The sequence below is a fragment of the Thamnophis elegans genome, chromosome 16 (genome assembly GCF_009769535.1).
Source record: "Thamnophis elegans isolate rThaEle1 chromosome 16, rThaEle1.pri, whole genome shotgun sequence".
Classification (NCBI taxonomy): domain Eukaryota; kingdom Metazoa; phylum Chordata; class Lepidosauria; order Squamata; family Colubridae; genus Thamnophis; species Thamnophis elegans.
The window spans coordinates 12,624,408-12,730,633 of record NC_045556.1 but is presented as its reverse complement, the minus strand read 5'-3'; the positions used below and the strand labels follow the sequence as shown (position 1 = coordinate 12,730,633).

The 106,226-nt window shown below is 43.0% G+C and overlaps 3 protein-coding genes across 8 annotated transcripts; 2 read left to right on the top strand and 1 right to left on the bottom strand.

Moving 5' to 3' along the window:
• The first annotated feature begins 7,224 nt into the window (after positions 1 to 7,224).
• Positions 7,225 to 70,136, top strand: ZFAND6 (zinc finger AN1-type containing 6). 6 transcript variants are annotated; one of them, XM_032233280.1, is made up of 7 exons: positions 7,225 to 7,349; positions 46,771 to 46,940; positions 50,006 to 50,117; positions 53,143 to 53,243; positions 58,998 to 59,219; positions 67,220 to 67,333; positions 69,624 to 70,136. In XM_032233280.1, the coding sequence occupies exons 2-7, from the start codon at positions 46,787 to 46,789 to the stop codon at positions 69,770 to 69,772; spliced, it is 852 nt and encodes a 283-aa protein (XP_032089171.1). In that variant the 5' UTR covers positions 7,225 to 7,349; positions 46,771 to 46,786; the 3' UTR covers positions 69,773 to 70,136. The 6 variants fall into 6 exon arrangements, with proteins under 6 accessions (XP_032089171.1, XP_032089170.1, XP_032089169.1 ...); XM_032233279.1 differs by lacking the exon at positions 7,225 to 7,349 and adding an exon at positions 7,404 to 7,877; XM_032233278.1 differs by lacking the exon at positions 7,225 to 7,349 and adding an exon at positions 24,653 to 24,732.
• Positions 70,137 to 76,259: 6,123 nt separating this feature from the next.
• Positions 76,260 to 99,098, top strand: FAH (fumarylacetoacetate hydrolase). Its single transcript, XM_032232643.1, has 14 exons — positions 76,260 to 76,382; positions 80,631 to 80,741; positions 82,283 to 82,404; positions 84,921 to 84,970; positions 87,459 to 87,549; positions 88,563 to 88,660; positions 89,465 to 89,517; positions 91,333 to 91,432; positions 93,764 to 93,894; positions 95,973 to 96,048; positions 97,128 to 97,174; positions 97,283 to 97,384; positions 98,172 to 98,289; positions 98,834 to 99,098. Exons 1-14 carry the CDS (start codon positions 76,302 to 76,304, stop codon positions 98,908 to 98,910), a joined length of 1,257 nt encoding a protein of 418 aa, XP_032088534.1. The 5' UTR covers positions 76,260 to 76,301; the 3' UTR covers positions 98,911 to 99,098.
• A 3,025-nt stretch (positions 99,099 to 102,123) lies between these two features.
• CTXND1 (cortexin domain containing 1) lies at positions 102,124 to 103,340 on the bottom strand. The gene has a single exon (XM_032232540.1). It carries the CDS (start codon positions 103,200 to 103,202, stop codon positions 103,023 to 103,025), a length of 180 nt encoding a protein of 59 aa, XP_032088431.1. The 5' UTR covers positions 103,203 to 103,340; the 3' UTR covers positions 102,124 to 103,022.
• Positions 103,341 to 106,226: the final 2,886 nt, after the last annotated feature.

The window sequence follows — 106,226 nt, the reverse complement described above, 5'->3', positions numbered from 1 at the left end:
GGCCATGTGTTTTCTCTCTCTCTCTCTCTCTCTCTCTTTCCCTTTGTCTCTCTGTCCCTTTTTTCTTTTTTTCTTTCATCTCTCTCTCACTCTTTTTCTTTCTTTTTTCTTTCTTTCTTTCTTTCTTTCTTCCTTTCTCTCTCTCTCTCTCTCTCTCTCTGTGTCAGTCTGTGTGTGTGTGTGTGTGTGTGTGGCAGTGGTGGGTTTCAAAAAATTTCAGAACCTCTTCTGTAGGTGTGGCCTGCTTTCCGGGTCCACTGGTGGAACCTCTTCTAACCAGTTCGGTAGATTTGACGAACCGGTTCTACCGAATAGGTGCGGACTGGTAGGAACTCATCTCTGCTTCCAAAGGACTTGATGCCCTTGTACATTTCAGACCTCAGTTGGGCCAGGCTCCGTGGTACAACCATCTCCTTGAATATAGTCATTAACTGAGCTGCCAATAACAACCAGTGGAGCCTCTTAGGAAAGCTGGTGCATCGCCAGCTATGAAATCAACAGCCTGTATGGGTATGTGTGTTTGTGTGTGCGTGAAATCACTATTGTGTGGCTCTCCTAAGAGCAAATGACTAGCTGTAAAAGGTATGTACTGAGATCGTATCTGAGGTATCAGGGAACCCACCCAGAATATAAAAGAATCCTCGCCAGGCTGCTCATGCTGGTGTGATGTAATAATAATTGTAGAAGACAACAAAACAAAGACCTGTGAATAGAAATAGAATGACTATGGCAAAAGAAAACGGAGGTAGCACTGTCGGAAGTTAACACCCGCCCCTCTCCTAGGAAAATGAAATATTTTAGGAAACATTAAAAGGGCAGAATATTTCCCCTAAGAGAGAGGCAGAAACGTAGCCTCCCCCACCTTTGTCAATGGGCCTTTAAGTCCCGAGTCAGTCTATTCTACATAACAAAGATCTACCTCCTTCAGGCAGAGCCATAATAGGGATTCCAAAGCCCTTTCATTACAGCATCACTCAGCAAGAGTCAACCAAACTTGGGACTCAGGATAGCCTACAGAGTTGCCCCTGCATGGCCCCATGGTGGCTATTTCATGTCTGATTTTACTCTTACGTTTAATTATTTTAGTTGCATTGGTATACTGAATTTAATTAGTCAGTAACCACAAATAAACGTTACTATTAAATCCCAGTCTTTTACCTTTTTAAATAGACCTTGGTGAGTTTTAGTTCTGAAGGACAATACAATTGCACAAAGATGCATTAAGTTCTGAATATAGGATCAGAATGTATTGCAATTAACCAGGCTTACACATTTATGTACAAAGTCTATAAGGTATCTGCATTGTGCATAAATGGACATATGTGCCCAACACATGACTTACAGTAAGTGCTTATTTGCCAAGCAAAATCCTTGACCCAGCCTACATACTTATGATGTTGGGATCAGGATCTGTATTGGGTTCTTTCTGAGCTGGGCTGTTTCCATGCAGATGTTTCCTAATCAAGCAATATAATCTCATCAGTGCATGGGGGAGTAGAGTTTGCTGGCTGTTCATAGCCAGTGCATGCAATGAGGTCATGCAGCCTGGCGTATATCTGCAGAAAACAGCTCAAGAAACACCAAAAAGTCAACCCTGAGCAACGTATATTCTTTTCTGTAGGATCTGTAGACTTCTATCCTTGCAAACTCTAGAAAGACTGCAGAGAAGAACAACAAAGATGATTAGGGGACTCGAGGCTAAAACATATGAAGAACGGCTGCAGGAACTGGGCATGGCTGGTCTACTGAAGAGAAGGACCAGGGGAGACAGGATAGCAGTCTTCCAATATTTGAGGGGCTGCCACAGAGAGGAGGGGGTCAAGCTATTTTCCAAAGCACCCAAAGGCCAGAGGAGGAACAATGGATGGAAACTGATCAAGGAGAGATTCAACCTAGAAATAAGAAGATATTTTCTGACAGTGGGAACAATCAATCAATGGAACGGTTTGTCTTCTGAAGGTGTGGGAGCTTCATCACTGGAGGCTTTCAAGAAGACCAAATAAAATAGACCAAATAAAAGAGGTGGACTATATATAAGAAATAACTACATCTCTACAGAAATAGAGCGCAACGATGAAAACTATCTTGAATGCATTTGGCTCAATATTAAAGTGAGTGGGAGAATGACTTTGCCATAGGTCTATACTACAGGCCACCCAGCCAAGCAGACAACTTTGTTTCCCAAAGAGTAGAGAAGGGAACAAGGGTCTGAAATGCTATAGGGTTTCCTGCCTAGGCAGGGGGTTGGACTAGAAGACCTCCAAGGTCCCTTCCAACTCTGCTATTGTATTGTATTGTAAGAGATTGGACTGCCATCTGTCCGAAATAAGTACAGGGTCTCCTGCTTGAAGAGCCATGGTGGCGCAGTGGTTAGAGTGCAATACTGCAGGCTACTTCTGCTGACTGCCGGCTGCCTGCAGTTCGGCAGTTCAATTCTGACCGGCTCAAGGTTGACTTAGCCTTCCATCCTTCCGAGGTGGATAAAACGAGGGCCCAGATTGTTGAGGGGCAAGGGGCTGACTCTGTAAACCGCGTAACGAGGGCTATAAAGCACTGTGAGTAAGTCTTAAGTGCTATTGCTAAATGCTATTGAGCAGGGGGTTGGGCTAGAAGACCTACAAGGTCCCTTCCCTCTTAAGAAAGACAACAAACATCTGAAAAGGGATTCTAGAGAGAAAGCATTCCCCTTCCCTTTTGTTAAGAGAGGAGGAGGAGGAGGATAAGGAGGGTGACCTCACATTGAGGTCATAAAGCTCTTGCTGACATCACCGGCCTGCTGCTTAAAAGGACATTTGTTCACAAGGCAGCCGCAAGAAAGGAAAGAACGTAAAGCTGACGTGAGGGTAGAAAGATGAAGAGGGAGAAGGGGCGAGGTTATAAGAGGGGGCGTTCCAAAGATTTGATGTCCTCAGATGCCTGACAAACACTTTCTGCCGTCAGCTGTACCATTTGCTCTTAAGGTTTTTTTTTATTTCCCCCTCCCCACGTTTCAGCAAGTGTGATGTTAAGGATCAACAACGCCACCTCAAACCATCTAAGTCCTCTCCTCTATGTTCCCTGTATGTTTGCCTACGAAGCCCTGCCTGCCATGTCTGGTGAATGGTTGATGTGAGAAGGGTGAGTTTTCTCTTATGGAGATCATCAACGTTTCCCTTTGTAGAGGGGAAGAAGGGGGTCACACACAGGTTAAGCTCAAGGAGTGGCCTGCTAGCTTGGGGCCTTGCATGTCCTGTGAACACGGTCGTTACAGCTTGTAAAACAGAGTCAAAGGTTTAATAAAGGAGAATATTTGTAGCTCAGGGTTAATATGAGGAGTCCTCAGTGCTCTCTGAGATTGTTTTCTTGCAGACGTTTCAATACCCAAACTAGGTAACATCATCAGTGCTAGTTAAAAAGGTTCCCCTTGCACATATCTGCTAGTCTTTCCTGACTCATCTGAACCAGTAGGAACCACCAATGGTTAACCAAAAAAAAAAATCAAAGGAAAAGACGATTCAGATTATTTCATAACATGGAAACTATTCTATAAATGGTTAAATGACAGGTATTGAGCTTAGAGGAGTGGAATTAGGTGAACTATTGTTTACATGAGAAAGACAAACAGATGAGTAAATTTTTCTTGACGGTTATGTAATCGATACTATAATGGAAGATAATATGATTGATGTTATTGCATACTTGTTTATATATTACCGCATATTTGTTTACATGTATACTATTATAATGGTGATGAAGATGTTTGTATGTTAACACCTTGGACGCCTAGAGAACACACTGCTCAACATAGAAAGGAAATGTATGATTTAAAACAATAAAAAACATTTCATAAACAAAAAAAGAATTGTTGGACAGCGAGATGGGCAGTGTATAAATTTAATAAATAATAAATAAACGCAATGCACTGTATTCCACCTTTTAGAAGGCCAGCCTCTGTTTTCCTCTTGCTTAATGTGGGCCGGTGACCTAGCCTTCGGAAGCCACATGAAAATCCTATGCAACAACTATTACTAATGTATGCAGAGAGAGATCAGGCTGATAAAATTGCATATATATATAGGGCAATTTTGGAAAGCGATGCTGTAAGAATTCCTGTCTCTTTGGCACGGAGGTGGCACAGTGGTTAAATGCAGCACTGCAGGCTACTTCAGCTGACTGCAGTTCTGCAGTTTGGCTGTTCAAATCCCACCAGGCTCAGGGTTGACTCAGCCTTCCATCCTTCCGAGGTGGGTAAAATGCGGACCCGGATTGTTGTTGGGGGCAATATGCTGACTCTGTAAACCGCTTAGAGAGGGCTGAAAGCTCTATGAAGCGGTATATAAGTCTAACTGCTATTGCTATTATGTTTGATGACTTCTACAAAAGCCAGAAATGATGAAAGACCTGAGCCTCAAATTAACATAGGGAAAATCATTACATAAAGCCAGTCAAGTTGGCCTTCTCTGCTTGAGAATGTCACTTCAAAATCTCAACCATTGAAAATTTGAGCAACCCTGATTTTGTCTACAGGAAGTCCTTATTTAGCAACTCTTCACGCTTCATTATGAAGGTAATGAAAGAAAGTAATTGCGCGACCAATTTTTGCAATCACCACCTTTGCAGGTCTCTAAAGCAAAGAGAAGCTTAAATAAGGCCATAAGGACAGTTGCGGTTTCTCTTTCTTTAAGGACCAAAATGGCTGGCTTCAGTTGTGGCTACTGAACGAGGAAAGCAGGTAGTCCTCAATTTATGACCACAATTGAACCTAACATTTATGTTGCTACGTGAGAAATTTATTAAGCAGAGACTAACTTGATTTTGCATTTAATAACGGCAGCAAGACTGTTGGTGGCGCAATACTGGAAGAAGGAAGATTTGCCTACTATTCAAGAATGGACATTAAAAGTAACAAACCTAGCAGAGATGGCTAAAATATCAGCATATCTCAAGAACCACTCAAATGAGAGATATAAACTGGAGTGGAGAAGATGGATTGACTATACTCAAAATAAATACGGGACTAAAAAATTCCAGATAGTTTATGACTGAAGAAACAAGGAATGATATAATCTGTTTAGAGTTAGCCTAGCAAAGAGGAGTTAAAGCTCAAATGAAAGATGATACTAACTTTAAGTTTATTTTAGAATATCTTTGTTAAAGATTTATACCCTGTATTGGTTCTGGGAAGTTGGGGTAGTGGGGGAGGTGGGGGGTGGTGGGGTTTGGGTGGGGAGGGCGGGGGGGGGGGGAGGTAAACATTTGTAAAAGTTTTTTTTTTTTCTAAAATTTTCAATTAAAAAAAAAGAAATTTGTTAAGCGAGTTTTGCCCCATCGTACAATCCCTGGTCTTGTGTTTGAGGCATGTAAAACACTTCTGTGGGGGGGGGGGGGGAAGAGTGGCTTGTTTACAGCGGGGTGGCCAACTATTAAACCACAATCATAAATAGTAATTTTCAAGGGATTATCCTCTAATCCTGTGCATCTCTATTCAGAAGGCCTCATCAAATTCAAGGACTTGTTCGGCAGCAAGTTAAAAGGCATCATGAACTGAATCAAATCCGAATGCTTAAAGGCGAGCATCTGAAGGATTTGCAGTTCTCCAGCAAGTGCCATCACCTAGGAAGGCAGCTTAAATGCTTGATCACTGGGGTTATATAAAGGGCAAAAACACCATCAATATTCTGAAGTATTCTCAGTCGCCTTAATTGCACAACTGCCAAACTGAGTTTAGAATGTTTAGTTTGCCGATAAAGGAGGCATCCTAAAAACAACAACTTGGCAAACAAAACGTAACTTTGGCCAACTTTGTCTACAAAAACATTTAGCTTTTACTTTGGGCTGGCTGTATTGTGTGGAGCAAGCCATGCGTGATTTGTAAACGATGAGGAATAGCTTTCTTTGTGCATTGCGGGGACCCTCCTATCTTTTGTTGTGCGACCCATTGTGACCCCATGGATGTTTCTCCAGGTCTTCCTGTCCTCTACCATCCTCTCTCAGTCCATTTAAGCTCACACCGACTGCTTTGGTGACTCCATCCAGTCACCTCATTCTCTGCTGTCCCCTTCTTCTTTTGCCCTCCATCATCCCCAGCATGAGGCTCTTTTCCAGGGAGTCCTTCCTTCTCATTAGGTGGCCAAAGGATTTGAGTTTCATCTTCAGGATCTGGCCTTCTAAAGAGCAGCCAGGGTTGATCTCCTCTAGGACTGACCGGTTGGATGGCCTTGCAATCCAAGGGACTCGCAGGAGTCTTCTCCAGCACCAGAGTTCAAAGGCCTCAATTCTTTGGCGCTCAGCTTTCATTAGGGTCCAACTTTCACTCGGAATTGGCTAAAATCAAAAGCATGAAGCAGACGGTGCTTCATTAAAGCCTCTCTGTGGGAAACCCTTTCTGGGCTTACAAGAAGGTGCAAGGATTCACCCGCTCATTCAAGTCACCCTCTCTTCTTCTTGTTAGTTTCGGTTCCCAGCCAGAAGTGGCTTATTCAGTCCCATCCCAGCTTCCTTCTCTCCGTCTGCTCAGCCAATTCCCAGATTGGGTAGGAATACAACTCCCATCGTTTAGATCAGCGCAGATGCTGGTGGTCACAGCTCAATTCATCCGAAGCACACGGGACCCCCAACCCCCCCTGGGCTACCTCGCAGGGTTGGTGTTGCATAGCTCTCCCACCCTTGCAACGTCCCTTCAGCATCCTTTTTCCTTCAGCAAGTCTGCATGGACATCTGATCCTCCCCACCCTTCTACTCTCCAGAAGCTCACCATTGCATCCTCATAACCCCCTTTTTGCAAAAGAAAGAAAGAAAGAAAGAAAGAAAGAAAAGGAAAGATAGAAGGAAAGAAAGAAAAGGAAAGATAGAAGGAAAGGGAAAGAAGGGAAGATAGAAGGAAGGGAAATGGAAGGAAAGACAGAAGGGAAGGGAAGGGAAGACAGAAGGGAAGGAAAGGGAAGATAGAAGGAAAGAAAAGTAAAGATAGAAGGGAAGGGAAGATAGAAAGAAAAGAAAGGAAAGGAAGAGAGAAGGAAAAAATAGAAGGAAGGGAAGGGAAGAAGGAAGAAAGGAAAGGAAAAGAGCAAAAAGGAAAGGAAAAGAAAAGAAAAAGAGAAGGGAGACCAGGAGGCGACGGCGCCGCCTTCTCCCGGGCAGCACGTGTCCGCTTTCGCCCGCCCGCTCGACTCCCGCCAATCAGCGCCCGCCCGCGTCGTTTCTTTCGGGAGGGGCGGGGCTTGAGGAGAGCAGGAAGGGAAATAGGAAGAGCTGCGCGGCGGGGGAGCAGTTGGAGCGGAGACGCGGAGAAGAGCGGCGGCTTGCGCGGCGCGAGACCACCAAGCCCTTCCTACCTCCTTCCCTCCCTCCCTCCGCGGCGGCAACGTCAGGTGAGCGGAGAGCGCCTGCGCGGAGCGAGGTCTTCCTTGCTAGTTTCCTTGTCTGCGCCCCCCCCCCTCTCCGGTTCATTCCAAGACGGGCCTTGGGAACCCCCATTTTTCCCCATGTCCTTTCACTTTCTCCTTTTCACAGCCCCCACTTTCCAACACGCCCCTCCTCCCGCACGCCCCTCTACCCTCCCCCTTGCATGCACGAGCTTAAACAAGCCGACATTCGCGGTTTCTCCTACACGTGCATGCCCAAACATTGACCCAACTCTCTTCCCCCTTCCTTGCAGAGAGTAAGGAAGTTTTTTTTGGGGGGGGGCAGTGGTCTGCATTGCCCTCTCCGGAGAAAAGGGACACACACACACACACACACACACACACACACCCCTAAGGGGGGAAGCCCAGGCTCTCCTTCCCCTCTTGTACCCCATAAATGCAATTAAATCTGGAGGTGGGGAGCATCTTACTAGGATCCGCCTAAAATCCTGCTGAGCCACTTGGCTAGAGATGGTGTTTTCGGCGCAAGCAAGAGTGAGTGAAACGGTTTGGGCTGGGGAAGGGGGAAAACTTTCTAACATTGCAGTAAACTATTTGTAGCTGCTAAAGACCCTTGGTGTGTTATTTCGGTTTTGTGCATTCAGAAGGGAGCAGGAATCGGTTGGGATTGATTTAATTGGGATGTTGTGCAAAGCCCCTTCGGAAGTTCTGGATGCTCCCATCACACAGAGGGTTTAAAGAAGAGACTGACCAACCTCTTGTCTGAAGTGGTATAGGGTCTCCTGCTTGAGCAGGGGGTTGGACTAGAAGGCCTCCAAGGCCCCTTCCAGCTCTATTCTGATTGATTGATTGAAACCAAGGCCCGGTTGTAGTAAATACAGCTTGTGACATAGTAAAGCTGATTCTTCGCCTTGAGGAAGTTGTTGTGAGTTGTTGGCCTTTACAAACTTGTGCAAGGAGAGAAATCAATTGCCTACAGAGATGTCAGAGTCCAAGCAAGGAAAAAGATAAGGGGATATAAATTGTCGTGTGGCCTGCACACATCGCCAATGGGGGAAATGTTTATATGGGGAGGGGGCTGTTTTGGATTGAGCTGTTCTGAAAGACTCTTCATATAAGGCCAAGTGAGGTCTTCTTTTGTTTTTCCTGATCAAAACCGGAGTCTGAAGGAAGTGGGAAGGAGAGAGAGAGAGAGAGAGAGGGGTGGAGTTGCACCTGTGAAATTCACCCACTCCGTGGGATGAGTTGGTTTTGCTTCGGTTTTCCTGGACGAAGTTATGGTTGGAGTTCAGTACTGATAAATAAAGCTGGAAGAAAAGACAGGGAAATTGAAGGTTGACATGGGATATCGTGCAGAGAAGCGAACTCTTCCCATCCCATAATAGCTTCCTCCAGGGCTGGGAAGGGACATCTCTGAACTTTGAAGATGGGGAAAACCCAACCGAGGGCCAAGGTGAACCAGAACCATCAGGAGTCCTGCGGGATTAGGCGGCATACAAATGTTATTAAACTTTGAAACTTTTCTTTCTTTTGCAACCAGAAAAATTGTACAAGAGAAGGCCCCATTGTTTTCAGAGGGCTCTGCAAGCAGCATTGAGGCTGCAGGTGTCTCTATGATAAGGGACGGTTGCTTCCATAAAGGTTGAAAAGAACCTGAGGATGGCAGTCCGCAGCCCGATGAAGAGGCAAGAAGGTTGCCATCCTTGGCTACTCCTTTCAACCTTCCAAAAGTGGCCATTCCTTGTTACAAAAGTGGGGAAAGAAAGAAGAGGTTGTGTTTTTTTTAAGGGCACTAACTCAGATGTGATTTTGGAAGGGACAGAGGATGCAACACTCGGTCCCCAACTAATAAACAAGGTGACGGAAGTGAACTGAATCTTAAATAAGTTGTTGTTGTCCTCAGCTGCCCTGCCCTGGGAGCGGATGAGTCAATCAGGTGACTAACATCCGTGAAGCACTTAGCCATGGATGTGATGGAGAGTTTTGTTTGCAAGGAGCAACTTCACCTGTCCAGGCAGGGTGTGTGATTCCTAAGGGCAACATTTTAGGCCCTGCTGTAGTATCTGTTTGTCCTCTTTCATAGAAGTCTAGAACTGGGAGAGGCCCTGGAGGTTGGCTAAGTTCAACCTCAGGGGCCTCTTCAGTGGCTTAAGATCAGAAAGGTCGGCAGTTCGGCGGTTCGAATCCCTAGCGCGCGTAACAGAGCGAGCACCCATTAACTGGTCCCAGTTTCTGCCAACCTAGCAGTTCGAAAGTATGTAAAAGTGCAAGTAGAAAAATAGGGACCACCTTTGGTGGGAAGGTAACAGCGTTCTGTGCACCTTCCACTTTTAGTCATGCCGGCCACATGACCACAGAGACATCTTCGGCTTTGAAACGAAGCACCAGAAGGCAGGACAAGAAACAATGGATGGAAACTAACCAAGGAAAGAGGCAACCTAGGATTAAGGATAAACTTCCTAACACTAAGGAAAATTAACCAGTATAATAATTTTTGTCTTCAGAAGTTGCAGATGCTTCATCACTGGAGGTTTTTAAGAAGAGACTGAACAATCACTTGTCTGAAATGTTATAGGCTCTCCTGCTTGAGCAGGGGGCTTGACTGGAAGACCCCCCCAAGGTCCCTTCCAGCTCTATTCTAATTCCTATTTTATTTTATTTTTTATGTATTTCTTTTTAGGTATGTTTGGGATTTGCAGACTTCATGGAAAGAACTATGTCTGTGTTATTTTTTGAATCATATCTTGAGAGATTTATTTTTGACTATGCTGTTGAAGGTGTTTATGATGATCTTTTGGGACAATAAGGTTTTCAGGTACCTTAGAAACAGGCTAGTTTATATTTACATAACATTTGAAGGCCATCAGGTAATATGCAAAAGTCTATATTTGTTGTTGTTTTTTTCTCTGTGGGACTTAACAGTGTTAACAGCAGACAATGTCTCAATTCACACACTGCACTAAGCCTGTAATGAGTTTGATTTAGGCTTAGTATATTGTATGAATCCAGCCATTGTGAGTGTGGAAGTATAATGTATAGCTTGTGCAAAGTAGCCGATTGTGTCTTTTCAACAAAGCATCGAAACAAAGCATGTACTTTGAGCATTGCCATTTTAGTGTCAAAAATGATTATTGTTTGCTATTTTGTCGTCAGGCTGAAAGTCTGGGTATATAGATTTTATTCTGGAAAGGTGCATTGAAGCATATAGAAGTCTTCCAGCATCCCAATAAAACATGCATTTTTAAAAAAAGAATTACAGACATGTCCTCCTGTTCTCCTGAAGCCACTTGTTCGGAATCGCTCCTAAAGTGTTACATATGCATTGGTTATTTCACAACTTTGTGGGCTTCAGACGAAAGCCTGGAGGATTCTGCCTTTCAGAAACGAAAGCAGGTGGGAACTCAAAGCAACCTGCATTGTTGACTTCCTGATGTTTCTTTTTAAATGAATGTATTAATGATGATAGTTGCAGTGGTGAAAAACCAATGCAAACTAAAAGACAAGTAAAACATGCAAAGGAAAAAAGAAAGTAAGAATAAAGTAAAGAAGAAAAGTATTTTAAAAAGCGACTTCCAAACTTCATCTCAAACCATTTTTGCAATTTATCACCTCTTAATTTGCGACCAATGTTCTCTTCATCTCACGTCCCATTGGTCTTCTAGTCCAATCCCCAACTCAGGCAGGAAACCCTATACCATTTCGGACAAGTGGTATGAGACAAACTTTTACATGAGTTAACATTTGAAAAATAAAGGTAACATATGTTCTAGTTGTTCCCAACTCTAGGGGCCAGTACTCATCTCCGTTTCAGGGTCGAAGAGCCAACGCTGTCCGAAGAAGTCTCCATGGTCATGTGGCCGGCATGACTAAACGCTGACGCCGCATGGAACACTGCTACCTTCCCACCAAAGTGGTCCCTGTTTTTCTACTTGCATTTTTAACTACTTTCAAACTGCTAGGTTGGCAGAAGCTGGGACAAGTAACGGGAGCTCACTCCGTTACGCGGCACTAAGATTCGAGCCGCCGAACTGCCGACCTTTCTGATCAACAAGCTCAGCGTCTTAGTCACCGAGGCACTGCGTTCCTGGTAATTGAAAAAATACTAACAGTTTTAAGTTTCATTCACCATTTTTTAAAAAGAAGGTGTGATTGTGATTTTTGGATGTCACGGTTAATAGGACTAGAAGTACTGTATATACTCGAGTATAAGCCTAGTTTTTCAGCCCACTTTTTGGGCTGAAAAAAGCCGCCTCGGCTTATACTCGAGTCAGTGAAAAATTTGCCCGAAATGGAGGAGAAAAAGGGGCGGGGCCATGCCGCTGGCCCAGTGCCCCTGTGAGTTTCCCCTCCCTCTGTGTCAGTTTGCCGCGCAGCGCGCACCGCACCATCCCCCCTCCTCACGTTCTAATGTAATGCAGGGCTGTCTTACGATTCCCCTTCCTCCCCCTCCTGCTGCTCTGCAACGATGTCCCACCTCCTCCTTGTTATGGCAAGCAGCCACATAGCGATGTCCCACCTCCTCTGGTACAGTGATCCAATGATAGGAATCACTGTGCCGTGTGTCATAGGAGGCGGGACATCGCTCCCGCGGCTGCACGGGACATCATCATCACAGCGGGACATCAGCATCATGAGGTGAGTGAAGTATTTCATTGAATACACCGCTAGTTTACTGTTTTTCTTTGAAATAAATATTCAAAAACATTATTGGTATCTATTTTATTTTTGAAATTTACCGGTAGCTGCTGCATTTCCCACCCTAGGCTTATACTCGAGTCAATAACTTTTCCAGTTTTTTGTGGTAAAATTAGGTGCCTCGGCTTATATTCGGGTCGGCCTATACTCGAGTATATACGGTATCTGGATTTGGAGCTCATGTGGATTCAAATCCACGTTTGGCATATTAAGAAATCTCTTAATTTCCCATGTAAGCATTTGCTCTTGTCTCTCTCTATTTCTGCAGTGGAACCTTAATTGGGACATCCAAACATAGATCAGATTCTTTGTCCCGAGTGACAGTCTAAATTATGGGAGGCCTGGAAAAGTTCCTTTTCGATTGGGATTGCCACACTTCTTTCATTTGCCCTCTTTTAGCTCTCAAAATCCGGAGAGGCCCAGTGGGAGAGTAGAAGGAGAAGAGGGCACTTCATTTCCCTTTACTTGCTAGTGATAACACAACACAAAAGTACCACAAGAGGTTTGCTGAAGACTCTGGGATGGCTGGTGCACATAATTGTGTTATGCTACTGAGCACAATAGGGATGCGACGGCTCAGTGGCTAAGACGCTGAGCTCGTCGATCAGAAAGGTCACTGGTTCAAATCCCTAGTGCTGCATAATGGGGTGAGGTCCCATTACTTGTCCCAGCTTCTGCCAAGCTAGCAGTTCGAAAGCACGGAAAAATGCAAGTAGAAAAATAGGAACCACCTTTGGTGGGAAGGGAACAGTGTTTCGTGCGCCTTCGGCGTTGAGTCATGACCACAGAGAGAGACGTCTTCGGACAGCGCTGGCTCTTCAGCTTTGAAACGGAGAGTAGCACCACCCGCTAGAGTTGGGAACGACTAACACATATGTGCGAGGGGAACCTTTACCTTTACAGGAAGCTATTTGTCTAATGTATAGTCCAAGTGTGATCCACACTTAATTGTATTTTCAGGAGATTTTTTTCCCAAAGGATTATCTTTCAATACTATTCTCAGGTCATTCGTGTCAGGAGGCATTGTAAGATGTTCCTATTGCTCTACTGGGGTGTTGTCGTTTTTAAAGAGATGTTTACCTGGATTTTTGCCATCTCTTGTCTTAGCTTGGCAAAGGAACACATGTTTATGGAAAAGGAACACTTCAAAAAATCTCATGTTGAGATGCCAAATCAGTAGTAGATGAAGCATCACTTAATTAAAACAATCAGTTGGATTTAGACATCAGTTGCTCCTGTGTTGACAAAATAACAATGTAATGAGATATTTTTATTATTATTCTGAAGCGGCTCAATAAGGTGCTTTGTTATTTGATAGCTGGGTTCGTGCATCTTGAGGAAGCAATTTTATTTTTATTCTATTTTATGGGTCACCATGATCTGGCTTGTTTTATCTGCTTTCTCGGTGATGAAAACTAGCAAGTTGGAAGTCAAAGGGAACAACATAGGAGGTACACGGTTTCATTTCTGGATTTTTTAAAAATTTAATGCTGTTGTTTGTTGAAAAAGCAGGTAAATGTTTGCCTTCCATTTATTTTTCTTCCTGGGTAAGTAGCTGGTTTGAGAAGAGGAAATGGGAAGCTGGGAATAGGTTAGAGCTGTTTTCCACTAAATTATGTTTATGCCCTCTTTTTTTAAAGGTAGAAAAACAAAAAATAATTCTGATTTGTTTTTGGTTGGTTGATCATATCTTACAGTAGTTTGTCCTCTCATGGTATGATAACCTGGAGCATAATAATAATAACTGTTTCCAGTTTCTATAATTAAAAAAAATGAAATACTCTACTGAATTGAAACTGCTTAAAATTCGTTCAATATATGCATTTGATTTTTTTTTAAAGCAAGTAATTGTCTCTTAGGGTTAAAATTCAGTTTTTAATACTGCTAGCAAAGTAAAAGTAAATAGGATTGACCTGGCATATGTCAGGTCCCAATATCTATGGGGCTGCCATAAAGGAGAGGGGGGTCAACCTGTTCTCCAAAGCATCTTGAAGTCAGGAGAAGAAGCAATAGCAATAGCAATAGCAGTTAGACTTATATACCGCTTCATAGGGCTTTCAGCCCTCTCTAAGCAGTTTACAGAGTCAGCATATTGCCCCCAACAACAATCCAGGTCCTCATTTTACCCACCTTGGAGGGATGGAAGGCTGAGTCAACCCTGAGCCGGTGAGATTTGAACAGCCGAACTGCAGAACTGCATTCAGCTGAAGTAGCCTGCAGTGCTGCATTTAACCACTGCGCCACCTTGGCTCGGATGGAAGCAACGGATGGAAACCAATCAAGGTGTGAACGAAGGTAGAACTAGAGAGAAATTTCCTGACAGAACAATTAATCAGTGGAACAGCTTGTCACCAGAAGTTGTGGGTGCTACAACACTTGGAGAGCCATTTGTCTGAAATAGTACTGGGTCTCCTGCTTGTGCAGGGGGTTGGACTAGAAGACCTCCAAGGACCTTTCCAACTCTGCTATTCTGTTAAATGAATATGTCATGCTAGATCTGTGTTTACAAGATGATTAATATTTCTTGCCTTGAACTTTTTAAATTGATTGAAATGGTTGCAGTTCAGCAGAACATTCTCTAATCTAATAAGTGTTGTTTTTACAGATCAAGAAATATTTGGAATAGTTTTGAGTTTCTTGAGTGTTATATTTGACACAGTATTGGCTGTCATCCCTCTTACTTTCAGGCTGCTGTGTTGGATAAAATAGTTCGAAATTTCATGATACCCAGGGATTGAGAACACTGATGTGGCACTGAGACCTGTTTAGCTTTGTTTTTAAATCATTTTCCTCACCTTATTCTGTGAGATTGCAAAACAAATTCTCTTTATTAAGTTGTGATGCCTAAAAAATTATCTTGCACTTGTAAGGACTTTTATGAATGCCATTTAAAATGACCGTGTTTCTTGAAAGACCAAAGCTAAGAATGTAACCTAGACAATTTTTCGAGTTTCACCTGTACATTACATAGCTATAATGTATATTTTTCCTTGCATCATGACAAGGAGCAGCTGTAAATTGACTCTAAATCTAATTCAGGATGTTTTCTCTTGTCAGATTGCTCTATAAGACAAGTTAATATTTGCAACAGCCCAAATTTTGGTGAAATTGACTCTGAGGTGGAGATCTAATCTAATCTTCTTAAACCTTGCTTCAAATCAAGCCTTTATTATGGTCAGGCGGACGGCACTGATAGAAACAAGCTTTTAAAAATGAACATATGTAAGGCTAAAAGTGTATAACAAATATTCAGAGCAGATGGTACATACAGTAGTGGCCAAACTTGTGGAAACCTTTTGGGAAAATGTATTTTTGAGGTTTGATGGCTAATAACACCACTTTTTTTAGGGGGGGGGAGTTCAAGATAATCATATTCCACTGCTGGAATGGCCTGGGAATAGTCCAGCCCTTAACTCCCCAATTGAAAATCTATGGAGCCGACTAAAGAAACTTGTTAGTCAGAAGCGACCCAGCAATAAAATAAAGTTAATAGAAGCAATCATTCAATCTTGGTTTCACATTATAACAGCTGCAGAACTAAAATACTTGGTTTACTCCATGGGAAGACATTGTAAGGCCGTAATTCACGCTAAAGTTTACCCAACTAAATATTAACTGACGTGATAATTTTTGTATATCTCATTTCACTTTTCTTCTTTATAATTGCTATTCTAATAGCAAATCCTTCATAAAAGTTCTTGCATTATATTCTTTATTCAATTATCTTTCCATTGATATATAATTTTATGGTACTACTCCCCCCCCAAAAAAGTGGTGTTATTAGCTAGTTTTAGAAAATACACTTTTCCCAAAAGGTTTCCACAATTTTGGCCACTATTGTAGAGAGACAGAGAATTGGGCAAGTCAGATATATAGATTCAAACAGTAGTTGCCCAAGAGAAGTGAGAGATCTCATGCTATCCTCCTGGATATTATTATTATTATTATTATTTATTTGTCTTGTATGCCGCCCACTCCCGGAGGACTCCGGGCGGCTCACAAAAGACAAGAAAAAGGGGGGAATGAGACAAAGACAACATATTAAAAACAGAACCAACATTCACAATTTCTGTGGAGGTAGATGCTTCTCAGCTCCCCCCAGCCTGCTGGAACAGCCAGGACTTGGTGGCTTTGCGGAAGGCCGGGAGGGTAGTAAGGATCCGGATCTCAACAGGGAGCTCGTTCAAGAGGGCCGGAGCTGCAACAGAGAAGGCTCTCCCCCCGGGGAGTCAGCAGCTGACATTGGCTGGCAGATGGAATCCGGAGGAGACCCAACCTGTGCGATCTAATTGGTCTGAGAGAGGTAATTTTTTTAGGATAGAGTAGATCCCTAGAAGTCATCCAGGATTTCCTGTAGTATGAGAGCAGTGAAAATGCATAAGACCCAAGGGCTCTTTTGACTGATGGATGTGGAGGACTGGTTTTATAGAGGCAATGCATCTAACTTGATTCATAGTCAAGAAAATGTCAGGAAGGTTGGTATCTCCATTGAAAAAAAGACCCAAGTGTTGGCAAGGCTGGAAACCAGATCTAGATTTGAAAATAAATCACCCAAAAAAGACTTTTTAAGAAAGTTTCAAAGGCTTTTCGGTGAGAGGCTTAAGCAGTGATGCTCAGGTGTTCTATTTGCAGCTGGGGAGGGCAGAATGAAGAATTACCGTATTTTTCGGAGAATAAGACGCACCCTTTTCCCTCAAAAAAGAGGCTGAAAATCTGGGTGCATCTTATACACTGAATACAGCATTTTTTGCCTCCCAACCCCCCCCCCCCTTCACTAAAATGGCTGTGCATAGCTTTTAGGAGGCTTTCAGAGAGCTCCTGGGGGTTGGGGACGGCAGAAAACGGGCAAAAACCGGGCCGATCTTTGCTCAATTCCCCCCCCCCAACCCCCAGGAGCACTCAATAAGCTTCCCAAAGGCTATCCATGCCCTTTTTTTATGAAAAACGGGCCCATTTTTGTGAAAAACGGGCCGTATTTTGCTCGTTTTTGCCTTCCCCCAGGAGTACTCTTCAAACCCCCTAAAGGCTACTCATGCCTTTTTTGGGGGGGGGGGAGAATGGGCCCGTTTTTGCAAAAAATGGGCCGTTTTTGGGAGATTTGCAGAGTGCAAAAACTTTTTTTGTTGTTTGCCTCTTCAAGACCTTGGTGCGTCTTATCCTCCGAACAATATGGTATGTCTTGTTTAATGGAAAGAATAGCAATAGCAGTTAGACTTATATACCGCTTCATAGGGCTTTCAGCCCTCTCTAAGCGGTTTACAGAGTCAGCATATCGCCCCCAACAATCTGGGTCCTCATTTCACCCACCTCGGAAGGATGGAAGGCTGAGTCAACCTTGAGCCGGTGAGATTTGAACCGCTGAACTGCAGATAACAGTCAGCTGAAGTGGCCTGCAGTACTGCACCCTAACTACTGCGCCACCAGGGGAGACATGATAGCAGTCTTCCAATATCTCAGGGGTTGCCCCAAAGAAGAGGGAGTCAAAGCTATTCTCCAAAAGGACCTGAAGGCAGAACAAGAAGCAATGGGTGGAAACTAGTTAAGGAGAGACCCAATGTAGAACTAAGGAGAAAACACTGGAGATTTAAGAAGAGATTGGACAACTATGCGTCTGAAATGGCATAGAGCCATGATGGCAAACCTATGGCAGGTATGCTGCAGGTGGCATGCGGAATCCTCTCTGCAGGCACGCAAGAAGGTTTTGCTCCATTGCTCATGCGAGCATACCTCCCGCCAGCTAGCTGATTTCTGCCAGGCATGTACGGGGCTGGGGCACATGTGGAGATGTACGTGCATGTATAGTGGCGGGAGGGGGGGAAGCATGCATGTGTAGGGGCTGTGGTGCACACTTTTGTGGTCCCAGAGGGCTTCAGGGAGGCCTGCTAGTCCCAAAATGGGGTGTAGGGTGGGGGTGGGGGTGCAGCGCCCCCCTCCTGCGACCCATTTTTGGTTCCAGGAAGTTGAAGGTGGCCTTTGCTAGCCCAAAATGGGTGCTCGGAGGTGTCATGTGTGCATGCGCAGTGGGGCATGGTGTGTGTGTGTGTGTCGTGCACACACTGCATTATGGGTGCGGGGTTAGGATTCGGACAAAAAGTTTAGCCATCCCTGGTCTAGGGTTTCCTACTTGAGCACGGGATTGGACTAGAAGACCTCCAAGGTCCTTTCCATCTCTTATTATTTTGCTTTGTTTGCCTCAGAAGTTGTGGGTGCTCCCATCACTGGAGGCTTTCAAGAAGAGGTTGGACAGCCATTCGTCCAGAACGGTCATGGGATCTCCTGCTTGAGTGGGGGGTTGGACAAGATGACCTCCAAGAACCCTTCCAACCTTGTTATTCTATATTCTATGATGTTTGCCATCAACTGCTTTTTTTAAAAGTTGCATTGCTTAAAGGGGTCTTTTAAAAACAGTAAGAGACACATCCTCCTTTTTGCATTGGTGCTGCAGTTTTTGTCAGCTGTGCCCTTGTGGGTGGTTGTTTTATTTGGTCAGAAAAAAGGAGCTACCTTTTCTGAAGCAGTTACAGCAGTTTTATTCCTCCTAAATTTAAGTGTAGAAAACTGTCTATTCCATTTGGCCAATATGTCAGTGTGCTCTTAACATACCAGCCAGATTTTGGCACGGCCTTCTTAAATCTCCTTTTTTCCTTCATCTGTACAGAACCAAGAGGTCAGTTTTGGAAACGTCCCTTCCTTGATCATTCAGCTGCCAAAACCACTTGGGGCATCTTCATTCTTTGCTCCAAGCAAAAGAGCAGCTGACTGGAGCAAAAGGAGAGATTCTCAAGCGGCAGCCGAGGAAGGGAATAAAGATATCTGTGTCACAATTTGGGAGAAGACAGCTGCTGTTGCTGCTTGTCATAGTTCTCTGAATCCACTGGCTAATGAAGTTAAAGAGCAAACAGACTCATTCCTTTGCCCGGTTAGATTTCTGTTAACCGACAAGAGTTTTAGTTGGTGCTTTGAAAAACAAACTTAAGAGCTGGGATACCAAACAGCCTGGTGTTTCTCCATAGCAGAGGAGCTAGCCTGCAAGGGGTCTTTGGTGGTCTCTGAGATTGCTCGTTTTCTTGCAGACATTTCATTACCCAAACTAGGTAACATCATCAGTGCTAGAAGGGAGTGGGGTTTGCAGAGAGGAAGAGTAGGAGGAGGAAGAAGATGATGATGACTGTGGGGTCTTTGGTGCTCTCTGAGCTTGCTTGTTTTCTTGCAGACGTTTTATTATCCAACTAGATAACATCATCAGTGCTAGAAGGAAGTAGGGTTTGTGGAGAGGAAGAGGAAGTGGAGGACAAAAAAGACTCCTTGGTGCTGTCTGAGTTTGCTTGTTTTCTTGCAAGCGTTTCATTACCCAACTAGGTAACATCATCAGTGCTAGAAGGAAGTGGGGTTTGTGGAGTGGAGGAGGAGGAGGAAGAAAACTGTAGGGCTCTTGATGCTCTCTTGAGCTTGTTTGTTTTCTTGCAGATGTTTCATTACCCAACTAGGTAACATCATCAGTGCTAGAAGGGAGTAGGGTTTGCAGAGAGGAGGAGGAGGAGGAGAAGGAGGAAGAAGACGACTGTAGGGCTCTTGGTGCTCTCTGAGCTTAGTTGTTTTCTTGCAGACATTTCATTACCCAAACTAGATAACATCATCAGTGCAAACCATATTCCCTTCTAGCACTGATGATGACACCTTGTGTGGTAATGAGACATCTGCAAGAAAACAACCAAGCTCAGAGGGCACCCAGAAACCCTCCTTCCACCCTCTGAGCTACAAATCTTCTTTATTGAAACTAACCTGCCTTTTTTTATCTGTGCAATGGTCAAGCTAAATGTAAACCTTGGTCAAATACAGGTAGCCCTCAACTTACGACCACGATAGTAACCAGAATTTCTGTTGCTAAGCAATGACGTTGTGAAGTGAATCACACCTGATTTTACGACACATTTTGCCACAGTTAAGCAAATCCTGCATGAAAAATAAAAGGAATAATAGCAAGGTGTGGCATACAAAAGGGCATTGCCCTCTGATTTGATTCAGCCCATCAGGACAAATGTGATGGGTTGATCCCAACCTATACTCGATCCAGTTCCCCCTTCTACTTTAATTTGCTTAAGTTTTTTTTTTTAATGCAGTTGAAAAGGAAGTTCACTGAAAAAGAGGAATGGATGGAGCCAAATTATTGTTCCCAGAACAGTAAGAACAAAATTGGCAAATGCATAAAAGAAGACATTTGACTAAATAAACTGTCCTTAATTTACAATGTCAGAAATCTTTGGCTACTGGAATTGTGCAATGAATGTCAGATTTCTGGATATTTTTAGTCTACAGTATGGCAGAATTTCCTGAAAGACGAGTCATGTTTTCCTATGAAGAATATAATGGCCGTTTCTGAAGAGATGACCCTGAATTTAACACAAACTCATGGCAGTGGAGGCCAATGGGAGAAAAAACAAAAACTAAATATTCTTGCATTACTTCAGTTTCAGTCAATTTAAGATGAATATTTAAAGGTAGTGTGGGAAGTTATCATCCAGCCCTCTCCCAGAAAAATGAAATATCCTAGGAAATATTGAAAAGGCAGAATATTTCTCTGGATGTGAAAAGAAGCATGTTTATAAGACAGAATAGTTGCCTGTAGCTTCTTGCCCACCCCCACTTTGTCAATAGGCCCATTAGCAATAGCAGTTAGACTTATATACCGCTTCATAGGGCTTTCAGCCCTCTCTAAGCTGTTTACAGAGTCAGCATATTGCCCCCAACAACAATCCGGGTCCTCATTTTACCCACCTCGGAAGGATGGAAGGCTGAGTCAACCCTGAGCCGGTGAGATTTGAACAGCCAAACTGCAGAACTGCAGTCAGCTGAAGTAGCCCGCAGTGCTGCATTTAACTACTGCACCACCTCGGCTCTATTAAGACTAGCCAGACTAGCCCACTTTACATAATAAAGACTTCAGCAGCAGCTACAGAAAGGCATGATTGGCCTTTTACTCAACTCTCCACATGGCATCTGAGAACTCATCTATGGATTCAAAACAGCCTAGAGAGTAGCCCCCTGCATGGCACCATGGGAGTCTGACAACCAATCAGAATACATTTCTTACACAGGAACAGGAAACAGAGAGGTGGGTCTAAACAGGGTATAAAAAAACTAGCAAGCCCCTTCCTCACCCCTTCTCTTCTTCTCCACCTACATTGAAACATGTGATCACCTTTTCTGTACAGGGCTCAAGCCATGTGGTCCTGTCCAACAATAAACCATCTTTCCAAGCAGCCTCCATGTCTCCAGTGTCTTCTTGGAGCTGAACCCAGAAGGACATTTCTTTCAACAGTAGATTATGTGCAAGGGAAATTGAATTATTTTCAGATAAATGCAGTATCTTCATTTGTTGTTGTTAGTTGCAAAGTCGTGTCTGACCCATCACAGCCCCATGGACAACGTTCCTCCAGGCCTTCCTGTCCTCTATCATCTTCTGGAGTCCATTTAAGCTCATGCCTACTGCTTCATTGACTCCATCCAGCCACCTCATTCTCTGTCGTCCCCTTCTCCTCCATCGTTCCCACCATGAGGCTCTTCTCCAGGGAGTCCTTCCTTCTCATTAGGTGGCCAAAGTATTTGAGTTTCCTCTTCAGGATCCGGTCTTCTAAAGAGCAGTCAGGGTTGATCTCCTGTAGGACTGACCAGTTGGATGGCCTTGCAGTCCAAGGGACTCGCAGGAGTCTTCTCCAGCACCAGAGTTCAAAGGCCTCAATTCTTTGGTGCTCAGCCTTTCTTATGGTCCAACTTTCATAGCCATCTATTGCAACTGGGAAAACCATAGCCTTTACTATACACACTTTTGTTGGCAGGGTGATGTCTCTGCTTTTTAGTATGCTGTCTAGATTTGCCATAACTTTCCTCTCCAGGAGCAAGCGTCTTTTAATTTTTTGGCTGCAGTCCCCATCTGCGGTGATCTTGGAGCCCAGGAAAATAAAATCTGTCACTTCCCCATCTGTTTGCCAGGAATTGAGCGGGCCGGATGCCATGATATGCCATATCTTCATAGAAATACGATAAAGCATGTTAAGACACCATCACTGAAGAAATTTAACCCATTTAAATTTTTACCTTCCCATGCTGTCAAATGGAACTTTCTAACTCAAATTTCTCATTTTTTTTGGTCTTTCTCCCAATTATTTTGCTGCCAAACTCCCAGGCTTAATTTTGTTTCTTAGGCATTTCCCCCCCAAAAAGTTTTTGGATGCGATTCATGTCCCTTCATTATGTCCTAAGCAATAAAAGTAGACATTGAGGTCCATTAAGGAAGCTGTTTTCTTTTGTTATCTGATTCCTTTTTAATGTGTTGATGATGTAGTAACGTTTAGGAGTTCTCTTCAAACTGAAGATGCAAACAAAAGTCGAAACTTCTGAAAAGCTGCACAAATAAGGCATTTTTCGTTTTGGTTATTTTAAAAAAGTAGGCTCCGTGTGGAGCCAATTAGAATATTGCTGTACATTTGTAAAAAAATTTTTTTAAAAAACTAAAATATGAACATGAAAAACAGCGCTGAGGTTAAAAGGCAGTTTATTTCGTTTTCACACCTTTCTCAGGAAGTAACTTTTTAATAGAATACAATGCTTTTAATAGACTAGAATGCAATGCTTTTAATAGAATTGTAAAGTACCCGGAAATGGAAAACATCCAAATGGTTTTAAAAGGCTGTGAACTAATCCTTAAGTTTTGACTTTGCTTGTCTTACGAATGATTATTTCCTAAGAATGATTCCTTTAAATAAGAACACTTTTTTTTCTTGGTGATGTTTGTTGGCATAATTCCTACCTCTTTCTTCCTTATAACAAACTTGGGAGGTTAGTCAGTCCGCGAAATGGGACTGGATTAAGATCACTGAGTGGGCTCCGCCATTAAGTTGAAATTTCACCCTGGTTCACAACTGTGAAAAAAAACAACCAATTATCTTTGTTGCTGTTGTTGTTAGTTGCGAAGTCCTGTCCGATCCATCGCGGCCCCGTGGACAGCGTTCCTCCAGGCCTTCCTGTCCTCTACCATCCACTGGAGTCCATTTAAGCTCACGCCAATTGCTTCGGTGGCTCCATCCAGCCACCTCCTTCTCTGTCGTCCCCTTCTTCTTTTGCCCTCCATCCTTCCCAGCATTAGCTCTTCTCCAGGGAGTCTTTCCTTCTCCTTAGGTGGCCACAGTATTTGAGCTTTGCCTTTTTGTTGTCGTGTGCCGAAAGTGTGCACGATATCCCCCTGCGTGCCCCACCCCCTCCTCATGCACTCGTGACCACCTGTGCCCCGTTCCTAGTAGCGCTCCTGGGACCAAAAACAGGCCACAGGGGAGACTTCCCCCAAACTCTCCTCCCCATGTGCATCCGTTCCCCCCTCCCTCCATGTGCATGTGCACATGTCTCCTGCATACGCCCTCCCATGCATGAGTGGCAGAGACCCAAAACTCAGCTGGCCAGAGGGAGGCACGCGTGCATGCACAGTGCTGCTAAGCTGGGGCGATGACTCACCTGTGGCCCGCATGCCATCGGTTCGCCATCAGAGCTATAGTTTGTCCTCAGCTTACAACAGTCCTTTTAATGACCGCTTGAAGTGACAGGATTACAGAAAAAGTGACATGACTGTGATCACACTTAAAAACCATTGCAAGCGATCAAAATTCAGAGACTTAGCAACTGACTCTTAATTATGACCGTTGCAGTGTCCCGGGGTCCTGTGATACATTTTTGCGACCGTCTGCCCGGTGAAGTGAACGGGGGAAGCCAGATTCACTTAACAACTGTGGTGCTCACTTAACGGCTGCAGTGATTCCCTTAGCAATGGCGACAAGGAAAGTCGTAAAATGTGCTTGTTTTACAACCGGGTAGATGCCTGAGATCCTGATGGACTGTATTGTGTTTTTTTCCTCTCTCTCAGCTGTATGGAAAATAACAACTTGAAATAGTGTATTTTTTTTTTAGTGGAAGGGAACAATCCACCTTGCTGGTTGACACCTCCTCTCCCCCCGGGTAGAGACGTTGAAAACAGCATGGGTGGTGCTTCACAATTTTGAAAATGGGGAAAAGTTGATCTTGTCTTTTAAAATAAACAAGAGTAGAGGCGGTAAATCAATTGCCTTGCATATGGTGTGTTTGTTTTTTGCAATTTGCAAAATTTTGCCAAACAGCCAGCTTCATCATAACAGGCTGACTTCAAATCACACATGTTTATTTCAGGTGACTTCACCTTTGACACAAGCGCCTTACAACTACACGTAAGTTTCCCAAAAAACAATCACTAACTTGTCTTTTTCCTTTCGTTTGCCCCTCCGCCCGGCCTGCTTTGCCTATGGGTGTCGCGCGTTGTGTGTTCTGAACAGCCGTTTCCCTATAAAAGTTGCCCTCCTCTTTCTTTTTTCTTTTTTTGCCCTGCTGGTTTTCCTGCACTGTCTCTTTAAGAAACCAGCCTGTTCAGCATTGCCTTAACCTGCTGAACCTATCTTGCTAGCAAGGGAAAAGTTCTTTAAATAATAGATATTAGCCTTTACCAATTAGGATTATAAGCTTTGCAAACAGGGTGGAGTTTTCCCAGTTTGGCCAGTCATGTTGCAGAAAGGTGGAGCTTGTTGCAAAAGGATAGGCTGCACTGGAGTTACAGCTTCCACTGAAGTTAATCTGGGGTGAAGCAAACAGGAAAAAAAAAATTGTGCAGAATTGTTGGGTAGGCTTGGTTCTTTTTTATGTTGTTGTCGTCCGTTCGATTACTTGTTTGTGTCCCACTCGCGGGGGACCCTTGCGTTTCTGGCTGCCTGTAGCTTCGCTGCTTTCCCGTTGCTTTGGCAGGCTGTGAAAATTAATAGGGGGAGAAGCTGAACAAAAGGGATCTTTTGGAACAGGAAATCAGGTGCCCAGAAACAAACTTTTGTTTTCCCCCTGGGGAAACTTCCTTAAAAAAGAGAGAGAAAAAGTTGAGTCGGGGAGAGGAGAGAGTTGAGTTTTGCAGTGTTGCAAAACTAACAGGTCTGTTATGGGATGACAGGGCAGCTCTCGGATCTGTGCTTTTTAAAGCGTTTCACTTTTTTTGGGGGGGGATCTGGTGGGGTTGTTTTTTGGGGGTGGGGTGGGATTGGGTGGGACGGGGGGCTTTCTTTCTAGAGGGTTGTAAAGCGAAACTCTTCCTAGGGGCTGTTGTTGTTTGTTGTTTCAGCTGGCCTGGGGAATCTTTTGGCCAAAACAAACCTGGAGAGAGTTGAAATAACAGAATTTGTGGAGCGCTTTTGGGGGTTTGTAAACAGCTCGAGTGGTGAACCCAGCTGGGCTGGGGTCATTTCTCCTTTCAAGGCTGATTTCTTTAACGGAGATGGAATAGGAGACCTCCCTTCCTTCAGGTGTATCATTTGGGGTGTTGCCTTTGAAACCTGTACAGGAGTGGGGGAGCTCGGTGAGAATAGCAGGAAATTGCAAGAGGGGGGAAAAAAAGAATATATAGTGTCTTACTTGAGAGGTGGAGATGTGCAGCTTGGTGGCCGGGGTTAAGTCATACGATAAATACTGTTATCTTTTGCTTGGAAATTACCTATCCCTTACAGGTAGTCCTCGACTTATAACCACTTCATTTAGCGACCCTTCAAAGTTCCCCCAAAAGTGACTTTTCGATTGGTTTTCACACTTAACAACTTTTGTGATATCCTTGTGGTTCCTGCGGTCAAAATCCAGGCATGTATTTATGGCATTTTCCCAGGGTCACATGATAACCGTTGGTCATCTTCCCAGCTGGCTTCCGACTGGTCAAATCCATGGGACGGGTGGGCAGAGCCAGAGTCACTTAATGACCGCACAATTCATTTAACAACGGTTGCGATTTGCTTCACCGTGGCTAAAAAAAAAAAAGAGAGAGAGAGAGCTGCCACATGGGGCAAAACTCCCCCAACGCCTGCTTTGTTTAGCAACAGTTGTTGTCGTTAAATCGAGGACTGCCTGTGCTCTTTTGAGTAAAACTGCCTAATTTGGAAGCGGCGGGAATGTGTAAGAGGATCTTACCACCGTGTGAGAAGGAAGTTGCCGGCTTTTTTCATCCCAGAACAAATGTGTTGTCACGTTTTCACGAAATGGCCTATATTTCAGCTTGCATCAGCCTTGTCTTCTCTGGGATAAAAGTCAGGGATTTGGGCAAGGAAGGGAGATGCCAGCTGTTTGGAGCAAATGTTTGGTTGTTTTTTTAAATATCTGGGACGGTATCTGGAGGCCATGAAAAGGACCAGCTGTCCTTCAGTTGCCTACCCCAAGGTAAGGAAGTAGTAGTGTTGGTGGCAACGGGACATGTTGACAATCAGATCTGAAGAGGGTGGGGCCTTAAGCCGGTGTTTTCCACTCTCTAAGAGGCCTCCCAGTGAAGTCAGTGGAAGATCCCAACGATATTCCTTTAATTCAAGTGATTTTATGATTTGGCAAAGGACGAGGTGGCTCAGTGGCTAAGGCACTGAGCTTATCGATCAGAAAGGTCGGCAGTTCATGATGAAATGCTAACACCTAACACTTACATGATGAAATGAACTAGTTAATTAGTTAAATTTTGAGTACTGTGTATAAGACAAAGTAATAATAGCTATAGTCAAATAAATGATAATAAGGCATTTATATATACTAGATTGATAATATGAAATTTTATGCAAACTGTAAGTGAGGATGATGGAGGTGATGTTGAAAAACCTTTTTATAAAAGATAAATAGTTCTATACAGAATAGAATAGAAAGATGTAATATCATTGGATGATTTCAGGATGATGTAATGAAATGCCATCATATAAATTTACTTCAAATTTAATATGTTTCATATAAAAAGGATATGATAATAGCTATGCTTAATGGATGTTTAACAATTATTACAATTTGTATACATGCATATTAGATTGATGATACTAATAATGGGGAAAAAATGGAATTGAAAATTATTAGAGAATGTTATCAATGCTAAAATAGTAGAATGATTTAGAATAGGATATAAAAATTCTTTATTATTGGATATATTGAAGATGATATAATGAATCACTATAGTATAAATGGATACATATTTAGAATACCTTGTTTAAAATGGAAAACTAGTGATAATCAAACACATGAAGTATAATAATGTATACAAAGATATTTGATTGACAATATGAGAATTTTGATAAAGCTCAAGTGATGACTATGGAAAGGACGCAGAAATACCATGTAACCAATCAACACACTGTATGCAGTTGAAGAGGTTTTTATGTTATATGTTTTGCGTGTTTGTGTTTGTTTGAAAATAAAATTATAGATAGATAGATAGATAGATAGATAGATAGATAGATAGATAGATAGATAGATAGATAGATAGATAGGATATAGAGATAGAGATATAGATATATAGATATATAGATATATAGATAGAAAGGCCGGCAATTCGGTGGTTCGAATCCCTAGCGCCGCATAATGGAGTGAGCTCCTGTTACTTGTCCCAGCTTCTGCCAACCTAGCAGTTCGAAAGCACGTAAAAAAATGAAAGTAGAAAAAATAGAGACCACCTTTGGTGGGAAGATAACAGCGTTCTGTGCGCCTTCGGCGTTTACTCCTGCCAGCCACATGACCACGGAGACATCTTCGGATAGTGCTGGCTCTTCGGCTTTGAAACGGAGATGAGCACCGCTCCCTAGTATCGGGAACGACTAGCACATATGTGCGAGGGGATCCTTTACCTATGATTTGACAGATAGGACGGGAAGAAAAAAGCCTCTGCTATGTATGGTTTTGGAGTTGCCCTCTCTGCAAAAGCGAGGCCTGGATAGATAAGCAAGCAGCAATGCTCGAAAATTTCCCTCCAGGCGCTGTTGACTTTATCCAACGAATTGGACAGAATAGAAATTGGCTGACTTCTTCCATTCCAGCATACCTTTCCTCTTTTTTTTGGAATCAACGTTTCAAACCTCCGATGCCCTGGGTGAAATGGTTCTTTTGTGTGTTCTGATAAGGAATTTCTCTGTATGTTTTAACGCACATGTTTGAACAGTTCAGGTTTTAGCGGTGGGGATGCCAAGCGGTAACAACAATAATGATGATAATAATGGTACGCTTCAGCGGTTGGCGAATGCATGAAGTTGCACGTAGGGGTACTTTGCTCTCCCCCACCTTCCCCCAGGACATTCTTAGGGTGGATTCTCTGGGTAGGATCTACATTAGCAAAGATCTCGTTCTTGTAAGCATTAGATGAAGTGATAAACCTTCAGCTGGGCTACATTCCAGTTGAATGGGTTGTGTGCAGGAGAAGCAGATGTCTTACAGCTGAATTTTTTTTTTTAAAAAAAGGGGGATTTCAATTTGCTGTTATCTTAATTTTTTTATATGGCTGGGGAATTCTGGTAGCTTGTTTGTCAAACATGTACAAGGTAACAGGTGTAAGTATGAACATGTACATGAACAAAGGAAGTAGATACAAATAAATGGGGACAGTAGGACAGGGACGGAAGGCACTCTGGTGCGCTTATGCACGCCACCTTTACGGACCTCTTAGGAATGGGATGAGGTCCATGGGAAACAGTTTAAGGATGAAGCTGTGGGGGTTTGAGGCTGTAACAACGGAGTCAGGTAGAGCATTCCAGGCGTTGACCACTCTGTTGCTGAAGTCGTGTTTTCTGCAATCGAGTTTGGAGCAGTTTACCTTGAGTTTGTATTGATTGTTTGCCCGTGTATTATTGAGGTTAAAGCTGAAGCAGTCATTGACAGGTAGGACGTTGTAGCAGACAATTTTGTGTGCTATGATTAGGTTGGATCGTGGGCAGCGCAGTTCCAGATTGTCCAAGCCCAAAATTTCGAGCCTGGTAGCATAGGGAATTCTATTGTGAGCAGAGGAATAGAGGACTCTTCCCGTGAAATACCTCTGGACCCGCTCAATTGTATTAATGTCTGATATATGGTGTGGATTCCAGGCAGACAAGCTGTATTCGAGAATTGGTCTGGCAAAGGTTTTGTATGCCCTACTTAACAATTCAATGTTACGGGAGAAGAAGCTTCGCAAAATAAGGTTAACAACTCTTAATGCCTTTTTGGCAATGCTGTTACAGTGAGCCCACGTCTTAAAAGTTCCTGATGTTGAGAAACAGTGTTGTATTTCCTTAATAAAGGAGTTGTTGCCCAACCCACCCTTCCATCTAATATAATGATACTTGGCTTATTCATCTCTTCAGAGATATACAGGTAGTCCTCAACCTACAGCCATCCATTTAACGACCATTCAAAGTTACAGTGGCATGAAACAAATTACTTAGGACTGGTTCCTTACACTTAACGACCCTTGAAGCTTCCCTGTGCGATTGGAATTGGGATGCTTGGCAACTGGGGTGTATTTACAATGGTTTCAGCATCCTGGGGTCTGAAAAGGATTGTAAAATTAGGCGCGACTCACTTCACAACCTCCTTGCTTAGCAACAGAAATTGTGGTCCCAAGTAAGTTGAGGACAAACTATAATATAGAGGATGAGGTGAAGGAGTCAGAGTTAACCCTGTCCTCTCTTCATTGAAGTTCTTTGAACCAGTTGTTATTGCTCTCATCCTAATCTAATTAGTGGTGCCTATGGAGCTGAGAGAAGAAGGAAGGAGACTCACCGATGTTGATTTGGGTCCTTTTGAAGAATGGAAGGATAGATGGAACTTAAGAATAGTATTCTTAAGTTCACAGAACCTTCCTCTTCTTACTTGGCAAACCACTTACAAAGCAGAATAACAAAGTTGGAAGGGTCTTTCTAGTCCAACCCCATCTGCTCAGGCAGGAGACCCTATACCATTTCAGACAAAAGATTGTCCAATCTCTTCTTTAAAACTTCCAGTATTGGAGCACCCACAACTTCTAGAGGCAATACGTTCCACTGGTGAATTGTTCTCACTGTCAGGAAATTTCTCCTTAGTTCCAAGTTGCTTCTCTCCTTGATGAGTTTCCACCCATTACTTCTTATCCTACCCTCAGGTGCTTTGGAGAATAGTTTGACTTCCTCTTCTTTATGACAGCCCCTTAGATATTGGAACACTGCTGTCATGTCACTCCTGGTCCTTCTTTTCATTAAACTAGACATATCAAATTCCTGCAACTGTTCATTGTATGTTATAGCCTGCAGTCCCCTAATTATCTTTCTTGCTCTTCTCTGCACTCTTTCTAGAGTCTCGACATCTTTTTTTATATCGTGGCGACCAAAACTGGATGCAATATTCCAAGTGTGGCCTTACCAAGGCATTATAAAGTAATATTAACACTTCACGTGATCTTGATTCTATCCCTCTGTTAATGCAGGAGCCTCTACCTGTGCAAAAATCTGACAAGTCCATTTTTTAAAAGTATATACGATGGCAAATTCATCACATTTATAGATGGGCAGTTGAGGAAGGAGAAAAAGTTGAACAAAATAGAATAAGCAAACACAGTATAATGCATTTATCGTTGGGTTTTTATTTGCTGAAGAAGAGGAATTCAAATGACTTACTGCTCCAAGTTTTCAAGAGTAACTTAGATCTCTGCAAACAGTTTAAGAATTGGAGAAGAAAAATGCAAATAGGCTTTGCTATCTTATTCCAGCCATTCAGAGGCATGTATGGAAAATGAAGATTGCTTACACAGGGTTCAAAAAAAGCACCCACGTGCTTGAATTTAGCCATTGTGGTTTTCAAACCCTAGCTTATGGCTTAGCCTTTCATCAAACCGAATTGTGGGTTGTTCAGAAATAAGTGAACCCAGTTCAATTTGTTTATCCGGTAAAGCACAATTAAATGGTAGCTTAGAATAGGGACACGGTGGCTCAGTGGATAAGACGCTGAGCTTCTTGTCGAGTGAAAGGTTGGCAGTTAGGCAGTTCGAATTCCTAGCGCTACGTAACGGAGGGAGCTCCCATGACTTGCCCCAGCTTCTGCCAACCTAGAAGTTCGAAATCATGTAAAAATGCAAGTAGAAAAATAGGGACCACCTTTGGTGGGAAGGTAACAGCGTTCCGTGCACCTTCGGTGTTTAGTCATGCCGGCCACATGACCACGGAGACGTCTTCGGACAGTGCTGGCTCTTCAGCTTTGAAACAGAGATGAGCACCACCCCATAGAACGACTAGCACATATGTGCGAGGGGAACCTTTACCTTTAGAATAGTGTATGAAGCTTGTCATTTTTTTGATGTTCTGAGATCTTGTTCAAAATATGAAATATGTACAATTTAAGACACACATGTACAAAACTGGACAAGCTAACATCAGTTCAGTTTCTGGGGCTTGTTCCAGCCCCTCCATCTGTGAAACTAATAAAATCCTGATGCAATATTTTGTTCCACTTTGGTTAGACTTGATCACATTCCAATTCCTTTAATAACTACCAAATAGTTAGTAGTGGCAGGGAAACCATCTCAACAAGTCCCGTGGCTTCCTTTTTAGTAGAGCGCTTTAAAACAAGCTGCCCTTGTGTGCCCTCTCTTCAATTTTCCCAAACTTTTAATTATTTAAAGTGGAGGGAAGCTGTCAAGTTTCTGATTTGTAGCCCCGATAATTTCCTGTAGTCCAATACATATCACAAAGCTTATCTTGTACTCAGAATAACAGAACAGAGGAACAGAATTGGAAGGGACCTTGGAGGTCTTCTAGTCCAACCACGTGCTCAAGCAGGAAACCCTATACCATTTCAGACAAATGGTTGTCCAATCTCTTCTTGAAATCTTTCAGTGTTGGAGCATTTACAACTTCTGGAGGCACTGATTAATTGTTCCCACTGTTAGGAAATTTCTCTTAGTTCTAGATTGCTTCTCTCCTTGATTAGTTTCCACCCATTGCTTCTTGTCCTACCCTCAGGTGCCTTGGAGAATAGCTTGACACCCTCTTCTTTGTGGTAACCCCTGAGATATTGGAAGACTGCTATCATGTCTCCCCTGGTCCTTCTTTCTATTAAACTAGACATACCCAGTTCCTGCAACCGTTCTTCATATGTTTTAGTTTCCAGTCCCCTAATCATCTTTGTTGCTCTTTTCTGCAGTCTTTCCAGAATCTCAACATCATGCTTATAATATGGTCACCAAAACTGCATGTATTTTTATCCAAAACTGGATACAAGTAGTCCTCGACGTATGACAGTTCATTTAGTGACCATTCAAAGTTAATGGCTGTTAACAGTTCATTTGGTGAATTTAATGGCACTGAAATGTGACTTATCACTGTTTTTCACACTTACGACCCTTACATATCCCCAAGGCCATCACATGATCAACATTTAGACGCTTGGCAAGTGACTCATATTTATGACAGTTGCAATGTCCTGGGCTCATGTGATCCCCTTTTGTGACCTTCTGACGGGTGAAGTCAATGGGGAAGCCAGTAACCCCTCCCCCCCCCAACGAAAGAAGACTCCGAGGCTTGAGGTTCCTCAAAGTTCCATTTGATTAGTGATGTCATTTTGGCACATCTGGGAAAACCCGAATGTGAAAGTTTCCAGGAATTCACCACCTGAACGAAAGCCCAACCCCTGCACCCACATGTCCATCACATGGTCCAATCAGGCACCATCCAAAATTGGAGATGCCTCCCAATCACCTCATCACAGCTGCAGGGCAAGACGTCCTTGACTCTCTGAGAAAGGAATGTTATTTAGACTACCGTATTTTTCGGAGTATAAGACGCATCGTAGTATAAGACGCACCAAGGTTTTTGAAGAGGCAAATTTAAAAAAAGTTTTTGCACTCTGAAAACCTCCCAAAAATGGGCCCTTTCCCCCACCCCAAAAAGGGCATGGATAGCCTTTAGGAGGCTTGTAGCGTGCTCCTGGGGGGTGGGGGCAAAAACGAGCAAAAACCAGCCTGTTTGTTTTGCTCATTTCTGCCCTCCCCAACCCCCAGGAGCTGTCTGAAAGCCTCCATAAGGCTATGCACGGCCATTTTGGTGAAGGGGGCAGGGTTTCAGCAGGCAAAAAGTTCTGTATTCAGTGTATAAGACGCACCCAATTTTTCAGCCCCTTTTTTGAGAGAAAAATGTGTGTCTTACACTCCGAAAAATATGGTATATATCTCCCATACATCATATAATTTCCCCCCTCCCCTTTCCCACAGTAAAAAATGTGGCAGGCCTGAAATCCCAAAGGTAACAGATGGCTTCCAGATCCGACAAAATATATTTATTTATTTATCAGCACAAATGCAACATGTGTGTGTGTGTGTGTGTGTGTGTTTTATTTGTGCTGATAAATAAATAAAGGGAGACTAGTATAGATCTATTTCAAGCTATTTAGCTCTCATCAGCTAGCCTTGTGACGAGCCGATTGACAGATGATGGAAGCAGTTAGCTTCCTCCCATAATTGGGGCTTACCAGGAGTTGTGACACTAAAAATATATGTGTGTGTGTGTGTGTGTGTGTGTGTGTGTGTGTATATATATATATATATATATATATGTGTGTGTGTGTGTGTGTGTGTGTGTGTGTGTGTTTATTTGTGCTGATAAATAAATAAAGGGAGACTAGTATAGATCTATTTCAAGCTATTTAGCTCTCATCAGCTAGCCATACCCTTACTGGGATTTGAACCTGGGCTATATTACATACTAGGCAGAAATCTTAGCCATTAGGCCACAGGCTCTTATCCGTTATCAGCGAAGCCAGGGTGAAAGGTATCTATTAGATTTTTTACAACCCCTGGTAAGCCCCAATTATGGGAGGAAGATAACTGCTTCCATCATCTGTCAATCGGCTCATCACAAGAGTCCATCACGACAGAAACCCAATATTTTTACTGTTGCGTTTGTTATATTTGTGTTTTTTTATTTGTGCTGATAAATAAATAAAGGGAGACTAGTATATATATATGGGGGGGGGGCTTTCTGCCTGGATGGCTCCCAGAGTGAGTCGATAGACAGGAAAGGGAAGCAGTATGCTCCCTCCCGTATTTTGGCATACCAGGGGTTGTGACAACATACCTATTTCCCTGGCATAGCTGATAAAGGAGGAGAGCCTGTGGCTTAGTGGGCTAATATAACTGCCTAATATGTAATACAGCCCAGGTTCGATTCCCAGTAAGGGTATGACTAGCTGATGAGAGCTAAATAGCTTGAAATAGATCTATACTAGTCTCCCTTTATTTATTTATCAGCATAAATGCAACACACACACACACACACACACACACACACACACATTCATCATTAGACATTAATTATGTTGAGGCCAGTTTCCAGAGGGGTCACCTTATCTGTCTGTTGCAAAAAAAACAAAGAGTCTTGGGGCTGTTTAAAAAGCGAGCATGCTGCTTATGGCATGTGCTTTCATTGTTATATCCTGGGAAAACAGAGTGGCTCTCCTAAGCTTAGTATTGTAGAAATCAACAGCTAATTGAAATTCCCAGGGGATCATTGCAGTTTGCATATGCCAGAAAGTAGGCGTTGATTTTGGCTAAAACCGGTCTACAAATTAAGGATTTTTTTTTTATTTTATTTTGCTGTGGAGATATTGTGAGAGTTGATCCAAAATTACACAAGCCCTACACCAAGGATACCCACTTGTGTACATTAGCTAAACAAATTAAGGCAGGATGCAGACATAATCTTACAGACAAATAGGTCTGCAAAGAGCTAAGATGTTTCTTTTATTGAAATTTCATATCCTACTACATCCCAAGGGCCCCAAGCCGCTGACAGCAGTTTTCCAAATATTGACAGATGGTCCTTGAGAGGCTTGCAAATAGCAAAATAAAATAATCCAAGAGCATAAAAGAACGCAATGCTAAACCTGTAAAATGTAGAATCCGTTAAGAAAGGATAGTTTTAAAAATTGGGAAGTCTGTATTCCACTATTGGCCCCTAAAACTTATAAAGATAGTGTCCCACAGGTGCTTTTTAAAAAGGGCAACTGGAGTTTCTTTGCCCTTGAAGATGTTTATAGTTTATAGTTTATAGTTAGTTTATAGTTTATTTATTTGTATGCCGCCCTTTTCCCTGAGGGGACTCAGGGCGGCTCACAAGTTAGGGGAAGGGGAGGACAAAACAAGTTATGAACATAAAACAATACATTGTTAAAAGAAAACACAACTATCATACCATTCGGGTGGGGTTAGGATCTTTAGCCCCAGGCCTGCTGGGACAGCCAGATTTTAAGGGCAGTGCGGAAGGTCTGGAGGGTGGTGAGGGTACGAATCCCCACGGGGAGTTCGTTCCAGAGGAGCAGCCACCGAGAAGGCTCTCCTCCCGGTAGTTGCCAGATGACATTGGCTCGTTGATGGAATTCGGAGGAGGCCTAATCTATGCGATCTAATCAGTCTAGTGGAGGTAATTATGTTTCGCTTATGTTTCGCTTCTCATCCAAGAAGCTTCTTAAGTTCTGACTTGAGAATGGAAGAAGCTTCCTGGATGAGGAGTGAAAGGTCTTTAAGGAAAAATAAGAAAATCCAGTTGCCTTTTGAAAAAGCGCCTTTGGGACAACCGTGGCCTGGATGATTGACAACCTCCATAAAAATAAAGACAGTGCTGTTTGTCGAAGCACTGTAGTTTTAGCTGACCTTGGCCGGTTTGAAGAAAGCTAAGTAGGGTCAGATCTGGCTGGCATTTTAATAGGAGACTAGGAAATTCCAGAATTAGAGTCTTAAATGGGTGGTTGAAAAAAAAACTTTCTGGAAGGAAGCCGTAACCTCTCCTATCTGAATGATTACTAAGAAAAACCACACATCGATGTCCAAGGTAGCCTTCGGAGTCAAGGAGAATCTTTTATCAGTGAAATGCTCTTTTCTTTTAAAAATGTTAAAGACTTGAGTGAGGAAAACAGCTCAGTTCCAAATTACAATGTCAACCTCTTGCCCCCAACAATCTGGATCCTCATTTTACTAACCTCAGAAGGATGGAAGGCTGAGTCAACCTTGAACCATTCAAAATTAAACTGCTGGTAATCGGCAGAATGATCTTGCAATACTGCCTTGTAACCACTGTGCCACCAGGGCCCGCCCTCCCTTCCTTCCCTCCCTCCCTTCCTGCCTGCCTGCCTTCCTTCCTTCCTTCCTTCCTTCCTTCCTTCCTTCCTTCCTTCCTTCCTTCCCACTTAGCAATAGTGCTTAGACTTATATACCGCTTCACAGTGCTTTACAGCCCTCTCTAAGCGGTTTAATGAGTCAGCATATTGCCCCCAACAATCTGGGTCCTCATTTACCCACCTCTGAAAGATGGAAGGCTGAGTCAACCTTGAGCCCGTCAGGATCAAACTCCAGACTGTGGTCAGAGTTAGCCTGCAATAACTGCATTCTTACCACTGCATCACATGGCAGATGCGGTAATGATGGTTTGTTTCGCTGAAACAACAGACATCCATTGGGACTGAGTGTAGAGCACAGTTCCATTTCTGCTTAAAACCCAACGGCTCTGCGTTGTCCGGGCTGTCCTTAAATCAGCTGCTGACTTTTTTGCAGCTTCGCTTTCCAGCTTGTGAAAAGGGGATCGCGATGGTCATCGCAGGATGGCGGGAGGAGGAAATAATGGTTTGAGAGTCTTACTTTGCCTGTAGAGAATGCTGGGTGTTGGAAGAATTGCAAAAACGCTGCTATCAGCAAGCAGAGTAATGTAGTAAGGCAGTTGCAGAGTACTGCCTGTGGATGAGTGGGAGGTCACAGTGCCCTGCGTTGAAATTATTTCCTTTAACATCTAGAGAGATTAGCCCAAGGTCTGCAACTGAGGTTTTTTTCAAAGTTTGCTCCATCAAAGGACCACGTTTTAAATTCTTATGCATGTCTGCTAAATTGAAGGTGATTATAGCTTTTTATAAAGTAGCTTATAGCTTTTTTTTAAAGTAGCTAAGATGCTGAGCTCGTCAATCAGAAAGGTCGGCAGTTCGGCGGTTCAAATCCCTAGCGCTGCGTAAGGGAGTGAGCTCCCGTTACTTGTCCCAGATTCTGCCAACCTAGCAGTTCAAAAGCAGGTAAAAAATGCAAGTAGAAAAATAGGGACCACCTTGGCTGGGAAGGTAACAGCATTCCATTCGCCTTTGGCGTTTAGTCATGCCGGCAACATGACCCCAGAGACATCTTTGGACAGCGCTGGCTCTTCGGCTTTGAAACGGAGATGAGCACCGCCACCTAGAGTTGGGAACGACTAGCACATATATGCGAGGGGAACCTTTACCTTTCTGGCTTTTTATAGCTTTCCTCCCCAAACCTTATCACAGCATGTGATAAAGGTTTCATAAACAGCCTGTACGAAATAAAATAGAGCTGGACTCCACCGTTGCTTCGGAAACACCCTATTCGGTAGCCTTAAAACGTTTTCTGCTAGAAGTCCAGGTTGTTACTTCGTCTGTTAAGAATCTCAAACCTGCTTTTAACGCATCAGTTTTTTTAAAATTCAGTGTGAGCAGCCCCCTCTTAACAGTGTGTGGATGGAGAAAGGTGGCAGTGCGGTTTCGTTTGCTTCTCCTCGTATCGGCAGGCCTTGCTTATCTTGTTTTTCCAGAATTTTGCATGTTTAGAAATGCAGAAGCAAACGTCTCTTTGGCTGGTGTATTGCAAAAAAGAAGGAGCGGATTCTTCCTCCACTCCCTCCTAAGCTAGTTTTGGGCCGCCTTTGCTGAACGTTTGAAATCTTGAACTTTGTTTGCAGATCAAAGCACAGGGATTCTTGGAGTTGCTAGGAGAACGACCAGGCCCCTTGGAGTGTGGCTGCACTTTGCCAAAACAAACCGCCCAGGCTAAACGCACAGTTCCTTTTGCTAGAACAAGGTGATGTTGTTGTTAGTTGCGAAGTTGTGTCTGACCCATCGCGACCCCATGGACAACGTTCCTTCAGGTCTTCCTGTCCTCTACTATCCTCTGGAGTCCATTTAGCCCACTGCCACTGCTTTGGTGAGTCCATCCAACCACCTAATTCTCTGTCGTCCTCTTCTTCTTTTGCCCTCAATTGTTCCCAGCATTAGGCTCTTCTCCAGTGAGTCCTTCCTCCTTCTCATTAAGGTGGCCAAAGTACTTGAGTTCAATCTTCAGGATCTGGCCTTCTAACGAGCAGTCAGGGTTGATGTCCTCTAGGACTGACTGGTTTGATCGCCTTGCAGTCCAAGGGACTCGCAGGAGTCTTCTCCAGCACCATAGTTCAAAGGCCTCAATTCTTTGGTGCTCAGCCTTTCTTATGGTCCAACTTTCACAGCCATCTATTGCAACTGGGAAAACCACAGCCTTGACTAGACACACTTTTGTTGGCAGGGTGATGTCTCTGTTTTTTAGTATGCTGTCTAGATTTGCCATAACTTTCCTCCCCAGGAGCAAGCGTCTTTTAATTTCTTGGCTGCAGTCCCCATCTGCGGTGATCTTGGAGCCCAGGAAAGTAAAATCTGTCGCTACCTCCATTTCTTCCCCATATATTTGCCAGGAATTGAGAGGGATGGATGCCATGATCTTAGTTTTCTTAATGTTGAGTTTCAAGCCAACTTTTGCACTCTCCTCCTTCACCCGCACCAAGAGGCTCTTTAGTTCCTCTTCACTTTCTGCCATCACAGTGGTATCATCTGCAAACTGAGGTGGTTGATATTTAATTCCAAGGTAATGTCTAGATGGCTTCAAATAGTGAGAACTGAACTATACAAAGGGCAAGGTAGTAGTAATTAAAATGTTCCCTTGTTCACTGGAAGATTGGCCATTCGAGACCCAAGCACCATGTCGCACGGTGAGTTCCCATTCACATTTTGGATGGCAAATTCAAAATGTCACTCTCTTTCTGGCTTGGATTGATGTTTTTCAGGAAAAAAATGTTTCAGCTGCTTAAGGAGCAGAAAAAGAAAGTTGTCATTCTTTTTATTGAACTATGTGATTATTTATTTATTGAACTAAGTGATTAACAAATACCATATAACTACATTAACCTAAATCCAACATGCGTAGTGGGAAACAAGACCCACTAAACAGTAAGTAAAGAAACAAGTACTGTACATATTCTTATCACAGATGTAAAAAATAAAATTGTTATTGAGGGAAATCATAAAATCCATCCATATTTGATAAAATTGTGCTCCCACCCTCTGATGTCTCATTATTTAATGTTGTGGTTTTTTCCTAATGTGGCAATTGAAGAGATAGTAACGTTGCTGGGGTACCAAAGTTTCTTTTTTCAGTAAAAACATTGATGGAGACTTTACAATGTATTAAGATTTTGTTTAAATAAATCACTAAAGTTTGTTTCAGGTTTTTTTTTTTTTGATCTGACCCCTCTGAGGGTTGAAAAGCTCCAAGATAGCTCTCTGTACTGCAAATACTACTCTCTTTTTGGCAAATAGCCTTTTTAATTTGGTGTGAAGCTTTACAAATATGTTCCATGTAACTATAAATGTATGCATGTTTGTTTTGTTGGCTGCTCAACTGCCAGGTCCTCAAGGCAGTTTACAGAAAGGGTGCAAGGCACATCATGATAGTGAGCTACATAAATAAAACAATGAAGCAGCCATGAGGACAGAACTGAAAACACACAATGGTATGATGGGTTCATAAATGCTCCTAGCCCAATGCCTTTCCCAAAATTAAGGTTTTTAAAGCTTCCCTAGAGCACTATCTGTGTCTCTGTATCTATCTATCTATCTATCTATCTATCTATCTATCTATCTATCTATCTATCTATCTATCTATCTATCTATCTATCATCTATCTATCATCTATCTATCTCTATGGCTATTATTTGTGTCTCTAATCAATATTTATAGCTACATTATATTGCCAAAAGTATTCGCTCACCTATCCACATAATCAGAATCAGTTGTGAATGAATACTTTTAGCAATATAGTGTATCTGTTAATCATCTATATCTCATCTGTCTAATCTGTATCATCTATAACTGTCTATCTGGATATCTAGCAATCATCTATCATCTGTCTCTAATCAATATAGCTATTTGTTAATCATTTATATCTATCTGTCTGTCTATCTGTCTGTCTATCTATCTATCTATCTATCTATCTATCTATCTATCTATCTATTATCATCTGCCTCTCTAATCAATCTGTTAATCATTTATATCATCTATCTATCAATCATCATCCACCTCTCTAATCAATATAGCTACCTGTTAATCATATCTATCTATCTATCTATCTATCTATCTATCTATCTATTATCATCTGCCTCTCTAATCAATATAGCTATCTGTTAATCATTTATATCTATCTATTATCATCTGCCTCTCTAATCAATATAGCTATCTGTTAATCATTTATATCATCTATCTATCATCATCTACCTCTCTAATCAATATAGCTACCTGTTAATCATATCTATCTATCTATCTATCTATCTATCTATCTATCTATCTATCTATCATCATCATCTGCCTCTCTAATCTATAGCTATCTGTTAATCATTTATATCTATCTATTATCATCTGCCTCTCTAATCAATATAGCTGTTAATCATTTATATCTATCATCATCTACCTCTCTAATCAATATAGCTATCTGTTAATCATCTATCTTTTCTGTCTGTCTAATTATATCATCTATATCTGTCTGTGAGTTCTGGTCCTGCCTTTGCATTAAATATAGTTGGGTGACTTTGAGCCATTCACTCTCTTTCAGCCCAATCCACTTTGCAGGGTTGTGGGGAAAATAGGAGGAGGGAGTATATAAATTCATTGCCTTGAGTTATCTATAAAGTAATAAAGGCAGGATAAAAAAAATAATGAATGAAATAAGATACGCTGAAGAAAAATCAACATATGAGCTATATCTGTAGATGTATCTTCTAGAGAATATGGAAAAAATACTAATAAGGAGGATATTTTTGCGTCTTAGACTTAGACTCCAACCTTGGCAAGCAGTGTTGTGATTGCACCTCTCAGAATTAAACACAAATGTTTCTGGAAAACCTAATTTTTGAAGCGTAAAATTGCACTGAATTGCATTCCCATGCTTCTATAGAACACATTCTTATGCGAAGTGTTATTTGATATACTGGATGAATCCAAAACTAAAACTGAAGTTCTAGGTTACAAAACTAGTTTTCCCCTTTAAAAAATTGAATTAAATTACTCCTTAACCACAGTGTGCCAAACGAGTTTTTCATTTTTCCAGTTTGTACGGTATCGGGAAATGATTTCCCCCGCCCCCCCCCTTTTCTGTTCCTACTGTCCCTTTTACTACAGTAGTAACTTCTCTGCTTCCTTTTAGTCTGACGTGGCATCTTGCCGTTTTTTTTTTCTTTCTTTCTGCAGATGACTAATTTGACGTTTTGCCAACTCATGTGAAACCTTTGACCTAGTTGGACTGCCTCTTTCTTGATGTCACCAAGTTATTGTAGAACTTCCTCTCCCCTGCTTATCTTAATTTTGTTTTTATTTGTAGAGGTGCTATCTTTCTTCATCATTAAGTAGTCTATGCATCGGCCCAAGGCTTGCCAATATCTGTAATTAAGTATTGGTTGGATGCTGTTTACCAGATGATTGATCTTGGAGTAAATTCATATTGCATGATTTAAATAATTGTTCATCCTTGGATTTTTATACTGTGCTTTAAATGCTGATATTAAAGGCTAATTTACAGAATTCTTTATTGGCCAAGTGTGATTGGACACACAAGGAATTTGTCTTTGGTGCATATGCTCTCAGTGTACATAAAGAAAAATAAAATAGGCTACTAATAAGCAATCAAATTACACTAGGAAACAAAGTTTTAAAGATACAAGCAACATGGTTATAGTCATGTGGGAAGAGAGAGATACTGGGAAGGAAGAGAATAATAATAGTAATACAGTCTTAGTATGTAATATGACAGTGTTGTGGGAATTAGTTCAGGGGTGAAATGCTACTGGTAGTAAAAAAAAAAAAAGGATTCCGAGGAGCTGAGCTGTGCGATCGTCGGAAGCTTTTTCCCCACTTTTTAAAGCGTTTTTTTCCTGCCCATTCCCCCAAACCGCTAGGAAAAAAGTGCTTTAAAAAGTGGGGGGGGGGGGGAAGCTTCCGACGATCATGCGGCTCACAGCTAATCGACACCATCATCAGAAGCTCTTCCCCCCTCAACCCTGCTTTGTAAAGCATTTTTTTCCTGCAGGTTTGGGCGAATAGGCAGGAAAAAAAATGCTTTAAAAAGTGTGTGGGGGGGGAGGTTCCATGGCAATCAGCTGTCCCGTGCGATCATGGGGACCTTTCCCCCCAGTTTTTAAAGAATTTTTTTACCACCTATTTGCCCAAACTGTAGTTAAAAAAATATTTTAAAAAGTGGGGGAAAAAAGGTTCCCACGATCACATAGCAAAACTAAACCTTTTTCCCCCCCACTTCTTAAAGTATTTTTTACTACCCGTTCGGGCGAATAGGTAGTAAAAAATGCTTTAAATTTTTTTAAAAGTTGGCCACATCCACCCAGTCACATGACCCGCCTACCAAGCCATGCCCAGAAAACGGGCAAAACTTTTTACATTTCACCACTGAATTAGTTGTTTAGTCGCGTGATGGCATTCGGGGAAAAAACACTCCTTGTGTCCAGTTGTTCTGGCGTGCAGTGCCCTAGAGTGTCGTTTTGAGGGTAGAAATTGAAACCATTTACATCCAGGATGCGAGGGGTCTATAGATATTTTCACAGCCCTCTTTTTGACTCGTGCAGTATGCAGGTCCTCCATGAAAGGCAGGTTGGTAGCCATTGCTTTTTCTGCCGTTCGAATTATCAGTTGAAGTCTGTGTCTGTCTTGTTGGGTTGCAGAACCAAACCAGACAGTGATGGAGGTGCAGATGGCAGACTCAATAATTCCTCTGTAAAAGTGAGTCAGCAGCTCTTACCCTTATATGAAATAAGTCTACTCAGCTAGCATGAAGCTTGAACTTAGGTTGAGTTGAAACAAGCTAATTTTTAATCATGATGACTAAGTGATTTTTTTAGCGTGGGTTTTTTTTTGGGGGGGGGAGAAAATTAGAGATTCATTTAATCAGAAGAAGAAAAAATCACATCTTTTCCCTTGGGCTTGGTCCATATTGAAATCTCGGCTTTGTTTTTATTAATCTTACAAGGTCAGGGGAACGTGGGATAAAGTTGCCATTGCAGTTTTTTTGTTTTACTTTGAATGTATCTTCTTGGGTCATTCTTTTATTTTTTTGTCCTTTTGTTTTTGTGTATGGCAAACTGTTCATGTTTGTTTTTGTTTTATGTTAATCTTGTGTTTGCTTGAAAACGTGTTAATGAGAACCATCTGTTAAAAACAAATTGTGATTTATGCAGTTGACTTGGTATAGGGGTGGTTATTTGGTCTCTTGTTTGTTTGCTTGTTTCTCCATTAATGTATTAATTGGTAAGCATTATTTTAATCTACCTGTAAACTCAAATAGCTGTCAGTTTTCCTCCCCAGCATCCCTCTCCACAAGTACCTCCATGGCAGGAAGTGTTTTTCTCACTCTTGTTAAATGAGAATGTGAAAATCCAAAAACTAACTTACTTACTTACTTACTTACTTACTTACTTACTTACTTACTTACTTACTTACTTACTAGACTTATATACTGCTTCATAGAGCTATCAGCCCTCTCTAAGCGGTTTACAGATTTTTAGCAAATCGAGTCAGCAAATTGCCTCCACAGTCTGGGTCCTCATTTCACCCACCTTGGAAAAATGGAAGGCTGAGTCGACCTTGAGCCGGTGAGATTTGAACTGCTGAACTGCAGATAACAGTCAGCTGAAGTGGCCTGCAGTACTGCACCCTAATCACTGCGCCACCTCGGCTCCTAAACTTCTAACTTCTAGCTGTTGGACTTTTGAGACCTTCATATATCCTTGTTTTGCCCTCTCGAATAGTGTAGAGGTGAGGATGCAGATCAATTGAACATCGAAACACACAGTGCTTCCTTAATTGGTAAAACATTTTTGTTTTTGTTTTAAAAAGGATGTGGTTGCAACTTTTGGATATCTTAGAATTATATCGCAGAGGTGATAAGAAGGCAAGTGCTATCCAAAATTGTGAGCCATATCATACTTCCCTTGATATTCACTAACTTTCCCACCCCACCTCAAATTTTAAGGATAATTTTTTAAAAATCAACTCTTGGTCACTGCATGGACATGTTCCTGCTATTAATATAGAAGTGGCTTTTCACTTCTTTCAGATTTTACTAACTCCCAGGCAGTCCCTAGGTCCGTGAAGCTATGGCACGCATGCAGAAGTGGCACACAGAGCCATCTCTCCGGGCACGCCAGCCATCGGCTGTTGCTCTTCTGGGTTCCGGTGCCAGCCAGTTGGTATTCGCGCAAGCAAGTGCCAAAACCAGAAGACCAGTTGACTGGCATGCATGCCCATGCCAGAAACCAGAAGCTCACCTTCCCGGCGTGCGCATGCACACTGGGGAACTGTTCTTCCAGTTTCCGGTGCTCCCCCTGTGCATGCGCATGCGAGAGCTCCCATTTCGGCACCCGGTGCTGAACAGGTTTGCCAACACTGCCCTAGGTTAAAAATGTCCAGATTAAGGTCTGTAGAGATTCTCAGTCATCCAGGTTGTCCCAAAGGTGCTTTTTCAAAAGGCAACTGGACTTTGTTTTTCCTAGAAGACATTTAACTTCACATGCAGGAAGCTTCTTCAGTTCTGAAGAAGGATTTTTACCCAAGTTTTACCCAAGGATTAAGCGGTTGTCCAGATTAAGGGTTAAGGTGTTAATCTGGACTTCGCTTGTCAGAAGGTTGCAAAAGGGGATCAGACCCAACACCTATCCCCCATCTCCTCCCACTTATGACTGCAGGACTGTAAATTTGTTGCTTGTATCCTTACGATTTATATTGATATTGATTGTTTCCTGATTGCTTATTTGTACCCTGTGACTATAATTAATTGTTGCACCTTATGATTCTATTATATTCTACTTTACTCTACTCTATTCACTGCTGGAACACTTCAACCATCATAAAATATGAGCCAGTTGCAAAGTATCTAAATTTCGATCCCATGACTGTGGGGATGCTGCAATGGTCATAAGTGTGAAAAATGGTCATAAGTCACTTTTTTTCAGTGTTTGTCAAAACAGCTTCTGAGCAGATGACAGCCATCAGAAATGGCTCCATCCCTCCATCCCACCAAAGGCTGTTTTTCCTTAACGATAAGAAACAAATCCTGAATACTTGTGCAATCTAACAACCTCGAGTCGTTCTTCACTTAGTTGAAGCTGTTTCTTGATTGACTTTTCATTACTGCTAAATTCAAAGAATTGAATGAAAATAATCTGTTAAGGCCACGGAGAGTGCAGATAATGTCTTTGGAGCCATTAGTCTGATTGATGAGTCCCAAGATTCATCCTCCAGCTAGGAGAAATCGAGATCTAGTTGAACTTGTGCGGAATCCGGTTTTTCTTGTTACGCCATTCTCTTTCGGCTCTTTCTTCCTGTTTTGGTACATTGGGTAAGATGGAAACCCGTTTCTTCTGTGGTTCTTACTGGTTTTGCACCAGTTGCTCCAGTTTCAGAATGTTGATCTTCAGGGTATGGTTTTGATATGGTAAGACAAGGGATTCAGAGCTATCAATGATGAAACAAGTAAGGATCTACATTTAGGCAAGAAAAACAAAATGCACAAGCACAGTATATGTGGTACCTTGCTCAATAGTAATAACTGTGAGAGGGATCTTGGAGTCCCATTTAAATATGAGCCAGCAGTGTGCAGCAGCTGTCAAAAAAGCCAACACAGTTCTAGACTACATAAACAGAGGGATAGAATCAAGATCACATGAAGTGTTAATACCACTTTATTATGCCTTGGTAAGGCCACACTTGGAATACTGCATTCAGTTTTGGTCGCCACAATGTAAAAAAGATGTTGAGACTCTAGAAAGAGTGCAGAGAAAGATGATTAGGGGACTGGAGGCTAAAACATGAAGAACGGTTGCATGAACTGGGTATGTCTAGTTTAATGAAAAGAAGGACTAGGGAGACATGATAGCAGTCTTCCAATATATCAGGGGTTGCCACAAAGAAGAGGGAGTCAAGCTATTCTCCAAAGCACCTGAGGGCAGGACAAGAAGCAATGGGTGGAAACTAATGAAGGAGAGAAGCAACTTGGGAGAACTTTCCTGACAGAACAATTAATCAGTGGAACAACTTGCCTCCAGAACTTGCGAATGCTCCAACACTGGAAGTTTTTAAGAAGAGATTAGACAACCATTTGTCTGAAGTGGTGTAGGGTTTCCTGTCTAGGCAGAGGGTTGGACTAGAACAGTGGTCCCCAACCTTTTTATCGCCGCGGACCAGTCAGCCTTTGATAATTTTACCGTGGCCCGCTGAGCGCGCGCAGGGGTGGGGGGGCGTTGTTCGCGACGACACATTGATTGTTTATATATCACGTGCGTACCAGCGCGGGGCTCTCTTCCCTGGAGCCTTTGCGCACGGCCCAGGAGCTTTTGCGCATGGCCCAGGAGCCTTTGCGCTGCAGCGATCATGTCCCCCGGCCGCTGCGCGGCCTGGTGCCAGGTACTCCACGGCCCGGCACCGGTCCACGGACCGGGGGTTGGGGACCACTGGACTAGAAGACCTCCATGGTCCCTTCCAACTCTCTTATTCTATTCTATCCTGTGATCCTTACTTGCCTAGCTTTAGATGAAGAGTTGCAGGCAGAAAACTCCTGGTTTATTAATCCATACCAAGGCTCCTTGTATAAACTTTTTGTCAGTCTCCAAGGAAGGAACATGTCATTGTAACCTCTTGGTGTAAAAAAAATATGGCCAATTTGTTGAATATGGTTGGGGTTGGGCTATTTGGAGTCCTATTTAGCAGTTTGAAAAGACTGAAGTTGACCTGTACTTGCTGAAATCATTCATCCCTTATTTCTCAGGTCACAAGAAAATATTATGGCTCAAGAAACTAATCATAGCCAAGTGCCTATGCTATGTTCTACTGGATGTGGATTTTATGGAAACCCCCGTACAAATGGCATGTGTTCGGTATGCTACAAAGAACACCTTCAACGGCAGAATGGTAGTAATGGTAGAATTAGCCCATCAGGTAAGTGTGACACAACAAAGGCCTTTGAATTAATGTGTTGTTTCCTTCCTAGAGGCAGAATCTGGGGGCAAAGTGGAATAGAGACCAACCATTGGACAAAGTGGGATGGTGTCCTTAGAGGCTAGAAGAGGGGAAAGGTGTTAAGGGTTCAAGGCTCTCCAATTTATGCTCGGCCTTCCCTTGATGGAAAATTTCAACCAAATTGATTAGGGGGCTAGAATAATTGGTTCCTGCTTATATGCCTTATTCTGGGTGGTCTTCAGTTTCCATAAAAACTCAGCACTGGCCCCATCAGCTATGGGATTCTGGAGGTGATGTCTTTGGATCAGGATGTTGCCCGGATGTCTTTGCATTGGGACATTTCTCTCTATCAAAATGAGGGTAAGAAATGATGCAGAATATCACAGAGTTGCTGTAGATAAATGTATGGATGACAATGGGGTTCCACCACAAAACCGCGGTAGACGAAAGCGTGGTCGACGAAAGCGCATATGTGATGTCATCACAGCACGACGAAAAAGATCGAAAAATGTAAAAATAAAGCGAAAACCTTACCCTAACCCCCCCAAACCTAACCCTAAACCTAACCCTTAACCTAACCCTTAACCTAACGAAAAACCTAACGCTAACCCTTAACCTAATGCTAAACATAACGCTAACGCTCTAAACCTAACCCTAACCCTTAACCTAACCCTAAACCTAACCCTTACCTTTATGTGAATCGGCTTGCTGTAATTTAATTTTTATTTCAATTTTTCGATCTTTTTCGTCGCGCTGTGATGACGTCACATACGCGCTTTCGTTGACCGCACTTTTGTGGAACGCGGTTTTGACGGGTCACATGACAATGGATAGAATGAATTGTTTACCCTTCTGTTGTGACGTAAGAACCCTATTAGAATTGAGCTTGGTGGGATTCAATTCTGTTAAAGAGATGCCTTCTTTCATGCCTCCATGAAACCCACTCTCTTGTAGTGGTTAACGTGTTGGCATTGGAGCAAAAGATCCAGATTCAAATCCCTTCTCATCCATGTTGACCTCTTAGATTTTGAGATGTCTCTTCTACTAGTCTCTTGTCATTATTACGCTGTGAGCAGGGTTGAAGCACCCGATTCACCTTCTGCTGAGTTAGCTTCTGTAAATGAAGGGAAGGCACCATCTCACCCCCAACCATAGCTACCTAATATCCTGGGGCTGGTTGGGGTTTTCACTGCACTGTATGTGGAAAATGGAGCTGATGGACAGCCTGCTTCCTGCTTTGATCAGAAGCCATGGAAAGTGGGGAGGAAGAGAATCTCAGCCGTGATGAATTGTGTGGGTCGTCCAAGTCCTACATTTAGGATATGATTCAGCTTTAAATGTGGCCTTCTGCACAAATCACATTACCCCACGGCCTTTTCCAGTATAATTGAAGCCTGATTTCGGTGGCTTGTTTACGTTAACCCAACTCTGATCAATGTGCCTTTGTCAGCAGAAGCTTGCACAACTTAGCTGGAAAAGGGAGGCATAAATAACTTGAGGAAAGGAAAAACCGGCGATGCTCAGTTGACAGCTGCAGTGGAGTCAACACAGAATTGCAGATGTTCTCATTACAAGGGGTAGTTGACTTGCCAAGTTGTGGGTTGTTGCTTAAGGTAACCACAGCACAGGAGCCTATCATGGCAGAGATGCTGATGTATTTCAGCGATTTGGTTTTTGTTTAAGACATATTGCAGGGGGTCCTTTCTCTGAATGAGGGTGGTTGACCTTCCCATCCTTGGGAACCTTCTCTCCCCCCCCCCCCAAGCCAAAACAACAACAAAAACAAGGACAAAATCTTGCACCTTCTAGCTATTGTGTTTCCCCCAAAATAAGTACTTGTACTTGTACTTGACGCCTCTTCACCCATCGTGGGTATAGGCGACTTCCATGGAAATTTGACGCCACTGTATCCGTTTGAAGTGACGCAGAGTGGCGATCCATGGAAGCTGTTTCGGCTGGATATACCCAAGGGGACGCCAGTCCCAAGGGTCGACAGAGCCCGATTGGTGGGAACGGGGGACACCACGTGAAGGCCGGGTTGTCGTTTGATAGTTGAGAGGCTTTGCAATAAGCGTTGCAATGTATATTTTGCGCATCAACTATCCTTGCCCGCCCTGGGTCTAATATTGCTTTTTGCTCCAAAAAGATGCATTGGGGCTTATTTTTCTGGCTAGGTCTTATTTTTGGGGGGGATACATTACTAATTGAATCCATCTGGCTTATTTTGGTGGTAGGGCTTATATTACAAGCATCCTGAAAAACTATGCTAGGATTTATTTTCCATTTGGGTCTTATTTTCGGGAAAACAGCGTACCTCTTTGAAATGCAGCCTAGGTTAGCCTGCTGCAAATCGGAATAGATTTGTCTTGCCAAACAGATTGGCATCTTAATTTGATGACTTTGGAATGGGTAGCATTGCCCAATCTACTACAGTTTGAAACCTTTGCAAGCCACTCTGCCAACCCCAAGGAGATATAGGTAACGTTGGCAGTAAGCAGAATCCTGACATAATGAGAAGCTGTTTTGACATGATTTGAAACAGAGCCTAGGTTGGCTAGATTAGCCTGCTGCTAATCAGAATAGATTTATCTTGCACAAAAAATGTTGGCATCTTAATTTGATGACTTCGGAACAGGTAACATTGTCCAATCTACCCTGTTTCCCTGAAAATAAGGCCTCCCCGTATAATAAGCCCAATCAGGCTTTTGAGCACATGCGCTAAAATAAACCCTCCCCTGAAAATAAGCCCTCCCTTGGAAATAAGCCCTCCCCGAAAATATTGCAACACAGCAGCAGCCAAGAGGTGACAACGCTCACCGCCTCCTGCGTCTCAAAAGTAATAAGACCTCCCCGGAAATAAGGGTGTGCTTATTTTGGGGGTCAAAAGAAAATATGGCCCTGTCTTATTTTCGGGGAAACATGGTACTACATTTTGAAACTTTTGCAAGCCACTCCACCAACTTCAAGAAGAGAGGTAATGATGACAGTGAGCAGAATCTTGACATAATGAAAGGCTGTTTTGACATGAGTGTCTCTTCTTCTAGCAACTTCAGTTAACAGCCTAACTGAATCTTTACCAGTTCAATGCACTGACGGCAGCATTCAGGACGTTCCTTCAACTCTAGATTCTACACCTGTACCAGCTACACAGCTAAGGTAATATTACTGGGGTGCCGCTAGAAATTTGTTGAATGTTTTTTGTTGGAGGTACGATCTGCAAAGTACGTGGTCCAGGATGATCTTCCTAATGGTTCACCGACAAATGCGCGCTCGACAAAAGCGTGCCGCCAAAACCGCAGGGAGAAAACCACGAGTTTGAAATCTCACCAACGAATGAGCGCAGAAGTGCGCCGACAGAAGCGCACTCTAAACCTAGCCCTAAACCTAACCCTGAACCTAACCCTTACCCTAACCCTTACCTTAACTGTAATCGCGCTTCTGTCGGCGCTTTTTTGTTGGCGCGCCTTTGTGGGCGCGCTGTCGATGTCGTGGTTTTATCGCCGCGGTTTTGTCAGCGCTCTGTTGTCAGGCGTGCATATGTCAGGTCACGCTTCCTAATTGTTCCTGATAGACTCCTGCTTATCTATATAATTTTAGGGTGTCTGCTGTCCAGACTCGCTTGTTGAGATGGATAGCTATATAAATCAGATAGCAATAGCAATAGCACTTAGACTTATATACCACGTCATAGTGCTTTACCTAGCAATAGCACTTAGACTTATATACCACTTTACAGTATTTTACTGCCCTCTCTGAGTGGTTTTACAGAGTCAGCCTTTTGCTCCCAACAATTTGGGTCTTCATTTTACTGATCTCAGAAGGATGGAAGGCTGAATCAACCTTGAGCTGGTCAGGATTGAACTGCTGGCAGTAGGCAGAGTTAACGTACAATAGCAATAGCACTTAGCCTTATATACCACTTCATAGTGCGTTACATAGCAATAGCAATAACATGTAGACATATACTGCTTTACAATCCTCTCTAAGTAGTTTACAGATTCAGCCTATTTGCCCCCAACAATCCGGGTCCTCATTTTACCCACCTCGGAAGGACGGAAGGCTGAGTCAACATGGAGCCTGATAAGATTTGATCTGCCAAATTGCAGGCAGCCAACAGGCAGCAGAAGTAGCCTGCAGTACTGCACTCTAAGCACTGCGCCGCCATGGCTCATCATGTAAATATTATTAACATAGGAGTATTATTAAAGCAGGAGTGAGGTGGTTCTTACTCTACCTGCCCATAACGTTTAATAAAGACTAAGCAATTGGGCAGTGTAATGCTTTGAACTTTAGTCGGGATGATTTCCTTTGCAAAGTCAGTTTGGGGGAGGAATTAAGAGGCTGGATAGAAACTGGGAGACACTGATTTCTAGGCCTCCCTTAGGCATGAAAGCCAGCTGGGTAACTTCACACCAGCCAACCAAACCCAACTCACAGGGAGGATATAGGGAAATGAGGAAGGAAGGGCAAGTATTATGTGCACCTCCTTGAGCAGTAGAAAATAAAAGGTGGGATATAAATCTAGGGATTAAAAAAAAAATACGCACAACCTCTCTCTGGGGAAGCAGCCAGATCTGTTCCTTCTTTAATAAATAAATATAGCAAATTGTACAAACCATCCAACATTTGGACATTTTCACCCAAGCATTTTGTTGATCCCGGGAAGGATCAGGCGAAGCTGTGCACCTAAAAATCTTTATGGTTGATATCTTAGCTTTTCTTTGTAACCTTTCAATAGGTACTGTAGCAATAACAACAGCACTTAGGCTTATATACCACTCTGTAGTGCTTCTACAGCCCCCTCTAAGCGGTTTACAGAGTCAGCCTCTTGCCCCCAACAGTCTGGGTCTTCATTTTACTCACCTCGGAAGGATGGGAAGTTGATTCAACCTTGAGCTTGTCAGGATCGAACTCCTGGCTGTGGGCAGAGTTTGCCTGCAATACTGCATTCTAACCACTACGCCAAGTGGGGCATATTTAATTTGTCTTGCATTGCTTAGCGTTTATGGTGTTCTCTTCCTTCTGCCCCATTCTGAGGATCTTGCCATTTTTCTCTCTAGCGCAGTGTTTCTCAACCTTGGCGACTTTAAGTCCTGTGGACTTCAACTTCCAGAATCCCCCAGCCAGCACAGCTGGCTGGGGAATTCTGGGAGTTGAAGTCCACAGGACTTAAAGTCGCCAAGGTTGAGAACACTGCTCTAGCGATCCTGTGGGTGGGTGGGGGGGATCACAACTGCAAGCTTCTGTGAAGGAAGCCAGATTGAAACACTGGCTGGCTTGATGAACTTTATGGTTGAGGAGGGGTTTGAATTGCAATCTCTGTGATGCATAACCTCAACTCCCCCTGCATACACTTTTAATAAACCATTGAAATGATAGATCTTAGTAGATTTCTCTGGTTGTTTTCCTAAATGGGGCAACTTGCTGCCGCCAACTTGCCATGACCAACTTGCCACGGGACAATTTAACAATTCTGCTTAATTATTTAAAGTAAATTTAAAAGTATTTTAATTGTTGCCATTCACATTGTATTCTCTCCCTCCTTTTACATCCTTCCTTCAATGATTCTATCCCACTATTTCTTTGATATTAGTGTAATTGTTGTTCCGTAGCAAGTTGGCCATGGTGGGTTGGCCATTGTGAATTGTTATAGCAATAGCAGACTAATATACTGCTTCACGGTGCTTTACAGCCCTCTCTAAGCAGTTTACAGAGTCAGCCTCTTGCCCCCAACAATCTGGGTCCTCATTTTACCCATCTTGGAAGGATGGAAGGCTGAGTCAACCTTGAACTCGTCAGGATCGAACTGCCAAACTTCTGTCAGTTGGCAGAATTAGCCTTTAATACTGTATTCTAATCAGTCCTTCCCACTTAACAATAGCACTTAGACTTATATACCACTTTACAGTGCTTTACAGCCCTCTCTAAGCAGTTTACAGAGTCAGCCTCTTGCCCCCAACAATCTGGGTCTTCATTTTACCCATCTTGGAAGGATGGAAGGCTGAGTCAACCTTGAGTCTGGTGGGATTCGAACTGCCAAGCTGCTGGCAGCTGGCAGTCGGCAGAAGTAGCCGGCAGTACTGCACTGTAACCGCTGCGCCACTGCAGCTCATTATTTACCCTTTTCCTATGTAGCGGGAAATGGTCACCCTTTCTAAAGCAACCTTTTCTTCTCTCCCAGCCCCGTATCCAGCCCATCGTCCCTTTTAGCAGAATCTGTGGCAACATGCGAAGTGGAAAGTTCAGACATCATGGATAAACCTCAAGGAGAAGATGTACAAGGTTAGCACGAAGGGGGCCTCGGAATGCCTTTGGCTTCTCTTTTCATTTTTGGGGTGCTTTTCTTCCTCGTTCAATCGCGCACACTTTGCCCCAAAGGCAACACAAGGAAAAGCTTGTTCACTCGCTTTAGGACTGGCAATTGGATCATTCTGCAAAGCTGCTTGTTCAAAATCTGCCACCAGCAGATTTTGGTGATTGACTGGTAAGAAATGTGTCAGCGTTTCAAATAACATCCAAAAGTAAATCAGAGCCCAAGGCAAAGTATTGCTCTAAGTTCCAATTTATTAAGAGAGACATGTTGGCACATCTGTGGAAACCCGAATCTGAAAGCTTCTGGGTTTCCCCACCCAGTTGAGAGTTCAAGATCTTGCCCCCACATCCACAAGTCCATCACATGGTCTAATCTTCCACTGCCATGCTGGCAGCTTCCACCCATCCAGTTCCGGTCAGGTGCGGAGGTGCAGAGACAAAGGATGACCTTGGCTTTTTAGAAAGGAAAGTTTTATTTTGACAACATCACATTCTACTCCTTACTATCCCCCCTCCCAGTTCCCCACTAATGAAACAGCATAGTAGGATAGACTATTAGTGTGGCAGGTCGAAGATCCCAAAAGGAACCGGCTGCAGGCATGACAGAATGTCCTTCTGGAGTTGCCATAATAGCGCTCTGTAGCAGGGCCCCCCAACTCCTTTGCCACTGCCGAGCCCTGTCCTATTCAGAATTGGATGACGTGAGTGGTTGGCTGGAGTGCATGCATGCAGTTCAACTTGTGCAAGCAGCGGGCGGGCTGGCAGGCACTCACTTGCATGCGTGCCAGCCCGCCACTCACACAAGGATTGTGTGCACATGTGTGCTGGCCCACTGCTCATGTGGCTCAATTCAAAGGTGTGGCATTGCTACTCTGTACTAAAGAGCATTTGAACATTCTTCTGGTTTTAATCCCAGAAGGTAATATTATTGGACCTGGGTTGTTTTTAGTGTTTCCGCTCCCCTCAAGTAATAATTATTGGCAGAACGTGACACTGGTTCTCTACGGAGATACAGGAACAAAAAATAAATTGCAGAATTTGAACCCCATATGGTCTAGTGATTAAGGGACGAGTCTAGCAAGTGTGGAAACCATGAGTTCTAGTCTCGCCTTAGCCATGAAAGCCAGCTGAGTTGCTTTCGGCCAGTTATTCTTTCTCAGTCCAACTAATCGCACAGAGATTGTGTTGTTTAAGGGAAAATAGGAGGAGGAGGGTGTGTTGAATATGTTCGCTGCCTTGAGTTATTTGTGGAAGGAAGGAAGGAAGGAAGGAAGGAAGGAAGGAAGGAAGGAAGGAAGGAGAAAAAAAGGAGAGAAAGAAAGAATTAATTAATTTGGAGAGGGGGATAAATAGGCTTTGTGACCAAAAGCAACATATGGTTTAGATTTTGCCAAAGTAAATAGTTGTATAACTACTTCTAGTCAGGGGCTAGAATCGGTGGGGCTCCAGCTTTCAGTCTTCTGGTGGCTTAGGAGTATGATGACCATATATCCTTCATTATAAAGTAAAGTCCTTTATTTCAGAAAGCTAAAGTCCTTTAGCTTTAGTTACTTTTTAGAAGGTCACTTTTTTATCCTTTATTTTCGTCACTTAACTTTTCGAATACAAATGCTGTCACTTCATGCACCATCTTTTTGCAGAAATCTCTTTCAATTCTTGCTTTACATAACTTTTATGCTTTGAAAGCATTTTTATTGGAACGTGTCTTTCTCTAATGCTTTTTTTTGGCTCCGTTCTTAAATTTTCTTTTGTAAAAGCCAAGATATAAATATAACAGATTAGACAGACAGACAGACAGACAGACACTGCTCCCCCCCCCTTCTGACAATGTAATCTGACTATGGTAGCAACTCTTAGAGTCTCCTCTGAAGTTTGAGGGCTCGAGCTAAACATTTCTTCTATAGCAGTGATGGCTAAATGTTTTGTTGTTGCGTGTCACATGCCACCGTGCCTCATTTTGGGCCTACTAAACCTCCCAGCCTCCTGGGAGCAAAAATGGGGCACATGGGGAGCGTGCACTCCCCGGCATCCCGTTTTGGGCCTAGTAGGGGTCCTGGCAGCCTCCTGGGAGCAAAAATGGGGCACATGGGGAGCGCGCACTCCCCGGCATCCCGTTTTGGGCCTAGTAGGCGTCCCGGCAGCCTCCTGGGAGCAAAAATGGGGCACGTGGGATCCTGTGCTCCCCCCCCAGCACATGTGCACGTGACCCCCTGGCACATATGTGCATGTCTCCTGCATACGTCCAAAAATCAGCTGGCTGGCAGGAGGCACGCACATGTGTGATAGAGCTGAGCTGGGCGAAAGCTGGCATGCCTGCAGAGAGGAGTTTGCGTGCCACCTGTGGCATAGGTTCGCCATCACGGTTCTATGGTATGATGAGCATGATATGACAAGATGTGAAATAGAGGTAAACCGATGATACAGAATTTTGTTTTCCATTCCAATAGTCGTAATTCATGGAAACTGATTTAGGAAAACAGCACATTTGTGACAAAGGGAATGCTTGGCGCCTCACCGCCTTCCCATTGGGTAGGATATTCATGTACAGTAAGAGGATTTGGGAGTCTCAAAGGGAAACAACCACTTTCCATCTCAATACAATACAATAGCAGAGTTGGAAGGGACCTTGGAGGTCTTCAACCCCCTGCCTAGGCAGGAAACCCTATACTACTTCAGACAAATGGTTGTCCAACATCTTCTTGAAGACTTCCAGTGTTGGGGCATTCACAACTTCTGGAGGCAAGTTGTTCTGCTGATTAATTGTTCTAACTGTCAGGAAATTTCTCCTCAGTTCTAAATTGATTCTCTCCTTGATTAGTTTCCACCCATTGCTTCTTGTTCTACCCACAGATGCCTTGGAGAATAGCTTGACTCCCTCTTTTTTGTGGCAACCCCTGAGATATTAGAACACTGCTATCATGTCTTCCCTTGTCCTTCTTTTCATTAAACTAGACATACCCAGTTCCTGCAACCGTTCTTCATGTTTTAGTTTCCAGTCCTCTAATCATCTTTGTTGCTCTTCTCTGCACTCTTTCTAGAGTCTCCACATCTTTTCTACAGCGTGGGGACCAAAACTGAATGCAGAATTCCAAGTGTGGCCTTACCAAGGCATCTGAAACGAACCCATATTTCCCTGTGCCAATCAGAAAAGGGGGGGGAGGGAAATATGCAAATTAGAGGCTTCCCAACATCTGTAGGACAAAACTGATTCAGCAGCAACAACATCATACATAAGACCGTATTCTGACCCCCCTTCTCCGTCCAGGAACGAAAGCCACAAGCAAACGTAAATAAGAATACTTTTAATCAGTCCAGACTCTCGTTGGCTGCAAGCCCAAAATAAACAAAGAGATAAGCACTCTGACAGTAATTCTTACAAACCTAGGCAATGCAAACAAGCTCTCACAGCAAACCACTTCTCCAAGTTGGTTTCTCTGACTTGTGAACGTTGACTCCTGCAAACTGGGCGTGGCACAAACAATCTCTTTTATAATCAGGAGAGGATCTTAATCAGCATCAGCTAAGCACAATCATCTCCTACAATTACGCAGTTGTTCCTTCCGCCGAGTAGCCCTTCGACGGCGTGCATCCTGAAACAACTCACAAGTGTTTTCCTGAACACTCCCTCTGATCCAAGGCTCTGCCGCCACCTGGTGGCCAACCAGTCTCTCCTCGCCCTTCTCGGAGTCAGCACCCTGTCCAGGGTCCTCCACCTCCTCCAGGGCCGACTCATAAGACCCCTCGCTGTCAGAGTCTGGCAGCAGCTCCAACGGCTCCTTCCGGGCCACAACAGACAGGCAGAGAGAAATCTTGGACTCTCCCAAGTTTTTTCTTGACCTCTTTGGATTCTAACGAAAGGATGTGCGTATTCATTTAGGCAGCAAAACACTGTATGTGAGCATCCCCATGGAGAGCATGTGACGCATTTGCTCCATGGAACCACTTTGGAGAACATCTGTTAGTTTAAAACATTGCTCAAGAGGATCAGACCTGAACAATTCTTGGGTAGGACACAGCCATAGAAAACCTTAGGATTGTATTGATAAACATGATAGAAGAAGACAGTGCCCCCCCCCCCCCCACATGGACATGGCTATGTGCTTTGAGGTCCATTGGAGTTGAGTGACTTATAAATGCAAATAAATAATCACTAGGAGTCAACCCTTGACTCAAAGGGATCCTTATCTTGTATGTAAAGAACAGTTACAGGAACTGGGTATGTCTAGTCTTATGAAAAGAAGGACTAGGGGTGACATGATAGCAGTCTTCCAATATTTGAGGGTCTGCTACAAAGAAGAGGAACTCAAGCTATTCTCCAAAGCACCTGAGGGCAGGACAAGAAGCAATGAGTGGAAACTAATCAAGGAAAGAAGCAACTTAGAACTAAGGAGTTCTAAGGAGTTAAATCAGTGGAAAAAACTTGCCTCCAGAAGTTGTGAATGCCCCAACACTGGAAGTCTTTAAGATGATGTTGGATGGCCATTTGTCTGAAGTGGTGGAGGGTTTCCTGCCTGAGCAGGGAGGGGGTAGGACTAGAAGATCTCCAAGGTCCCTTCCAACTCTGTTATTCTATATTCTATATCTTGGTTGTGAACAGTTTCAGCCTAGCTTTGAATGGCTGAGTACGCAGATTTGTTATCTTATGCAGTTTTATCTTCCAAGAGGACTCCAGATCTTAAAAGCACCTGTCCTGTCAGTCAAGAGGCATTCTACTACAGTCCTCAACTTACAACACTTCATTTAGTGACCTTTACAACTTACAACAGCACTGACAAAAGTACTTATGGCCGCTTTTTTTAAAAAGATACTCTCAACCGTTGCAGTATCTCCATGGTCATGGGATCAAAATGTGAACTGACTCGTTTATACGACGGTTGCAGTATCCCGGGGTGGTGTGATCCCCTTTGTTGACCTTCCGACATGCAGAGTCAATCTGGAGGAAGCCAGATTCACTTTCACAACCATGTTGCTAACTTAACAACTGCAGCGATTCACTTAACGATGGCAAGAAAGTTGTAAAATGGGAGAAAGTCCGCTTAACAACTGTCTCGCTTAGCAATGGAAAATTCAGGACTCTCTTGTGGTCGGAGGTTGAAGACCCCCCTGTACTTCCCTGTTAAGCATTCTTTCAATGGAATTTTGTTTGTTACACAAGAATTCTGAATTTGCCATTATTTGGCAAAGCAAGGGAAATTAATCTGGTGGAGTTAAAGAAGTGATTGGGGAAAAATAGGACTACAAGGAGGAGTAACATCTTCGGATGAACTTTTCTCCTTTTGTTATAAATCAGTGTTTCTCAACCTTGGTGACTTTAAGTCCTGTGGACTTCAACTCCCAGAATCCCCTAGCCAGCTGGCTAGGGGATTCTGGGAGTTGAAGTCCACAGGACTTAAAGTCACCAAGGTTGAGAAACACTGTTATAAATACTGTTATTATCTTCCTTCTACCACAGCAGGGCTAAAATTGCACCCCATTGTTAAAACAGTCCCTCCTTACTACCAAGTTTACCTCTCCTGTTATCTGATGTGTCTCTAGAACTCATTAACTTTATGTTTCACAGACCTTGAATCCAATTATTTTGAGGGCTGGGGGGGGATGTTAACAATAAACAAAATTGTTTTTAAAACTGTGCATGCCGCATGTTTTTTTTAAAAAAAAAAACTAATCTAAAGAAAACAAAACACAAAACACATACCTAAAACACATATCCCGTTGAATAAATAGAACCAACATCAGTGGAGCTTGCCGAGACAATTTCAATAGACAGTACCGGAGACGAATTTTCGATGGATAACTCAGATTTACCTGACCCTACCAGGGGCTCAGAAACAGAATGCGATTATGACGTGAACCTAGACAATAATGTAGATGGCCCCGATTTCCTGAAGGAGAGCTCAAGAGCCAAAACGAAGAGCTGTGATTCAGATTTAACACTAACCACAGTAGGTAAGTGAGTTTCCTTGTTCAGTTTGCAGGCTATCTAGCCGTGCTTCCCAAGCAGTGTGCTGGATTGCATTAATTTGCCACAAAAATGGTTGAAGTGGGTCTGGAAATGTCCTTCCAGGGCCCCATTTTTGTGTCGTCATTGTCCTCCTCCTCCTCCTCCTCCACCCCCCAGATGTTCACATCGATAACCAAATCCAGCAGCGAAGTCTTAATTTTGGAGTGGTGCATTTTGTTGAGCTCTTTCAGTAAAGCCAAGGCTAAAATGAACCTCCATTAGTGGCTTATCTCTATGTATGTCCCTCTTGCCTTAGATCAAGGGGTCGGTAGCCTTAAAGAGTCAAAGAGCCATTTGGACCCATTTCCCACAGAAAAGAAAACACCAGGAAGCATAAAACCCCTTTGACATGTAAAAAGAGGATAACGCTGTATATATCGGGTGGTTTTTTTTACCTTTATGTTATGTATAAAAAAAATCTATAGCATGTATGAAATCAATGATACAGAGAAAACACATTTTTATTTCTGCATACAACAAAAACATTTTGAACTCTGAAAAAAAAGTTGGGTCAAAAAGCTCAATAAATAGCATGCTGACAGGTGTCACACATTGTTGTGATGCATATTTTGAGTGACAGAGAGCCGCAGCAGAGGGATGAAAGAGCCACAGGTTGCAGACTCCTGACTTAGATGGTGCCTGAAGTCCATCCCGCGTTGGAAAGTGGCCACCCAAAATGTTAACTCCCCCCCCCTCAAACGGGAATAAATTATTCCTCCTCTGAATTCTTGAGGATTGCTGTTTAAATGTGGCTTTTAAAATTTATCAGATAAGAGCTTCCATGAGCAGAGTTGACCTTCAAGAAGCATTCTGGAGGACGTGTTCCAAAAAATAAGACAGGTTCAGGCCAAAACTAAATGTAATTTACTTTAAACTTAATTAAAAATGTAATACAATTACTGTTAACCAGTACTATTGATAGCGACATTTGACTGACCTTGTCTAATCTCCAAAAAACACTTATCCAGGGTTGAACGTGGCTAGTATTTCAGCAAGGGACACATCACAGAATCACTAAGCTGGAGACATGACTAGGTTAAACAAATGGTAAAGGAGTCCCTGCGGGTTTTGTTTCACTAGTTGTTACCAACTACCCTGTTTTCCCCAAAATAAGACCGCCCCGGATAATAAGCCCAATAGGGCTTTTGCGCGCATGCGCTAAAATAAGCCCTCCCCCATAAATATTGCAACACAGCAGCCGCCATGAGGTGACCACGCTCGCCGCCTTCTGCACCTCAAAAATAATAAGACCTCCCAAAAATAAGGCTAAGGGCTTATTTCAGGGGGGGGATGGCAAAAGAAAATTAGACCCTGTCTTATTTTCGGGGAAACGCGGTATAAGGGGGCAGTGTTTATTTCTGTTTCTGCCATTGAGACTGCGCTGTCTGAAGACACTTCCATGGGTCATGTGGCCAGGCATGATGTCATGGAACATGGTTCACTGACAAATGCACGCTCGACAAAAGCGTGCCGACAAAACCATGGGGAGAAAAGTGCGAGTTCGAAATCGCGCCGAAGAATGAACACAGAAGCGCGCCGACAACTGCGCGCCGACAGAAGCGTGCTCTAAACCTAACCTTAAAGGTAACCCTAAACCTAACCCTAAACCTAACCCTGAACCTAACCCTTACCCTCACCCTGAACCTAACCCTAAACTTAACCCTTACCCTTATCCTAACCCTTAACTTAACCGGTTCACCGACCCTTACCTTAACTGTAATGGCGCTTCTGTCGGCACTCTTTTGTGAGTGCACCTTTGTGGGCGCGCTGTCAACGTCGCGGTTTCGTCGCCGCGGTTTTGTCGGCGCGCTTTTGTCGGGTCACGATGGAACATGACATCACGGAATGCTGTTACCTTCCCACCAAAGTGGTACCTATTTATCTACTCCCATTTGCCTGCTTTTGAACTGCTAGCTTGGCAGGAACTGAGGCAAGGACGGGAACTTGGCGCTTGGGTCTCAAACATGGGCTGCCCGCTTTCCAGCCGGCAAGGTCCAAAATCTTAAAAACTGAGCCACCAGTGCCGTCTCAGCATGATTAAGAAGTCAATACTTAGTCCAGTCGTGCTTCTGCATCATTGCCAAAATAACAAAATAGATGATCCACCCATCCACCAGGAGTTGGGCTGAACTCAAAGGAAACGTTATCTTTGCTTTGAGGATTCCCTACCGCCGTTCACAATTTTCCCTTCCCTTAAAAACAACATCATTTTGGAAGGGGTTTATCAACCCAGAGGGCCTCGATTGCACACTCGTATCCTAGAGCTGCTGAAGAATTTGTTCGCCTAATTGTGATTGAAATATCTATTCCATCTGGGGGTTGGATAGAGTAGTTGTGCTCCAGATTTCACATTTTTGGGAAGTCCTGGTTGATACATTTGATAAAATGGAGCTTAGGACTATCTCACCGTGAGAACGGAGAACATGGAGTCTCCTTACATCAAGGCAGAAAGCATTTGTTAAGTCTTCCGGAGCCAATTGGAGAAAATCAGAAAGGGTAAAACTTACCTAATTGGCGCCCATTCTTATCAAGTGATATCAGACCCAGACATAAAATATTTTTTTCACCTCTTTTCCTTTCTTTTCCACGCTCTTTTGCCAGACTGATTCTCCGCTTGCAGATGTGTTTCCCTAACCGTGCTTCTGCCGCCATTTGATTCGTGCATGCCCTTTGTACAAGTAGTCCTCGACTTACGACAGTTCGCTTAGCGACCGTTTGAAGTTACAATGGCACTGGGAAGAAAGTGCCTGACGGCCATTTTTCACACTTAACGACCGTTGCGGCATCCCCGTGGTCAGGTTGATTTACCTTCGGATACTTGACAGCTGACTCACATTTGAGCCGCCCAGAGTCCCTAGGGAGTGGGCGGCATACAAATCTTATTAAAGTCTTATTATTAAAGTTTTATGACGGTTGCATGGTCCCAGGGGGCCCCGTTATCCCCTTTTGCGAACCACCCGTCGAGCAAAGCCCATGGGGGAAACCAGACTCACTTAACCAACTGCGTTACTAATTTAACAACTGCAGTGATTCCCTCAACAAGTGTGGCGAGAAAAGTCACAAAACGGGGCAAAATCCACTTGACAAAATTTAAGATTTAAGATTTAGTTTATTTGTATGCCGCCCTTCTCCGGGAGGGACTCAGGGCGGCAAACAACTCAAAAGGGTAAAAGGGGATACAAGCACAATACACGTAATTAAAATACACAAGAGTCATACAGCCATACAAGTCGAGAGGGGAGGGGAACTCATCAACCCCAGGCCTGCCGGCACAGCCAGGTTTTGACAGCTTTCCGGAAGGCCTGGAGAGAGGTGAGGGTCCGAATCTCCGCGGGGAGTTCATTCCAAAGGGCCGGAGCTGCCGGATTTGTCACTTAGCCACATGAATTTTGGGCATTCATTGTGGTCGTAAGCCGAGGACTACCTGTAGTTTACTAATGGCTGCCCTGAACTCTGGGTTGCCAATGAATGTGTGCCAGTTTCCCCCCCTCCCCCTTTCCGCACCGTTGCTTGTGTATTTCCCATGTCATAATTCTTCTCTAATCTCCTTTTTTTCCCCATGTTTCTACTTGCAGCCTTTCGACTTCATGCGGTTTCGCAAAGAACAAAAGGGTTTTCAGGCAGAATTAACGATAAGCGTGACCTTAAATGAACGCTTATTTCCACACAGTCTTTCATTGTCAACTAAGAAGTTTGCTGTCAGGGGCATTGTTGTATGACGATGAGCGTGTGAGAGAAAACCATTGTGTCCATCTTGTCATAATTGAAGACGTACTTTTGGGCCATTAATTTTTGTGCACATAAGGAGGGAACTGTAACCAAGTACTAGCCTGCCATTGTGAGATTTAGCAACAGCGCTTAGACTTATATCCCGCTTCCCAGTGCTTTTACAGCCCCCTCTAAGCGGTTTGCAGAGTCAGCATCTTGCCTCCAACAATCTGGGTCCTCCTTTTTCCCGACCTCAGAAGGACGGAAGGCTGAATCAACCTTGAGCCTGGTGAGATTTATACTGCCAAATTGCAGGCAGCCGGCAGTCGGCAGAAGTAGCCTGCAGTACTGTGCTCTAACCGCTGCGCCACCGTGGCTCATTTAATCTTGTTTTTGTGGCGAGCTATCTTCCATTCCCCATATCACAGTGTTACAAAGGTCTCCCGTTGGGTCAGCCAGCAGAGGACCAAGGCAGATACTCATAAAACCATGGAAGGGATGACCAGGAAAGACTTTGGGCTTATCTAAGGCACAATCCAATCCAAATTGGACTGTCAAATCCAAGATTTCGAGCAGGAATCTTGCAACCATAGCAGATTCTTTAGGCCAGGGGTGTCAAACTCTCCTGCCCCCCCCCCAGCCCAGTTTAACGAAGGGGGAAAAGTCCCAATATGTCAGGTGATGTTGCCGTGACGACACGTGTTTGAGATTTAGGCCGTGGCACTTCCACCATATTGCTAAATCCAGGAGAGAGGTCTTATCATCTCCCCCCCTTTTAATTCAGGTTGCTAGTGATTAAATTGTGAGCCTTCTGGAGGTTTAAGTATGTGGTTTACAGACCCTTCTCGGTTATAAGGTGTTTATTTTGTGTGTGTGTCCGTGTGTGGTTTTTTTTTATGCTCCCGCCCTTGTTTTGCTCTCATTCTATGCAACTTTTCTTCAGACTCTTGGCTAATATATCAAATGTCACGAATGTTATTTGCCATCACCTGGTCTAACCTGAAGCTGTCAGACACATCTATGAAACCAGTTTTTGTTTTTCTCTGTCGGTCAAGAGGTTACTCTTATCACAGTGGCCCTCAAGCCTTTTGGCACCAGGGACCGGTTCCATGGGGAGAGGTTTTCCTGCAGACCAGATCCATGCCTGTATCCTGTGAATGGGGCTTCACTTGTTTGTGCGGCCCAGTCTGGCACGCCCCTGCCCGGTGGTGGTTCATGGTCTAGGACAGTGTTTCTCAACCTTGTCAACTTGAAGTTGTCTGAACTTCAACTCCCAGAATTCCCCAGCCAGCATTCGCTGGCTGGGGAATTCTGGGAGTTGAAGTCCAGACATCTTCAAGTTGACAAGGTTGAGAAACACTGGTCTAGGAGCTGGGGACCGCTGCTGTAGCACGCCTGTCCCTTGCAGACTCTGATTGTGAGCCTTCCGTTAGTCCATTGCCATGATGGCGAATCTATGCGACGCGTGCCCAAAGTGGCTCGGGGAGCTGTGTCGCCTAGCACGCGTGGCATCGTCCGTTCCTCTTCTGGGTTTCTAGCATGCACACGCGCGACGGTCAGCTGGCCTTTGTCCATGCAGTCCTAGTCCTAGAAACTGGAAGAAGCTGGTCTTCCATTTTCTGGCATGCATGGACGCGCCAGTCATTTTCTGGTGCATGCGTGCCCCCTGGGCAGCTCCTCTTCCAGGTAGCGGCCCAGACAAGTGCGTGAAGCAAAGGCGCGCACGCTCCCTTTTCAGCACTTAGCACCGTAAAGGTTCACCATCACTGGTTTATTGTGTTGAGATGGTTATTTTTGGGTGACTATTCTATCGAAACTAGTCCATGGGATTTTTCTGCGTGTGTTAGTTCCTCTGGAATGTTGTCTTGTTTTGGTGCTTTAATATCTCTTTCCTCCCTGGTAGAATGATTTACGGTCTGGATCCACACATTGCATCGATCCATCCTGTGTAAACCTGGTCATGCTTGTTCTGTATGTTGCTTACTAATCCTTGGTATAATTAGATGTTGGATACAGGGTTTCCAATTAAGCAGTCAACAAGATGCCACTGTAGCTTCTCAGTTAGTTCTTAGCTCTTTTGCGTACCATGTTGGCTTGTCAGGAATTGTCGGTTTGTGTATAACTGTATGAATCCATGTTGGAACAGTCCTTTCTTGAAATCCTTTCCTGTAGCTCATTTATGTGAGCAGTCAGAGAAAATAACGACGGTCACATTGTGAAGCCATGATGGGGTTGGGTGGAATTGGGTTGGATTGGACTTTTCTTATCCTTCCAAAGTGAGAGCAGCGTTCATTCTGAGGACAGATGTTAAGAACTCCTTAAGGGATGAAATGAGCATCTTAAACACCTGCAAGAAAGAGAGAAGAAGGGGATAAAAATTTAAGAAGCAATCAGAAGTCTGAAGCCCACAGTGCCTCCAGAGGGCATTTTGGGGGATCCAAAATTAGACCTTCTAATTTGTTCGAATAATTTCAGTTGTTGGTTGACCCCCTAAAAAGGTTCATATTTTATTTTGAGTAAGCTTCCTTGAGTATCACATGCATAGCAAGGTAGAGTATGAACTAATGAGGATAATGAATAATTGTTTTTTCTAGCAATGTCATAGCCCTTGTATGCAAAATATGGGTCCTTTCAGAGGTGGGTTGCTACCGGTTCGCACCGCTTCGGGCGAACCGGTAGGCGTATTTTAGCCTTGGTCGCAGAACCAGCTGCGACCCAGGCTGGCCATGCCCCTGTACCGGTTCCCTGGTTTCTGCTGCCGTTGCCGGCGTGTTTTTTTAGAACTTTTTTCATGTTCTGCGCATGCAGACAATTTACAGAACAATTTACAGTCAACTGTGCACGCTTGAAGTGAACTGACAGCAACTCACCCCTGGTCCTTTCATTTAGCTGCAGTGCTTTTGGAGATGTGCTTTTATCCCCCAAAAACCTGTGTGCTGTGTTCAGAAACCCTTGCGGTGAGAAGGAAAGTAATAGGTTTTTTATGAGGATGGCTTAGCAACCTTTGCCAGCAACGAGTGCTGAAAATACCTACAGTTTTCTTCACTTGTGGGTTACACACAGCTTGCTATTGGTTTGGATTTGGGTTCCTTCTTGGAATTTGGGTTCCTTTTTTGGATTTGGGTAGCAAAACAACGGTGTGTGTGTTTGTGTTGTATTTGTGCTGATAAATAAATAAAGGGAGACTAGTATAGATCTTAATGGCTTAATGGTTAACACATCTGCCTAAGATGCAATACAGCACAGGTTTTAATCCCAGTAAGGGTATGGCTAGCTGATGAGAGCTAAATAGCTTGAAATAGATCTATACTAGTCTCCCTTTATTTATTTATCAGCACAAATACAACACAAATGTAACAAAGGCAACAGTAAAAATATTGGGTTTCTGTCTGGATGGTCTCTTGTGACGAGCTGATAGACAAAGAATGGAAGCAGTAAAGTTCCTCCCATATTTGGGCATACCAGGGGTTGTGACTCTAAATACATACATACATACATACATACATACACATGCATACATACAGACACACATACATACATACATACATACATACATACATATTGCATTTGTGCTGATATATATATAACATAACATAAGTGTTATATGACATAACACTTAATCATTTCCTTGGCTCAGCTGATAAGGGAGGACAGCTTGTGGCTTAGAGGCTAATACAACTGCCTAACATATAAAAACAGCCCAGGTTCGAATCCCAGTAAGAGTACGGCTAGCTGATGAGAGCTAAATAGCTTGAAATAGATCTATACTAGTCTCCCTTTATTTATTTATCAGCAAAATGCAAAGCACACACACCTTGATGGGCTGTTTACTGGTAATCTGAAAAGTTGAGTGAATTCGCTGTTTCAATTCTTCTTTCTCAATATTACCTTTATTTTACAATGTCCTTAGACCAACAAGAGGCCTTTTTGTCTCTGGGGTGTATTCTGAAGAAAATGTGCGGCCCCCATTCACATTAAAAAAAAAATGGATTTTCTTACACATTACAGAGGATTAGATTAGATAATCCCTGAGATTCTTCCCAGCTCTATAGTTCTAAACAGCATGTTGAATGGTTCATAGAGGAAAAATGGAGTTAGATGGTTATGATTGAATGGCAGAGGTTCCAAGGTCCATTTCTTGGAATTAAGACTCCCAAGGCTTTGGATTTGAACTGTGCTGAGCTGGCTTCCAATGTCCGGGCTAATGTCCTGATCGTTTTCCATCTTTTCTCTTTAGCTTCAGCATCAGATAGTGCAGAACCTTCCTCGGAAGAACAAGGCAAATCATTTGACAAACCCAAACAGAAAAAAACTCGTTGTTTTATGTGCAGAAAGAAGGTTGGTCTTACTGGTAAGTTCTCTTGGATTCAATCATTTGGAAGTTTGAATTGAACATTGAGTTCTAAAACTGGGATGATAATTCACAGAATAGAATAGATGATTGATCTATGATCATGATTTATCGCATAGTTTTTATGTACAATGAGAGCTTATGAACCAATGACAAATTCCTTGTGTGACCAGTCACACTTGGCCAATAAAGAATTCTATTCTACTCTACTCTATTCTATTCTACTCTACTCTACTCTACATTCTATTCTACTCTACTCTACATTCTATTCTATTCTATTCCTTCTCTTATTCTATTCTATTCTTTCTCTTATTCTATTCTACTCTACTACTACTCTATATTCTATTCCTTCTCCTATTCTATTCCTTTTTTATTCTATTCTACTCTACTTCTACTTTACATTCTATTCTATTCTATTCTATTCTTCACATAATAATTGATTGATTAGTGAATAGGCTGTATCAGAATAAAAACCGCAAAATGTACAACAATAATAAAAGTATATATTAGAAAATACAGTAAATGGTGTAACTAAAACCATTTTTTTCAACATGTTACTCCTAAATTTACCCCACTCAGATCTCTGTATGTCGTTCTCAATTATGCCCTTTGGTTCAGATAAAAGGTATTATATGTAATTTGGGGCTTCTGACCACACATGAAATGCGTTTTAATGTAAAGGATCCCATTAGACCATATGTCCAATCTGTGATCGAGATATTGATCTCTCTTTCTTATACAGTAACATTTCAATAATGCATTGTCTTAGGTCCTCTTATCTCTGGAGCTCCATAAATACAATCATGTCCATCGCAAGGGTCTTGGTTAAATATTATCCATTAAATATTATCCATTGTGTCCAGCACAATTGTGTCCACATACAATCTGCCACTTTTATAGCTTTGGAGTTCCCTGGAATAAGAAGAGGGCATATTTTAAATAAGTAGTTTTTGGTAGAAGCAGGCTTAGTGTCAGGGGTCCAAGTAACACCCGTAACGAAAGAAGATTCTGAGGCTTGATGTTCCTCAAAATTCCATTTTATTAAAGATGTCATATTGGCACATCTGGGAAAACCCGAATCTGAAAGTACCCAGGTTTTCCCCACCCAAAAGAAAGTTGAAGTCCCTGCCCAGCACCCACATGCCCATTACATGGCCCAATCAGGCACCATCCCAACTGGAGTGGCCTCCCAGTCACACCACTCCAGGTGCAGGACAAGATGTCCTTGATTCTCTGAGAAAGGAATGCTATTTTGACTAAACCCCCACATACTCCATATAATCCCCCCTCCACTTAACTATAACACCAAAGGTCTATGTTAAATGACAGAGGCTTCTGGCTAACATTTCATCCTTAAGGGCACAAGACTACCTTAAGCACAAAGCCAGCTGGGTAATCTAGGTTGGGCCAGTCACTTTCTCAAGGCCTAGGAAGGAGGCAGTGGCAAGCTACGGGTAGTCCTCGACTTACAACCAGGGGTGGGTTGCTCCCAGTGGTGGGTTTCAAAAATTGTTCGAACTTACTCTGTGGGTGTGGCCTCCTTTGTGGGAGTGGCTTGCCGCCCATGTGACCGGATGGGAGTGGCTTGCCGCCCATGTGACCGAATATGAAGATGCCGACAACACTTGTCAGAACCACCTTAAATTACCTCACACACAGCACTGGCACGCATAAGAATATGATGTAAACTTGTTTTTTAAAAGGCATCTTTGGTTTGCGTTAAAACAACTTCAACACACGCAATGTTCTGATTGCACCACAAATGCAGTAGTCATCCTTACCTTTCACAGAGGCACTGAGGTTTATAAATAGGAGCATGATAGTGTAGAATAATCATATCCAAGGACCAGTGGTGGGTTTCAAAAAATTTTGGAACTTCTTCTGTAGGTGTGGCCTGCTTTCCGGGTCCACTGGTGGAACCTCTTCTAACCGGTTCGGTAGATTTGACGAACCGGTTCTACCGAATAGGTGCGAACTGGTAGGAACCCACCTCTGGTTGCTCCTGGCACCACTGCCGGTTTGGCGTGCAAAAAATTGGTGCAGTGGTTAGAGTGCAGTACTGCAGGCTACTTCGGCTGACTGCCAGCTGACTGCAATTTGGCAGTTTGAATCAAGGTTGACGCAGCCTTCCAACTTTCCAAGGTGGGTAAAATGAGGACCCAGATTGTTGGGGGCAATAAGCTGACTCTCTAAACCGCTTGGAGAGGGCTGTGAAGCACTCACTGTGAAGCAGTATATACCGTAAGTCTAAGGGCTATTGCTATTTCATCTTTTGTTCTTTTCTTTCCAGGGTTTGAATGCCGGTGTGGAAACGTTTACTGCGCTGCTCACCGTTACTCAGATGTCCATAGTTGCTCTTACAATTACAAAGCTGACGCAGCTGAGAAGATCAGAAAAGAGAATCCTGTAGTTGTTGGGGAAAAGATTCAGAAGATTTGAACTGCTCCTGTAGCTGGAATATTAAAATGTTTGACCATCTGCAGATGAAAATTGACTTGAGCTTTTTCCTCCCCCTTTCACAAGCCCCGACACACACAAGTCTTTCATTTTTCTGGCCCATCCCTGGTAGACCTCAAGAGGACAAGTGTCTCAAATCATGCATGTCATGCAGAATCATAGAATCCCCCCCCCCGCCCCCCACACACACGCTTCTTTTAGCACACAACAAACCTTTCTTTTATGGTCCTTTGTTTTTAGTTCCTACAGATGAAGGCATAAACTCTACACAACTGATCCACTAGGAAGGTGGGCCTTTGGAAACTGATGGATACCATGGCTATAAAAGTATTATCATCTTTTTTTTAAAAAAAAAAAAATTGAGTGCAGAGGGCTTTTTCAAAGTTACGTTGGAGGGCATCCGTGCTTTTCCCACATCTCATATTAAATGTGCATGCATTAACCCAAGACACTTCATTTTCATTTTGTATATAGCTTTCCTCTCTCTCTCTCCCCCTCTCTCTCTCTCTCTCTCTCCCTCTCTCCCTCCCTCTCCCTCCCTCTCTCCCTCCCTCCCTCTCCCTCCCTCTCTCTCTCTCTCTCTGTCTCTCTCTCTCTGTCTCTCTCTCTCTGCAGCACAATTTCCCTCCTCTATTTTCCTCCCCTCTTTGGTAATGCCTTGTATGGCACAACTAGCAATCAATAACTGAATGTATTTAATCATTAAGGCTGCTTGGTTTCCCCTCCCCCTTTAACAAAAATTTATACACACGTTATCATAATAGCTTGTTTGCACCCGCTATCTATTTATGTATGCATCGTTCGTTTTCGGAGCGTGTCAAGAGAGTGCTGAGGTTTTAAAGGCGTGTGTGACTTTTTTGCTCTTCGAGATTCTTTTCCAAGTTGTTGGTCGTTTTTTTTTTTTCCTTTCCCCTTTGGTTTTTGTTTTTATTATTTTATTTTTCTTCGTTTTTCTCCAGCGTGCATGTTGAGAGTTTGCCTGCTCGCAGATCTTCTCGGGAATTGTGTGCTAATGGGTTCTTTTAACGTGCACCAATACAAAGAATGAAGAACTTTTTAAGTGTATTGTATTTATGTTCACCCACGTCTTTAACTTTGATTAAAATAAAATTTTTAAAAATTTGGGACGGAGGAGAGGCGGTTGGTGCTTTTTTGGGGTTGCTGGTTTTATTCTTTTGTCTTTTTTGTGAGAAGTTAAAAGAGGCGCATGTATCCATTTGGGAAAAGGGTGTGATAAGGAGAAATGGGATGCAGGTCATCGCACTCTAGAAAAAGCAAATTCGATTTGATTGATAATGTCGGTATTGATTGAACCCACCCTGAAGAGAGCCTATTTAAATATTGGACTGAAAACAGGTGAGTCTGGGTTCAGACGACAGAAAGACACCGGTTAACCTGCAACGGTTTTCAGCCGTTTAACAAGATGGGTTGACTTCTTTTTTATCAAGAGAAGAACAGAAAAAGAGGAATTTAGAATGGATATGATAACCTGCCCTCCCCTTGGAAACCAATAGACTCTCACCATGTTAAAAACTTACACAGGTGGTCCTCGACTTAACAACTTTTCGTTTAGTGGCCAGAGTTACAATGGCATGGAAAAAAGTGACTTGCGATCCTTTTTTTTTTAGTCTTACGGCCATTGTAGCATCCCCGTGGTCACACAATCAAAATTCGGACACATGGCAACTGGTTCGTCTTTATGACAGTGGCTGCCTCCCAGTCGTGCGATAACTTTTTGCGACCTTCTAAACAAAATCAACAAGGAACTCTGATGCCCTTAAGCGTGTTGCTAACAACTGCGATGACTCACTTAACAACTGGCAAGCAAGGTGGTAAAATGGGACAAAGGTCAGCCATCTCTCTCAGCCACAAAAATGTGGTATTTGATTGTGATAAGTCAAGAACTACCCATAGGTAGAAACAATGTGGTTAATAGGAAGGACTACAGCATTGGACAGAGTTTGGACAGCCCTTCATGGTATTGGACCTGGGTACTTGAGAGACCGCCTACTGCCAATTACCTCCACTAGACCAATTAGATCCCACAGACTAGGCCTCCTCCGAATTCCATCCGCCGGCCAGTGTCGACTGGCGACTACCCGGAGGAGAGCCTTCTCTGTGGCTGCTCCAACCCTCTGGAACGAGCTCCCCGTGGAGATTCGTACCCTCACCACCCTCCAGGCCTTCCGCAAAGCCCTTAAAACCTGGCTGTTCCGACAGGCCTGGGGCTAAAGATTAGCTGCCCCTTATCTCGAATGGTATGATTGTTGTGCTTTTTAACCATGTATTGTTCTGTATTGTTGTTAAACTGTTTGTATTCCCCCTTCCCTTTTTGAGCTGTGAGCCGCCCTGAGTCCCCTCAGGGAAAAGGGCGGCATACAAATGAAATAAAACTCAAACTCAGTTTGCAACCTGCTTTTACAACGTCCGGTGCAGGAGTTGAAATACTAACTAGAGGAAAACCCCTTCCTTTAGGATTACCCAGTAGTATCCTTATTTGTTCTCTCCCCCCCCCAGTTGCATTTCTGCACTGAAAGAGCACGTGGGATAGGTGCAGATTTGATTTATTCCGCCTTAAGTCTCTTTCCCTGGTTTTGTAGACGTCCCACCTCTGGAGAGGGATGCCTCTTGGGTTTTCCTGTCTTAAGCATGAAGTAACAAAGAGAGAATTCTCCGTTTTTGGAGTTTGAAAGTCATTGAATGCCATCCTCGGAGGGAGAAAGTTCCGAAGTCCAGCGCATTTTATTTCTGGTGAAGGAAAGTCACCGTGGAACCAAGCTGATGCACTCGACAATATTCTCCCAAGCTTTTTCCCCCAAAGAGTTTGCCATCGAGTGCAGCGGTCACCAACTAACTGGTGGTCTGCGAGAAAATTTTGGTGGTCCACAGAAAAATTATTTGCATTTTTTATGTTACGCTAAATACTATTTATCTTTTTTTTAAAAAAAAAGCAATAGCAATAGCAGTTAGACTTATATACCGCTTCATAGGGCTTTCAGCCCTCTCTAAGCGGTTTACAGAGTCAGCATAATGCCCCCACAGTCTGGGTCCTCATTTCACCCACCTCGGAAGGATGGAAGGCTGAGTCAACCTTGAGGCGGTGAGATTAGAACCGCTGAACTGCAGATAACAGTCAGCTGAAGTGGCCTGCAGTACTGCACCCTAACCACTACGCCACCTCGGCTCATTCATGTTAGTGGTTTGCGGGATTTAAAATTGTGAATTTGGTGTTCCCTGAAGTCCAAAAGATTGGTGACCCCTGATCTAGTGATTTTTAATCCAGGCGTGTCTTCTGGAATGAAAACGAAGTTTGCTCCAATATTCTATTCAGGCAGCCTTTTGGGTAGATCTGCAACATCAGGCGTGGTGCTTGCTTTATATAGGAAGTCCTCGGTTTGCAACGGTTTGTGACTGTTCAACATTACAACAGCACCGAGAAATGTGAAGGATGGCTATTTTTCATAGTTATGACCTTGGCAGCATCCCCAGGGTCTCGTAATCAAAATTCAGCCGCTTGGCAACTGATTCATGTTTATGACCGTTTCCCCAAGGTCATGCTTCCCTTTTGCAACCTGACAAAAGACAAGGAGGAAGCCAGATTCACTTAACAACTGTGCTTCTAATCAACTGTAGCGACGCAAGAAAGGTCATAAAATGCGGGTCAAGCTCACTTAACAACACAAATTGGGGGCTCAGTTGTCGTAAGTCGAGGACTACCTGTATTCTATAATGAACGGCCCAGGCCGTAAGTGCGTTGTTGAATTTGAACTTGTTTGTAATAAAGGGGAATCAAATTGCGTAAGGACTTCCTAGAAGTCATGAATTATTATGTTTTATTCCGTGACCCGTCAAAACCGCGGTCCACTAAAGCGCGCCCGATTAAAGCGCGTACCTGACGTCATCAGCAGCGCGACAAATACGACCGCGGAGAAAAAAGGGCGCTTTAAAAAGCACTTTTAAAGCAAGCCGATTCACATAAAGGTAAGGGTTAGGGTTAGGGTTAGGGTTACGTTAAGCGTTAGGGTTAGGTTAAGGGTTAGCGTTAGGTTAAGGTTTAGGGTTAGGCTTAGGGTTAGGTTTGGGGGGGTTAGGTTTAGATTTACGCGTTAATTTTAAGTTTACCGCTCACAGCGTGCTGTTTTCGTCGCTCTGTGATTACGTCACGTACGCGCTTTAGTCTACCGTGGTTTTGTGGTAGAACCATTTTATTCTATTTTTAGAAATACATATTTGTAAGGAAATTATAGTCCTTCGACTAACAAGGATTCAAGAATGACGTAGGATTGACTGTGTATGTCTCTCTGTGTGTATTGAGTTATATGTTGTAAAAATGCTGTATTTTCATCGACAACATTTCTAAGCAGCCCAGTCGGAGAGGATCCTGTATAATATGCCACAAAGAAAGCTATCTGCATGTACCAAAGGAAAAAAAAGTTGCATTTCACAGCAAGTCTTCATATAATGGGTTTGCTTCTAGCTTAGGTTAGGCTGGGTGAGCTGAATCGTTTCTTGTTTGTAAAGTTTTATTAATGGCTTTGCATTGTTTGTTTAAAACGTTAAACCGTCCAATAGCTGAAGAGCTCTGAGATTAGAAAACACAATCGGGCAAAGCTCATTCTATGTCCCCCCGAGGTCACCTGGCCTTCGGTAATAATGATGGAGCAAAGAACAAACCCAGGCTTTTAGAACAAGCCATCCCTCCAGGAGGATAGAGAAATTTCCTGACAGAACAATTAATCAGTGGAACAACTTGCCTCCAGAAGTTGTGAATGCCCCAACACTGGAAGTCTTTAAGAAGATGTTGGATAACCATTTGAAGTGGTGTAGGGTTTTCTGCCTAGGCAGGGGGTTGGACTGGAAGACCTCCAAGGTCCCTTCCAACTCTGCTATTGTATTGTATTACTGTATCACTCAGCTGGAATGAAGCAGCCTCTAGAAAGAATGGGTTGAATCTTGTTTTATTAGCCATCATTCAGTCCATTACACTACATTCAGTTTTGGTCGCCACAATGTCAAAAAGATGTGGAGACTCTAGAAAGAGGACAGAGAAGAGCTTTTCAGAAAGGTGGGACTGGAGGCTAAAACATATGAAGAATGGTTGCAGGAACTGGGTATGTCTAGTTTGATGAAAAGAAGGACTACGGAGACATGATAACAATCTTCCAATATCTTAAGGGCTGCCCCAAAGAAGAGGGAGACAAGCTATTCTCCAAAGCACCTGAGGGTAGAACAAGAAGCAATGGGTGGAAACTAGTCAAGGAGAGAAGCAATTTTTGTACTGTAGCATTACAAAAAGTTAAGTTCCTTCAACAAAGTTTAGTGACAGTTTGAAATGGAGGGAAGGATTTATTGTTAAAGTCCTATGCTGCCCATCTCACTAATCTAGCAGCTCTGGGCTGGATTATTTTATTTTATTTTTTATTTATTTATTTCATTTAGTTTGTCAAACATGTACAAGATAATATGTGCAAGTATAAAGGTGAACATGGACAAAGGAAATGAGTACAAAAAAATGGGGACAGTGGGACAGGGATGGTAGGCACACTGGTATACTTATGCATGCCCTCTTTTCGGACCTCTTAGGAATGGGGTAAGAACCACAGTAGACAGTTTTGAGTTTGAAGCTGTGAAGGTTTGAGGCTGTAACAATGGAGTCAGGTAGAGCATTCCAGGCGTTGATCTCCCTGTTGCTGAAGTCGTATTTTCTGCAATCGAGTTTGGAGAGATTTACCTTGAGTTTGTATCAATTGTTTGCCCGTGTATTATTGAGGTTGAAGCTGAAGGAATCATTGCCGATTACCTCCCAAAGACCCATTAGATCCCACAGACTAGGCCTCCTCCGAATTCCATCTGCCGGCCAATGCCGGCTGTCAACTACCCAGAGGAGGGCCTTCTCTGTGGCTGCTCCGGCCCTCTGGAGATTCGGACCCTCTCTACCCTTCAGGCTTTCCGTAAAGCCGTTAAGACCTGGCTGTTCCAGCAGGCCTGGGGCTGCTGAGTTCCATCCCCACTCGAACTGGTGTGCTTGTTGAGACCTTTTAAATTGGTTTTGTAATGTTGTTTGTTTTTGTTGCCTTCCCTTTTGTATTGTCCCCCCCCCTTCCCTTCGGTTTTGTTAGTCGCCCTGAGTCCCTCGGGAATAGGGCGGCATACAAGTTGAATAAAACCTCTAAACATTGACAGGTGGGACGTATCTCTCAGCCATTACAAATCCTCATTTTTTGATTTCTCTAGGATGAATCTGCTGGGGAAGGATTTAGGAAGAATTTGAGTGAAAGAGGGAGGGAGGGAGGTTACAGCTGGAGCTGCTGTTACGTCTTGTGCAAATCTGGCACTGTTTAACTTCCTGGTTTTGTAGACTGCAAATTCAGTGAGGGTGGGATAGGAGAAACGAGGCTGATTGGCTGTTTCGTATTGAAGAATAGGAGGGGCCCACCAGGGATTTAGCAATACAAGCAACATCTGCAAAACTCTCTCTTTCTCTCCGTGGTGCCTGAAAGATCAAAGCAGCATGTCTTTTATTAAAGTGGGCGAGAATTCCCATTTCCCCATTCAAAACCTGCCCTATGGAATCTTTTCCACACAAGACGAGGTAAGCAAACAAATTACTTTTTTTTTTTTTACTTTGAGTTCATCTCTCTTTGTTTTCCTTTTGTGTCTCTTGATCCCGATGGGTCCTAGGGATCCAATTCAGGCACTTGGCCTTGGGAAATTGCAACGCTGCTAAGTCTTAACAATCAGGCGAGACACTCATCAACCCTGCCGTTGATTTTAAGGGAACATACTTGTGAAAAATAACTTTTAAAAGCCCACCAAACAAATACTAATTTCCATAACTTTGTTGAGGTGTGGTAAAGGGAAAGGTTCCCCTCACACATATGTGCTAGTCGTTCCCGACTCTAGGGGGTGGTGCTCATCTCCGTTTCAAAGCCAAAGAGCCAACGCTATCCAAAGACGTCTTCGTGGTCGTAGCCGGCATGACTAAACGCCAAAGGTGCACGGAGCTGTTACCTTCCCACCAACTTCCTATTTTTCGACTTGCATTTTTTTACGTGCTTTCAAACTGCTAGGTTGGCAGGAATTCAAACGGATGAACTGCCAACCTTTCTGATTGACAAGCTCAGCGTCTTAGCCACTGAGCCACCATGTCTCTCATTGTTCATGTGGTAGTCGTGGCTAAATAATAATTGGAATCAGAGGTGGGTTCCTACCAGTTCGCACCAGTTCGGTAGAACCAGTTCGTCAAATCTACCGAACCGGTTAGAAGAGGTTCCACCAGTGGACCCGGAAAGCAGGCCACACCTACAGAAGAGGTTCCAAAAATTTTTGAAACACACCACTGACACACATACACACACACACAGAGACACAGACTGACACAGAGAGAGAGAGAGAGAGAGAGAGACAGAAGAAAGAAAGAAAAAGAAAGAAAAGAAAAAGAAAAAGTGAGAGAGAGATGAAAGAAAAAAAGAAAAAAGAGACAGAGAGACAAAAGGAAGGAGAGAGAGAGAGAGAGAGAAAAAACACATGGCCGGCAAGCCACTCCCACAAAGGAGGCCACACCCACAGAGTAGGTTCCAAAAGTTTTTGAAAGCCACCACTGATTGGAATAGTCCCAAAGATGTTAATTTGCTTGAGGATGTCAAGTCTAGGCCTAGATGTAAGGAGAAACATTCTGACAATGGGAGCAATTAATGGAATAGATTGCCTTCTGGGGTTATGAATGCTCCATCACTGCGGGGTTTGTGTTGAATTTATATTTACTGACAAAGAAATGAAGGGAGACTAGTATGGATCTATTTGAAGCTATTTAGCTTTTTTCAGCTTGAAATCTGGGATTCGAACCTGGGCTACTTACAGAAGCACTATGCTCCGTCCCATATTTGGGTAGACCAGGCTGCCTTGATTGACTGGTCTCACCAGAAAAAACACTCCATCGCTGGAGGTTTTCAAAAAGAGAAGGGATAACCATTTGGCTGGGATGGTATAAGTCTCCTGCCTTGAGCAGGGGGTTGGACTAGAAGACCTCTGAGGGTCTCTTCCAGCCCTATGATTCTAGGACTCTAGCGTCATGGAGAGCTTTTCAGAAAGGTGTCCTTTGGTCTCTCCTCCTTACAGTCTCTCCCCCTTCCCCTGCATTCAAAGTGTTAATTCATAGTTTCCAGCCGTAAGTTTTCTGCAGAGGGCTGACATCTCTTTCCCACCTTCTCTTAACTGCTTTCTAAGCTTGGCCAATTTGCTCATAAAATACAGGTAGTCCTCAACTTACAACAGTCCACTTCGTGACTGTTCAACATTACAATAGCAATGAAAAAAAGGGACCATTTTCCACTCTTGGGACCATTGCATCATCCCCAGGATTACAGGATTTACATTTGGATGCTTGGGGGCTGGTTCCTCTTTATGACCGTCGTAGTGTCCCGAGGTCAATGCGATCCCCTTTTGCAACCTTCCGAGAACCCTAATTTGTGTAAATTTTAAATCTACGATTCTTCTCTGACAATAACAACTGGCCAGCCATAAAGTCTTAAAGTAAGGGGCTAACATGGGGAAAATTTTAGCTTCTTGGAGGGCCACCAAAATCAGTAGTGCCAGAGCCATTGAATTCTACATCCTAAGTTATACATTAACTTTCCTGTTTGCTGAAGCTTCAGAGGGACAAGCATCCAAGGGATGAGATTTTTCCATTTTTAAAAAAACATTTTATGCTCTCCGACCCCAATTCTCTCTCGCGCTCTCTGTATTTATTTTTGCCAGAACATTTTTATCTTTTTTTATTCTCTTATATACCATTTTAAGTATACATTCACATAATTATTTTTCTTCTTTATGTTTATCATTCTTATACATTTGTTATTCCATTTTATAGGTTATAATAGAGGTATACAGTTTGGGTTGCTTTGTTTACCATCCCTTCCTCCTGTTGTAACACCACCTTGTTTTCCCTTTCTTTTCTCCCTCCATCCCTGCTCTGCTTTCCTCCTTCCTCCTCTCCTTTCCCTTCCTTCTTCCCTTTCTACTCCTACTCTTCCTTTTCCTACCATCTCTCCTTCTCTTCCTCTCCCTACCGTCCTCCTCTCCTTATCTCTTTCTTCTTTCCTCCATCTTCCTTTCATTCTCTCTTCCTTTCTCTCTTCCTTTTCTATTATTATAGATGTCTCTTTCGGGTCTCAGTTTATGTTTCCTTGGGATGGTATTTCGGCAAACCCAAATATAATTGGTATCTTTTCTTGTTCCCTTACCTTCGCTAATCTATCCTAATTATATTTCCCCTCCTCTTTGTATCTCTCTATTATATATATACTTATGTATTTAATCTTTTCTTTTCTGTTTTCCCCTTCTTCCTGCCCCCTTTTCTCTAAGAGTGCATTGCCTGGGTTCTGTATCTCCTTCCTACTTTCTCTTCTAGTTTGCTTTCTCTAGCCCATCATGTATTTCTCTGTATTTATTTTTGATGGGAGTCATCTGCAGAGAAACAGAATGAGATTTTCTTTTTTTAAAAAAAAAATATTTTTATTCTTTTTTAAACAAAACAACACATACAAAAAGAAGCAAGAGCAGAACAAAAAGCAATTTTCCTCCATTTCATCAAGCATGTCATTTGGTTACAGGTTTTTGTGCATCAATTCTTAAGCTCAGGGTTAACATCACTGGTTTACATTAAACATAACTGAGTATTTTGCTGTCATTGGGCATTATGTATTCAAATTACCATTAATATTCTTTCATTTGTAACAATCCTTATTTCCTTAAATTCATAATTATCTATCAAATAACAGTGAGTCTTTAAAGTATTATAGTGTCACCTATCTCTAAGGGGGGAAAAGTGAAGAATAGAACAAAGGATTCCCATTAATTTATAACATACATTCATATTTTCAATTGACCAATAATGTCACTGATCATCCCGTTGTTAATTATTAATCCATATAGTGGTTAAGTATTTCAATTCATGTATATATCAATTGTTCCTTACATCATCATTGATCTGTGTAATATACAAAGATCTTTCTAATCTTTCTAACATGGTCACTACATACAATTATACCAAGGTGTTCAAATCATCCCATTCTTATACATTAAAATCATTATTGTACTTTATATATCATGTGAATAGTACTCTCTATCATAGCAAGAAAAGAAAAAACAAAAAACTATTACAACATAAGTAAACAATTTCATTCCCAAGTTTTTTTTATCTAGCCATTGGTAAAACAAGCCCCATACTTTATAATATTGATTTTCAATGCCCCCCTCTCCTTCTCCCCCTATTTACTTTTATTTATTTATTTACTTACTTACTTAGTTGTCAAACATGTACATAATAGTAGGTATAAGTATAAACATGGACATGGACAAAGGAAATGAATACAAATACTTGGGGACAGTAGGATAGGGACATTAGGCACCAGAGGTGGGTTCTACCGGTTCGGATGAATAGGTAATAACTTGGCGGCCTGCATTGCTGGAACCAGCAGTGACCCATGCCTGCCACGCCCCCAAACCAATTCTCTTGGTGGTGCCATGGGTGCTGCTATCTTGTTTTTCGCTTCCGAAGCATATTTTTAGTACTGGGGGGGGGGGGGGGGGCACATCTCTGAGCGAACCGGCAGTAGCAGCAGCCGGAACCCACCGGTAGGCACACTGGTGTGCTTATTCCCACCCTCTTTACGGACCTCTTAGGAATGGGGGGAGATCCACGGTAGACAGTTTAAGGTGGAAGCTGTGAGGGTTTGAGGATGTGATAACGAGCTATAATATAATCAAGATTACTTTGGTAGGCCAGAATAGCAGCTGAGAAACTTCTGCTTCGCGTGTGTATTTTATCTTTCTCTTGTAGCCCAGACACAGGATTGGAGTAGCCATTGGTGATCAGGTGCTGGACCTCAGTTCTGTTAAACATCTGTTTGATGGACCTGTCCTTTCCAAGCAACACCATGTCTTTGAGCAGGTATTGAGGTTTTTTCTTTTTAAGGAGAACTGTCTTACAGAATGTCATCTTCAGTCAGATTTAAACTAATGGTGGGTTTCTTAGATTTTTACAAGCTCGCTGGCATATTGCTTCTTCTGAAAACCATAGTAGTTGAAACACAGGGTTAGCTATTAAACAAGTTAAATTTTGGTACCAGGGTTAATTTTGAAGATCAATGGAAGAGTCCACCTGCAAAGGTTGTGGGCTGTTCACCTTCTAGAGGTTTTAAGAAAGAGGCCGGGGAACTCTTAAGTATGGATTGATGGGTCTTCCTTCGTATTGCAGAAGGTCAGACAAGATGCTTGCCATTCCTTTTAATTCTATAATCCTTTGATTCCGTGAGTAAGTTCAACATTTATGCTAGGCCTTCAGGTCAAGGTGTTGTTCAGGAATCTGGAAGATAATGTTCATAATCTGAAGGATGATTGCATTGGAGAGAGTTAAGTAGAACCTTAGTAGGCATATATATTTGGATTCTCGATTTAGCAATCTTAGGTGACACCCTGTAAGAAACACAGTACTTATGAGTTAGGTCAGTGAAATAGCTGGTCACCAGGTCCATGTTTGACTCCAAGGAAGACGGGAGAAACGATGATTGGGATAATTTCAGTTTTTTCTCAACAATAAAATAGGATAGGATAGGGTAGGATAGGATAGAAATAGAATAGAGTAGGGTGGGTGGGGTGGGGTAGGGTGGAGTGGAGTAGAATGGAATAGAATAGAATAGAATAGAAATATTTATTGGCCAAGTGTGATTGGACACACAAGGAATTTCTCCTTGGTGCCTATGGTCTCAGTGTACATAAGGAGAATTCATCAAAAATAAAAAAGATACAACACTTTGTGATAGTCAAGGTTACTAATAAGCTATCAAACTGTACTAGGAAACAAATAAAACAATATAAGTTGAAAGATACAAGCAACGTGGTTATAGTCATAAGTGGGGAGAGATAGAAACTAGGAAGGAAGAGAAGACTGATATTAATACAGTCTTAGTAAATTATTGACAGAAGAGAACAAGGTAGAATGGAGGGCTGTATTCTAAGAAACAACAAGCTTCAACCCATGGGTTCATTGTAGAAAAGCTAGCAAAGACTTTACAAAAGAATTCCAGTGACTGCTCTTTATAGTGGAACCAAATGTTAGATTTTGGTATCCTTTTCTCCTGCCCCTGCAGGTAAAGAGCTCCGAGTCCCTCTCTTTTGAGTGGGGGAGACAGCTGGCATCTATCTTTTGTTCTAAAGACTGTTTGATGTAGTATCAAGCTCTTGAGAAAACTGACTGAGATGGAGACTCAGGGCCCACTGAATGTGTGCCTTCCACAAAAAGTCCTTAAGCTACATTCTGCATGCATGGCTAGCAAAGTGACCCATCATGGTTTCCCATTAGTGTTGGGGTGGACAAATGGCTTCCAGGTTGCACACCAGGTGGGACCTGGGACCCTCTTAGTGGCTTGCTGTCCATATCCTGTATCAGAGCCCTGGAAAGACATGATTTCTCTCCTTTTACCTTCGTTGCAGTCGACTCTCAATGCTTTCATGGCATTGGGCTGGGAAGCTTGGACGGAGGCCAGATCATGGCTGCAAAAGATTCTCTCTGACAAAGAGCCAACACTCAGAGATAACGCAGAGTTACGCAAAAGGTACTTCAATACAGAACTAGAGTGTCCCTTTGGTGAATGTATGAGTGATGTGCAATTTAGTGGGAGTGCAGTGACAATTGTTTCCAAAATAGAGTAGAATAGAATAGAATTTTATTATTTGTATGCCGCCCTTCTCTGGGAGGACTCAGGGCAGCGAACAATTCAAGAGGGAAAAGGGGAACATAAAAAAACAAAATACAAATAATAAAAGTAAACAACAGTCACACAACCATACATGTCGAGAGGGGAGGGAACTCATCACCCCCAGGCCTGCCGGCAAAGCCAGGTTTTGACGGCTTTTCGGAAGGCCTGGAGAGAGGTGAGGGTCCGAATCCCTGCGGGGAGTTCATTCCAGAGGGCCGGAGCTGCCACAGAGAAGGTCCTCCCCGGGTAATAGCCAGATGGCATTGGCTGGTAGATGGCACCCGGAGGAGGCCAACCCTGTGAGATCTAATGGGTCTGTGGGAGGTAATTGGCAGCAGGCGGTCTCTCAAGTACAAATGTTAGAATCAAAGAGATAGCTTGTAAGTTAGCCCTTAAACAGCAATTCACTGGACAAGGTAGCAATCTGATCCACTGTTCAATTGACTTATTGACTATCGACTTTTGCCATTAATCAACCCACTTGATTTCTGACTGTGTGTAAAGAATAAGTAAGATTACCTTGATGGAGATATGCAGCTTCTATTACTTAGGCACAACATTAGCAGATTTGCAATGATGATGTCAGCCCTGCTAAGTAGACCAGATATCAACTCCACAGGAGGGCTTAAACTGCTTTTATTGAGATTGATCATTATAAGAGAATCTTGCAAATTTGATTTTATTGTGCCTTCCCCTTTCTTATACTCCACTGAATTAGGGAAGCATCTGCCTAAGTCACTTCTTGGTGTTATCTCATAGTTCTTCTGGACTGTGGTATAAAAAGCAAAAAAATGTAAAAGCAAAAAGATCTGATAAGGTCAGGAAAAAAACACAATAGACTATACATGTATTAAGTATTATTAATCACTATATAATTAATGGCAAATAGGTGGGGAAGAAATGGAGGTAGTGACAGATTTTATTTTCCTGGGCTCCAAGATCACCGCAGATGGGGACTGCAGCCAAGAAATTAAAGACGTTTGATCCTGGGAAGGAAAGCGATGGCAAATCTAGACAGCATACCAAAAAGCAGAGACATCATCCTGCTAACAAAAGCATATAGTCAAGGCTATGGTTTTCCCAGTTGCAATGTATGGCTGAGAAAGTTGGACCATAAGGAAGGCTGAGTATCAAGGAATGGAGGCCTTTGAACTCTGGTGCTGGAGAAGACGCCTTCTGAGTCCCTTGGACTGCAAGGCGATCAAACCAGTCAGTCCTAGAGGAGATCAACCCTGACTGCTCTAAAAGGCCAGATCCTGAAGATGAAACTCAAATCCTTTGGCCACCTAATGAGAAGAAAGGACTCACTGGAGGAGAGCCTAATGCTGGGAAAGATTGAGGGCAAAATAAGAAGGGGACGGCAGAGAAGGAGGTGGCTGGATGGAGTCACCGAAGCAGTAGGTGTGAGCTTAAATGGACTCCGGAGGATGGTAGAGGACAGGAAGGCCTGAAGTCCATGGGACCGTGATGGCTCGGACATGACTTCGCAACTAAGAACAAGAGCAATATAATTTAAGCAACAAATGAGAGATTTGGAAATGTGAACATTAACTATTGATCTGTGGAGTCCTCGGTGCCCTCTGAGCTTAATTGTTTTTTTGCAGATGTTTTCTTACCCAACTCGGTAACATTATCAATGCTAGAGGGAGTGAGGTTTGCCTTCTAGCATTAGTGCTGTTACTTAGTTGGGTAACATCTGCAAGAAAACCACCAAGCTCAGAGGGCACCCAGGACTCCACAATTCAACCCTGAGCTACAAATATTGTCTTCTCTTGGAAGAAGATATTTATGCTTTAAAGACAAGGAAACTTTGAGGACATTCAGCCTGATAGTTCCAAATCAGGGCTGTCAAACTCACGCGACATATCAAGACTTTTCCCCCCTTCGCTAAACTGGGCGGGGACGGGGCCAGCAGGTGAGACATTGTCAGAATATTCATGAACTGTAATAGGACGTAGCAACAGGTCAGCCAATGGGAACTATTTGGTGACTGAGAGCCATGCCAGACAGCTCAGAGCCTGGGTGTGGCTTACCTATGTAGCTCTAAGTCTGTGCAAGAGAACTAATTCAGTCTGTTCTCTGAATTGAAACTGAAAACTGATCTATCTTTTCTACCACGTTGGAATAACCTGCTGTTGGTATTGTACATTTATTTGTGTGTTATTATGTACATAAAGAAGTTAATGAATCCTGCTGAATCAGTTAGCTGTGTGTGCTTTCTGGATCTGATTTTTGCAACAAACTCTGATACACGTCCATTTGACACCCCTGGCCTAAATTCTTGCATTGGTGGTAGAGAGTGAAGGACATTTCAGAAGAGTTGTTTCTTGAGAATAAAATATTTGTCCTGCTTCCTTTCCTTTCTTCCCCAGAGCATTTATATCTCAAGCGTCTGCAATCATGCATCTCCCAGCTGAAATTGGTAAGTTCTTGGAAGGTAGAGCCTCTCTATAGTTCGTAATGATATAGGAACGAGGTGATCAGATTCTGAAATCTGCCATTCAAACTCCTTTATTGTTTGTTTGTTTTGTTTTATTAGTTTTGTATGCCGCCCACTCCCGAAGGACTCCGGGCGGCTTACAATAAAACAGGGAAAGGGGAATAAATAAGACGATACAAAAAAATTAAAAATGCACAACATTCACAATTGAAGCGGGGCTGGATATTTCAACAGCCCCCAGTCTGTCGGAACAGCCAGGACTTAGTAGCTTTACGGAAGGCCGGGAGGGTAGTAAGGGTCCAGACCTCCACAGAGAGCTCGTTCCAGAGGGCCGGAGCAGCAAGAGAGAAGGCTCTCCCCCGGGGGATCGCCAGCCGACACTGGCTGGCAGATGGAACCCAGAGAAGGCCAAGCCTTTAATAATAGAATGGGTAAAAACCACTTCCCTGGGCATAAATGAAGACTTGAATCTTGTCTTATTCTTGTAGGGCTAACGTTTGGCTTGCAGGAAAACTACTGGAGTGTTGTGTCCAGTAATGGAGGGCTGTTTCTCAGATCTGAATTAATAAGACCAGATTTGAAGGTGGCAAAAATGGTGCGCCTTCCTGCATAGCTTTTAAAGTCAGTAATATCAATCCAAAAAGGGATGCGGTAGCTCAGTGGCTAAGATGCTGAGCTTGCCAATCAGAAAGGTTGGCAGTTCGGCGGTTCGAATCCCTAGCGCCGCGTAACGGAGTGAGCTCCCGTGACTTGTCCCAGCTTCTGCCAACCTAGCAGTTCGAAAGCACATTAAAAATGCAAGTAGAAAAATAGGGACGACCTTTGCTAGGAAGGTAACAGCGTGCCCCTTTGGCATTTAGTCATGCCGGCCACATGACCACAGAGACGTCTTCGGACAGTGCTGGCTCTTTGGCTTTGAATTGGAGATGAGCACCGCCCCCTAGATTTGGGAATGACTAGCACATATGTACAAGGGGAACCTTTACCTTTAATATCAATCAAACAGCAGAGAATTGGGCTGGGCGGGGAGTGGAAGTGGGGCTGGACATAGATGCAAACATAAACACAAATATAAAAATAAGCAAGAGGTTCCACTGAAGAACAGCAGAGGGCAGTAGAAGAATTGTCTTTATCAAAAGTTCCTTTAAAAGCAAACAAAGGTAATCCTCAATTTATCCAAAATTTCTATTAAGTGAGACATCTGTTCCGGGAGTTTTGCCCCAATTTTATAACTTTTCTTGCCGCCTTTGTTAAGTGAATCACTGAGATTGATAAGTAAGTAACCAGGTTGTTAAGTGAATCTGGGTCCCCCATGGACTTTGCTTGTCAGAAGGTCTCCCGAGGGGAATCACGTGACCTTGGGACACAACAACGGTCATAAGTATGAACCTCTTGCCAAGCATCTGAATTTTGATCACGTGACCCTGGGGAGGCTGTAAAGGTTGTAACTGAAAAACAGCCGTAAGTCACTATTTTCGGTGCTCTTGTAACTTTGAACAGTCACTAAACTGTTGCAAATCAAGGACTACCAATACATGTCGGTCATTGGAGAAGGGGGGGGGAATTCAAATTTATTTTAAGACATTGATTGATTGATTGATTGATTGATTGATTGGCCAAAACCTCCCTGCTGTCTGTCTGTATCTGGAAGTCCCATAGGATCCTAGCTTTCTTATTTTCCACAAACTTTTGCAGGATCTATCATCTGCCTGCCTGCCTATCTCTATCATCGATGTATGAATGTATGTATGTATGTATGTATGTATGTATGTATGTATGTATGTATGTATGTATGTATGTATCTGCCTGCCTGCCTGCCTGTCTACCTACCTATCTCTATCTATCTATCTATCTATCTATCTATCTATCTATCTATCTATCTATCTATCTATCTATCTATCTATCTCTATCATCTATTTATCTATCTGTCTGCTTATCTCCCTACCCATCCCATGTATTTATCTCTGTCTGCCTATCTACCTACCTACCTACCTCTACTATCTATCTGTCTGTCTGCCTGCCTGCCTGCCTACCTACCTCTCATGTATCTGCCTACCTGCCTACCTACCTATCTCTACCATCTGTCTGTCTGTCTGTCTGTCTGTCTGTCTGTCTGTCTGCCTGTCTGCCTGCCTGCCTACCAACCTACCTACCATGTTTCCCGAAAATAAGACAGGGTCTTATTTTCTTTTGACTCCCCAAAATAAGCGCTTGGCATAATTTTCGGGTGGTCTTATTATTTTTGAGATGCAGGAGGAAGTGAGCATAGTCACCTCATGGCTTCTGCTCTGTTGCAATATTTTCAGGGAGGGCTTATTTTAGCGCATGTACTCAAAAGCTCTATTGGGCTTATTATCCGGGGAGATCTTATTTTCAGGGAAACAGGGTATCTATCTATCTTCATTCATTCATTCATTCATTCATTCACTCACTCACTCACTCACTCATTTATTATTTCTTTCCCTTCTAGGAGATTACACAGATTTCTACTCTTCTCGCCAACATGCAACCAACGTCGGGGTGATGTTTAGAGGGAAGGAGAATGCGCTAATGCCCAACTGGTCAGTAACTCTCCTTCTTTCTCTGAACAAGAAGATACAGCGGACCTAATTTATTGGCTTGATTGGGGTGAATATTTGCAGTGATTTATTGTCTGCCTTTGAGGTGCTGCAATTTTTGAGGGGGTTGGTCTTTGGTTGGAGCCAGAACAAAAATTGGAACGAGTTTGGTGCAATTATGTAATTCAGACTTAATTGAATGGAGGCTGCATTATTGTTCTGAAAATGTCAGCTGGGTGGCAATTTGCTGTTCAATTTGTGGATCACAAAAATAAATCCAAGAATGAATAAATAAATAAATTTTAGGGTTTTGTGGCCCGCAAATTGGGTAGCTTGAACTAGTTATCTATTGCAGGACCCAATAGTTATCCATCAGTTTGCCTCCTAATGGTTATGGAGTGACCCGCAGCAAAATCCTTTAACAAGCACCCCAGAAAACATTGAAAGCAACAGAGCGTATAAAAACTTCAGTGCCGTTCCATAAGCAGGGGGGTTGGACTAGAAGACCTCCAAGGTCCCTTCCAATTCTGTTATTCCATCCTATAATTTGGATATTTCCTTTAAACTGCAGTCCCTCCCCATTGAATTTGGAAGGGCAACAAAGAGAAGTCCATTATCATCCGGGCAAGAGATTGTTCTACAACAAAGGCAAGAATTGGTTTTGTGTACAACCTTTCTTGCCACAGTTGTTAAGCAAATCACTGCCGTTATTAAGTTAGTAACAAAGTTGTTAAGTGAATCTGGCTTCGCCCATTGACTTTCCTTGTCTGAACATCGTAAAAGTGGATTTCATGATCCTGCCTGTCATAAATGTGAGTCAATTGCCAAATTTTGACCACGGGGATGCTGGAAGGGTCGTAAGTGTGAAAAGTGGCCCTAAGTCATTTTTTCCAGGGCCGATGTAACTTCGGACAGTCACTAAATCAAGTGTTGTAACTGGAGGACTGACTGTATCCCTCCGGAGATTAGAAGCGAGATGTGCTTTTAACACATGAGTAACACATGTGTCTTCCAAGGTTGCACCTGCCAGTTGGATACCACGGACGGGCTTCTTCTGTCGTCATCTCTGGGACCCCAATCAAAAGACCGGTGGGCCAAATGTGTCCTAATGAAAGTGAGTCTTTTAGGTCTCTACTTGCAAATTTCAACACTTACCATAGGAGTATAAGACGCACCTTTCTCCCCCCCTAAAAGACAGTGAAGATTTGGGTGCATCTTATACACTGAATATAGCCCCACCCACCCACTGACCCCAACCTTTTGGCCTCTGCCTCCCAGTAATCCACCTCCTTGCCGCAAACGGGGCTTGCGGAGGCTGCAATAGGCTATAGCAATCCCTGCAGCCTGAAACAGCTGATGATCAGGAGAAACTGAAAGTGAAACTTGCTCCAGGAGGCAAATTGCTGGGAGGCAGAGGCAGATTTTTTTTTCTTGTGCTAATCAGGCTGTTGGCTGCAGGAGGTAAGTCAACAACTATAAATGCCTATAGAATGTTCATATCTTTAGACTTATTTTTTAAAGATATTATTATTCTAGACAACTTAACAAAATGAAGAAGCTTTTTAAAATAAATGCTTGATCTGAAGAGGCCCAGTGCTATTGTTTTAAAAAGTGCTCTTCTTTTAAATAGCAGAGAATAACTATACTCCCAGAAAGCACATCAATTTTAACAGCATCTGTACAAGTATAGTCTGAAATATAACACTACAAACATAGTATATTGTCTGTACTGTTTGCTGTTTCTTGCAAGGAGGCAAATTGCTGGGAGGCAGAGGTAGATATTTCCCGCTTGTTTTTCTTCCCCAAAGCTAGGTGCGTCTTATACTTCAGAGCGTCTTATACTCCGAAAAATGCAGTAATTGTTCTTGGTTTAATGAAAAAAACAGTCCCACATTTATGAATTCTGTTTAAATCGCAGGTAAGAGCCCGCTTGTCGCTGCTTCTAAACGTTTGGACATTGAATTAGAAATGGTGAGGTATTTTCTTACAGGTTCTTCATTCTTCTTTCGTTGCCACTATCTACATCCCCTTTTGCATTTAGAAGTGAAAAAAGAAATACGTTTCTATCGTACCTTTCGGTTAATACACACACAGCAGAGGTGGGTTGCTCCTGGTTTGGGCCATTTCGGCTGAACCGGTAGTGGAATTCAGGCCTGGGTCGCAGAACCAGCAGCAACCCAGGCCTGCCCCCCCCCCAAACCAGTTCCCTTGCTGCCGCTGGACCACCGCCATTTTGGTTTTTAGAGACTGCACGTGTGCAGTTCCCTGTAAATTGTTCTGTGCATGTGCAAAGAGCAATCTACATTGAACAGCACGCACATGTGCAGCGTATAAATATAAATCCAGTAAACAAATAAACAAACAAACAAGCATTGTGCGCGGGTTGCGAACTGGGAGTAAAACCGGCAGCAATCCGCCCCTGATGCACAGATAGACATAGACACAAGTGCACACATGGCTACAACTTGATCTAAATTAATCAAAGCAAGAAGAGCATTGTGTAAACACGGCAATTTAAAGCAGCGGGAGAACAAAAGACATTCACTCAGGCGCAAAATAAAATTATATAGTCATTTTCTGGATCCTCCTTTGTATAATTTGCAATGGAGTGGAGAGGTGTGTGGAACAGAAAAAGGGATTCCAGAAATGCCAAGACCTGGATAATTGATTTAGGGCTGTTTCTGGAGCAGGGATTAAAAGAAGAGAATCATAATACACATAATATATCTTCATTATTCCATTCTTGCCTGTGGAGGTTTCTGATCAAGAATTCTCAAGAGCCTGAAGAGATTCTCAGTCATCCAGGTAGTCCCAAAAGTGCTTTTTCAAAACTTTCTGGTTTTTTCTTTGAAGATGTTTTGCTTCTCATCCAAGAAGCTTCTATAATGGGGAATGGAAAGATTTATATTCCTTGCAGAGAGCTGGACATTTGCATCCATTTAGAGGATCATTGAACCACTTGGAGGTTTATCTGTATCAGGATTTCCAGAGGAAAAATTGCGGACTACAGGAACCATTAGCACCACTCAGGTGACTCTTGAGGACACAGACATACCTCCAAGTGGCCTCAATGACTCTCTAAAAGGATGCAAATGTCCAGCTCTCTGCAAGGAATATAAATCCTTCCATCCGTCACTATCCTGTCAGAGCTGAAGAAGCTTCTTGGATGAGAAGTGAAACACCTTCAAAGAAAAAGAGTGCAGAGAAGAGCAACAAAGATGATGAGGGGACTGGAGACTAAAACATATGAAGAACAGTTGCAGGAATTGAGTATGTCTAGTCTTATGAAAAGAAGGACTAGGGGAGACATGATAGCAGTCTTCCAATATCTCAGGGGCTGCCCCAAAGAAGAGGGAGACAAGCTATTCTCCAAAGCACCCGAGGGCAGGACAAAAATAAATGGGTGGAAACTAATCAAGGAAAGAAGCAGCCTAGAACTAAGGAGAAATTTCCTGACAATTAGAACAATTAATCAATGGATCAACTTGCCTCCAGAAGTTGTGGATGCTCCAACACTGAAAGGTTTTAAGATGTGGATAACCTTATGTCTGAAGTGGTGTAGGGTTTCCTGCCTAAGGAGGGGGTTGGATTAGAAGACCTCCAAGGACCCTTCCGACTCTGTTATTCTACTCTAAAAATCAAGAAAGTCCAGTTGCCTCCTGAAAAAGCACCTTTGGGACAATTCTCAAAAGCCCTTCTGTTTTATTTCCAGGTCAGTTGTCTGAACATATGCTTTTGATACGCTTTTCTGATATGCCTGACAAAGTTTCCTTCTACCTTTTCCAGGCATTTTTTGTAGGACCTGGAAACACGCTGGGAGTGCCCATCCCCATTGGTGAAGCTCACAAACACATCTTTGGAATGGTACTCATGAACGACTGGAGCGGTAATGCACCATTAATCGTATTCCTTTGATGGTAGACTATAGGCCAGTGGTTCCCAAACTTGGCAACTTTAAGACTTGTGGACTTCAACTCCCAGAATTCTCTAGCCAGCAGAGCTCTGCTGGCTAGAGAATTCTGGGAGTTGAAGTCCACAAGTCTTAAAGTTGCCAAGTTTGGGAACCACTGCTATAGGCCAACATAAGTTCCATCTGCTGGTCAATGCCGACTGGCAACTACGCGGAGGAGAGCCTTCTCGGTGGCAGCTCCGACCCTATGGAACGATCTCCCCGTGGAGATTCGTACCCTCACCACCCTCCAGACCTTCCGCACAGCCCTCAGAATCTGGCTATCCCGTCAGGCCTGGGGCTAAGACTGTAACCCGCCCGAATGGTATGAATGTTGTGTTTTTAATTATGTATTGTCTTATATGTTAAAAGTTTGTTTCCCCCTCCCCCTTGGGTTGTGAGCCACCCTGAGTCCCCCCCAGGGAAAAGGGCGGCATATAAATAAACTTCTACAAAATAAACTTCTACAATAAGGCAGACCTCGCAAAATTTGCTCCAGATTTGACTGATGTCAAATCAGTCAATTATTTGGTTATCCAGATCTGGCTGGAAGGTGTGCGGCAACATCAATGTTTAAATAAACCACAGATCAAAGTGAAGCAAAAGACCCAACTTTTATAACTGCCAGATGGAGGTAGAAGTTACTGTAGACACTAATTCCTTTGACATCTTCTCTTTTTTTTAAAAAATACAATATTTTATTTAAAAAAAAAATCTTCTGGAACAGAGAATGGGGTAGGTACCAGGAAATATCACTAGAGACACAATTCTTTTATCTGTGTGAAGAGTTCAGTTTCAGTTTCAGTTTCACTTTATTTGTATGCCGCCCTTTTCCCTGGGGGGACTCAGGGTGGCTCACAGTTCAAAGGGGGGGGGGAAGGACAAACAATTTACAACATGAAGATACTACATCATTTAAGAACACACAACAGTCATACAATTCGAGTGGGGTTAGAGTCTTTAACCCCAGGCCAGCCGGGACAGCCAGATTTTAAGGGCGGCGCGGAAGGTCTGGAGGGTGGTGAGGGTCCGAATCTCCACGGGGAGTTCGTTCCAGAGGGTCGGAGCAGCCACTGAGAAGGCTCTCCTCCGGGTAGTTGCCAGTCTACACTGGCTGGCTGATGGAATTCGGAGGAGGCCTAATCTATGCGATCTTATCGGTCTAGTGGAGGTAATTGGCAGTAGGCGGTCTCTCAAGTAATGAATAATTAATGAATTAATTAATTAATGAGTTAATGAATAATTGCCCAGGAAATTTCAGTAACATTTTAATAGCATAGGATACTGAGACATTTAATTTGGGTGTTATAGAATTTCTGCATATAATTGCCATTCACTGTGTTCAGTTCAATACCAAGCTATTATTTTGACTTAAGATTTTTAGGTAACGCTTGGCTTTTTAAATGAGGGGCTATCTAGCAATCATGTAGATAGATAGGACTTAGTATCTTCTAAAAACTAACAGAATAGCAAGAGTTGGAAGGGACCTTGGAGGACTTCTAATCCAACCCCCTGCTCAGGCAGGAGACCCTATATCATATCAGAAAAATGGTTACCCAATCTCTTCTTAAGAACCTCCAGGACTGGCATACCCACAACTTCTGGTGGCAAGTCGTTCCACTGATTAACTGAATCTATGCCATCAGAAGCAAGCATTTGTGAGATTCCCGTGGGTCGACCATGAGGCCAATGTTGAGAAAAGACAGGAGACAAACTTTCTCGAGATGGAGCGACCCAGATTGGGGGTCTGAGAGCCCCTTTTATTGAGATAGGACAAAGGCAGGAGGAGCAATAGCATGTGAGTAAAAACAGCCTGTAAAAGTACAATTTCTAATCTACTGCTCAGTCTATATATGGTCAAATCCTGGACGTCAATGGTAGGGCACATCTCAGAATGTTATGTTATGCACTATCAGGATGTTATGGCGTTTTAGGAGTTTGTTTTCTCCTGTGTGATTCAGCGTGACTCTGCAGGCCCTAGTATGAACTAGGCCATGGAGGACACACACCTGCACAACGAACATTCCCAGATTAAGTGGAACCACTTCCTAGGGATCTATGCAGAGAGTTGGAAATCTTCAAACATTGTAATGTTATGTACTGCTCTCCGTGTGAATCCATGTTCGTTTTCTTTTTCTGGTGTGATGGATTTATGGAGCTCAAAACTCAGTTGCTCACCAAAAAAAAATCAGAGTTTTTAGATGCAATTGTGATGTGGAGATGATTTCATCCAGAAGGTTTCTCTGCTTTTTTTCCCCCTTCCTTTAGCTCGTGACATTCAGAAGTGGGAATATGTCCCCCTGGGTCCATTCCTGGGCAAGAGTTTTGGCACCACTATCTCTCCATGGGTTGTCACTATGGAAGCTCTGATGCCCTTTGCATTGCCAAATCCTATCCAGGTTGGTACAAAGCAATGGTGGGTTTTGGGGCGGTATGCCCCGGTATGGGCATACCGGTGGCAGCTGCTCCTAGCTGCCACCGTACCGGAACGCTGTTTCCGTTGGGCCCACCGACCTGCCCTCGTTTCTTACCTCTTTGTAAGCTAGCGGGCCATTTGTGCATGTGCCTGCAGCATACGGCGCATGCACGATGCTCCGCTGAGCAGCTGGAGTGTCGCAGAGTGGTGAGTGCTCAGCATACTGGTTGCGACAGGATTCATAGCACATCACTGGTACAAAGTGTAAACACAGGACACGCCACTGTGAACTTAAAGTAGTCAAGATACCACGTGGCCCGCACTTGTCAAAATAGCGGCGACAAAACCGCGTCGCTAAAACTGCGATGTTATCACCGCGACGTCATCACCACGGCGACAACAGCGCGGCAACAGAAGGGCGCTTTAAAACAGCGCGGCGACAGAAAGCCAATTTAAATTAAGGTAAGGGTTAGGATTAGGTTTAGGGGTTTGGTTTAGGGTTAGGTTTAGGGTTAGGTTTAGGGTTAGGCTAGGGTTAGGTTTAGGGTTAGGGTTAGGGTGCTGAGCGCTTCGGAAGGCGCGGATTTGCCCTCCGCGCTTATGTCGGCGCGGATAAGGGCTTCGCGGTTTTGTCGGTGAACCAAGATACCAGACCCTACCACTTTGGGAGGGATGCTCTCTCCCCATAATTCAGTTTAGCTTCATACAGATAGTAATCCAAAATGTGTTCATACATAATACATGCACACGATACAGTGGAGGTTTCAATATTCCATAATCATTAAGATTAAAACTATTAACATGTAAGTAATAGTGTGATATGGGGACGCAGTGGCTCAATGGCTAAGATGCTGAACTTGTTGATCAGAAGGTCGGCAGTTCAGCAGTTTGAATCCCTAGTGCCATCTAACAGAGTAAGCTCCCGTTACTTGTCCCAGCTTCTGGCAACCTAGCAGTTCGAAAGCATATTTAAAATGTAAGTAGAAAAATAGGAACCACCTTTGGTGGGAAGGTAACAGCGCTCCATGTGCCTTTGACATTTAGTCATGCTGGCTACATGACCACGGAGACGTCTTCGAACAGCACTGGCTCTTCAGCTTTGAAACGGAGATGAGCACCGCCCCCTAGAGTCGGGAACGACTAGCACATATGTGCGAGGGGAATCTTTACCTTTACCTTAATAGTGTAGAAAATTAAATAATTCTCTGCTTGAAATATTAACATCCTAAATTATAATTATTACTGACAAACCTTTAATGTAGTGCTGTGTTTTCAGTATCTTAAGCTTGTTAAACAATAGAAGGCTAATTATTTATAATAGTTTTATTGTCAGACAAAGAATCAGGACCACCTTTGTTTTAGTTAAGCTGATTTATTGCTCATGTTAAGAATCTAGTTAATGGGTCAGCACTCAATTGGCACTCGATAAGGGCAACTGGAATTCAAGAGGGTGTGGAGTTGGATCGCTTGTGGGAATGTAATGATTCCAGGCTGATTCCTCTCTTGACTCCACCTCAGACTCTGTCTGTCCTTCTTTTATATTTATATCACTTTATAACACACAGTATATCAAATATGAAGCAATAGTTATATCACTTCACTTCACTGAAACAACCTGACGTATCAAGAGTTACAACAACAATATAATTAAAGGGAAAAGAGGTGTTGGGTTGGATTCTGCTTCTGAGTGTTGCATGAACCATTAGAAGTCCAACTCCTAAAGTTGACATAGTAGGGAAAGGGGGGAGCGCATTCCACGCATACTTTGGGCTAGACGGATCTCAGATTACCGCAGCAGACTTGGGAGGGGTGCACCTCATTGGGGAATGTGATTTATCACTCAGACTGAGTGGAGGGAAGGAACGGGGGTAAAGTTCAGCTATATTTCAAATAAGCTAAGATCTGACTGTACAAAACAGGCATTGCCCAAATGCTCCTAATCAATGACCGGTTTCTCTTTTGAAATTTGATTCGAGGCTCATGAATCAATTAGGGCATTTAATGGAAACCTAACATCCAGTTTACTATTAGAGAGAGTGATGTTTCTTTTATTATTTCAAGGATCCCAAGCCCCTGCCTTACCTATTTGATGACCAGCCGTATACTTTTGACATAAATCTCTTCGTTGCTATAAAAGGTATGTACGCTGTGGTTTCAAGTCGATGTACAACTTGGGGAGCTCCAAAGGAGCAAATTCATGAAACCAAGATAATGACATGTGACTTGACAATGTCTTTAGTCTATGTAGTTTCTTGTTGAAAATGGGGGAGGGGGGAAATGTCCTCTATCCAAGCTGTTGATTTGACCTTGGAGATTAGGATTCTTGCTTGGAGCTATCTCCACCCTGTTACTACTTAGATCAGTGGCTCTGGAGCCGCATGTGGCTCTGTCATCCCTCTGCTGCGGCTCCCTGATGCTGGTCGGCTCCACAATGGATATGACTTTCAGTTAGGACAGGTAGAGGAAAAAAGGGACACTGCGCTAGGAGGAGACTCGACAGTGGGGGAACCGGACTTCTGGTCGGCTCCAGAATTGAATGGGGGGGGTTCCGTTTTTGACCTTTGTGTCTATTTGAGTGTTTACATTTGCTGACCTCTGACCTAGATGTATGCCAGCCCTTTGATGTAATTCAGACAAGTAGCACAAACCATTATCATCACTAACACTGCTTTTATTGTAGGGTTACAATAATAGAATCTTGCGAGCCTGAAAATGTTTCTCCCCCCCCCCTTTCCTTTTAATTCCTAGACAACTAGCGAGTGTCTTTTCTGGGGTGCTTCCCATGCCCCTATTCCTTCTCTGGGCTGGGATTCCTTTTGCATGACGATGAAGGAGTCTCAGTGAAGGAGAATATTATAGCGCAGGGTTGAAATGAGGGGTCCTTGGTGCTTTCCGAGCTTGGTTGTTTTCTGTCAGACATTTCATTACCCAACTAGGTAGCATCATCAGTACCAGCTGGTTGACTGTGGCGCTTCCTCTTGTCTCCCAAGTTAATCCCCACACACCAATACACTATTTTAGGCAGTACGTGAATTTCAGATGAAAGTCATCAGAAGGGAGTGCCCTGTACTTATGAAGGGAAAAACACCCTGAAGATAGAATTCATTTGTGCTTATGCAGATTAAAGTTCCCTGGTTTGTGTGTTTGATCATTTTCAAAATGTGGGGAAGGCACAGATTTCCTTTACTTTCCTTAATAATATTTGCTTGCTTTTAGGAGATGGTATGAGCAAGCCGACAAATATTTGTAGGTCAAACTTTAAGGTAAGAGAAAAAGTTGTTATAATCTAATTTCTCACATCACCTATGGAAAACTGATGTACAGTATGTTCATATGTCTCTATGGCTATCATTCTCTTTCTTGATACATAGCATATGTATTGGACCATGAAGCAACAGCTAACTCACCATACCGTTAACGGTTGCAACCTCAAACCTGGAGATCTTTTGGCCTCTGGAACTATTAGTGGGCCAGTAAGTATTGAACTGATCATATGGTTATCCAAATATTTGCATTAAAATTTTAAACCTGCCGTGAGGAATCTAACCGCCATAGCAATAAAGCCAACCAGGTTTTAAAGCTAGTTCAAAATGCATTTCAATAGATCCTTTCTAATCTCCAGATTGGGGCATAGCAGAACTTGGGAATCACAGCATTAAGAATTGGATTTTCTTCTGCTCCATTCAAGTATAGTAGAGAAAGAGAGAAAGTGCCAGCAGAATTGCCTCCCTTGTTATGACTATAGTTGTACATCAAGGCCTTAGACAGTGGTATATCAAGGAAAGATGGCACCATGGGACATGTAGTCCTCCATTTCCAATATCCCCAGTTGCAGTATATATGTAGCAACAGCCATTGCTGTAGATCCTGCTATACATTTTATCAAGATTGGATTCTTGCTAATTCTCCACTTCCTGCTTTGAGAAAATAACATAAAGGATGGAAGATAGAAAAAAAAACTGATAGGCTACCAGGAGAAGTAGAATTTAGATATAGCTTAATTCGAATTCTTCTTGGCAGCTTTTATTCTATCACGATTCTGAGATTTTATATGCTTTAGCTAAAAATAACAACACCAAAAGTTCTCTTGGCTCTCTCTCATCTTCCAGAGAATAAAATATTAAATTATGGTGAAGGATTGACAGCAGTTTTCTTCTTCAAATCTCAGAGCAGCCTTAATTTCTGCAAAACAGAGACCAGGGCAATAGTTACAGAGTCCATTGATGCTCCGTTTTCTTGTTCCGATTTCTGCTTTTGAAGGAACCTGAGAATTTTGGGTCCATGTTGGAACTGTCCTGGAATGGGACAAAAAGTATCGATCTCGGGCAAGGTCAGTCCCGAACATTTCTGCAGGATGGAGATGAGGTCATTATGACAGGTAAGCAGATGTGAATGTAGGCCGTGAAAACAGCTGTGCACCTGTAGCCTGGGCTGCTTTGGAGACTGGATTACTGTAATGCGCTCTACATGGGGCTGCCCCTGAAGAGTGTTCGAAGACTTCAGTTAGTCCAGAACGCAGCCGCGCGAGCGATAGTGGGTGTACCTAGGTACACCCACGTTACACCTATCCTCCGTGAGCTTTTAATGTTGTTTTTTATTTTTTGTATGTCCCCCCCTTCCTTTTTTACTTGTAAGCCGCCCTGAGTCTCTTGAGAGTGGGCGGCATACAAACTAATTAAATAAATAAATAAATAAATAAGGCCTAGAAGAGAAGAAACATCTGGATGGGAAGTCACAAGCTGATGTGAAATCTTAGGAGTTGTTTATTCATTAATATGGATGTTAATTAATGGGAACTCTGGAGGGTGTCCTTGAGATATTTGGGGAAATGAGATTTTAACAGGGGCCTCAACCTGGATATGGATTGGATCTGTTTTCATGTTGCAAGATCGAATCTGGGTTCTTTCTTTCTTTTCTTTCAGGGTATTGTCAGGGAAAAGGTCACAGGATTGGTTTTGGTGAATGTTCTGGAAAAATCCTTCCTGCCAGAACGATCTAAGAGGGTGTCTTTGACATATCATACAAAATGGAGACGTTTGGAGATATTTCTACCATTGTTTGACATAAAGAAACATACATCAGTTACAGTTTTCGCTCTCTCACGCTCTCTCTCTTTAGTCAATTTTTTTCTTGGCACTTTCTGATTTCCAGATATTTTCTTGGCAAATATATTTTAGGAATACAACAGTCACTGTGTTCCAAAGGTATTTTTTTCAAAAGGCAACTGGACTTCCTTAGTTTTTTTTTCCGTGAAGGCGTTTCGCTTCTCATCCAACTCTTGGATGAGCAGCGAAACATCTTCAAGGGAGAACAAAGAAAATCTGGTTTGAAAAAAAGCACTTTTGGGGCAACCATGATCTGGATGACTGAGAATCTCCATAAACCACAGCAATTGTGCATCAATTAGGTCTGGTTTCGTTACTTTCTTTCTAAAAAATTCTATCAAGACACTGTACACGGACAGATGTGAATTCATCTTTAGCCATGTAAGCTAGCTAAAAAAAAAAAAGTAGGTATTGAATAGTTCTATAAAGCATTGCATTATTTTTCTATTCTTGTCCCAGATGTATTGCTGTCCAGATATAAACCAGTCAGTTAGGGTTAATCAAGCATCAGGTGAACATTTTACTCATCCTGATTTATATTCTGATAAATCTTTTAAGTGTCGTAGAATTGCTTTCGTTTGCTGGGTTCTGTCACACACAAATTGTGTATCGTTGCAATCACAAAATGGCTGCCATGGTGGGCGTGGCCAATGGCGAAATACCCATTTCCCAAAATGGAATCCATGCCCACAGGATGCTGTTTATCATCTGAATGAGATTTTTGCTGTCTCTCAAAGACTTTCCTGCCCATACATTTGAAACTGAAGGGTAGTTTGCGTCTTTTGTCTTTCTGTTCTTCAATGAGAGGCATCCCATCATTTCTAGGGCTTCTGCAAATCTCTGTTCAGGGATTCCCACCTTTTAACCATGAAATAAATAAAGGAGATCCATTCTTTTGGATGTAATGCAAAGGGCCACGACTTCAATTCAGAGTGTTCTAGAATTACCTCCAGACATTTACAAACCAAGTATCTTTGCATCCCTTGATAGGGCCTTCTTTTTAAAAAAAAAAACAATAAACAAAGAGCACCAAAGATCTCTACAAGTGGCCTGCAGAGCTGGCAGCAGATTCGGACAGTGAGGAGGTTGGAGAGGAACATGGGCCAGTCCTGGAATCTGGGGAAGGCTCTGATGAGGGCTCTGTGTCGGAGGCAGGGAGGGGGCTAGAGCTGTATCCCAGTTACCAGCTACCTTCAGAGTCAGACATCAGTGAGGCAGACGAACAGCTGGAGCCTGTTCCCTGTGTGCGCATGTGCAAAGTTTGCCAGACGAAGGGAGCAGCTAAAGAATGGGTTGACTTGGGAGTAAGGGCACAGGTGGATGATGAATGGCCCCTCCCAGAGGAAATAAAAGGGGAGTGGAGTTTGCAGGAGACAATTAGTTCGTTTAATTGGTTCGTGACTCTCCGAGACTCCTTGCCAAGTTTTGCAGATATCAGCCTGGCAGCTCTCCAAGCCAGATAAGGTCTCTGACTGTAAATCCTCCCTTGAATGCTGTATATGTGAGTAGAATTCACAGTAAATTAATCAAAGGGTTTTTTGTCAGGATAAGGAGTTTGCTTCATGCTCTTGGGAAGCCTCGGTCAGAGCAAGTTCTCTGAATCTAGAAGCCACTTTTCTGCACGAATTGAACAATGATGTGTGTGTGTGTCAGTGGACTGTGGGCTGCATACCCCTCCTTTCTTTTTGCACAATTGTGCTAAGGTGTAAAAATGGGCTAATCCAACAAATCAAACTAAGGGCATCGTCCAACTGTCCTCATGAGATCAAAAGTCAGAATTTGGACCTGATCCTTGAATCAGAGTGTCAAACTCTCTTTTTATTGCAGAGGCGATAAAACAAGACTAATAGGCAGGATGGAAGGCCGAGCTGCAATTTTTGAGAGTGCAAATTTCTGCCTGGCTCTTTGATTGATTTTTCTAAATTATGCCAAAGAAATAAAACAAATCTTCCTATCCGGGGCCATTTGTTTGGATAATTCCCTGGCCCTCCTGCAATAATGAACAGAACTGCATATGGATGGGACAGACCTGAAGTTCAATTCATAAAAAGCATGAAAGCTCTTCTCAGCACAGCTGAGCAATAGCACTTAGCAATAGCACTTAAGACTTCTTTACCACTTCACAGTGCTTTAAGCAGTCCCTCTCTAAGCAGTTTACAGAGGCAGCCTATTGTCCCCAACAATCTGGGTCCTCATTTTACCCACCTTGGAAGGATGAAGGCTGAGTCAACCTTAAGCATGGTGGGATTTGAACTGCTGGCAGTGGACAGAGGGAAGGAAGGGAAGGGAAAGGAAGGGAAGGGAGGAAGGAAGGAAGGAAGGAAGGAAGGAAAGACAACAGCAATAGCACTTAGACTTATATACCGTTTCACAGTGCTTTCACAGCTGTCTCTAAGCAGTTTACAGAGTCAGCCTCTTTCCCCCAACAATCTGGGTCCTCATTTTACCCACCTCGGAAGGATGAAGGCTGAGTCAACCTTAAGCCTGGTGGGATTCGAACTGCTGGCAGTGGGCAGAGGGAAGTAAGAAAATGAAGGAAAGGGAAGGAAGGAAGGACAACAGCAATAGCACTTAGACTTATACACCGCTTCACAGTGCTTTTACAGTCCTCTCTAAGCAGTTTACAGAGTCAGCCTCTTGCCCCCAACAATCTGGGTCCTCATTTTACCCACCTCGGGAGGATGGAAGGCTGAGTCAACCTTGAGCCTGGTGAGATTCGATCTGCCAAACTGCTGACAGCTGGTAATCAGCAGAAGTAACCTGCAATACTGCACTCTAACCACTGGGGCGCTGTGACAAAATAATATCAGTATCAAAAGTGAAATATACTATATGTTTAAACTGGCAAGGCCTGTTTTATACACAGAAGGGGCCCGTAGGGTACATTTAATTGTGCAAACCAGAGGTTCTGACCAGTTCTGGAGAACCGGTAGTGGAAATTTTGAGTAGTTGGGAGAACCGGTAAATACCACCTCTGACTGGCCACGCCCCCTTCTATTCTCTGCCTCCCGGGTCCCAGCTGATCGGGAGGAAATGGGGATTTTGCAGTAACCTTCCCCTGAAGTGGGGAGGGAATGGAGATTCTACAGCATCCTTCCCCTGCCACGCCCACCAAGCCACGCCCACAGAACCAGTAGTAAAAAAAGATTGAATCCCACCACCGGTGCAAAAATTGCAGCATAAGTTCCTTCGAGAGCAAGGGAAGCAAATCTGCTATGATGTTGGAAATTTCACTTGAAATAACAACATAAATCATTATGGTTTCGCTTGAAATAACAACTGAAATCTTTATGATCTCACTTGAAATAATGTCTCAAATCGTAGGCACATAACCTGAACCTGTAAATCTTTGAAAGTGGCCCAAAGAGAAGCTTTCCATCATTGTCACCAGTCTTTAATTCTATGGAAGATACACAGAGAGTAAGCATCCTAGCTGGGTCTAATTAATATAATCCCATGAATACTAAATTGACAGGAACCCACAAATGTTTTTTTTTCATGGACCCCTTACACTTTTTGCCCCTACTTGGGGGAAGCATGATGTCCCCCCCCCAGGCCCTACTCAAATGCTAAGCAATCTGGATAAAGCTGTACACATTGGATTTAAATGCAGCCAACGTTGCTAAGGACAGATTACTCTAGAGAAAGCTTGAAGGAGAGTTCTAGTATCTAAAGAGCATTTTGTGCTACTTGATGTAATAGAACCGTCATAGCTCCCCTCTCGTGAAAACCTGGAAGAGAGAGAGAAAGAGAGAGAGCGTAGCAATAGATCAAAAGGACAAAGTGAAGAATTCAAGTAGATCTGCAGACAAAGCTGTAATCGATGTGCTCTCAAAACTTCTCCGTTGCCGTAAGCATCTTGATGTGAAGAGGAGTCATATTTAGTGCTTTCATCCTGATAAGGTGGCCGCTTAATCTGTGCTTTCTTGTGTCAAGTCCATGGGTCAGTCCAAGGTGCAGAGGGCTTGGGAGGGGGGCATTCCCCCCCCCCAAGCCCTTGGGTTGGTCAGTCATCCAGGTGTTGTTCCTCCCACGTGGAGGTTGGGATGGCACTGTAAGGGTCCATGATGACTTTGGCACAGCGGATAATCATGACGATGAGGAAAAGGCAGAGGAAGACAAAGCACGCCAAGGTTAGTCCTTTATCCACATCGACAAAGGGAGGTTCAGGAGTTGGTCCTTCCATTGTTTGTGTCTCTCCACATCAGGGTTAATTCCTGCTGCTACCATGATTTTTTTACCTGCAGGAAGTGACAGTATTGAATAAACAACCCATGCCCCATCTTTAGCATTCTTAGCATTCTTTTTCTTTTTAGCATGCAAGTTTAAGGGGTTCTGCATTGATATATATATATATATTATCTCTCCCAGTATTAATAGCAACAGCAATAGCACTTAGACTTATATACCCCTTCACAGTGCTTTACAGCCTTCCTCCCTTCCTTCCCACTTGGCAATAGCACTTAGACTTTACAGTGCTTTACAGCCTTCCTTCCCTCCTTCCTCCATTCCTTCTTTCCTCCCTTCCTTCCCACTTAGCAATAGCACTTAACTTATATACCCCTTCACAGTGCTTTACATCCTTCCTCCCTTCCTTCCCACTTAGCAACAGCACTTAGACTTATATACTGCTTCACAGTGCTTTACAACCTTCTTTCCTTCCTTCCTTCCTTCCATCTTTCCTTCCTTCCTTCCCACTTGGCAATAGCACTTAGACTTATATACCACTTCACAGTGCTTTACAGTCTTCCTTCCTTCTTTCCTTCCTTCCTTCCCACTTAGCAATAGCACTTCGGCTTATATACCGCTTCATAGTGTTTACAGCATTCTCAAAGTGGTTTACAATGTCAACCTCTTGCCCCCAACAATCTGGGTCCTCATTTTACCAACCTCGGAAGGATGGAAGGATGAGTCAACCTTGAGCCATTCAAAATTAAACTGCTGGTAGTTGGCAGAATTATCCTGCAATATTGCCTTGTAACCACTGTGCCACCAGGGCCCTTCCTTCCTTCTTCCTTCCTTCTTCCCACTTAGCAATAGCACTTAGACTTATATACCACTTCATAGTGCTTTGCAGCATTCTCTAAGCGTTTTAAAGAGTCAGCATATTGCCCCCAATAATCTGGGGGCCTGGAAGCCAGGCAGGCAACAAAGAGAAGATTGCATAGCAAAAGTAAGGACAGCTGTAGACTCCAGGATCCCTCTGTCGCGAAGTGAATGCAAGAACCTTCTACCCCATTCATGAGATTTGAATCAGAAATTCTCTTCTCCTTTGAAAGAAATTTCAAAAGTACTTTTCCTTTCATGTAATTTTGAAGAGTACAGATAGATCAAAAGGCAAGAACATCTTTCTGGAGGGGATGAGGTTTTTTTTATATCAGGTCACTGCTGTCAAATTAATTATTTTCTCAGACCATCCCTGGGCTTCTGATTATGCTCACACAGAGAGATGGCTCTGCAGAGAATTCCAGTTCGATTCCTGCGAATCTATGGTTAATGGGGCTGTGGGGAAAAATTCCAACCCCAAAATCTTAGAAGTTTCCTGGAAATCAGTATGATTTAAAGCAGAATTAGCTGGTCTGAAAAAGTGGACCATTGTAAGTCAGGTTGGAGGGATACTTAGTGCTCCATAAGCTGGGTTGTTTTCTTGCAGATATTTCATTATCCAAACTAGGTAACATCATCTGTGCTACATTCACATACATACATACATACATACATACATACATACATACATACATACATACATGTCTCTCTCTGTGTGTGTGTCTGTGTGTGTGTCTGTGGGAGTGTGTGTATATTCCAGCATAACTCTGGAATGCCTGGGCTGCTGAAAAATTTCAACCATACTTGGTACACAGATGGCTTACTCTCTGGAAACAAATACTGTGGGAGTAAGACACCCCTAACACCCCTCAATGTGTGTGTGTGTGTGTTCCAGCATAACTCTGGAATGCCTGGGCTGCTGAAATGAAAAGGAATGAATTATATCTACACAGTCAAATCACAGTACTTTTGACAGTGATAGTGTGCATTTTGGATTCATGTTTGTGTCTGTGGGTGTGTGTGGGTGTTCCAGCATAACTCTGGAATGCCTGGGCTGCTGAAAAATTTCAACCATACTTGGTACACAGATGACTTACTCTCTGGAAACAAATACTGTGGGAGTAAGACGCCTCTAACACCCCTCGGTGTGTTTGTGTCTGTGTGTTCCAGCATAACTCTGGAATGCCTGGGCTGCTGAAATGAAAAGGAATGAATTATATCTACACTGTCAAATCACAGTGATAGTGTGCATTTTGGATTCATGTGTGTGTGTGTGTGTGTGTGTGTGTGTGTGTTTCAGCATTATTTCGACTTGACACTATAGATATAATTCATTCCTTTTCCTGTCTAATATAGGATTAGCATAAATAAATACCCGGGTTATCAGCTATTCTGGTTAATAAAACATCTGCAAGAAGAACCCAGCTCAAAGAGCGCACCAAGGACCTCTCGTTTCAATCTTGAGCTACAAATATTTCCCCGATAAGTCAGCTTCCCATGGTTGTTAATATTTAAAAGATGCTAACAATATGCAAAATAATATACAAAACAATTATCATTGGAAACATTCTAGCTTTGAGGTAGCATCTACAGAGAATATTAGAAATAACGACTATTGAAGCAGGGCTTAAATTCCAATGGAGCAGTCATGATCCAAAATAGAAAAGGTGGAGAATTCCCCCCCACCAGCTGAATAATATGAAAAGGCATCTTGATTACATTGCAAGTATAGTTGAGGAAAACAGGTTTGGAAAGTCTGTTATGGATCGAGTCAAATTTTACAGAACCTGTTGTGATCAGAGCTTTTCTTACGAGACTTACCCTGGATTTGGTTTTTCTTGCTCAGTTCCTGGAGGAGGGCAGCTTCACCGAGATTTAGGAAAACCGATTCTTAGTAATAGGCGTAGCATCCCTGTTAGGCTGGAAGTTGCTTTCCTTGTCTTTCCTTTCAAATGTATGTTCCTGCAATGACACCATGTTATGTCAAATATTTTGCAAAGATAACGGAATGGAACGGAATAGAATAGATTGGAATGGAATGGAATAGAATAGAATATAAAAGAATAGAATGGAATGGAAGGGAATGGAATGGAATAGGGAATGGAATGGAATGGAATAGAATAGAATATAAAAGAATAGAATGGAATGGAAGGGAATGGAATGG

Coding starts and splice junctions, on each gene's coding strand:
- ZFAND6 (XM_032233280.1), top strand. CDS start 46,787: ATGGCTCAAGAAACTAATCATAGCCAAGTGCCTATGCTATGTTCTACT. Junction 50,118..53,142: donor GTACCAGCTACACAGCTAAG/GTAATATTACTG, acceptor CTTCTCTCCCAG/CCCCGTATCCAGCCCATCGT. Junction 59,220..67,219: donor TTTAACACTAACCACAGTAG/GTAAGTGAGTTT, acceptor TTTTCTCTTTAG/CTTCAGCATCAGATAGTGCA.
- FAH (XM_032232643.1), top strand. CDS start 76,302: ATGTCTTTTATTAAAGTGGGCGAGAATTCCCATTTCCCCATTCAAAAC. Junction 89,518..91,332: donor TGGACATTGAATTAGAAATG/GTGAGGTATTTT, acceptor TACCTTTTCCAG/GCATTTTTTGTAGGACCTGG. Junction 97,175..97,282: donor TTTGTAGGTCAAACTTTAAG/GTAAGAGAAAAA, acceptor CTTGATACATAG/CATATGTATTGGACCATGAA.
- CTXND1 (XM_032232540.1), bottom strand. CDS start 103,202: ATGGAAGGACCAACTCCTGAACCTCCCTTTGTCGATGTGGATAAAGGA.